The sequence below is a fragment of the Periplaneta americana genome, chromosome 6, assembly GCF_040183065.1.
Source record: "Periplaneta americana isolate PAMFEO1 chromosome 6, P.americana_PAMFEO1_priV1, whole genome shotgun sequence".
Classification (NCBI taxonomy): domain Eukaryota; kingdom Metazoa; phylum Arthropoda; class Insecta; order Blattodea; family Blattidae; genus Periplaneta; species Periplaneta americana.
In genome coordinates this window covers 165,460,587-165,604,765 of record NC_091122.1, presented here as the reverse complement: position 1 = coordinate 165,604,765, position 144,179 = coordinate 165,460,587, and the positions used below count along the sequence as shown (strand labels likewise).

At 36.1% G+C, this 144,179-nt stretch overlaps 3 protein-coding genes across 6 annotated transcripts; all 3 read left to right on the top strand.

Moving 5' to 3' along the window:
* The first annotated feature begins 34,637 nt into the window (after positions 1–34,637).
* On the top strand, positions 34,638–86,402 carry LOC138702011 (uncharacterized). Its single transcript, XM_069829486.1, has 3 exons — positions 34,638–34,794; positions 47,430–47,565; positions 82,749–86,402. The coding sequence occupies exons 2-3, from the start codon at positions 47,433–47,435 to the stop codon at positions 83,066–83,068; spliced, it is 453 nt and encodes a 150-aa protein (XP_069685587.1). The 5' UTR covers positions 34,638–34,794; positions 47,430–47,432; the 3' UTR covers positions 83,069–86,402.
* Positions 86,403–89,779: 3,377 nt separating this feature from the next.
* Positions 89,780–112,470, top strand: LOC138702010 (uncharacterized). Of its 3 annotated transcripts, none has more exons than XM_069829482.1 (8): positions 89,781–89,918; positions 93,533–93,696; positions 94,861–94,985; positions 102,334–102,500; positions 106,334–106,531; positions 106,625–106,811; positions 108,651–108,758; positions 112,245–112,470. In XM_069829482.1, the coding sequence occupies exons 2-8, from the start codon at positions 93,556–93,558 to the stop codon at positions 112,357–112,359; spliced, it is 1,041 nt and encodes a 346-aa protein (XP_069685583.1). In that variant the 5' UTR covers positions 89,781–89,918; positions 93,533–93,555; the 3' UTR covers positions 112,360–112,470. The 3 variants fall into 3 exon arrangements, with proteins under 3 accessions (XP_069685586.1, XP_069685583.1, XP_069685585.1); XM_069829484.1 differs by having other exon boundaries at positions 89,782–89,922; XM_069829485.1 differs by lacking the exon at positions 108,651–108,758 and having other exon boundaries at positions 89,780–89,918.
* A 2,776-nt stretch (positions 112,471–115,246) lies between these two features.
* Gmer (GDP-L-fucose synthase-like protein) lies at positions 115,247–142,952 on the top strand. Of its 2 annotated transcripts, none has more exons than XM_069829480.1 (7): positions 115,247–115,388; positions 119,860–120,007; positions 122,853–122,967; positions 125,610–125,738; positions 130,098–130,311; positions 132,833–132,982; positions 139,691–142,952. In XM_069829480.1, exons 2-7 carry the CDS (start codon positions 119,868–119,870, stop codon positions 139,924–139,926), a joined length of 984 nt encoding a protein of 327 aa, XP_069685581.1. In that variant the 5' UTR covers positions 115,247–115,388; positions 119,860–119,867; the 3' UTR covers positions 139,927–142,952. The 2 variants fall into 2 exon arrangements, with proteins under 2 accessions (XP_069685581.1, XP_069685582.1); XM_069829481.1 differs by having other exon boundaries at positions 115,288–115,377.
* Positions 142,953–144,179: the final 1,227 nt, after the last annotated feature.

Genomic DNA, 144,179 nt, shown 5'->3' with positions numbered 1-144,179 from the left:
GCGCACGGGTACGTCTAGTTATAAATAATTGAAGACGACTAAACAGAAGATCATTAATTCCACAAAAAACATAAAATTTTCTAGTACGGTATCTATTTGCTATCAGGTGATCACAGTCGTCTATTTAGCACTAGTTGCAAGACCCAACTTAAGTGAGCAGATCGCCATAGGAAAGAGATCAATCTATTTACGTGTAGAGATGGTTTCTTAGGATTTTTATAGATCCCTTCACTGCAGACAGAGATACTTCAGTCACAAAAGTTTGTCCTAAACCAAACTGCTTGCAAAAATGCGCGAATCTTTTTCTGATGGTCCCTCTAGCCCCAATCAGTAATCCAATAAATTCGATCGACGTTAGATTGTTAGATCGTTATTGTACAACATATAAAATATGGACATTGCGATAGTTGTTTTCTTTACAGTCCGACACGGTTTAATAAACTAGTGTGAGAAATGAAGTTTTGCCAATTTAAGGGTTAAGAAGATATAAACGGCATGTTGGTCCGACAAGTTAACAAATTTAAAGAAATAAATATCAAAAGTCCTTCAATGACTGTCTATTCAAAATACAAAATATTACATAGGTTACATGAACGCATCTTTGACTAGCGCTTTCGCTATTATAATAGCATCTTCAGGTCAGACTTGCGTGATATTAAGCTTTTCATATAAAGACATAGATGGACAAGTAACATCGAAATGTGTTAAGGTACATGCCGTGAGGATATAAAAATGCAATGATAAGAAAAACAAGTAAAATTTGACTTATGAACAGTCTAACCTTCATGAGGTCTCAAAAATTAATACATAATAGTAATATACGTTACAAGAGCGGTATGTTGACGTTTTCATGGTCGAGGAAAAGATTGAAAAAGCGAAACGTAGTTGAGCTTTTTTAATTTCCGAGAACATGAAAACAAACATACCGCTCGTGTATCGTATATTATTTTGTGCGAAGATCGTTTATTACATACCTGAAAGACGAATTTCTAATTAGTTGCAATGAAATCTCCATGTTGGTTTCTGTTTAATGACGCCAACTTCGGAACACCAAAATATCTTTTTTTCAACATTGTTGCTGTAAAATGTTTTCTGTGTTTACTATACTCCAGCAGGCCGTGATATACGTCTGTCTTTTTTTTCCCCCCAGTCTATAAATGCGAACTTAAAACAAACGGTAAGGTTATGTAATAATTTATTTTTCATTTTAATATTTTAACAATATTATTTATGTAACATATTGCAGTAATAATATCGGCATCTGGAATCTCGTTGATTTTTTTTTCACGGCTTCCTTAATGTTACTTGTATCAGGAATGCAGTAAGTTTCGTGGAGTAGTAGACTTTACTTAATTTTTGCAAATATTTAAAAACAATAATTAAGATTGCAATTTAGGTGAAATTGCAGTGGTAAGTTTCCAATTTATAATTATTACTATGTTAAACGTCTCTAAAAATAATATGTTAAAAGCCTAAAGCAGTAAAATGAATGTCGCGCTTCAGCGGTAAGAAGAGGGAAATTGTTGTGTGTGTTACGTTGGGAATACTGAATGTGGTATTTCACACTTACCGCATATTGGTTCTGTGCGGAAAACAAGCAAATACGCACGATCTCGCACAAAAGTATTTGGAGTCAATGCCTGCAGAAACATGTGTTCAGCTTATAGATCAAAATTTGTTTAAAAATTGAAGTCTGCAAAACATATATGCAGCTTAAAATTGAGACACAGACAGTTAAAAGAATAACAAATTAAAATATTGTTTTGCATCAGTCATCACGGCGAGGCAGCACATTGTAAAATGAGATCTTTGGTGTTGGCGTAGTAAAAGAAGTAATGTTGCCTAGTCGGTAGCGTAGTAGTTATTCTTTTAACTGTCTGTGTTTCAATTTTAAGCTGCATATATGTTTTGCAGACTTCAATTTTTAAACAAATTTTGATCTATAAGCTGCACACATGTTTCTGCAGGCTTTAAGTCCAAATACTTTTATGTATTAATTTTTGAGACCTCATGAAGGTTTAACTGTCATATATATATATATATATATATATATATATATATATATATATATATATATATATATTAGACTGTTCATAAGTCAAATTTTACTTGTTTTTCTTATCATTGCATTTTTATATCCTCACGTCATGCACCTTAACACATTTCGATGTTACTTGTCCATCTATGTCTTTATATGAAAAGCTTAATATCACGCAAGTCTGACCTGAAGATGCTATTATAATAGCGAAAGCGCTAGTCAAAGATACGTTCATGTAACCTATGTAATATTTTGTATTTTGAATAGACAGTTATTGTAGGACTTTTGATATTTATTTCTTTAAGAAGATAGCGAAAACATTTTGTGCGAGATCGTGCGTATTTCCTTGCTTTGCGCACAAAACCAATACGCGGTAAGTGTGAAATACCACATTCAGTGTTCCCAACGTAACACACGTAACAATTTCCCTCTTCTTACCGCTTAAGCGCCATATTCATTTTACTGCTTTAGGCTTTTAACATATTATTTTTAGAGACGTTTAACATAGTAATAATTATAAATTGGAAACTTACCACTGCAATTTCACCTAAATTGCACTGTTAATTATTGTTTTTAAATATTTGCAAAAATTAAGTAAACTCTACAACACCACAAAAGTTACTGCATTTGTAATGCAAGTAACATTAAGGAAGCCGTGAAAAAATCAACAAAATTCCAGATGCCGATGTTATTACTGCAATATGTTATATAAATAATATTGTTAAAATATTAAAATGAAAAATAAATCATTACATAACCTTACCGTTTGTTTTAAGTTCGCATTTATAGACTGGGGGGGGGAAAAAAGACACGTATATCACGGCCTGCTGCGATATAGTAAACGCAGCAAACATTTTATAGCAACAATTTGAAGATAATCTTTTTGTTTTTAAAAGTTTCCGTCATTGAACAGAAACCAAGATGGAGATTTCATTGCAACTAATTAGAAATTCCTCTTTCAGGTATGTAATAAACGATCTTCGCACAAAATAATGTACGATACACGATCGGTATGTTTGTTTTCATGTTCTCGGAAATTAAAAAAGCTCAACTACGTTTCGCTTTTTCAGTCTTTTCCTCGAACATGAAAACGTCAACATACCGCTCTTGTAACGCATATTACTATTATAAACGTTCATCCACGGATTCATGAGAAAGATTGCTTAGGCTGCGAAAGAGAGTCCGGCTGTGATTTACACTACCCGGTCCCCATGAAGCTACGTCATACTGCTCTTAGCACTGGGATACACTTTTCCTCCTTGACACTGTCACCGCAGTGAAAGCGTCGTGCCCGTATTCCGACAGCACCTCAATGTTTTGAGCCGCGTTTAAACTCTGGGGACTTCTTCGCATGTGTGAGTAATAGTAACCTTGGCACGGAACGCGGTAATTCGGGTGTCGGTTCAGAGTCGTGTCGTGATGCACTCGGAACAATGACACGAATCAATATCTCACGAGATATTGTCAACTTTCTTTGAAACTCTCACCGACACCGACCTGGTTTCACCGTGAGCGTTACATAGCGAGAAGGTTTGCGATAAATTTAACACATCTCAAACACTGCTGTGACGCGTTTGATATTTTCTTAGCGAAAGTCAGGAGAGATTTACATAACGTTGACTCACGTCCGATGAAGTGTCCAAAATACGTGTGTTGTCTGCATTGTGTAGGAGGCGGGCAGAACTGTATATAGAAATCGGTCCACTACAACTTGTTGACTAATCACTATTATGTGCTTGGGCATGTACATAACTTTTATTGTACCAAGTTTCACTTCAATTCTTACAGCAGTTTCTGGCTGTACTTTAAGCAAATATTTTGTCAATGGTTATTTGTAGAAAATGTTTACTACACAAGCAACTCGTATAGGTGATGCGTGAACTTGTATGCAGAAGAGATATTGTTAGGAAATTAGGTCTTTATCGGCAAAATTACGCGCTTCATACCCAGTTTGATATTGTTTGACGATTACCCCTCGATTAATGATCTTATGACAATTTTTTACGATGTTTTAATGCATTTTTATTCGACCATAGCTAAGGTAAGTGTACCTGATATGGCCATGCTAAGATTCGAGAATTTTTGTAGCCGCCATTTTGAAAAAAAATGTAAACCACTTTTTTCTTACTCGTTCTCAGTCTAATGGACTTTCTTAAAACAATTTCCTTTCCCCATAAAAATAGCTTTAATTGTCCAAAAAGTCCCAAATTTCACAAGTCTACCTAGTGGCCATATCAGGAACATGTGCACGTGATATGGCCACCCTTGTTCCATGTTCTACAAATCGTGATTGTTTTCAGTTTGATAACGCAGTTATGTTAAAATTAAATAATTTTGGTGTAAAATGAATAAAAATGACACTTAATAATCTTTTTTTATAATTCAAAAGTGTATTCAAAACAAATTTTTTCCATAAAAAAAATTAAGTTGTTTTTCTTAAAATACAAAATTTTTGCGTAATCCCAGCTATAAGGCATGTAAATTTGTCAGGTGAAAAAATAAAAGTGAAATGAACTTGATATGGCCATGGTGCATTTGATATGGCCATATCAGGAGCAGGTAAGCTTTCACGAAAATCGTTTGATTATGAACAACTCGTAAAAGATACGCCATCAACTACAACACCAATCAACAGAACATTAAAAACTGAATGGAGTACGATGGTTTTCATGAAAGAAATCATTGAAAAACATGCATAAAGCAAAAGAGACTTACCAGAGAAAAATAAGAAGAGGTCACATGAAAACCGCAAAACAGGCAACTGACGCCATATTGCTCAACCTGACTAGATGGAAAACGATCAAGTGACATACCAGGATGCCCTTTCACTGGATGCTGCTGTAATTTAGCGGATTTTTTGGTTAACAATAGGGGGGTGGCCATATCAGGAACATGGCCATAACAGGGGCACCCAACTTACTATAATTCCCTAATTGAGGTAACTGTATTTTAATGACGTACAGTAGCGACAAAAAAAAACCGAGCCGACCCTTGTAGCTGATTTCAGAGCCTTGTTCACTCCAGAGCACGATATACTGGTAACTAAGACTTTCGTGGTTCGAATCCTACCTGGAAGGAAACTTTTTTTTGTTCCTTATTCAAATTTATTCCCAATACTTTTCGATTGCTGGTAAAATTCATGTTCTGGGAATAATAAGTTAATTAAGTAGTAAAATATCGCTGCAATCGAAAAATATTGGGAATAAATTTGAATAAGGAACAAAAAAAAAAAAGTTTCCTTCCCAGGCAGGATTCGAACCACGAAAGTCTTACTTACCAGTCTATCGTGCTCTGAGTGAACAAGGCTCTGAAATCAGCTACAAGAGTCGGTCCGGTTTTTTTGCCATTACTGTACCTTAAAATATTGCTATTCATTATGTTATTGCAACTATCGATTTCCAACTAAGTATATGCGATATTTATTAATATCGAACGTGCAACATAATGCAAGCCTTGAGAGCACCAATCCAAAATGGCAGGCTCGAATTTTGAAAGTGACATTGATCGTATCACTCAAATAAACATAAACCCAACTTCAAACATTTCGCTGGGAGCTATTTCCCACATAAATTTCACAAACTACACAATCAACATGTACTTAAAATAAAATAAAATCTGTTCATCTTAATTTTAATATTGTAATAAAGTTAAGTTCCTGTGTTTTAATGTGTATTGCGTTGAGGTTAAAATCTCTAAATCAAGCCCTGCAAAAAATCAATAAATACGGCGTATATGCCTGCCATCTGTTGCACTATTTGAGAACACGCTGAAAAGACACACACACTCGTGCCATCTGTTGCAATACTCGAGAACACGCTGAAAATACACCTATGTTCACCATTTCATTTTCACTAAAGTAACAAAGTATGATATTTGTAAAACTCAAAACTTAGAATTTAATTATCGTCGAACAAAACAGTCGTAAAATATTATTATGGTATAGCGTGATAATACATATCAGCCCTATATGCATTGCATAATTCGATGGTGTTTGGGTAAAGGGAGATAAGTCATAAAAATGAGTTTTGAGATAAATTAAAATTGAACTTCGGACCCTTATTACAAGTGATTTCCTACACAAATAAAACACATCAGATATTAAAATTATTTTATTTTTTGCACACCTACTTGTAGAGTTTAACTTGTATATTCACCTCGGTAAGAAAACTCCATTTGTACAGAAAATGACAACTCCCTTTACCCGAACACCATCAAATTATATTATATACTCATATACAGAGTAATTCAGTAAAAGCATCCAGAAATTAAACAGGAAATGGGGAAAGCTGTGAAGTCTGAGTAACGAGATATGTGCTCTGTCAATTTAAGGGAGGAGTGTATTATGATAATAAATTTTTTTTTTATTTTAGTTCGTTATTTAACGACGCTGTATCAACTATGATAATAAATGATTGAAAGAATAAAATTTTAGTTGTTCTTTCGATGTTCAGAAATTTCATCTCATCAAATGTAACTTTTCGTTCTGAAAAGGAATTTTAAAATGTTACATTTGTTCGGATCAAATTTCTGAACATTTGAAGGACAATGATTTATCAACAGTAATCTCACTAGAGGTTTTGATTTATCTAGAGAAAATCAAAACTCGAGTGGGATTTAATTGACTATTACATGATTAGAAGAAAGTATATACATATCAGAAGTAACGAAGTGTCGTACTCCAATACAATAAAATATTAAGTGACTTAACGAAAATACAACTGTCTTCACATTTGTACCATCTCAACATTATAAATATTACGCTAGTAGATGGCATTAGTGTGTTCTGAATAGCTGTTTTCTTATCAGTTTTGCCAACTATGGAATCTTTATTGAACTCTGTGGACGGTTACTGGTCAAGAAGGCTTTGTTGATTGAGTTTCATTTTTATTAGAACAGTTGCATTCCACTTCAATTATATCGACCCCAGTAATCAGATGATTTTCAATAAATCTTAGTATTAAACAATCTCTGATACGTGACTATTCATAATATCATATTAAAAGCTATAACATAACTTAAATAATATAAATGAGTGTTAGAAAAGTTTTAATTAGGGATGATGAAATAAACAAAAAACATTTTAATTAACGACGATGAAATAAAAAATAAACATGAATGATTTTAAAAGAAACAATTATTGAAAGTAGGTACAATTTTCAAATTTGAATGTTTTAGTGGTTGGTGGTTCAGTTGATGTTATATTGGACGTGTGCGTAAAAGAAGTGAACTCGGTGATGTACATGGTGTATCCCTCAACTTATTCAGGATTTCCGGATGGTGCTCTTCATTTATTTGTAAATAGTGTTTCAGGGAAGATGCATAGCTATGGCCAGTGATCTCTATTAATTCTTGTTCTTGAATGCCAATGTGAGTCTTATTTGAAACTGCTGTGCATCGATTGGAGTGGTTTGTAATTTTCTGTTTTTTGACGTCCAGACCAGTGCAGTTTGAAATATTGGCAAACAAAGAAACAAATGCTAGGGTAGTGTTAAAAATAAACAAATGCTAGGGACGCGATAAAATTAAACAAATGCTAGGGACGCGATAAAATTGTGCGATAAGCAGCCATGATTGGTTGAAAGACGTCCTTTCGTACCGTTTTATTGGTCAAAAGTAGTGTGAGGTAGTAAAAGTGTAATAGTCATCATAATGCACTGCTCTTTTAAATTGACTGAGCATATAGGGAATTAAAACAATGGCTCTCTCAAAATACGCTATGTAATATTTCATATAATAATATTTTTATTTCTAAAAGGAAGCAAAAACGAGCAAAATTGTATTAAACTTTTTTGTTTGAAATATCTCAAAGAATAACGCCACGAAATTGATGACATTACTTACGGTTCACTCAGCATACTTAAGGGTATTAAGTCCACAGAAAAAGAACTTCGACAAAATCGTACTGAAGCCATAAAAGAAATTTAATCTTATGGAAGTGGTTTAGCTAAACCAGGGATAAGCAACAACAACATAGCCAAGAGAAGTCAATGATGTCTTTATATTTGACATTGAAAATTATCAAATTTCGAAACGCGTGTAACTGTTTAAGTGACCTACTGAGCACACATGTAAGAGCAGTTGCTGAAAAGTGTCGGCGTTGAGCTGCTGATTTCTGTAAATCATGTTATTGTACTTTATATGTCTATACTTTGGCATTAAAGCCAGAAAAATGCATCGGAAGACCACTGCATACAATTTCTCAACCTATGGGTCACGACCCAGTTTCTGGTCGATGCCTTCACCGAAAGGTCTCACCACCATCATTACATGGCCACGGACAGAACGCAATGGCATTCAAATAAATGCACTCCCATATCAACGCCCATTACTTGCAACGTGTTATTTTACTCGTTATTGCAAGTATACCATGTTATTATATTGCAGCATAAAATATTGTTTGCCTTGGGTCAGTGGATGGTACTCTCTCTTTTGTTATTTTATATTCGAGGCCTGTTTTTTCTACTTCCGACTTCAGACGAAATGAGTAGCAGAACGCCGTGGAATTGCCTCGATTGAAGAGATAGATATGTTTCAATGATGATGTCAAAAATCTATTTTTTAAAAGTAATTCAGAATCTTTGTTCTTTTATGCACGAAGTTCATGAAATTTATCTTCTTTCGCCCACTGATTTAGAAACCAGGTACGACTGGGTTTTACTTTCCCATTTACTTTTCAAAGACTCTTCTCACACAAGGTTTTTTTTAAACTTTATCACGCCAGGGCTATCGCAGAACATAAAAGATTTCATTTCTGCAGTCGGAAAATCTAAGCAGAAGATGGCGCATCGCATAAGATCGCGTAATATTTAACTCACACAGTAAAGTGTTCATACAACTGTGTTTTATATATATTGTACGTTTATTATCGCGTAATATGTTTGAATTTTAAAATTACTCATGTGTAATGTGAGCATTAATTCCAACATTAAAATAACCAGATTAGCAACCCAATGAGAATTGGTAAATAAATAATTAAACAAATTAATAAACGCGCAGACCAACACCTTGAAATATGTATGTGTATGTATATATGCACATGCAAATGGGTATATACCCGGTGGCAGTGGTAACTAATTACACTCAATAATGACAATTAATAATAAACACAATTAATAAAAAATAGAATTAATAATAATAATAATAATAATAATAATAATAATAATAAGAAGAAGAAGAAGAAGAAGAAGAAGAACAAAAGGGAGCATCCTAAATTAAATGACGCACTATCACTTAAAGTAACATTTAAAGTAAATCTAATTTGTATCTTAACCCTAAGTTCGAACTGAAACTCACGAGTATGATATGTTCATACCAGCACAAGTACCTTTCAGCACTACACTCATTTCGCTGACAACTCACTCACTGACTGGAACTACGACACATTTCACTCATTCTATCCTGGTTTCACTAACACTTCAAAACATTTCACTGTTCAAATACTTTGCACTGCCACCATAAACTATAAAGCTTCACTGACAGAAACACACTTCACTTACACAACACACTTCACTGACATAACACACTTCTTCACTGATACAACACTTCAATAACAAAATATCAATTAAACACTTTAAATAGTGTGTATAATATACTACCGTCTATTATTAAAGTCCTTAAGCCTATTTTAAATACATTTTTGGTTATTGGTAAAGCCTTTAGTAAGTCTGTAGGTAAAGCATTCCAGTCCCTGATAGTACGATTGAGAAAAGAAAACTTTCCAGTGTCCGTCCTCTGTACTTATATTCCCTAAAAGATCAAATATTCCTGAGATCCTGAAATATGAATATGCGACAATATTCTCTAGGAAAATTTACATGCTTTTAAAGCATTTGTGCTGAAATTCCGTCATACTAAAATTCAGCAATTCTCAAAGAAAACACATTTCAAGTGTTTTTGAAAAGAGAACTATAGTAAAAAATATGCAAATTTGAGATATTAAGTATGAGCGCATTGTACCTACTGAATTAGATGTTATGGTTTACAACACCATAGGCCTATGTTATAGGAGTGGAAATTTTCAGTAGTTCTGATAAAACAACCATAGTCCAAATACTTCGTTTGTGAAAACAGCCATTGTCCTGCCAGAACGATGGTAGCATATACAAATATTCCATTTATATCATCTTGAAACATTTATCCATACAAATTTAAACTGTATTAGATTGGCAATATTGCTTCTTAAGTACGCGGCAAAAGCCGCCTCAGAGAAAAATACTTTGACTCGTGAATTGTTGTATTAGTTGTGGAGTCATCTTTAGATGCAGAAGTAACCCCATGGAAGAAACGTAAGCAATGAAAGGAGAAGCAGGATATAATAAAGAAAAAGACACCATTTATCACATCATATCAAATGTTACACCATTATCGTATATTACCATTCTGTCCATAAGTGCATTGATGAATTTAGTATACTGTTTAAATTACATATCATGAAAATTCCATTGGCTACTTCCATTGTAGATCTAGCCGCTACTATGAGACTTGACCTATACCTTCCATAAATTTTCAACATTAAGACCATTTGTGAAAGTGGTATGTAGTTTCTGTCAAGTTACACATCTGACTCCATCATACTTGACCCGAAATTCCGTTCTCCTCTCCAGTTGATACTTTCAGTTTAATCAATGTCAAACAATGCTGTAGGTTCGTTTCTTCTTCCACTCGAATACGAAGCTAGACTCAGAACGAAATTAGTCTGCCTTTGTATTCCTATAATGGAGACATCGCTGTAAAAACGGAGAGAACTCTTTTTTAAGCTACATAACCAAGATTCAAACCGGGGATCTCGTCGACACGTCAGCTGACTTTCTTCAGTGTTTGTGAAGTAGCCACCTGACGTCATAATCCTTAAGAATGGGGGCAACGGTGAACGTGAGGCTGCAAGTCGACTGGTCTGCAAGATGTTGGCCATCACATATGGGAAAAGTCCTTCTGCTTCGTAGTAAACGGTCTGAAGTACCAGGTCGTTGATTTTATAATTGCAGCTCGGTTACAGATTCTGTACTCGTATGAAGACTAACAGTAATGATTCTAATCTAATTTAACAAATAATTAACTTTATCATTATACCAGTCATTCGCGTTTATAGCAGGCCTAGTAGTTTAGGGAGCATTTTAATTACGACTATTTCAATCGCAGAGTTTATTCAGCGAAATTTCAATGTTGGCGAAAAATGGCCGAAGGAGTTTACCTAGAGTCCTTTGCATTTACATACAGTAAAACCTGCCTTTGCGGTCACTTCATTTAAACGGCCACCTGGCCAAAAGGCCAATTTTCTCTGGAACCAATTGGATTTGCCATAAGATCAATACAAATTCTCTCCTTATTTAGCGGCCACCTCATGCTTCGGCCAGCGGCCGGGGTCTGTTTGGATTGGAACCTGACTATAACAATCACTGTCCAACATAATTTTTTTTCACGGATACTGTCTGACCTATTTTTTTCGATGGTTAGAGGACAGGAAGCAACATCACCAGGGCAATACCTAAGTGTACAACAGTACACCCTCCATATTAGTTGGTTACTGTTTTATGACTCTTTTGTCACTTTCCACTCCGACTCTGCACAGTTATAAATTCTTACTCGTTTTTAAAGGATTGAAACACGGACGTCTTCTATCAAAAATGTCACGGTATATTTTAGGTCAGTAGTTAACCATTCGAATTTTTTAAATTTTTTTCTCCTCTTTCCATCTTGTTCTCTTTGGACTATCTTTTACGAATTTTTCTTCTTTTCATTCAGTTGATTCAGAGGAACTGTGAAGTTAGTTTGAGAGAGAAATCATGTCTAACAATAAATCTAGAGTGGTGTTTAGAGGTGAGACGAAAAATGACTGAAGAAAGTGAGAAGGGAACATCTGCGAGAAAAATTGCAGAAATATTCAAATGTGGAAGGACACAAATAAACGGTATAATTAAGATGAAATATTAAAAGAATGGAAGAGGCTGACATTAATATGCACGATTGTTGTACTCGCACAGTATTAAAAAGTCAATGAAATTCAATATTTTCATGCTGATTCATAAAAAACCGCAACCTTAATCAAGCGGCCACCTGATAAAACGGCCATTTTACAATGTAACTTCAGTTGGCCGCTTTAGACAGGTTTCACTGTACTTCAAAATTACAAGTGACACTCACAAGGGAACCGTCCCAGGTCGTGTGCTTGAGTTTAATGAAAATGCATATTTAAGCTAATTTTCGTTCTTTAAGAGCATTTTAATTACGACGATTTCAATCGCAGACTTTATTCAGCGAAATTTCAATGTTGGCGAAAAATGGCCGAAGGAGTTTACCTAAAGTCCTTTGCATTTACATACTTCAAAATTACAAGTGACACTCACAAGGGAACCGTCCCAGGTCGTAGAGATTGAGTTTAATGAAAATGCATATTTAAGCTAATTTTCGTTCTTTAAGAAACGTGGTGATAGTAGTTCATTTCACTTTTTCCCCGTTTACAAAATATAATGACTTAAACATCAATGCTACTTATGCTACTTCTTTATTACAAGTGACACAAGGGAACCGTACCAGGTCGTGTGCTTGAGTTTAAGGAAAATGCATATTTAAGCTAATTTTCGTTCTTTAAGAAACGTGGTGATAATCGTTCATTTCACTTTTTCCCCGTTTACAAAATATAATGATTTAAACATCGATGCTACTTATGCCACTTCTTTATTACAAGTAACACAAGGGAACCGTACCAGGTCGTGTGCTTGAGTTTAAGGAAAATGCATATTTAAGGTAATTTTCGTTCTTTAAGAAACGTGGTGATAATCGTTCATTTCACTTTTTCCCCGTTTACAAAATATAATGATTTGAACATCGATGCTACTTATGCCACATCTTTATTACAAGTGACACTCACAAGGGAACCGTATCAGATTGTGGAGCTTGTGTTTAATGAAAATGCATATTTAAGCTAATTTTCGTTCTTTAAGAAACGTGGTGATAGTCGTTCATTTCACTTTTTCCTCGTTTACGAAATATGACTTAAAAATCGATGCTACTTATGCCATTTTTTTTTAAATTACAAGTGACACTCACTAGGGAACCGTCCCAGGTCATGATGCTTAAGTTTAATGAAAATTCATATTTAAGCTAATTTTCTTTCTCTAAGAAACGTGGTGATAGTCGTCCATTTCACTTTTTTTTTTTTTTCGTTTACGAAATATAATGACTTAAAAATCGATGATACTTATGCCGCTTCTTGCGCGCACTCGGATCCTCATAGTTCCGCAACACCCTATCACAGCTCCGCATTAATGCTGTAATATTTTTCTTTTTCTCTTAACTCACTTTAATAGAGTGCTCTTGCTGAAATACGATTTCAGTTTGAATTCAAAATATGTATTAACTTTGTGACTCGTCTTAAATATTATAGTGTAAATTTGAAATGAAGTGGTCAGAACAAAGAGTCATTGGACAGTACAAACCTTTTATATAGGCAAACCTATTTGAAATTTAGACCTGATAATGACGTTTAGTTTCCTAGTCTTTTAATTTCTTAATATTGAATATCTTAATATTAACTGTTGCTCTACTCGCTTGGCTACTGATAGTCTTTCTCTTAATTCTCCAGTTATCAAATAATGGTCAGAATTACAGTCTGTCCCCTGAAGGTTCGCATGTCTACTATTCTATAGGCATCCAACAAACAAGACTCAGTGCGCAGAAACCAGCGGGCGTGACTGTCTCGCGCAGATGACGTATGCTCCCTTTCCCAGCATGCTCTCAAGCGTACTGCAGGGGGGGTAAGAGGGGTATAGCATGCGCTATGCGAGGAGTTCGAGCTGAGGATACCTATAGTATGTCTCCGTTTATCTATCACGATATGATCTATTTGGTTGTGTGTCAATTCATCTGGAGAAGTCCAAATATATTTATGTATATTCTTATGGGGGAATGTTGTACTTTTGACAATTACATTTTTTGATGTGGCAAAGTTGACTAATGTAACTCCATTATCTTTACTAGTTACGTGTAGGCTCTCTTTTCCAATAGTCGGTTTAAAAAATCCTCCCGTCCTACTTTAGGAAACAAACGGTATAGGGCGATAAAACTGTAGTTCGTTTGATGAGAAGTTACCAGATGATCAAAATGTTGCGAGGCTTCGAAGGTGGGTTGAAAACTGCGATCCATCCTGAGTGCATGCAGAGGAGAGAAAGTTAACAGGAGGCAGTAGTATGGATATAATAACAATAAAAAGAGCAACATGCTCCATTGTTCGCCCACCCTGAGTGCAGGGTTACTGCAGCTCCGCTATGAAAGTGAAACCTGGAGCAGAGCCACTCAAATGTCCCGGGAGGCTGGCTGTGCTCAGACAATGACTAGTTCAGAGGCCAACAGACGCCGAATGCCTTTGTTTCCAGACCAGAAGTCACGCAGAGATGATGGGAGAAGTAATGGTTTTGTTAACAGAGTTGTTAAATACCAACAGCGCGAGGAGAACGAGATTCTCTTTGAATTGCCGCCCACACTTACTGGCTTTTAAGGAACCCGGAGGTTCATTGCCGCCCTCACATAAGCCCGCCATTGGTCCCTATCCTGAGCAAGATTAATCCATTCTCTATCATCATATCCCACCTCCCTTAAATCCATTTTAATATTATCTTCCCATCTACGTCTCTGCCTCCCTAAAGGTCTTTTTCCCTCCGGCCTCCCAACTAACACTCTATATGCATTTCTGGATTCGCCCATACGTGCTACATGCCCTGCCCATCTCAAACTTCTGGATTTAATGTTCCTAATTATGTCAGGTGAAGAATGCAATGCGTGCAGTTCTGTGTTGTGTAACTTTCTCCATTCTCCTGTAACTTCATCCCTCTTAGCCCCAAATATTTTCCTAAGAATCTTATTCTCAAACACCTGTGTAGTCTCTGTTCCTCTCTCAAAGTGAGAATCTAAGTTTCACAACCATATAGAACAACCGGTAATATAACTGTTTTATAAATACTAACTTTCAGATTTTTCGACAGCAGACTGGATCATAAAAGCTTCTCAACCGAATAATAACAGGCATTTCCCATATTTATTATGTGTTTAATTTCCTCCCGAGTATCATTTATATTTGTTACTGTTGCTCCCAGATATTTGAACTTCTCCACCTATTCAAAAGATAAATTTCCAATTTTTATATTTCCATTTCGTACAATATTCTGGTCACGAGACATAATCATATACTTTGTCTTTTCGGGATTTACTTCCAAACCTATCGCTTTACTTGCTTCCAGTAAAATTTCCATGTTTTCCCTAACCGTTTGTGCATTTTCTCCTAACATATTCACGTCATCCGCATAGACAAGCAGCTGATGTAACCCGCCCACACAGTGAAATTAAATAATCTAATCCTTCAGTATTGTGCGAAGTACAAAGAGAAAGAAGAGGCATTGTGTTACGGAGATTTTCAGGGAGGTACACATTTTTGGCATTTCTGATACGGAGAGAAGACGATTTTCAGACGTACTGTACCTGTATATCAGTTTTGGAAGTGGATTTGAAGGAGGTGATGATATGTAACTGATACGAGTAAATACAGGAAGGGTGATGGAGATAACTTTAAGAGAATCAATAATTATTGAGAAAAATTACTTCTAAATGGAATAGGGTGTAACATAGGGCTTATTTAAAAACTTGAATGATAAAAACTACAAATAAGGTCTTAACAGGCAACGTAACTTAAACATTGTATGTATATATTCACACTGCAAATGGGTAAATACCCGGTGGCAGTGGTAAGTACTAAGTAATTACACTCAATAATGACAGTTATACATTGTTAGGTTTATCTTGTCTCAGTAGCAATGAAACCAAGTCCCTTCAAATGAGGGTGGAGATTATAGGAGAGTTGTAAATTTTCAGGATTCCTTTCAAAACCTTGTTATGTACAGGCTGCCGGAACTCACTTTCTTGAAAGACAAGCTCAGTGACGGAACTACACAGTACGAAGAGAGATATTTTGTTATTTTATTTTGCGCTACAGAATGTATCAACTAGTCCCTTCCGCCACTGGATGGATGGACGGCACCGGTCCACTCCCCCATCGCCATAACAACACAGGCGAAGTAAGACATATCTCCTTTGTCTCTCTTTTCACAATGAGACAAGATACATCATACAGCCTTTAATAATAAACACAATTAATAAAAAATACAATTAATATTAATACTAGTAATAACAATTAATAACAATAATAATAATAATAATCATCATCATCATCATCTGCCTAATAATTTAATGAATAAAAATCCATGCTTTTTGTTTTTATCTTCAATACTGTGAAATGCATTGTGTCTCTCGGTAAGTTACTATTTCTCACTTTTGCCTCCTCTAATTTCTAGTGAGTACCATTGCATAAGTCAAAAACAAATATATTTGAAACACATACTGATCTCTCACGTGTGTCACTGGTCAACTAGTTATGAATCATGTCCATCCTGAATTATTAGGACTTTGTGACTCTTTATACGAAAAAAAAAATTAATAATTTCATTAAAATTCCGTAGGCTATGTAAAGGAGTTTGGCATGTGCAGCATCTAGCTGAGATTTTCTGAACTTCGTGTTACGCTAATAATGTTAAACTTTCTCATAAATTGTACCTCGAACAAAGACTTATTCTTTTCAAAACTACACAGTGATGACTTACTCCAAATATTCTTCATTATTTCTTTATTATGTAAATTAATCTGAGAATTTAAACCTTACTGTTTGTATACGGCGAAACAATTAAAAAAAGTTTTGTTATATTATTTGAGACTTGGGGTCCTGGCGACAAACAAGAAGAATCTCTTTATAGCATTCAAATATCACTCATTGATTGATTGATTGATTGATTAATCGATTCATTCATTCATTCTAGTAGAGTTACGGCCACCAAACTTTCTCTTTGGCATCACCAGAAATACAAATAGGGCTACAAAAAAGCAGGGGAAAAAAATAAGAAAAATTATTTAAAGTTCAAATAGAAACACAAAGAAATAAAGTCAGAACATGCCCAAGTGCAAAATGTACAAGTTTACTTACGGCTTTTACGGAACCCGGAGGTTCATTCCCGCCGTCACATAAGCCTGCCATCAGTCCCTATCCTGAGCAAGCAAGATTAATCCAATCTCTATAATCATATCTCACCTCCCTCCAAATGCATTTTAATATTATCCTCCCATCTACGTCTCGGTGTCCTCAAAGGTATTTTTCTCTCCGGCCTCCCAACTAACACTCTATGTGCATTTTTCTCAAACACCCTTAACCTCTGTTCCTCTCTCAAAGTGAGAATCTAAGTTTCACAAGCATACAGAACAACCGGTAATAAAACTGTTTTATAAATTCTAACTTTCAGGTTTTTTTAGAGCAGACTGGATGACAAAACTTCTCAACCGAATAATAATAGGCATTTTCCATATTAATAATAAGACGAAATGCGCACAAGTATGCAAGAGTTGATTTGTTGTTATTCTTTGCTGTATTCGCTAATTGACTTGATTCTGTTCTTGCATTTTATTATGTGATATCTTTCGCAGAGCTGATCACAGAGTTCGCACACACATTCCAGACTAGGAGAGTGGTATCCATATTTATTCTGCGTTTAACTTCCTTCCGGATGCCATTTATGTTTGTTATTGTTGCTCCAAGATATTTGAATTTTTCCACCTCTTCAATGTTTATATTTCCATTTCGTACAATATTCTAGTCTAGTCTCCAGACTAGGAGAGTGGTATCCATATTTATTCTGCGTTTAACTTCCTCCCGGATGCCATTTATGTTTGTTATTGTTGCTCCAAGATATTTGAATTTTTCCACCTCTTCAATGTTTATATTTCCATTTCGTACAATATTCTAGTCTAGTCTCCAGACTAGGAGAGTGGTATCCATATTTATTCTGCGTTTAACTTCCTCCCGGATGCCATTTATGTTTGTTATTGTTGCTCCAAGATATTTGAATTTTTCCACCTCTTCAATGTTTATATTTCCATTTCGTACAATATTCTAGTCTAGTCTCCAGACTAGGAGAGTGGTATCCATATTTATTCTGCGTTTAACTTCCTCCCGGATGCCATTTATGTTTGTTATTGTTGCTCCAAGATATTTGAATTTTTCCACCTCTTCAATGTTTATATTTCCATTTCGTACAATATTCTAGTCTAGTCTCCAGACTAGGAGAGTAGTATCCATATTTATTCTGCGTTTAACTTCCTTCCGGATGCCGTTTATGTTTGTTATTGTTGCTCCAAGATATTTGAATTTTTCCACCTCTTCAATGTTTATATTTCCATTTCGTACAATATTCTAGTCTAGTCTCCAGACTAGGAGAGTAGTATCCATATTTATTCTGCGTTTAACTTCCTTCCGGATGCCGTTTATGTTTGTTATTGTTGCTCCAAGATATTTGAATTTTTCCACCTCTTCAATGTTTATATTTCCATTTCGTACAATATTCTAGTCTAGTCTCCAGACTAGGAGAGTGGTATCCATATTTATTCTGCGTTTAACTTCCTCCCGGATGCCATTTATGTTTGTTATTGTTGCTCCAAGATATTTGAATTTTTCCACCTCTTCAATGTTTATATTTCCATTTCGTACAATATTCTAGTCTAGTCTCCAGACTAGGAGAGTAGTATCCATATTTATTCTGCGTTTAACTTCCTTCCGGATGCCGTTTATGTTTGTTATTGTTGCTCCAAGATATTTGAATTTTTCCACCTCTTCAATGTTTATATTTCCATTTCGTACAATATTCTAGTCTAGTCTCCAGACTAGGAGAGTAGTATCCATATTTATTCTGCGTTTAACTTCCTTCCAGATGCCGTTTATGTTTGTTATTGTTGCTCCAAGATATTTGAATTTTTCCACCTCTTCAATGTTTATATTTCCATTTCGTACAATATTCTAGTCACGAGACATAATAATATACTTTGTCTTTTCGGGATTTGTACAAGTAGGCATATTAATTGCTTACTATAGATTTAAATTATAATAATTTGATTTTTATAGTCCCGTCTCTCTTATTTCCGGCAGCCAATTACGTTGCAGGTCAGCTACATTTAAACGTGTGCGTCATGTGATTCGCTCCTAATGACGTTATGCATTTCCAAAGGCTCAATAAATACTTAATATAATCACCCGCCATTTTGGCTCTTTCGTTGGCGTTCGCAGAAAGCACACGAGGACGTTATTTGCCGCAAAATTATTTGCTCAATTACAGTGCCTTTGATTTATTATCATAGGAGCTACGACATGATAATGTTTAACGGTGTGTCAAATAGATCCCTCGTCTGAGAGCTCGGCAACGAAAGAACAAAAATGGCGAACGATACTACCTACATAGACTTTATAGAGCCTTCACTTCCTAAGGTGTAAGCGAAGAGGAAGAGTCACGCCGGGAATAACAGCATCGCGACTATAGGACTAATTTTTTTATTTAATTTCTTCCTGTAACCACTACAGGTTGCCATCGACAAAGAGTACCATAATACAATAGAGTAAATGCCTTGAGGCTTAGTGATAAATTGTTGTTAGAGTGAAAAATAAATAATTTGAATTATATTGAAACACATGATATTAAACGAAGTAACGTCAAGGAGATGCGAATTAGTCATGGTCCATATGTATGATGCCTGAAAATAGCTATTGAGCCTTTGAGTGCTGCAATTGTTAGATCTCTTAAAATACTTTTATGCAGGCCAAAAGATTTACAGAAGTCGACTAGGAACCGGGGTATGGTCCCACGGGCTCCTATAATTAGTCCCGTAATGACGATGGATTCCAGATGGTATTTGTCCTTATAAAAACTGATGGAAGGTTAATATATATTCCTTTTTTTCCTCGTCTACTTCTTCTGGCTGGTGTTCGTGCGATTCGAATCTCACAGTAGGATCTATGATGTAACCTTCAAGAGAGGGAGGTTTAAATGCAATTATGTCGATTCTTCGATTACTGCCCTCACTGGATATGCCGTGTACTTCTTCATATACTGAATAACCTTTGTTTCTTAAGGCAGTTGCTATTATAGATCTTACTGTATGATGCCGCGTATTGCGTAGAAGTTCACCGTGTGGACAGGCCCCCAGGACATGGGCAAGGGTTTCAACCTCCCTGTCGCAACGTCGACAGAGGTTACTGCCCGAAGACCTGCCAGGTACACTACGCACAGCTGACACGTTCGCATTCATCTTGATCCCTTCCCTCCACTCACTACAGGAAAGACCCTTGTGATTCCGGATCCACTTATTGGCCGGGGTATATTGTTGGTATAAGAGCACGCCTTTGCCTTTATGTTTTTTCTGGCTCCAATTCTCAAACGCTTTTTCTCTTAATACTTGCCGTACCTTTCGCGTATCTACAGTGCCGTACTTGTCCAAAATATTAGCTGATTCGGTGATATTGAGTGCTGTGAGACTGGATGTAATTTCTTGGGATAATTTCCTTGTAGCATGTAGGAAGGAATTATTGGATTTAAGCAATATCTTACATGCGTTTATATTTTGTAAGTATAATTCCCATGCTGAACAGAATAAACCTAATCCCTTGAATTTTGTGTCTGTATACAACATATCTGTAGGAAGGTCATTAGGCAGTTGCAGTATTTCTTTCAGCACATCCCTTATCATAATATCTGCATCCACTATGAATTTATTAGAAATTTTTTTTGGAGGCACTGTCTGAAATGGATATATTAGACTAGGACAGATTGCGGTGTTAATGATGTTGTATTTTTGATCCGCTTGTAAGTGTGGTGAAGAAATAAGCAATTCTACATTTGATAAATGTTATTTATGGTTGCCTAGAATTGAAACGCAACTTTGTCAGGAGTAGGAGTTGCAGAGAAAGGCAGAGAATCTTATAAACCAATAAACGATAGGCATCTCTGCACGCAAACTTTCGTAACAGAAGTGAAGTTAAACATAAAATATTGCAGAATAATTCAAGGGCAGGAGAAGAGCGCATTCTGTCAAATAATGATTTAAGCACGATCGCCTTAACCGGGTTTTTCCGTAGTGCATTAATGCTTCGTGTTGTGGTTGCGTTACCGCACTAAAAACAAATACAAGCGATGAGGTTGGCTGTAATTGCTCCTAATGGGGTATTATGGCATCTTGAAGAGTGGACCAGTCATTGACTTCTCATACGTAACACAGAAGTTACGAGACGTTACTAGTTATGTGATAAACGATTCTTAATCGGCTTGAACATTGATTTGATTCAGACGCCCAAATGAATTGATGCAAGAATGTTTCACCTTTCTAAACCAGTGCTAATGAAGAGAAGATCGTTGAACAAAGAACCGTCCTTGACGATCCGCTACGAACTCTGAAGAAAGCAACAGTAGTGACTCACTAGTGAAGTGAGCCAGAGATTTTATGGACATAGAACTACATTTGTCAGCGAGGACAGTTCTGGGCGAAATTGGCGAAAGGACATTGTGAATTTGTTTCGTTTATTGTTTGAATTAATGGTTTATAAGATACAGAGTCTGCATAAGTCTGTTTCAATCGATGTAAGAATTAAAAAAAAATGCATTTTTTTTGCTCATTTCTTTAAAATTATTTTAAAAATATTTTATTCATTTTTTCAAGACCCATCCAACATATGTTCAATGTTGTCATCGCTGCCTGGCGCCTCCTATCTGGCTCTTACTTACTTACTTTTAAGGAACCCGGAGGTTCATTGCCGCCCTCACATAAGCCCGCCATTGGTCCCTATCCTGAGCAAGATTAATCCATTCTCTATCATCATATCCCACCTCCCTCAAATCCATTTTAATATTATCCTCCCATCTGCGTCTCGGCCTCCCTAAAGATCTTTTTCCCTTCGTTCTCCCAACTAACACTCTATATGCATTTCTGGATTCGCCCATACGTGCTACATGCCCTGGCCATCTCAAACGTCTGGATTTAATGTTCCTAATTATATCAGGTGAAGAATACAATGCGTGCAGTTCTGTGTTGTGTAACTTTCTCCAATCTCCTGTAACTTCATCCCTCTTAGCCCCAAATATTTTCCTAAGCACCTTATTATCAAACACCCTTAACCTATGTTCCTCACTCAAAGTGAGAGTCCAAGTTTCACAACCATAAAGAACACCCGGTAATATAACTGTTTTATAAATTCTAACTTTCAGATTTTTTGACAGCAGACTGGATGATAAAAGCTTCTTATCTGAATACTAACAGGCATTTCCCATATTTATTCTGTGTTTAATTTCCTCCCGGGTATCATTTATTTTTGTTACTGTTGCTCTAAGATATTTGAACTTCTCCACCTCTTCAAAAGATAAATTTCCGATTTTTATATTTCCATTTGGTACAATATTCTCGTCACGAGACATAATCATATACTTTGTGTTTTTGGGATTTACTTCCAAACCTATCTCTTTACTTGCTTCCAGTAAAATTCCAGTGTTTTCCCTAATCCTTTGTGGATTTTCTCCGAACATCCTATCTGGCGCTATTGAAGTAAAAACGATAGTCTTTATTATATTTGGAAGTTGATTTATTATTGATGGGATTTAAACACTACATTATCGTGAATTTGTTCAGTACAATGTAAGACTTAGATCAGTCTATAACATGACATTATTTTTCAAGACTTTATCAATAATTCAAACGAAATTTCATAACCTAGCAAACGTGTAACACAATTACTTGGGGTGTAACTTTAATAGTGGCAACACTGCTGTAAAAGCGAAAAGACAACATGTTAGTCTACCCCCTAAAAGGACTCTTCCGTCCGACTCACAGCGCATGCGCTGTGGAGAGTTGAAGTTAGTCTCCTGTTAGTTACAGCTTTAAGCGGTTGTGTTTCGCCATAGTAGGAACAGCGATCTTGGCTGAATGTTAATGCACAGTATTTCCGTAATTTTTAAGCATAATCTGAAACCAGCGTTGCGAAGAAAGCTCCCACACTTTTTGCAGAACCCTCCCATCATTTTGCAGGCTAACGCAAGGGCGCACACGGCACAGCCTGTAGCTGATTTGTACTGTCGCTGGAGGTAGGAAGTGCTTTTCCATCCACCACATTCACCGGACTTAAGCTCTTGTGATTATGACTTAATCCCAGAGATGACGTTCGATTCCGGACCGTTCCCGATATTCTGCAGGCAGTAGGGCGGTCCATCAGAAACATGAACAGAACAGGAGCTGCTACAGGGATACTACGACTTCCACATCACTGGCAACGAGTTGTAGACAATGCTGGTTACTACATTGAAGGACTGTAGATGTTTCACAGATGTATCACTTGTATATTCGTAATAAATAAATAGTTGGCATTATTAAAGTTACAACTTGTGTACAAGTTTAGGCTCTGTATACTTCCTTACTTACTGGCTTTTAAGGAACCCGGAGGTTCATTGCCGCCCTCACATAAGGCCGCCATTGGTCCCTATCCTGAGCAAGATTAATCCAGTCTCTACCATCATATCCCACCAACCTCAAATCCATTTTAATATTATCAGCTCATCTACGTCTCGGCCTCCCCAAAGGTCTTTTCTCCTCTGGCCTCCCAATAACACTCTATATGCATTTCTGGATTCACCCATACGTGCTACATTCCCTGCCCATCTCAAACGTCTGGATTTAATGTTCCTAATTATATCAGGTGAAGGATGCAATGCGTGCAGCTCTGCGTTGTGTAACTTTCTCCATTCTCCTGTAACTTCATCCCTCTCAGCCCCAAATATTTTCCTAAGAACCTTATTCTCAAAAATCCTCAATCTCTGTTCCTCTCTGAAAGTGAGAGTCCAAGTTTCATAGCCATACAGAACAACCGGTAATATAACTTTTATAAATTCTAACTTTCAGATTTTTTGAGAGCAGACTAGATGACAAAAGCTTCTCAACCGAATAATAACAGGCATTTCCCATATTTATTCTGCGTTTAATTTCCTCCCGACTGTCATTTATATTTGTTACTGTTGGTCCAAGATATTTGAATTTTTCCACCTCTTCGAAGGATAAATCTCCAACTTTTATATTTCCATTTCGTGCAATATTCTGATCACGCGACATAATCGTATACTTAGTCTTTTCGGGATTTACTTCCAACCCTATCGCTTTACTTGCTTCAAGTAGAATTTCCGCGTTTTCCCTAATCGTTTTAGGCTCTGTATACTTAGTTTAAATACATAAAATCAATTGTATTGCAAATTTAATTAACTCAAATGTTTAGTCGCGTTAAGGTTCGCAATATGACTTGTCCTGGATTCCTGATGAGAAAATCTGGCAACCCTGCACTCGGGCCATCCGTCGGACTTGGACAAACATCGCGTAAGTTATAGGGCGTACAATGGATCTAAACGACCTAAGTACAAGGACCCATCCCGGATCCAGCCCTCGTGAAATAGTCAAACCTTGATCTTGGATATCAGATCTTAGCGTTAAAACAGTTCTCGAAATAAAACGATCATGAGTTCGACCCCGGCAGAATGAAGGAATTGTTCCCTTCTCCTCAACGGCTGTGGGGCTGACCCAGCTTCCTATTCGGTGTGTATCGAGGACGCTTTCCCCGGAAATAAAATGAACAGAGCGTGAAGTATTCCTGACTCCTTCATCCCGTGTGGAGAACAAGTTGATCGTTTTAGGGTGGAGATCGTAGAATAGTATTCGTTTTATGCGAATGGCGAGTTCATTCGAGGAAGTGATTTGAATTCATTTTTTAGTTGGTGACGGTTGTCAGAGAAGTTTGCGCAATAAAAGCTGAACGTGTTTCGTGTGAAGTCGCAATACACATCACTTGTTTACGTATGACACCTTAATAACACCCTTCTCTCGCTTTTTTCGCGCTGGTACTTTATCTTCTTCAATTTTTATGCTTGGTCAGTTTCATGACATTGCCATTTTTGAATAACTCTTCTCGGGTTCTCAAGCAGGTTAGTTGGATAGTTGCTCCTAAGCTTTCGATGGCTACGATGAAAGAGTAATGGAACGGAGAAAAATTCTCTCCGGCGCCGGGATTTGAACCCGGGTTTTCAGCTCTACGTGCTGATGCTTTATCCACTAAGCCACACCGGATACCCACCCCGGCGCCGGACAGAATCGTCTCAGATTAAGTTCCAACTCTTGGGTTCCCTCTAGTGGCCGCCCTCTGCACTACGTCATAGATGTCTATGAACGTAGGACTGAAGTCCACACATGTGCTGAGGTGCACTCGTTATGAGTGACTTGTTGGCCGGGATCCGACGGAATAAGCGCCGTCTTAAAATTATATATATATATATATATATATATATATATATATATAAATCACGAAGTGATTTACGCATATCATATATATATATATATAAATAAGATTCACGCATATCATATATCATATATATATATATATATATATATATAAATCACGAAGTGATTTACGCATATCATATATATCATATATATATAAATAAATCACGAAGTGATTTACGCATATCATATATATTAGATATATAAATAAGATTTACGCATATCATATATCATATATATATATATATATAAATAAATCACGAAGTGATTTACGCATATCATATATATCATATATATATCATATATATATATATATATATATATATAAATCACGAAGTAATTTACGCATGTCATATATATATATATATATATATATATATATATATATATATATATATAAATCACGAAGTGATTTACGCATATCATATATATCATATATATATATATATATATATATATAAATAAATCACGAATAATTTTAAGACGGCGCTTATTCCGTCGGATCCCGGCCAACTAGTCACTCATAACGAGTGCACCTCAGCACATGTGTGGACTTCAGTCCTACGTTCATAGACATCTATGACGTAGTGCAGAGGGCGGCCACTAGAGGGAACCCAAGATTTGGAACTTAATCTGAGACGATTCCGTCCGAAGCCGGGGTGGGTATCCGGTGTGGCTTAGTGGATAAAGCATCAGCACGTAGAGCTGAAAACCCGGGTTCAATTCCCGGCGCCGGAGTGAATTTTTTCTCCGTTCCATTACTCTTTCATCGTATGATGACGCAGAATGTCTGCATGGAAATATCATATGTACTTCGGTACATTAAAATAATATATATATTTCGATGGCTAGTTCTGCCATCTTCTTCATTCCCTGAAGAAGATGGCAGAGCTAGTAATCGAAAGCTTGGAAGCAACTATCCAACTAACTTGGCTGAGAACCCGAGAAGAGTTATTTTACATCAAATGCCGGGAAAGCCTCAAGTCATGCATTACCATTTTTGTTTGCCAGAAGAAGATGCACTGTATTACAGTACCATGGAGGTTCACAGGATAGTACTGCTATCTTTGCAGGCAGTCGGCCTTAATAGAATAGGCATACAGCCATTCTAGTTGTCACGGATGTTACATTTTTACTATTTTCAAACTCTATATATTGAAAATGAGATGACGTTTGTCAGCTTTTCTTATTAGAATCAATTTAGAAGATCAGTATAATTTTACAGAAAAATAGCTTATTATTGAAGAAAATAAAGAAAAGGTTCCGTCACGGATATTACAAGGTTTGTGAACTCACTTCACACCTTATTAACAAAATGTGTGGAACTCAGGTCTCTGTCTCAACAAAAAGAGATTCATTTTCATAGTGTCCATATGAAAGCTATACCAATCTCATGGCATACAATTAATTCACAAAAGCATAATCGGTAAATATTTTATAACTGTTTCTTCCATGTCACGGATGTTACAGATGAGTTAATGTCCTTCATTTTTCCACTATCAAAAGAATTATGACATTTCTAAGTCAAAATATTCACTTGAACTGTAAGATTAAAATTATTAACTCAAGCTACAGAAATATATGGAAGCAGTATGGAATGAAGATAAATGCCAACAAGACGAAGACCATGGTCATAGGAAGAAAAATAAAGACGATAAACTTGCGAATTCTAAATGAGGCAGTAGAGCAAGCGGGCAGTTTCAAATATTTGGTGGTCTACTATAAGCAGTAACATGAGGTGCTGCCAGGAAGTAAAAAGGAGGATAACAATGGCCAAGGAAGCTTTTAATAGAAAAAGGAGCATGTTCTGCGGACCTCTGGAAAAAGAACTAAGGAAGAGACTAGTGAAATGCTTTGTGTGGAGTGTGGCATTTTATGGAGCAGACACATAGACATTATGACGAAGTGAAGAGAAGCGAATAGAAGTATTTGAAATGTGGATCTGGAGAAGAATGGAGCGTGTGAAGTGGACAGAGAGAATAATAAATGAAGCTGTGTTGGAAACAGTGGGTGAAGAAAGAATGATGCTGAAATTAATGAGGAAGAGAAAAAGGAATTGGTTGGGTCACTGGCTGAAAAGAAACTGCCTACTGAAAGATGAACTGGAAGGAATGGTGAATGGGAGAAGAGTTCGGGAGAGAAGAAGATATCAGATGATAGACGACATTAAGATATATGGATCATATAAGGAGATAAAGGGAAGGCAGAAAATAGGAAAGATTGGAGAAAGCCGGATTTGCATTGAAAGACCTGCCCTTGAACAAAATACTGTATGAATGAATGATAATATAGTAAACCTGAAGCTCTGGAATTAACATTGCAGACTCTCAAAATATTTCTTTAACAATAGGTCATTGAAAAACATACATTAATAGCATATCTCTCTATGAGTAAGTGCTGCAAACTTTCGGAAAACAAAACTAACTATTACCTAGCCAATACCACTTAATTCCACGCCCATAAAACTTGTAAAATATTTTCCCTTTGAAAATAAAACATTACTTACTTACTTACTGGCTTTTAAGGAACCCGGAGGTTCATTGCCGCCCTCACATAAGTCCGCCATTGGTCCCTATCCTGAGCAAGATTAATCCAGTCTCTACCATCATATCCCACCTCCCTCAAATCCAATTTAATATTATCTTCCCATCTACGTCTCGGCTCCCCAAACGTCTTTTTCCCTCCGGTCTCCCAACTAACACTCTATATGCATTTCCGGATTCGCCCATACGTGCTACATGCCCTGCCCATCTCAAACGTCTGGATTTAATGTTTCTAATTATGTCAGGTGAAGAGTACAATAGAATATTTAAATTTATAACATTATTTATGTCTTACATTAATAATAAACAAATATTTCTGAAAATGACTTTTATGCTGGACCATGCCGAAATGTAGTAATTATACACCTGGTAGCAGACCTTTAATGCATGTCATTAAAGTACACCTACTCATTAAAGGTCAGGTCTTTCAGCCAATGACGACTCAGGTTACAACTGTTCAGCCAATGACAGGTCAGCTTTCTACCGTTATAAAACCGCAAGTATCGATTATTCTCGGATATGCAATCGAAAGAGAATTAGCGAAAAGTCACGGAGGCTGGAAATCCAATACTGTCGCAGAAGGTTATGTTCTGTTACTATAATAATTAGCGTTAATTGTAAATAATATTCAAATAAATTCAATTTGTCATCTCGTTTTTCAATGTCTAATTTAATTTGAATGTTATCTCTGTAGATTCTTATGGCCTAGCATGGTCAATGTGGACATCTGTTCCTCGGAAAAAAATCAATACTTTCGCGTCTGCGCACATCTCACAACATACGGAACATTGCTCAATGTCAAATATAAATAAAATTAATAATATCAAGTTAGAAATATGGTCGAGCATAAAAAGTCGTATGAAACTCGCCTATAATGGTAATTAAGAAGCTCGTATAAAAATTATGAAACTCGCTTGCGCTCGTTTCATAAATATCCATACTCGCTTCTTAATTACCTTCATTATAGGCTCGTTGCATAATGTACTATTTTCATTTGAATTCTCAGTTTTCCCGGAATTGCTGCATATCAGTCCTACGTGTTTGCCGCCTTTATCCCAAGTATATCATTGGTTTCCTTAATGGTACTAGTTCTCCTGGAAAAGTTAAACAATGTCAATAACAAGTGTTTTGCTGTGCACATGTTTTTGGGTCAAGGACAGGATTGTTGTCACATCGTGGGTAAAATTTTAAGGAACATTGCTTAATATACGAGGCCAAAGCTTTCATGGAGATAAGAATAATTAAAAAAAAATAACTACTAATATAATTAGCTGAGCTTGGAACGACCTTTTATTGTTAGAGGCTTCCCAAAATAAGCATAGGGTGTGGCATGCCTTATCTGTTGGGAGCATGCGCAGTGAGAACAATGCACAAGGAAGACATGGCAGAGTAGTGACTCATGTCTGCTGGAAATCGTGAGACCCCGATACCGGTTGGCCTGCAGATTTACATCTCGACGTATTTAGCAGCGTTGCAGTAACATGAGACGCTAGTCAAGTACCACGCCAAGGAGGCGTGAAGAACTTGTTACATTCTCATACTTCGTTGGTTTCATTAGTGGGAATATCCGTCTTGATTGGAAAGGTGCCTGTAAGGCATAGGAGCAGTTCTGGACGAGATGTCGAAAGTCATATGTCTTTAACCATTTAACCGAAATCTGAAGAATCTAATCAGAATGTCCTTCGCTGTTGCACGAGATGTCCTATACAGAGTGTATGCAAATCGGTGTCAAATATTTTGCAGACCTAATCATAAAACCAAAACATTGAAAAACTTTCATACGAGGGGGATCCAGGAAATAACGACCGTTTTGTTGTAATAATTAAAAAAAAAACTATTTATTTGAAAAAACAAAGTCTGTTACATAACTGAAGCTTCCTTTACTTCTCTACATAATCACCACCTACATTTAAACATTTGTCGCATCTGTTCACTAGCTTTAGAATTCCTGTGTTATACTCCTCTGCCGCCAGTTCATTAAGCCAGGTGTTCACTGTCTTCTTCAACTCTTCATCACTTTCAAAACGATCCCAAAAGACTTGTAGCCATGACTTTTTGTGTTGAGAGTCTGTTTGAATTTTCTCGGTTTCTTGGGTGATGAGGGATGATGCCACTGACGTGATTGGCGCTAGGTCTCTGGGGTGTTGTGAGACACCCAGGTCTCACCACCAGTCACAATTTGATCAAGAAAGGCGTCTCCATCTGTGTGATATCGCATCAAGAATGTCAATGCTGAGGCCATTCTCTGAGTTTTGTGTTGGTCACTCAGTTGCCGTGGAACCCATCGTGCACAGATTTTGTGGTAGCCAAGATGTTGCGACACAATTTCACCAAGCAAAGAACGAGAAATGTCAGGAAAGGCAATATGCAATTCGTCGAGTGATGTGCGCCTGTCTTGCAAGATTCTGTCGTTCACTTCAGTCTTCAGGTCTTCTGTGATGAGTGATGGGCGTCCGGGTCGAGTTTCATCGTGGACATTTGTTCGCCCATTGTTGAACATTTCGCACCATTTTCTCACATTTCTTTCATTCATTACAGTATCACCATACACTTCTTTCAATTGCCGGTAAATTTCTGCAGGTTTCAAATGTCGGGCATTGAAAAATCGAATCACACTCCTCACCTCACAGTCGGCGGGATTATCAATCACGTCGTTCATTTTGAAGTAACACAAAATGCACAATGGCGATTTGTTGCAACCAGTACTCACAACATTATGAGAACACATGTTAAGGAAGCCAGTTGACCTTCAAACAAGGAAGGGGAGTCAGCTGCGTGGTGGGTATGCGCGAACGGTCGTTATTTCCTGGATCCCCCTCGTATAAACATGGCCCTGAACATCAATATTCATTAAGTATGAGGTCTCGCCCACCTCATTGAATATTACACGTCTACTATGAAGTAGCCAATGTGTATTATTACCATTTAATACGATAAAAATTCGTACCGGCACTGGGAATCGAACCCAGGACCTCTGAGCTCTCTGGGTTCGATTCCCGGTGCCGGTACGAATTTTTCTCGTATTAAATGGTAATAATGGCCTTGAAAATGTTTAATTTTCGGAATTAGTAAGGAGTTTTCCTTTGAATCCTGAAGACTTGTCAACTCAAAATTGCTTTCGTGTTGTAACTTTTTTTTAGAACAGGCCATGAGATTTGTTTTCCTTTGTTTAATTGTCTTTTGTTTGCACAATAACAAATATATATTCAGTGAGTCGGTTTCTCAGAAACGAATTGAACCATTTAATGGACGATGTATATCTCTGAACATTTTTCCCCGAATATGGCACCTACGTGATGGCGCTTCAGCTCACTTTTGCCAGAGAGTTCGTCGGCATCTGACTATTCTGAATCGTTGTTTTCCTCAAAGATGGATTGGTCGAGGGGATCCATTGAATGGCCTGCCCGATCGCTACATTAAAAACATTGGATTTTTATCTCTGGGTACATTCGAAATTCATATTTTGCGCAACTCCTGTAGGCCTACCTAATGTTGACGATCTGGGAGATAGTATCCTAAATAGATTTGAACAAATACGAACACTCCAGGCGTTTTCAACAGAATACGCCAGAGTACGGTTGTGCTCTGGCGTGGATTTGATTTCCGCTTGGGTTGATTACTTGGTTGGGTTTTTTCCGAGGTTTTCCCCAACCGTAAGGCGAATGTCAGGTAATCTATGGCGAATCCTCGGCCTCACCTCGGCAAATACCATCTCGATATCACCAATCCCATCGACGCTAAATAATATCGTAGTTGATAAACGTCGTTAAATAACAAGTAAAAAAAATGACCGAGTTGAATTGTTGATATTAACGTCGACATTTTATCTCTCAGTTATGTCCCAAGTAATTTGGCCTGCATGTTTGTAAATCTGAAGATCTCTACTTATCGATTGGTCTGGAGATAAAGTTCACACGAAAAAGAAAATCATGTTTCTGTAATTTCGCTTTTCCGCCGCTTCGCGTCACTTTGAACGTGGTAGCCGCTACCAATATGTTCGCCATACTGGTAGGTGTAATGCACAAGGCCCACTTAATTCTGGGTCACTTTTTATGGATACTTATTAAGAACCGGATTAAGAAACGTAATTGAAAATAATCTTGACAGTGATCGAAGTTGCGCGGCGTTGTGACGAAACTGATTCATTTATTACTGAGGCGGTCATAGTGCCCTGGTACAAACAGCGAAACGAACTTGACCTATCACAGTATAGGGCCATTCTAAACGAGCTTCACAAGAAATTTATTAAATCTAGTTGGAGATATAGTTCCACGCTTTCATGATCTTCACAATAGAATGGGCTAGTGTAGTCGGCACCACGCTCCGACAACCTTTTTTCCTTAAATAACAATTTTTAGAAAATGTAATATTGAAGGTAACGATTAAGAAAAAAATATTTCTTGAAGGAATAGGTAAAAGATCCTAGACTGTGTTGTTGATGTAGGTCTTTAATTCATTTCAGTAAAAGAATCATGCAGATATTTAATTAATTGTATATTTTATTATGTAAATGCTTTACGGTTGTAAAAAATATGCAAATTTGATATTATTTTACAGGCAATTATTAGCAATTTTAATATTCTGAATAGTGTTGTATAAACTTGATAAGGGGTGGTCTTCCACCTTGAGAGTTGGGCGAAGGGCTAACAACCCATCACCGTAAAAAAAACAGCTTGTTTCGAAACCCCAAATTTGGAGGCTGGAGGGAAAAAGATCTTTGGGGAGGCCGAGACATATAAAGGAGGATAATTTTAAAGTGGATTTGAGGCAGGTGGGATATTATGATGGTAGAGATTGGTTTAATCTTGCTCAGGATAGGGACAATGAACCTGCGGGTTCTCTAAAAGCCATAAGAAAAAAATGTATTTCGAAAGTCGCATGAATCATTGTGGTAGTTTTTTTTAATTGTGTTATTTTACGACGCTGTATCAACATCTGAGGTTATTTAGCGTCTGAATGAAATGAAGGTGATAATGCCGGTGAAATGAGTCCAGGGTCCAGCACCGAAAGTTACCCAGCATTTGCTCGTATTGGGTGGAGGGAAAACCCCGGAAAAAACCTCAGCCAGGTAACTTGCCCCGACCGGGATTCGGACCCGGGCCACCTGGTTTCCCGGCCAGACACGCTGACCGTTACTCCACAGGTGTGGACTTGTGGTAGTTGACTAGGGTAATTGTTTCAAACTGTGTATCCGTTTTGTGAGTTTGTGAATTGAGTATGGAGTTGAGTTTTCTGCTGTAATACGTGAAGTATACCGAAGCAAAAGTCATCATCATGTGAAGTGGAAGGGAGTTTCTCCCAATTTAAGAACATTCTTACAGACAATAGACATCAGTTCTCATTACAACATTTGAACGAATATTTAATTGTTCACTGCCATAATGACATTCCTATAGAAACTAGTGTATAATGCTACGCTATGGTCGTGTTAAGGCTGGTTCACAATAAACCGGGAACGAGAACCAGAATGAAAACGAGAAGCAGAGGACGTGAATATGAAAATGAAATGCATATCGATATGCATGTCAATAATGATATGTAAAGTCGATATTACGCATTCTGATATTATTAGTGTATAATGGACTAATGACGTTCTCTCATGAGCACAAGGCAGCCAACATAAGCACAGGTTAACCAACTTCGAAATTTCAACTGAAACATTTCATTAAGTACGGTACTATAAATATGCCCATGCATCTTTATTATCACAACTTATTTTAAGTCTACCATAACGTAAAATAATTAGAGAAGAAACATTTGTAATAGAACAAAAATGAACACAACAGTAGTTATTGAATTGAAGCATGAATATGTAGTGTGTAATACAACCAATACAGTAATAAAATATGATTCACTTACGATCGGTGTTCAAAGATGCAGCTATTGAAAGCCACGTATTCTCCTTCATTTTCTCATCTTTATACGAGGCGCGCCGCTTATCGTAAACGTGAGGATCTTCCTCAAAACTCAATATTAGAATCTCATCAAATAAAACTTGCTCCATGATGCACAGCACAGAACAGAACAAAATAATGCATAGGTTATGTCACGGTCTTCTTGCTACAAAATATATGACGACAAAATAGCTTTTAGATGGCAATAGAATGAATCTAGTGGGCTGTGATCGGAAACGTAAACGCCAAAGTTGAAAGTTGGCCAACTCTCCGTTCCCGATCCTGGGCTCCGGCAAGCTTTTCGTTAATTGTGAATGCTCACATTTAAATGTACACATTTTAACAATTTTACCGTTTTCGTTTTCGTTTTCGTTCCGATTCTCGTTTCCGGTTTATTGTGAACCAGTCTTTAGCCGTTGAGAATTAGAAATTTGTCAGTGGCTTTTTAAATGCCTATTTTAGAATTTTGAATGCCTATTTTATCTGCCTATTTCAACTTTTTTAGTGCCTAAAAATCCGCAGCTTGGTGATGATGATAGTGTTTACGGCATCTTTATTTATTACGCGTTCGACTACGCTACGTCAATGCAGATCTCTCCCGAGATTTTTAATATAATGGCACTTGATTCATCAAAGCGGCTATGTAAACAAGCCTGCTGTTAATATATAGGCTCCAGTGTGTTGAAAGTGCCGCGCGGGGCTAGTGAAAATCCCGTCCGTCACGGTGAAGATTCTCTTTTCCCCGCGGCCATTTCCCCTGCTCTTCATGGCGACTGGGTCCAGCTGTCCACTCTTGTAGACTCCATCGAATGACAGGAAGATGAAACTAGAGAATGCTTTCCACTTCGAAGTTGGTTGCACAGAAACAAAAGAAAGACGAAAACTGATGGTGGAGGAGGGAAGAGAGATGGAAGTAACTCACCTATGTGTCGGCGGTGACTACTGGGGGTAACCTGCTTTTCCCGTGTTCCCCTCCTCTCTTTCGGTGCAGCAGATTGTATATAAAAGGGCGTGCCAACTTGATAGCCGATTCAGTCTTTCACGAACTACCAAAGTGAAAACCTCGGCTTTCAAGTTGCTGTAGCAGCTTTTACCTCCACGACCGGTAAGAAAAAAAAATCCTTCTTTTTAAATGATTAACTGATCAAGTGATATTTTCTTACTCCAGCGTTTGAATCTCCGGACGTCTTCAGTGCAAGAGTGGACTTAGTGAATTCTGTGATACATTGTTGTGACGGCGGTCATACACGAGTGGGAATATCGATTGTTTCTTGTTTCTTGAGTTGTGGTACGTTACAAGAAATCGTTTTTTGTTCGTCTTGTAAAAAGTTAAAAGAGACGAAAATTTTCCTCGAGAGTTTGTGGGCGAGAGTGTGTTGTTCTGAAATGAAGACAGAATTTTCAGAAGTAGACTTTGGATATTTCATCGTGCCCTAGAACTTACTTCCAACGTTCCAGAAATGCATACAGGTTCCAACATCAGGACTAAATAGGTACGACTTGAAAAGTCTTTCTCTGAGCTCTGTTGTTTGGAGTCCAACAGACTAGGCGACTCTTCAGGTCATATCTAATAATTTGTCCCGATGATAGGACCTGTATGCAGTTTCTAAACGTTAGAAATGTTAAGTTGTAGATCACAGTGGAATACCATAAAGTTTACTTTGGACAGATTCACCGCGGAAGCCTAAAAACTCTTATGATAGTTTTATTTTTTCTATTTAATGACATACAGAAATTGGCTAAGGTCCAGTTTCTACTGTCTAACGTCGTCAAACATTCTAATAAAATTATTCGGCTTTAAAATATAAATAAATTGTTAGTACTTTAATATTTCTTGCAGTCCTTAATTTTAATATCAACACAAACTTATATTCGTATTAACATTGTGTAGTACTTTGAATATCGTAGAATATTTTGAGGTAACGGTAAGATAAAATTGTAGCTATACAACATTTTATGGGAATGTTTGATACCATGAGTAAAATATATCCCTATTTATTGAAACAAAAAAAAAAATGGTTCTAAATTCTTCCGATGGTTTCATTGTAGATTAGTGAAATTGGTTACCGTTTCATTTGTATGAAAACTGGAGAGACTGGTATTTATGGACTATATTTAATTTGAAAGGATGTAGAAGGTCTAAACTACCACAATTCTATTGATATTCATAGTTTTAAAAGTAAGTGTACATTTCTGTAGTGCTCGGAAAAAGTGACCAAGTCAGTTTCCACAAACCTTTTTTGATAATTTATTGACAACTTACGGAACATTTGTTCGCTTGGAACAAAATACATAAGTATTCCTCTCATTACAATAATTCATACAGAAAAAAATAAAATCGACATAGACCAGTGTAAGTTGTCAATAAATTATCAAAAAAGGTTTGTGGAAACTGACTTATGTCACTTTTCCGAAGCACTGCAGATTTTGGATTGACGATTATATGTTAATTTTAGAAGTACGATTTCCTAAATTATTACAACACAAAATGGTACTGCTCGAAGAGAACTAAAATTGCTTTTATGTAATGTAGACCCACCACCTGTGGTGCACTCTGCATAGTCTCTGCCGAACTAAGTGATAGACGCTTCTCAGCACTAGCGACATCTATGAGCCACGTTTGTACAGTCGGGACGAATAATGACAAGTTAAGGACCCTGCCATTGGGGGGAAAAATGAATTAGAAAACTTGTACGGAATCTAAATTGCCGTGATTTCATTACCTTCATAATTTTGACAGCAGACGCGCATTTTGGATTATCTGTTGAGTTTAATAGGGCGCTTTCTAAGAATTATAGTGACACAAGATATAATACAGAAATTATATTTTGAAACTCTGAATATTTTTCATTACTGACAAATTTTTGGCAAACATTTAATGAAACTATACTTCATGGAACTAGGTTCACTTTAATTTTAAGTTATCTCCTTTCTTGTGTTTATTTATTATTGTTTTCTCTGTCTTCTTTTTCATTATTATTTTAAGTAAAGTCGTTGTTTGAATGCATGAAATGTTTCACCAGTCTCTAACAAATTATAGTGTTGTGTGTTTTGCACGTAGCCAACAGCGACGCCTGTCTTGTTTCACTTCTCTCGTAATTCTTTTGTGAGCAGTCCTTTCGCTTGCTTACGTGCAAGTGTCAATGTTCTGTTTTCTCCCAGTTACTCTTTTCACTGTCCTTAATATTTATTAGCTTCCGCCAGTTACAAAATTCAGTTACGGCTCTTTCAGAAAAGCTTAATCTTGCCAGAAAGAAGTGGAGGTTCAATTTCCAACATTTTATATCAATATCTATATAGTTGCGACTCTGTTGATAAATTTGTGTACTCTACACAACTGGCTTCATATGGGTGAATGACGAAAAGTCAAGTACCCGCCATTAGTAGAAAGAAAAAAGAAACTATCTGCTAAATTTTTACATAACATCATCCGGCCAATGAATTATTGATCTTGAATAATTTGTACGTATAACCGCATAGTCCACACCTGTGGAGTAACGGTTAGCGCGTCTAGCCGCGAAACCAGCTGGCCCGGGTTCGATTATCGGTCGGGCCAAGTTACCTGGTTGAGGTTTTTTCCGGGGTTTTCCCTCAACCCAATATGAGCAAATGCTGGGTAACTTTCATCAAAGCGGCTATGTGAACAAGCCTGCTGTTAATATATAGGCTTGGTATTACATAAATCTACATATTTAGGGGTTTTATTCATTTTTACTTCATTAAAAGGAAAAAGAAAACTTCTGCTGGGGAAGTTTACAATTTGAAATACACAGCTTTAAAAAGCCTTTTTACCTTCCCGAGAAAGAATATATTTCGGGACGAAACATAACATCTTAGTTCCAGGAAGTAAAAGAGGCACTCAGCCCTTACCGCCCACTGTAAATATGAGTGAACAAAGGCAACCTTTCTCATACAACTACTTTGTATTGTAAAAATCAAGAAGGGAATAATCTCATACGCATAAGCGGACGACATAGTAGTAGGGTCTAAAGACCGTACAAAGTTACAAGAAACAGTAAACATCATGATAAAATGGTGCAATAGAAACAAATTTGATATAAATATGGACAAGACAGAAATGGTGTTACTCAGAAACGGCGGAAGAGCACCAGAAACAGTAAAAATCGTCATGAAGAACAGAAAATTAAAAATTGTACCTGACTACAAATATCTGGGCTTAACAATACAAACCAGCGCAGATATTGATATTAAATATTTTCATGATTTTACATATTTTGGTACATATTCAGCTTATTTTCCTTACATAAATATGTATATATTTCACACGTTGATATTACATAAAAATCCGGTTCATGATGATGATGATGATGATGATGATGATGATGGTGATTTGTTAAGATATCACAGGTATACCGGAGTACTCGGGGAAATCCCCTCTGTTGCCTGAAGCACTGGATTGCCCAAAACAAGTACAGTAATAAATTCAAGGTAGAGCAGGATTTGAACCTGGCCCCCTGGCTTAGAAACACAACACTCTTTCACTGACGTGTTAATTAACTTTGATGTTACGTAATGCACTACATTGTTTAATAAAAGTGTTGGTTCTGCTGATGACTTATTAGAGATTCCTAAGATTGAACCAATATCGTACAGGTTTTCACTTTCGAAGAACAGTGAATCACCACCCATTGTTCAGAACGAGTTTCGCAGCGCGCTGGTTTCAGATCCAGTCTTGCTAGTCTTATGAAAGTTGTCCGCGTTCGTATCTAGAACGCTGTCAGTACACACCTGGCATGATTAATTGAATGAGTAGGTAAGGCCGTCAGAGAAAATGAGATCTGTTGAGAAGTAACAGAACATAGAAAGGATAATCAGATGATCGGATAAAGATGCACAGATAATTTGGAAATCATACTTTCTCAGCCGCAAGGTACGCTGTGCGTGACCGATTATTAAAATGTCGATAAATACGAAGATTACTGTGTAGAATATATTCAGATTACACGAATCCTGATCGTAAATAATTGCTTATTTCTTATAACTCTGAATTTAGATGATTTACGAGAGTGTAGAAAAATATAGAGGCGTTAAAAACGAGAAATAAACTGCCTTTGTTCCAAGAAATTGCTTGTAATTATTTTCCACAGCAACTTCAGAAGTTTTCTTTTTAAGTTTTGGCCAAGGGAGGCATGAGAGACAGATTTTACTGTAATAGCGCTATATATTGTATAGACTATTACATTTTTACTACGTCATACTACTTTTGACCAATAAAACGGTACGAAAGAACGTCTTTCAACCAATCATGGATGTTTATCGCACAATTTTATCGCGTCCCTAGCATTTGTTTCTTTGTTTGCCAACATTTCAAACTGCACTGGTCTGGACGTCAAAACCACAGAAAATTACAAACCACTCCAGTCGATGCACTGCAGTTTCAAATATGACTCGCATTGGCATTCAAGAACAAGAATTTAATAAAGATCACTGGTTCATAGCTATGCATCTTCCCTGAAATCCTATTTACAAATAAATGAAGAGCACCATTCGGAAATCCTGAATAAGTTGAGGAATACACCATGTACATCAACGAGTTCCACTTCTTTTACGTACACGTCTAATATAACATCAACTGAACCACCAACCACTAAAACATTAAAATTTGAAAATTGTACTTTCAGTAATTGTTCCTTTTAAAATTATTAATTAATGTTTATTTTTTATTTCATGATCGTTAATTAAAACTTTTCTTGTTTATTTCATCATCCCTAATTAAAACTTTTCTAACACTTGTTTATATTAGTTAGGTTATGTTATAGCTTCTGCTATATGATAATATGAATAGTCACGTATCAGAGATTGTTTAATACTAAGATTTATTGAAAATCATCTATCAAGTGACGTTGATTATTGTAATTCGGATAATTGAAGTGGAATGCAACTGTTTTAATAAAAATGAAACTGAATCAATAAAGCCTTCTTGACTAGTACCTGTCCACAGAGTTCAATGAAGATTCCATAGTAGGCACAACTGATAACAAAAAAACAGCTAAACATAACACACTATTGCCATCTAGCGTAATATTTGTAATGTAGAGATGGTACAATCATACATTTGAAGACAGTTGTATTTTCGTAAGTCAATTAATATTTTATTGTATTGGAGTACTTCGTTACTTCTAATCTTTATATACTTTCTTCTAATCGTGTAATAGTCAATTAAATCCCACTAGAGTTTTGATTTTCTCTAGATAAATCAAAACCTCTAGTGAGATTACTGTTGATAACACGTGATTACAAAATTACCCTTTTGCTGTTTGTGAAACCTTCGTCTTTAACAAAATATCTAATATGCAATGCACTTAAAGTAGTTTTTTTCTGTAATATTGGTTACTTGATAACGCTGATGCAACTGTCAGATTATTATAGAATTATAAGATATAATTTTATTTTGGATTCGCTGTAGGTATTATGATCTGCAAGGTAAATATCAGGTAATACAACTGTGTAATTACCTCAAGTCGGATTCGAACCGACGTCAGAGCACAGTCTTGAATCACGAGTCCAGTTAGTTACCTCTGAGCAAGATTTGTGGTGGTTGTCAATCAGTTAACTTCGTTTTTCTCACGTTTTGTACTATGAGCAAATAGGAACTCAGTTGCTTTGGGTTAACCTCGATCTTTTCTACATACATCCCTAATGTTTCCATTTTACTTGTAGGGTATTTGCTTTTTGTTTTATGAAAATTAATCTCCTTATCATACAAAACTTGTAAATGTCTCTTATCTTAGCATTTTTTCAAGTTCAGTAGCTTGTCACATAAAATTATTCCTATATGATAAAAGACAAACCTACATTCCGCTAGGCATTACGTCCGTCACTGAAAACCCAGAATTCTCCAATCTTCCATTGGTCCAGTCAATTCCTTTTTCTCTTCCTGATCAGTTTCAGCATTATTCTTTCTTCATTCACTCTTTCTTATACTGTCTATCCATTCCACATGCTCCATTCTTCTCCACATCTACGTTTCAAATGCTTCCAGTCGTTTCTCTTCACTTCGTCGTAATGTACATGTTTCTGCTCCATACAACGGCAGTTCCACACAAAGCATTTCACTAGTCTCTTCCTTAGTTCTTTTTCTTGAGCCCACACAAGATGCTCCTTTTTCTATTGGAAGGTTCCTTGCTATCCTCCCTTTGACTTTCTGACAGCAGCTTATGTTATTGCTTATAGTACACCCCAAGTATTTGATTAGACGTTCTTAAATTAGACGACGGCGTTTTCAATAGAAGTTGATGAGAAGTTTTATAAGAATTACATTGTCAGAAAAAATGATGTAATAAATTATAATAATAAAAAATACACTTATAAAGTATGTTGGACGTCCGAATTTTATTTTCAACAAAACTATTGAAGTATTAACCTTCAAAACTCCGATACCATGGAAAGCTTCGTATTCTAGAAAGCTGTATGACAGAGAAGCAGCTTACACTTTATTTTTTCCATTGCTAAAGAATAACAGAAACACAAGTTTCAAAGGTTTGATTTACTCTTGTCTTAAAGTGAAAAGAGAAGAAGAAAATGGAAACCTATTCATTGGGACCATTACGAGTGTTACACTCACTTGACTTTCTTCCTTTTAATAGCGAAATTAATTACACCATTTGTGAAATTTCCCACTTGAATATTTTTATACTTTTATCGCGAAGCAATGTCCGTAATTCCGTGTGCAAACACGCGATATCAGATCCTTATATAATTCTTCTCCGGAATCTGATCTCCGTATTTTCGTGGCACGAGCTGTTGCTGGTTTTTTTCAATCAGATCGCGTGCACTGTTTTCTTGCCAAAACCCCTTCACAAACTGGTGAGATCTCGTCCTGCAGAGAAAGCTGCTTTACATGCCCTTACTCAACATGAAAGGCGTTGCATCCCTCACTGCAGCAAGTCAGCCTGTTTTTTGATTCACTAGACACTAGACGAGAAGATTCTACTTTCAAACGGCATCCAGCTTTCAGGACAAGTTGATTACAACTCTTCCACCAGAATACTTGTTTTAAAACACCTCTGCTTACGGAGAAATCTAAATAAAATATTACGCCTCCTTCAATGTGTGTACATACATACATACATACATACATACATACATACATACATACATACATGGTCTATACCTGTGGAGTAACGGTCAGCCCGTCTGGCCGCGAAACCAAGTGGCCCGGGTTCGAATCCCGCTCGGGGCAAGTTACTTGGTTGAGGTTTTTCCGGGGTTTTCCCTCAGCCCAATACGACCTCAACCCAATACGAGCAAATGCTGGGTAACTTTCGGTGCTGGACCCCGGATTCATTTCACCGGCATTATCACCTTCATTTCATTCAGACGCTAAATAACCTGAGATGTTGATACAGCGTCGTAAAATAACCCAATAAAATAAATACATACATACATTTATTACATAGTCATTAACTTAATTAAATTATGGTTTATTTAACGACGCTCGAAACTGCCGAGGTTATATCAGCGTCGCCGGTGTGCCGAAATTTTGTACCGGAGGAGTTCTTTTACATGTCGGTAAATCTACTGACATGAGCCTGTAACATTTAAGGACACTTAAGTGTTATCGACGTGGGCCTGGATCGAACCCGCAACCTCGGGCACAGAAGGACAGCACTGTACTGACTGCGCCACCAAGGCACACTTGCATACATACATACATGCGCCTACATACATACATACATACATACATACATACATACATACGTACATACATACATACATACATACATACATACATACATACATACATAGACGTTTACGTTGCTGTAATGGTTAATAGGCTTGAAATTGACCGATGGATTTTTTGTGGACAATATAAATCCGTAACATAACATAATGATGGTAATAATAATAATAATAATAATAATAATAATAATAATAATAATAATAATAATATAATAATGATAACGATAATAATAATAATAATAATAATAATAATAATTATTATTATTATTATTATTATTATTATTATTCATTTTCAGGATAAAGGGAGTTTCCAGTACGGAAATGTGGTATTTTGAATATATTTTCTTCGAATTCTTCTCAAAAGAATCTGATTTAAAAACCTAGGGTAGTCTGTACTGCATGAAATAAAACCTCAAACTTCACTATTATGAAGCCATAAGACTATCACATTATCATCAGTATTGTCGATAAAATCATGAGATATAAAAATACTGGCCTATTGATTACCTGTTAGTCTCCTTGATGCAAGGAGCACGGACTGGACTGGAGACTGCTCTCACACGTAGGCCGCTTGAGTGGACCCATTGTGCTACCCGGAATGGAGTGGTGTACATGCCCTGCTACAGATTCACCTGCGGCCCTACAGCCTACAGAATTCCTTTACATTTTCGCTGTCCCTCAACTTAAGTCCCACAAGCTGCCATGAGCTCAGGGGAGAGTCCATGGTACATAACACTACCACCAGCAACCAATGACCACATACAACTGGTCCAAGTTCGGTGGCTTTTAAGGGCCCGCACCGACCAACCGGCTGCTGATCTCACGTTCACATGCAGAAGCAGAGGTGGACGATCATCCAACAAGAATGGAGGTATCGTGTGGTTAGTACTATGATCCTCTCAGCCGTTATAGCTGGCTTTCGTAACCGAATTTCGCTACCTATCGTAGCTTTCCAAGTGCATCACGATGGTAGATGGGCACCGCTCCAAAACACTGGCCGAAATTTCATGAGAAAATTTCTTCCCCAAGAGGACTCGAACCAGCGCGCTTTCCGTAACGCGAGTCATGGGAGGGATGCCTTAGACCACGACGCCACGGCGCGGGACCTCTAGATCGGAGCAAGCCTGCAATAAGGGAAAGAAACTTAGATGATGATGATGGTGATGATGATAATGAAAGAGGGGAATTGTAATTATTATGGCGAAATGAGTCCGAGGTCCAAAACTCTAAAATTCTGCTTCATTTGGTTGAGGGAAAACCTCGAAAAAAATCTTCACTAGGTAACTTGTCCCAATCAGGATTTGAACCCTGGCCTCTCATTTCACGGTCATATATCCTAACCGTTACACCACAGCGGTGAGCCAAAACATTGGACTGCATTAACGAAACGAACTCTCCCATTCGTGTTATCAAAATGTTGCAAGCATTTGTATGCTTGTGTTTGGCAACACGAGAGAAAGTGCAGAAGAACTCTATGATATCGCTAAGAAAGGAGAAAGCAATATTAAACGGCGAGGCTAATTAAAGATAAATTGTTGAAGTGGGGAAATCCTCTCTGCCTGCTGTTAGGAAGGTACGCAAATAGATCAGCTGGAAACGCTACTCTGTGCTGGGACTTCACAGGATCCCTGCACACTGCAATGTAGGTCGAAGCATCATGACGTCTTTTCGTCGGGCGTCATTCATAACATTTCCTACTCAACAGTGTGTGGTTAAATAACAATGCAGGATGCTGTAGTAAACAGACGTAATTCCAGACACGCTCTCCGGGAGAGTTTTCATTTCTAGCTCTTGTTTACGATTGAAAAGTCGGATATCCTGGCTGAAGATCATTGTGGTTTCCCGCTGTTATTTCTAATGGGTACGAGGATCTGTAACTGAATTAGCCACTACAGTAGCCGTCCACATCCTTAGTAAAGGGGCATTTCGTGTAAACTTTGACATAAGCATTAAATAATGTTAAGGTTATTTTTTGTTGATTTTGACAAATAATGATTAATTTTATGGTTATTGGCATACAACAACCAAATACAGATTCTGTTTTTCTGCAATATTCCAAATTTTTATAATTTAAAATCGCCCATCTTATTTATTTATTTTTTATTTATTTAAATTCAAACATACAGAATAAAGAAATATAATTACAAAACAAACAACGAGAAATACAAATAAAATAATACAAGCAATATAAAAAGAAGATACAGTAGTATTAACAAAATTTGAGACCGAATGAGCAGCGCTCGTGCTCGGTCGCAGTTCAGATATAATATTAAAATAAAAAATAATAATAATAATATAAATAAATAAGTAAAATAAAATAGGAACTAAAATATAATTACAGCGGCAATGGAATTATATAATATAATATTAACACTAGAGAAGAATAATATCGCACGTGAAAAGTAGGACTAATATATATTTCAAAATTATAGAATACAAATATAATATAGGTTGATTAATTCATACACATAGGCTATAAATTTATTTAATCAAATTGAAGATATTAACACGTTTCTAATTTTCTCGTTATATGTTAGTGGGTTACATGTTAGAAGTTCTGGGTGTAATTTAGTTAAAGCATTGTACAACCGAGGGCCAAAATTTATGCTATGCTTTAGACCAGCAGATGTGAGACATTTAGGTTCTACTAATGTTGAATTAATATTTCGTCTTGTGTCATAATTGTGTGTCTGTAATACAAACTTATTACGATTTTTATGATAAAATTTTAACAGCGTATACTTATAAATTTGTTCAATATGAAATACATTAAATTCAGAATAAATTAATTTAGTTGGATAATCGAAACGTTTCTTCAAACAAATTTTAATTAGGATTCGTTTTTGTAGTAAATTTAACGGACTAAGATTAATTTTTGTACTTCCACCCCAAACAATTATACCATATTGAATGCTAGACTGAATAATGGCCAAATAAACATTTCGTAGAACTCTAATAGGTAAGTAGCATCGAAGATTAACGAATTTATAAATTGTTTTACGAAGCCTCTTACAAAGATAAGTAATGTGATGAGGCCATTTTAAATTCTGATCAAAAACGATACCCAGGTATTTGACATATTATTATTATTATTATTATTATTATTATTATTATTATTATTATTATTATTATTATTATTAATCATAGTTTTCTACCTAAGAGCAGGTCTTTCACTGCATATCAAGCATTCTTCAATCTTCCCTCTTTCCGCCTTCCTCTTTGACTCCACATACATGTATATATCATAGTAATGTTACCTATCATATATATTCTTCTGTCCCGAAATTTTCTCCCGTTCACCATTCCTTCCAGAGCTTCCTTCAGTAGGTTGTTTCTTCTCAGCCAGTGGTCCAGCCAATTTCGTTTCCTCTTCCTGATCATTTTCAGCATTATTCATCCTTCACCCACTCTCTCTAGCAGATATTTTATTAACTGTTTTTGATATTTAAGAAGTAATCTAATCGAAGACAATATAATTTAGCCGAATTACTAAATTTTGATAAAATGGTCGCTAATCTGTATTTGAGGAGCTGAGTGCAGTAAGAGCGTTAGTCTGTCAACGCTGTTATTGCATAGATAGCTATTCTTAAATACCTGGTGTTTCAAAATGAATATAGGGGTTTTAAGGCTTTGTAGTATTTATTACATTTAACATACAGTTATAAATAATACACCAAATTAAAGAACAACTCAAACAGTTTGCTATAAATGCTCAATGTGAGCATCATTCGTTACACGGCATACATCGAGTCGATAAGCGAGTTCTTCCCAAATCTTGATCAGTGTCTCTGGAGTAATTGTTGCAACAACTGCTTCAATCCTCTGTCTTAAGTCTGGTAGGTCAGCTGGTAGCTGAGGTACATACACACGATCCTTTATGAATCCCCAAAGGTAAAAATCGCATGGCGTAAGGTCTGGTGAACGTGGAGGCCATGCGAAAAAACTCTGTAATTCAATTTAGGGGAGTGTTCACACAGCCATTTAGGTGAAATGTCGATTCATACTGAAGACGACAAGATCCAGAAAATCTTCATCGTCATGCTGCAACATTGCAGTTGCAAAGTTGGCATGTAAGCCGTAGTCTGTAGGCTGTAGAACTTGTAGCAACTGCAAACGATAGGGACGTAGTTGTAAGCGTCTCCTTAAAATTCTCCACACAGACGTCGCTGGAATTGCTAATTCACGACTAGCCTTTCAAACAGATTTCTTGGGGCTACGCGTGAAAGACTCTCACTCGTTCAACTCGCTAACGGCAGGCAGAGGAGACAGTGCGTACAAAACTGTTTGAGCTGCTTTTTCATTTCATGTATTATTTATAATTGTACATTAAATGTAATAAATACTACAAAGCCTTAAAACCCCGATATTCATTTTGAAACACCCGGTATTATACATTATAAAATCTCTATTTTTATTTATATATAACCCCTTAAAATGAGATCATGTGTTACCGAATGTAAAGATTTTGTTCCTAAAAATTAAAAAATTTCCATCTAATTTTTCTCAAGAGCGATATTTTTTTATTGACGCTGTTATTGCACCAGCTCTTTCAGTTGCATTATCTATGCGGTATTTTTTTAAACGTGACTTGTGGCTACATTCTTATGATTCGATTGCAAAATCCTTGCTTGTGGCGGAGGATGGAAAGCGATACGTAGAGTGTATACGAGAGTTAAAATAGAAGATAAGACATATTAAAACTGTAACATTAAGTCATATTTTTAGAAAATACTTATTTCCAGTTCATTTTCAGGAAGAAACCTATTTGTACAGTACTACAGGGAATTCCTTGGCATAGGAAATTGAGTAACTTTTTTTTTCTCAGTGTAAGTTTCTTCTTCCTTCTGGCAAGAGGAAGCATTATACTTTCGGATAGTCGTCCTTCAGGCTCCCGAAAACAATAACATCCTACCGAAATCACTTTCACTAAGCGACTCGTTAGTATTGGAATCAGGTGGATTTTCTCGGTCAAGGAATTCCCCGTACAAACTTGTCTCCTCTGTTTGCACACACTGACATCGCATTGCTTGTTTGCAGACCATGAAGTTCTTCCTGTGTTTGTCTGTGGCTGTCTTGGCCGTGGCGCTGTCCGCAGCAGAAGACAAGAAGGATGCTGCCGCCACTGAAAGGCCCAAGACCTTCCGGCGCCTCATCCCCGCCGATGTCCTTAGGGGTGCGTATCGAAGAATGAAACCACTGCACTTAATTTTCTTAAGTTTGAGTAATTCATTTTATTACACATAACATTCAATAGGTCGTAATCGGCCCAGAACTAAGCTATGGTGCGCGGGTTCAAATCCCGTAGATCCATTCTAAAATTATAACTTTTGTCCATCAAGCCCATTGTCCAAACAACACAGGTGATTTTTTCGGGTGCTCCGTTTCCTTTTGAAAGCTAAACAATTCTCCATCATTACTAATGTTCATTACGAGTTTAATGTAGACCCACCGCTTGTGATGCACTCTGGATAGTCTCTGACGAATTAAGAGGTCTATGCTTCTAGCACTAGTGACATCTATGAGCCATGCTCGTGTGGAATAATGAAGGAGAATAAGAGAATTCCGAGAAAAACCTTCTAGAATCTTGGCTTTTTTTCCATAACAAATACGCCATCACCGGAATTCGAACTTGGGTTAGCGCTCGTCATGAATTATGAAGGCTGTTACAAAATCAGTCCACACTTGTGTATTAAAATAATATATTCGGGGCTGTCCATTTGGAGAGATCCGCTGGCACACTTTTTGATCTTGATCTGGTGACCGTTATGAAGCTGCCCGAGACTATCTCTTTGATATTTTCGGACAGTAAATTCACTCGTAGAGATATTTGTTCTATTCACGCTCTTCCTTCCAGTACGTGTAATAGATCGAATTTCGTCCGTTTAGAAACACATTTTTCTTTTTTGTATTGTAAGGTGTTTTTGTATTGTAAGGGTGTTTGAGAATAAGGTTCTTAGGAAAATATTTGGGGCTAAGAGGGATGAGCTGCACGCATTGTATTCTTCACCTGACATAATTAGGAGCATTAAATCCAGACGTTTGAGATGGGCAGGGCATGTAGCACGTATGGGGGAATCCAGAAATGCATATAGAGTGTTAGTTGGGAGGCCGGAGGGTAAAAGACCTTTGGGGAGGCCGAGACGTAGATGGGAAGATAATATTAAAATGGATTTGAGGGAGGTGGGATATGATGGTAGAGACTGGATTAATCTTGCTCAGGCGGGCTTATGTGAGGGCGGCAATGAACCTCCGGGTTCCTTAAAAGCCAGTAAGTAAGTAAGTATTGGACTCGTTGCTTTCTAATTTCAGGATCTTAGTAAAAAAAACTGCTGTTGTTATGTTTCCCTTTAGTACGATGTAGAATACAATTATGTTGTATTGACCACATGTTTGTTTGTGTTCTGTTAGTTTTCGAGTAATATTTTAGTCTTGGGACTATGGTTTTGCTTTGAGTTACCTCATAAAGCACACACATGTATGGTTGCTTTTATTTATTATACTTAAACTTACATTAGTTCAAAAACACTTAACATAGTTCCACAGTGTAATTTCCCGCACACCATATGGAATGACTGTTGCTATGACTTGGTAAGTTTTGCCAGTGCGGAAGATGTGCGGTATTTCTGCCATGATTCAATCACGTAAGTTGTGGTTATGAATACGCAGTGACTGTTCTCAATTAACCTCGGAAGTGTGCCACAGTGAGTCATTGAACACCTACAAACTTTTATTCTCATATCCACTGTTTATATAAGGCCACATGTAAAGAAAATCCCCTAAGTTTGAAAGGACAGGAACCTCTCAAATTGCAGATTTAGATTTCACGGCGCTTCACATGCCTTGTCATCGAACAACAGATGACAGCGTCTTGCCATCCTAACGGCAAACACCAGCCATCTCCTCCTCGCCCCGTTCCGTGATCACTTGATCAAATCTCCGTCCCCCTCGCGTATGTGGTACCTAAGAGGTTACGTCCAATTTCGGCTTCCCCTTCAAAATTTTCTAGAGCTCCTTCAGTGGAGCAGCGTAACCCGGAGTGAGACTAGTGGCCACCAGGATTGGAGCTCACATATTTAGTTTTGTACAGCCCTAACCCCTTGCAAGGACGCGTTTTGCGTACCTTTTAAATTTGTCCTCCCAATTCTCTTTCGATTTTTCGATTTTTTCGATTTTCGTAAATCCCCGTTTTACAAGAGCTGCACTGTTAATTAATCGTATCTTTGTAGTCTGAAAACCTTAACGTGAAAACATAGAAATCATATTGTAGCTTGTTACATTAATATTGTCTTAATTTTATTCCTGTTTAAAGATAATTGCGGCAGACTGCGGTATATGTTTTTCAAAGTGTGTGATGCTTAGGGCCAGGAAGTTCATGACCTAAAAACCTACTAAATATGCATGGAAGTATGCCTTTAAAAACCTTAAAATATGCTAATAAATAGGGCTAGGATTTTGATGACGTATAAATCATGAAAAAAACGTCCTAAAAACAATGCATTTATTACCTAAAAATCTTAAAAATAATGCCCTTAAAATGCCCTAAAAATTGATATTTTACATAATTGACTTAGTAGGAAAAGAGGTTTTGTACTGGTTTATATTTAGAGTAGTAATTAAATTAAATTTTAAATAATTTTATGCTCGACCATGCCGAAATGTACTAATTATACATCTGGTAGCAGTCCTTTAATGCATGTCATTAAAGTACACCTACTCATTAAAGTACAGGTCTTCAGCCAATGATAACTCAGCTTACATGTGTTCAGCCAATGACAAGTCAGCTTTGTACCGTTATAAAACCGCAAGTATCGATTATTCTCGGATATGCAATGGAAAGAGAATTAGCGAAATGTCACGGAGGCTGGAAATCCAATACTATCGCAGAAGGTAATGTTCTGTTACTACAATAATTAGCGTTAATTGTAAATAATATTCAAATAAATTCAATTTGTCATCTCGTTTTTCAATGTCGAATTCAATAATGAAGGTTATAATATTATAATATTATCAAGTTTAACGGGACTACGTCAAGGTCAGTGACATTATTGTTCGTCAGAAAAAATCAATACTTTCGCGTCTGCGCACATCTCACAATTCACTACCTAGAACAAGGTCACTTCCGATCTTGTCAGTTACAAATAAAATGTATACATCTGAATACCGGTAATTTCAAGTTAGAAATATGGTCGAGCATAAAAAGTCGTATGAAACTCGCCTATAATGGTAATTAAGAAGCTCGTATGAAAATTATGAAACTCGCTTGCGCTCGTTTCATAAATATCCATACTCGATTCTTAATTACTATCATTATAGGCTCGTTGCATAATGTACTATTTTCTAAGTAGTACACTAATTGTATTTTACCTGATGTAGTTTCCATGTATGATCGTTCACCTCTGCTTCGGCATGTGGACGTGAGGTCAGCTGGTCGGTCTTGGCCATTCATGGGCTGTAGCGCCATGGATTTACTTTACTTTTAGTTTCCATGTAGTCTGCCACAAGGCCACTCTTATCCGGAATTAGCAGGTATAGAGGAGTCTATATTGAAGGGGTGGTTGGACTGATCCATTACATGGGGTGTACTACGTTAAAATGGCAATATTTGTGTAGAAAAACGATTAAAATATTATACAAAATAATGGGTATTAATGGACAAAATGTGTAAAGAAAATTTCAAAGGAAATAAACATTATTTTACATTAATAACGGGGATTTATGGCCAAAATTAAATGAAAATGCCTAAAAATGACCGAATAAAACAAAAGATGCTCCTATGAGTTGAAACAGACAAAAATGCAAAAAAAAAAAAAAATGCCCTAACAAATATGTCTTAAAACACTCAGTTTATCACATAACATATAAATACTAAAGCGGTTATGTTTCTGGTTTACTAGAGAAAAAGATGCAATTTCATCAAAATCCTAGCCCTGCTAATAAATATGCACTAATAAAATTCTATATTTTTGATATACTCGTAGTATTAATAAATAAGTAATGTAATAATATTATAGATCAAACTAGATGACATTAAACTTGCATTTATTGTTGAGAAGTTGAAGCTGTCCAAAAGAAGCAAAGGGTTGTAGTTCACGATAATATTATACAGAGTGTCCATTGTTCCTAAAGATGGATTTATATCTTGAAAAGGTTCTCTCAACGTCACAAGACATTACTGGGGTATATTTAAATGCTTCTAACTGTTTCATAGTAAAATATAATTCACAGGGATTAAGGGAGGATTTTGCGATTAAAATATCTCTAATTTTGCATATTTGATCGTATCCAGAAGTGTTTGATACCTTACTTATTGTTATTTACTTACATATGGCTTTTAAGGAACCCGCAGGTTCATTGCCGCCCTCACGTAAGCCCGCCATCGATCCCTATCCTGTGCAAGATTAATCCAGTCTCTATCATCATATCCCACCTCCCTCAAATCCATTTTAATATTATTCTCCCATCTACGTCTCGGCCTCCCCAAAGGTATTTTTCTCTCGTGTAACTTCTTTTATCCTTAAGATTTTCTCCCACACTACCAGGGACATTAGGCTGTACATTGTTTCTTCAAACACTTGCAACGCCACATTTAAAGATATGCCTACTATTTCCAAGGACGTTATTGCTTTAGGCATACCAATGTGCCGTGAGATTCACTAGGTGAGCCGCGAAACTTTCAATACTTTTCTGGTAAAAATAATTATAACAATTTCACTCAATACCAGTTTTGAAAAATATAATACTTACTTACTGGCTTTTAAGGAACCCGGAGGTTCATTGCCACCCTCACATAAGCCCGCCATTGGCCCCTATCCTGAGCAAGATTAATCCATTCTCTATCATCATATCCCACCTCTCTCAAATCCACTTTAATATTATCTTCCCATCTACGTCTCGGCCTCCCTAAAGGTCTTTTTCCCTCCGGCCTCCCAACTAACAGTCTATATGCATTTCTGAATTCGCCCATACGTGATACATGCCCTGCCCATGTCAAACGTCTGGATTTAAAGTTCCTAATTATGTCAGGTGAAGAATACAATGCGTGCAGTTCTGTGTTGTGTAACTTCCTCCATTCTCCTGTAACTTCATCCCTCTTAGCCCCAAGTATTTTCCTAAGAACCTTATTCTCAAACACCCTTAACCTATGTTCCTCTCTCAAAGTGAGAGTCCAAGTTTCACAGCCATACAGAACAACCGGTAATATAACTGTTTTATAAGTTCTAACTTTCAGCTTTTTTGACAGCAGACTGGATGATAAAAGCTTTTCAACCGAATAATAACAGACATTTCTCATATTATTTCTGTGTTTAATTTCCTCCCGAGTATCATTTATATTTGTTACTGTTGCTCCAAGATATTTGAATGAAAAATATAATATGATGCTTTTATTTAAAGAATCCAGATTACGCATTTCTATGCAACATAAAATCAGCTTTAATGACCTTGAACGCGAAAATATGCCGCAGTAATATAAATATTATGAAATATGCAAATATATGCAACATAAAATTTGGTTTGATGAGCTTAAATGTTGATGATTCATTAATCAGCAATTAATTACAGCCAATGGAAAAAAAGCGACATACCACGTTCTTCCAGCCATCCATTGATTTATTAGCAATAATACTTTCGACGCCAACAGGACGAAAGAACAGAATTGCACAACAGAGTCGCGTGTCTTCAAACGCATGAAGCAATGTGTCTCGTGCGAGAGTAAGGCTGCATTGCTTAAAGAGGAACAGCTGAGTACTTCATTCACAAGTTAACGCCCTGTCACCTGTATCAATATTCACTAATGAATATTAATGATTATTGTACCCGTTATCACTTAAATTCTATTTGAGGAAACCCAACGACTTGGCATGGGAAATCAATCTGCTTTATTAAAGTAGTATACTGTATTTTGAAACTAGCTTATAATGCAATAACTATTACAACCTTATAAACATGTTTCATACGGTTTTTTATGCTCGACCATGCCGAAATGTAGTAATTATACACCTGGTAGCAGCCCTTTAATGGAACTCATTAAAGTACATCTATTCATTAAAGTTCAGGTGTTCCACCAATCAGAAAATACCATTGTAGCAATATGAAAGCGCAAGTATCGATTATTCTCGGATATGCAATCGAAAGACAACTAGTTCTGTTACTATAATAATTAGCGTTAATTGTAAATAATATTCAAATAAATTCAATTTGTCATCTCGTTTTTCAATGTCTAATTCAATTTCAAGGTTACATCAAGATTAATGTTTATTTTACTCCCTAGATTATATCACGGTCAATGTCAACATTTGTTTCTCGGAAAAAATCAATACTTTCGCGTCTGCGCACATCTCACAATTTACGAGGTATTGCACAAGGTCAGTTCCGCTCCTCAGTCAGATAAGAATAACATGAATACTTATGAATAATTTCAAGTTAGAAATATGGTCGAGCATAAAAAGTCGTAAGAAACTTGACTATAATGGTAATTAAGACGCTCGTATGAAAATTATGAAACTCGTTTGCGCTCGTTTCATAAACATACTCGCGTCTTAATTACTACCATTATAGGCTCGTTGCATAATGTACTATTATAAGACAGCATTATAAAACAATAAGGAACAGCATATCAAATTTTTGTAATGATAGATAGTTGGATATCATGGTCTATGAAGAATGGGTTGCTATGACAACAGTGAAGTATTAAATATTATTTGACGGCAAATCGTTTCATAATGTTAAGTTTTTATGGCAAAAGTTATGCCGTCATAATAGAAATCATGACACTTTAGTTGTCATGGTAATATTTTACGGCTCTGGTACAATAATGTGGCATGTTATGCACGAATTTGACTAAAGATAAAGACTGTTAATAATGCTGCAGTACGAGTACAAGAAATACTATTTGTATGTGTCTTTTGGAATATAGTTGTGAAGAACTATAAATGATAGGCCTACTCATTTGGCAGTATTATAAAAGAACTGTAGTCATGAAATAGAACATTAGAAAATACGGTATATATATATATATATATATATATATATATATATATATATATATATAATTAAAAAAAATCGTCTGTCCAGGCATCCTGGGTTGCCAAGAAACACAGAAAAATATACAGTATAATATACAGTGTATTATACTTCTTCTTCCTCCTTTCCGGGATTAGGTCACCAATAAAGGCTGGTTCACAATAAACCGAGAACGGAAACGACAACGAGAACGTTAACGGAAATAATGTTAAAATAAATGTATTTAAATATGAGCATTCACAATAGTTAATTGTGAATGTTCACATTTAATTACGTTTATTTTAACAATATTTCCGTTCTCGTTCTCGTTGTCGTTTCCGTTCCAGTTTTATTGTGAACCAGCCTTAACCTGTTCCGGTCTCAAGCCCATCTTTTCCTCGGTCGTCCTGGATCCCTTGTACCATTTGGCTTGTATGTACTATTTTATTTCAATGTACCGAAGTACATATGATATTTCCATGCAGATATTCTGCGTCATCATACGATGAAAGAGTAATGGAACGGAGAAAAATTCTCTCCGGCGCCGGGATGTTGAAATAATATATGATATGCGTAAATCACGAAGTGATTTAAGACGGCGCTTATTCCGTCGGATCCCGGCCAACTAGTCACTCATAACGAGTGCACCTCAGCACATGTGTGGACTTCGGTCCTATGTTCATAGACATCTATGACGTAGTGCAGAGGGCGGCCACTAGAGGGAACCCAAGAGTTGGAACTCAATCAGAGACAGTTCTGTCCGACGTCGGGGTTGTATCCGGTGTGGCTTAGTGGATAAAACATCAGCACGTAGAGCTGAAAACCCGGGTTCATATCCCGGCGCCGGAGAGAATTTTTCTCCGTTCCATTACTCTTTCATTGTATGTAGTAATTATTTTGGATAGTCTTACATCTGTCATTCTGTCTAAATGTTCTTTCCATCGATGTCTATATTCAATTAATTTTTCTTGTACAGAAAGAATAATAATTGATTACAGTAAGTAACTGAGAAGACAAATTTACGTGAACATAGAACACGAATTTTAGAAATCATATAAATTATACGTATATTTTTGACAGTCGGCTAACTAAAGAAAAAAATGGAACTATAATATTCGATATAAATGGGTTTTCAAGATTGCTACTTACGAACAGACCCTTTAATGGTTGAAGTATCTTTTTTAGGAATGACGTCAATCGTCATGGATTCAAAATGAAACGTATTAATTGTGGAATGGTACCCCTCGCTCTGATCATTAAACCATGCCTTCCATCTGGTATTTTTCTCGAAAATACGGAATAGTTAGGCTAATAAATTTGTTGTTTTTCTTCGTTGCCTTCAGTTGGTTGGGTCTGGCTCATCTCAAATCTAACAGTTGGGTCCAGTATAAAGCCTTTACAATTAGTCGTCGCCTTCAGAAGTAACGTAATATACACCTCTTGATAGACGTCAAAGGATCTTTTTCTAAGGGCCTGTGTTATTAGTTTTCTGAATTTCCGTATAATTAATATGGCGTTCTAAGGATGTGGACTTTCATCCATTTTTTCGTATGTGAACCCGGGAAGGGTGGGGCAATGCACTGTAGGCCTACCAGCTGATGACTCATTCTTCATTCATGCATGAAAGTGGACACCGTATGCAGCAAACTTTATTGCACAATTCGTAAATCTAACATAACATCAAATGGAGCAATAGAGTCTCGCAACTTACGAAAGTTCGATTCAGCAACTTTAAAAATGGATCTACACTTGGCATTACGAGAATGTACAGGACCCGTTCTATTGTGAAATTCATCTTGTCACGAGATCACTACAGTGTTGCGTTACTATTCGCGAAGTCAGTCATATGATGCAATAAATACAGATTCTTGATTTTTTTTAAAGATTTAATATTTTGAAACACAGAAAGATAATTAGGCTACGGACTGGAAGGTATGTGGTTCGATCCCAGGTGGCCACGGGATTTTTTTCGTTGTCAAAACTTGTCGGAGCGTGGTGCCGACCACACCACCTCATTCTTGTTCCGAGGTAAAGAATGCATGACTTCTATTTTCATGTCCCCAAGCTCCCTCATGGCAATACAAGGGTTACTTTTACCTTAGAAATATAGTTAAGTAGAATCTATTTACCTAAAAACTATACTTCGTTCCATAATGTCTGACAGGAGAAGTAAACATTGCCGGCTGAGGAGGAGAGAAATATAATTGATGTTCAACCAATGACAGAGGTCTCATTCCAAGCTTGACTTCAAGTTGGGCGGAGTTAGAACTCTTCAGACCGCCCAACTTCAAGTCAAGCGTGGAAAGAGACCTCTGCCATTGGTTGAATAGCAAATTATACTCCTCTGCCGACAGTGTCTACGTTTCCTGTCAGACATTATGGGAAAGAAGTATAGATCATAGTTAAAATCTATAAAAGTCATACCGTGAGTAAAATTGGTAGGCAGTCATTTTATTTTACTGATGCTGATTTTTTTCAGGGTAGGGTATTACCTTTTCATCTGGCATAATTTTTCAGTAACCCACAATATTATAATTATTTAATTATTGTCTTACCACGAGAAAATGTCCGACCATACCAACCAACGATGTAACATAATCTTACTGCACATAAAAGTACATGTTTTACAAATTGGTCGAGCTGAAAATAATTTTCAAGAGAAAAATAAAGCAAACTGTTGATACGTACAAAACTCCTTATCTACTTTTGTTGAAAAAGTAGGCTATTACTTGATAATATTAAATTTCAAAAGTCCCACTTTATTTCCGTATAAAGTAAAACACGTTGTTACGTATTTCTACATAGTAACATCACAGTCTAGTAGTATATATAGTCACGAAGCTTGAGTTGATGAAAGTACTAGGAACAATAGACTGTGCCGGTACTATTTCGCATTGTCTGTAATGAGGCGATAGTAGCGATCCTAGTGGTTAGCAACTATTTATGGATGCATATTCCCTACGTACTGAGCTTCGTGATTGTATATATTAGACTGTGGTAACATGTTATAACGTTTTATAACTCGCTCTTGGTACCAGTTTGTTAGAAGCCACATGTAAAAGAAATCCAAATAATAAAATCAAGGCTACACTTTTGAGAATATACCTTTATCGTAAACTGTCTTTCATCCGGTGCATTTTGAAGAAACATGTAGATTTCTTTTCTCATTTTTTAAATGGAAACCAACAGATTCTCTCTCCACAATTTCCTTCAGATTAGTGTACTTACTAATAACTACATCATCATTAGTATCAAGCTTAGATCTAATCATAGAATATTCACACCAAAGACTAGAAAGCTTCAGAATCTTTTACTTCTGAAGAAAGTAAGCCTATAAAGCTTTTATACTCGTGTAATATAAATCATTTTCTTCTTCCAACTGTATGCCGTTTCTTAAACCGTTTATACGTTGTTTCTTATTAATTTTCTTGAATTTTCCGACAATACATAATATAGTAGCTACATTTGCCGAATTTTCAATATCTTCTGGCGTAGGAAAAATCTCGTTTAACTTTTTCCTAGTATTATGCAAACGATTGAAATGACGACAACAACAATGCTTGTTGATTTTACGTTGCTGTATTAAGGCTAGTTCACAATAAACCGGGAACGGAAACAACGAGATCGAGAAGGGAAATATTGTTAAAATAAATATATTTAAATGTGAACATTCACAATAATTACTTGTGAATGCTCACACTAGATATATTTATTTTAACAATATTTCCGTTCTAGTTGTTTCCGTTCCGGTTTATTGTGAACCAGCCTTTATGGTTACTAAGAAACGCTAACGTGGCATCCCGGATTATAATATAAAAGAAGCAGAATTTTAACAGTCTTATTAGAAATTTATTTTCTTCTGATATTTAACAAAATATACAACACGTAGAAATAATATCGTATGAGACTAGTTGCAAAAGTAGTTTTATTTCATTTCTGGGTTTTAGAACACTCTCTACGACCGTGTTCTGATCTGACCCACTCTTGAAAGAATCTGCACTTTTGTAACTAGTTATAAAATATATTATTAAAAGTTGAATGTAGTAAATATAAAATAAATCGGATGTTGAACATTGTCACTGTCTTATCAGGAATTCTTCTGCAGGCCAGATAAAAACATTTTTTCTTTGTAATAAGGAACCATGTCTTTCCAAGAGCGTCACTAATATTAACATTGTGTGGTTATACACTGTCGTAATCTTTATTTACATTTCACTCGATGAAGTGATAGAATTTTTAATCAGTAAAGCCTACCTGTTATTGAAACTCATCTATTATGTTTTATTACTTGACTACATATTTTATCACAGATACTGCGTTTGAATAGCTAGTACTTCTCAAACCTACTGTTCCAAATAATATTATTTATCACCGTAACAACGATCGTCCTTGGTAGATTAATGGCTATCATGTTTCCGTTAGAACCGAGGTATGCGGTTCAAAACCAACAGAAGCGTAAAGATTCTGAAGAAGATATTGAACGAATTCTGCAATATTGTGTCTATTGATTTTTCCTGTTACATGTAAAGTTGCCTCGTCAAAGAAACACGCCTGAGTTAAGGACGTGATTTTCTCCTGAAGCGTCCACATTGGTCTAGCTTCATGACAACCATGTCATTGTTATAAATTTTAAGAGATGCATTACCAAATCTCTGTAGATTTATTTCTATTTATCGCATACTTTTTAATTTATAACCATTTTACCCTGTATTTTAAGCTGGACACGGTGTAGTACTACAGGCGATGGAAATAAATAATATAGACAGTATCGATGGAAAGACTAGGCACGATATATAGATAGTATAGACAGTATAGAGAGTACAGATGGAAAATATATACACTGTAGAGCATTGGTATTCAAGACGTATGCGAAGTTATCTTAATCAGCAGCCTACGTATCTCACTGACTAGGTATGTAAAAATGTAGGCTACTTGTTAATAATTATTGTAGTTTACATATTTTCTTTTGCAGTACCAACTTTTATTTTTCGTAGCTTCAATAACATTTTACATAATTCGTTACTATTATAATTTTATCAATATATATGTATATTTCATGTCAGTAATTACGTTCGTGTAATGTGGACCTCACAATTTTGCATACGGTGCCACAATTACATTTATTACATACACACATCTTGCGGAACGCTATATTACACCAAAATTACATACCTACTACTACATTCCCTCTTATTACCCTAACGTCACATTTGTGCCTATCCTCCTGCCCTTGACATACAGTTTTTGTACCTAATCACTGCTTTATACCAATCATGAACTCGCATCCATAACTACTGAATAATAATAATAATAATAATAATAATAATAATAATAATAATAATAATAATAATAATAATAATTAATAATAATAATAATTAATAATAATAATAATAATTTATTTTGCATACAACGTTAAATCATTGTCCTATGTCATTTCTCTTATAATTGCAATGAAATTTGAGTGTACGAAGGAAAATATATATATATTTTAGGGGTACGCTAGCTACCATTGCTATAGAAGATAGTATATATAGTGTAGATGGAAAGTATAGGCACTATAGATGGATAAGAGGCACTATACATGGGTAATATAGACCTATAGATGAATATTGTCGACAGTATTGATGTATACTATAGACAGTATAAATGTATATTATACACAGTATAGATGGATATTATAGAAACTATATATGGATAGTATAGACAGTATATATTTATAAAATAAGCAATAAAGACTAATGGATAGTATAGACACTATAGATTGATAGTGTAGATGAATATTATAGAAAATATATATGGATAGTATAGACAGTATAGGTGAATAGTATATAAAAGGTGTAGACTGATGGATGGTGTCGACAGTAGGCTTACAGATCGATAGTAAAGACAATATTAAATGGATGGTGTCGACAGTGTAGATAGTACAATACAGAACGATAGTAACTCTAGATGGATAATGTCGACAGTACCTATAAATATGTAGTATAGACAATATATATGAATAGTATAGACACACTAAATGGATATTGTAGACACTACAGATGGATAGTATAAACGGTATAGGCTGGTGGATAGTATAGACAGTATAGATGGATAGTATAGACACAATGAATGGATAATATAGACTATATAGATGGATAGTGTCGCCAGTAAAGATGTATAGTAGGCCTATAGATCGTATAGATGGAAAGTATAGACTCTATAGATGGATAGCATAGATACTATAGGTGGACAGTATAGACAGTTTAGATGGATAGTGTCGACAGTATAGTTGGATATTATAGACAAGTATATCGCCTGCTAAGAATAAAAACCTCGTATCTCAGTTTTTTCAAAAAATGCTTTTTAGGCTTAATCGCATCCGTAAAAAGTGTAAAAACACTTGTTTCTGTTTTGTGGTTTGAAAGCTAAATTTGGTCAATTATGTTTTAAAATATAAAAGTGAAGTCTACAGGCAGTTTTTTGTTTTTCCTGTAAAGTTTAGTTTTTGTGAGATACGAGGTTTTCATTCTTAGCCGACGTTATATGGATTTTATAGACGGATAATATAGACAGTACAGATGGAGAACATGGACAGTATACATAGATAGTATGGACAAATGGATAGTAGGCTATAAACAGTATAGATGGATAGTATACACTGTAGATAGACTATTTGAACATTATAGACAAATATTTAGTATGGATTTGGTAGGTGGTGTAGATAAGGTAGACATATGAATAAATAGATAGCATCAAAATACATTTCATAACGAATGTTAATGGAATAGCACAACCGTATACGACGTGTCGTTTCTCGTACATTCGTGTTGAATTCAGGTCTCAAATTCCTAAAAACGTTTTCAGAAATTTTTTTGACGTTCCGGATGAAAATGATTACCCAACAGGTAGACCTACACGAATTATCTTGTCCATTCCTGTTTCACGATAGACGCACAGTCTATTTCTGTCACGTCGGAACGAGGATTCTGTTTGAAGGGGAATTAAATGCTAACTCCAATCATTGGAGGGGGAGGGACGGAGCCTCGAGGGAAGCCTGTGTCCTCCTCTGACGTCAACAGGTTAACGTTCCTCTTCGAGATGCAACCGGTCCCGTGATGTCTGTCCCGCCGTTGACACAACGCGGCGTTTAGATTGCGCAAAACGTCGTATTTATAAGCGAGGAGGTGCATCGGGACTCCAGTGCTCGGCCTCGGGCTGCCTTGTGCAGTTCGTGGTAGTGTGGCTCTCTTGACGGCAGCGCATCTACGACAGCTTTGCAGACCAGTAAGTAGACGATAGCTTCGACCAGTTTATCTGCCTATACATAGAATAGTAATATGCGTTACAAGAGCGGTATGTTGAAGTTTTCATGTTCGAGGAAAAGTTTGAAAAAGCGAAACGTAGTTGAGCTTTTTTAATTTCCGAGAATTGAAAGAAAACATACCACTCGTGTATCGTACATTATTTTGCGCGAAGATCGTTTATTATATACCTGAAAGAGGAATTTCTAATTAGTTGCAATGAAATCTCCATCTTGGTTTCTGTTCAATGACGGCAAATTTGCAAAACAAAAATATCTGTCTTCAGCATTGTTGCTTTAAAATGTTTTCTGTGTTTATTATACTCCAGCAGGCCGTGATATACGTCTATCCTTTTTTTTCCCCAATCCTATGATGAGTCTGGAATCTTGTTGATTTTTTCACGGCTTCCTTAATGTTAGTTGCATCACGAATGCAGTAACTTTAGTGGAGTTGTAGAGTTTACTTAATTTTTGCAAATATTTAAAAACAATAATTAACAGCGCAATTTAGGTGAAATTGCAGTGGTAAGTTTGCAATTTATAATTATTACTATATTGAACGTCTCTAAAAATAATATGTTAAAAGCCCAAAGCAGTAAAATCAATATGTCACTTAAGCGGTAAGAAGAGGGAAATTGTTATGTGTGTTAGGTTGGGAATACTGAATGTGGAATTTTAGACTTTCCGCGGATTGGTTTTGTGCGGAAACCAAGCAAATATGCACGATCTCGCACAAAATATGGTACTGTTACTCCTAGGAAAGATAAGTACACTACTCCACGGTTCATGTAAAAAGATAGCTCTGCTAAAATATTTCTAAGTCAAAGAATTGAGCATCGCGAATGCTCAGCGCCAAAAACACCTTTTCACAACACTTGCGACCCTATAACGTGTACGTTGGCATGCAGAGATTCGAGTTCGAGTCTTCTAGGGTCCTTTTCAAAAACTCAGAAAACAAGGGTTAAAATGAAGTCATTGCCATAACTTAATTAAACATGTAGCAAGTAGTGTAAAGTATGCACATTGAAACAAAATGATTTGTCAATCTTCATTAAATTATGGTATCCACTTAACTTTAACCCTTGCTTTCTTTGTTTTTAATAAATGGCGCTTGGCCCGCTATGGCTCTGAACCCTTCATTTATATATATATATATATATATATATATATATATATATATATATATATATATATATTTGGTGTAATACGTAAAGTCACCCGATTTATAGCACACGTATAACATTTTTTACTCAATATTTCCAATATAGTTCGCCGAATTAGCTCTATAGTAGCGCTTCTACCTACAGACTAGTCGGCCCGGGTTCGATTCTCGGCAGGGTCAGAGATTTTCGTGTAAAATTTCTACCTCGGGACTAGGAGAGGTGGCGGTGCATAACTTTTAATCACTAGATTGTGCGCCAGTTTGCCTGGGTTAAATCCCAAATCTCTCCGCAGTGCATACAAGGAGAAGGTATATGTTAATGTAGACAGTGGTCGTCCGTCGGACGGGGAACGTTAAGCCTGCTGGCCTTCTTGATGCTCTTCGACAGGAGTAGGCTACGTGCCGGCACCGGGTCTCCCGTTCTCCCTTCCTTGTATTATCCATTACATACACTACACTTACACGAACCTTACACATAGGCCTACACTCACCCTAGTACACGACAAAACTCTCCACAGATACACATCATGTACAGCGTGGCCCGCCGAAGTGGTATGTAACTAGAAAAATGGGTCACAGTCCTGCTATCTATCCGCAATATGCGGAACCCAAATCACATAAGTGGATACATACGTATTTCCAACATTACGACTATCAATACGAAAGGAGTCACGCAATTTTATAGCACACGTATGAGAGATCTATGAATCGATTCAATCTAAACGGATAGTTACATGTAGGAGAATATATAATCATCTGACATGCAGTTTGCCGTAGCTCTTGTAAACCGCGCGTCAGAACTTAATTTCAATGAGGGAAAATTTTTTTTACCCCATCAATTGTAGATAAATAGTACCATAGGATATCTAGTGGTAGTTGTAAGGTATAAATCATTTCAATTGTTAGCAAAGACCTTTACGAAGTACAGTGTTCCCCGGTTATAGCACACAACTTTGCAAATTCCAGTCCGTTACAAGACAACCGCGCTATAACCGATGACTACAAATTTCCTCAAATTCATTGATTCTCGCTTCGAACGGACACAGAATATATAGGTCTGCAAAACTGAAATTCCGACCATATCTGCGATATTCTTGCGTTCTCCTCTATACTTCCGTAGCCTACATAATGTTTATGTTCCACGTGTAGGCCGAAAGAATGTACTTCGGGAGAATTTTTCTTTCCCAACAGTACTGTTAAACAGTGGGACCCTTGGTAGCCATATGAGAATGCGCGGTATAAACCATAACGTTATATCCGGGGAGTAGTGTTTAAATAAAAATTGACAGGAGATTTAAAGAAATCCCAAAGGAACGTCTATACTCGAATTAAAGCAATAAAATACACACACAGTTATATATCTATAACATTGTAGTTTAATTTATTCGATGTTCTTGTATATGTTTACCCCATATACCCAATGTTTCCATGACTATTGTGTTGAAAACATGAAGGCATATACAATAATAGGGAATAGAGCGAAACGGACCTCGTGGGAAACTACTTATGTTTCTATGGTACCACGAGTGACGTCAGAGTAAACCTTTCATATCAAAACGTTACAGTATTTATCTCTCATACCTCGAACCTACAGTTAAATAACGGACCAAAAAAGCACATTTTGCTACACATATAGACAACGGGCACTCTTTACCAAAATGTTAATTTTATTATTGTTACTAATTGTAACCTTTTTATGGGTGACTGAGATTCCTCAAAAGCAGTTCTACAACTTTACCTTCAACGGTCTGAATGTCAGTACTGCTGGCTACCTGAAAAAGGAAGCATTTTGCTTCGAATCTCATTAAAACTCCTAATATATTTCAACATTTATGTAACCTTTAAATAATATCGTCACACCATATGATCCACGTATTCCCTGTGGTTTTAAACATCGCTGAATAAAGAATTAACTATAATCCGAGCTGTTACAGAGTGGTAGCGTATTCAGTTAAGGGAACAACAGTGAGATTTCTTCATTTTCCTTATTGTGTGTTTTTACATTTTCCTCGATTATGTTTTCTCAAAGTAATTCACTTCTCATTGCTCGCCTGATTTTTAATAATCATTTCATCGAAATTCAGTGTCCGGATTTTCTATAGCACGCGACACTGGAACTTTCAACTTAATTTTTTATTTTTTTTTTATTTTTTAATTTTCCGGTGCGGGAATCTGTGACAGGTTAAGTTAGGTTATGTTAGGTTTGTTCACTCTTTTTGTATGTCTTGTATAAACGAATCTGTGACAGGTTAGTTTAGGTTTTTGGTAGGCCTATATCTTGCATATACGAATTTGTGACAGGTTAGGTTAGGTTTTTGGTAGGCCTATATCTTGCACATACGAATCTGTGACAGATTAGGTTAGTTTAGGCTATTTTGTATGCCTTGCATATACTAAGTGAAGTGAAATGTGCGCTTGGCGTAATATTTTTAAGTGTTGTACCTCTTTATTTCACGTGTTAAATAATCACTTTTAGGCTATCTATACCGAACAATTATTTCCAATTTTTACCTATTTTATAACATGCTTTGGAGTCAAATGACATTCTATATGAATTCTTCACATTCCGAACTTCCCTCTGAAAATTAGACAATTTTCCCAATCTTTTCTTCAGAAAAACTTCGTGCCACGTGCTATAGAAAAACCCGGTGTCTTATAGAATTAGCCTATACAAACTTCAGTTAAAATAAAATTACTAATGCTGTTAAACGTTTCGTTTTTTTTTTTTTTGTCAACTCGTTACATTTGCATATATGTGTAAAAGAATTATATCAAGGTAACATAACAGTGAATCAAGTTTTGTATTGATATCGGAGCTACGAAGTTCATTGGCCTCATAATTATTCCTGGAGAAATTTATTAATTGACCCAGATAACGGTGCTGTTTCCATCTCTTTCGGTCTATCTAACACGTTTCAGTCCATACGACCTCGTTTTTGCAGCTTAAGTGCTTTTTAAGTAAACTGTGAAAGTTATGTTACTCGTAATGAAACAAAATAAAAATAAATAGCAAGCACGAAAACTTTCAATTGAAAACAGGAAAGAACAGTAGCATTCTTTTTGTCATAGCACCTTCGCCACATTGTTTATAGATGGCACTGTCGTCACTAACTAAAAACTATCATTGTGCAAATTCAGGTTAGGCTAATAGAAGCATTTACTTTTTTGTTTACATTGTTGTTGTATGTTTTGTGGTTTGCTTGCTTGCTAGTTGTAATACTGGATAATATGATAGTAAATTTTGAAAATTATGGAATCTTCACTGACATAGCGTATGCCTCTATAAATATGATAATTAAACACACAAGAAATGAGAAGAATGGAAGCGTCAGAAATGGGAATTATTTGCACTGTTTCCAGACTTCTCTCAACGAGCTTCATATCGATAATAACATAGGCAAACTTGGAACATTGTGTGTGTATATATACATATATATATATATATATATATATATATATATATATATATAACTTATCTATACTAATAATAAATCTGTAGCCAAAATTTTTCTGGTAATTTTCGATTTTCCAAAAATAATTGGTGTTAACATGTATAATTAACCATCCTGAAACCGAAAATCGCTCTTTTGAAATTTTTGTTTGTTTGTCTGTCTGTCTGTCTGTATGTTTGTTATCTTTTCACGCGATAATGGCTGAACCGATTTATATGAAAATTTGAATATAAATTACGTTCGTTGTAACTTAGATTTTAGGCTATATGGCATTCAAGATACTTTATTTAAAAGGGGGGTTATAAGGGGGCATGAATTAAATCGAAATATCTCGCTTATTATTGATTTTCATGAAAAATATTACATAACAAACGTTTCTTTAAAAATAATTTCCGGTAAGTTTTATTCTATACAAAATTTTTATAGGACTGATATTTAATGAGATAAATGAGTTTTAAAATTACAATAACAACACCATCTAAGGCGCTGTACTGAAATAAAAACAAATGACTTTGTCTATAAGGGGCCTTGGACAACAACAATCGAAAGCTAATAAACATAGCCTAAGAGAATGTTTCTGTGTTTGTATGAAGTAATATCGGAACCTAATTAATTGTTTAATTATTATTTCACCATTGGAAAGTGTAGTTTCTCTAGATGGACATAATTCTACAATGTTATTACAGTAACTTCTGAAACATATAGCAAGTAATATAAAGTATACACATTAAAACTAAATGATATGTCAATCTTCATTAAACTATGGTTGCATGTAATAACAATTAAGAAACATGTTAAAGGAATTGTCATTGCACCAAATGATTGCTCTCTGGACCAAAATGACCGCATTTTAATTATTTAAATACAATTTAAATTAAGTAACATATTAAACGATTTATTCTTCTATCAAACACGAATGTTCCCTGTATCAAACGTCCTATTTTAATTATGTAATTACTTTACAGTATATTTATTTCTAACAGGTGCAGTGGAGCGCACGGGTACGGCTAGTATATAATATAACTTTTTAACACTTATATAACGCTTGAATACAATGTTCAAATACTATACCAAATTGACAGACTTATAAAAAAGGTAAATTTTAAAATGTCGTGGAAGAATCTGCACTAGTTTGGAGATACTTACTTACAAATGACTTTTAAGAAACCCGAAGGTTCATTGCCGCCCTCACATAAGCCCGCCATCGGTCCCTATCCTGTGCAAGATTAATCCAGTCTCTATCATCATACTCCACCTCCCTCAAATCCATTTTAATATTATCTTCCCATCTACGTCTCGGCCTCCCTAAAGGTCTTTTTTCCCTCCGGTCTTCCAACTAACACTCTATATGCATTTCTGGATTCGCCCATACGTGATACATGCCCTGCCCATCTCAAACGTCTGGATTTTAAGTTCCTAATTATGTTAGGTGAAGAATACAATGCGTGCAGTTCTGTGTTGTGTAACTTTCTCCATTCTCCTGTAACTTCATCCCGCTTAGCCCCATATATTTTCCTAAGCACCTTATTCTCAAACACCCTTAACCAATGTTCCTCTCTCAGAGTGAGAGTCCAAGTTTCACAACCATACAGAACAACCGGTAATATAACTGTTTTATAAATTCTGACTTTCAGATTTTTGGACATACAGTATCTTAAAAATGTATTGTGAATAATTTCAAGTAGGCCTACATGTTGTTGTTCTTTATGCATTGGATCCCATATGATTGAGGCATATTCTAATTTATTTCTAGCTAAACTGTTGTGTAGTAGTCAGGACTTCAGGATTATTAAACAGTTTTGAATTTCTTATAACAAATCCAAAATATGCTTGTCACTGTCAAACCAGCTTTGAAGTAGTAGTCACCGTGTGGTGAATTATACGTCGATTTTGCAGCGATAAGTAGCATGCGGAAGTAAATTCAGCAATTCATAACATTCTGCATTTTTATTGTATTTAAATGTCGGCGACTGCCTGCGGTCCTTACTGGTCTTCCTGTTCAGCTGGGACTTCCCTGTTGCACGGTGCACAGACGCTGCACTTGGAGCTCTGCATGCAGCTTATGACGACACGCCTGTCCGGGATATAACTCCCAAGACAGGGACTCTACTTATTATTCACCAGATCCACCCACGTTTCGATGTTTTCTAATCTATTAACCTTTCTTCTTGTTACTCATTTTGGTCATTACTCCGCCTTTACTTCCATATAGCACCGAAGAATGATTACCTTGCAATATAGCCTACATATCAAGTTTTAGTGTAGTCACTTTGTACTAGAGATGGACAACGATCGAGAAAGCAAGACTAACAGCGCCCGCAAAGCCGAAAACCCGCACGACAATGTTGTATACGTCGCATCGTTGACGTAAAGACTGCTTGTGAGTGTTTCGAGACATCGAGATTGATCACTCCCAAAGGCCTGAACGTCAAGCAGCCTTGAATCGCCACAATTGTTTATCTACTTTGACAACTGTTATATATGTATAAATAGTCAAGTAGCCTATTTGAAACATCTTCTCTACCTTTCAGTGTATAATAATCCGTTCCCCAGTCTTTATTTAATTACTAGGCCCTTATTAAATGCTAGGAATTTTCTTTTGTGTGTTTTAGATCAAGTGTGTAATCTCAAGTAAAAAGATATTAACGTTATGTTTTATGTTTCTTAGAAATGCAAATTTATTTGATAATTGTTTTTTTTTTTCCTATTTATATAACCATAGGTAATATCATATAACACAACCAGAACATTTTGATAACCAAGATACTGTTCTGTTTTGTCTTTTTGTCTCATTTAAACATTTATAATGTTATTTATTTCAATGATGTATGTTATTCAAAGTTACGAAATCTTTCCACGCCGATCAAATGCTATTTCGAGAATGATGAGCGAGACTCGAAGCGCACGAGAATGACGAGACGAGACTCGAAAGACATCTGAACTATATAAAATAACAGAAGTAAATCTACTATTTCATTTATTCGGTTGTTGGAAATACAACAAACTAGTAATATGTAACCCTATTTATAAAATATAAATGATTTATATTTATACGTAAAAAATTCATTTTATAATGATATTATAATGAAGGGGGGTGTCCGCTAAGAAGACGCGTATATGCCCAATGGTATTTTATGAACTCGGAACGCTCTGTACAAGTGTACATATGACGACAGTATTTCTTTCGATATACTCAATTTAAAATTGTCCTTACCAGCGATTAATATGGTAGGTGATATTTTAAAGTGTAGATTTGCAGTTTGCACTTTAGTGAATAGCTGTGCATTGTTGATGTCTCTTTTTTCAACATTGAGGCCAGGTTTTTATGGATATCTGAACATTACAGATGGCATTATTTTTACGTATAGGTCCATAGTTTCTTATGAAACGTATTTTATTGTCATCTTCGCATAGCTATTGGGTGCGGATTCTTGTCTGCTTACACTTTACACTCATAAATGTGTAAAAAAAATTTTCGGCATAGTTTAAGGATTACATACAGCTTCTACCATATACTTAGCCGTATTTTAATGAAAGATACATTTTCGCGGATACATACATACATGTCGGCCTGAGTAGCGCAGTTGGTATAGCGCTGGCTTTCTGTGCTCGAGGTTGCGGGTTCAATCCCGGCTCTGGTCGATGGCATTTAAGTATGCTTAAATGCGACAGGCTTATGTCAGTAGATTTGTTGGTATGTAAAAGAACTCCTGCGGGACAAAATTCCGGCACACCGGCGACGCTGATATAACCTCGACAGTTGCGAGCGTCGTTAAACAAACCATAATTTAAAATTTACATACATACATACATACATACATACATACATACATACATACATACATACATACATACATACACACAGCCACCGGCGTGGCTCAGTCGGTTAAGGTGCTTGCCTGCCGGTCTGAAGTTGCGTTCGAGCGCGGGTTCGATCCCAGCTTGGGCTGATTACCTGGTTGGGTTTTTTCCGAGGTTTTCCCCAACCGTAATGTGAATGCAAGGTAATCTAATGGCGAATCCTCGGGCTCATCTCTTCAAATATCATCTCGCTATCACCAATCTCATCGACACTAGTCCGACCATCGGATCTGTACCCCCGTACGATATGCGAACTGAACCTTAATTCCTTTTCAGCCTCGGCAATTCATTTCTCCCCCTGTATTCCTATTTCTCTCTTTTCTATCCCTCTCTCTTTCTCTCCCCCACTACTCACAATTTTGAGCCTTCTTGCGGGACAGTTTATTTGCACTTGCAGTCCAGTGTTGTCAACTCAACATGAATACTGTAGCACGGAGTGGTGAAAGAAATATTAAGCAAGTAATAGCATTTTGCATAAGTCAATCAGCGTCATTAGACCTACTTAAATTAAATTATGAATAAGTAATAATTAACCTTACATTATTATAAGCAATATTCAAGAGACGTGACACTGTTTGACGGAAGTTTGGCAACATCCCTATTCGGGAAGTTTCGTGGCCTGCTGTTTGACGTTGTGGGAGAGAAAAAGGTGGAATGGGGTGAGTAGAGGCGTTAACTTTTCCAAGAACGACGTCAGCGCTGAAGGGGCATAGATCCGATGGTCCGACAATAGTTGATACAGCGTCTTTAAATAACCAACTAAAATAAAAATAAAAAATACATACATACATACATACATACATACATACATACATAGTGTTCTGTCAAATGGCAGGTCTTTCACTACAAACTCAGCATTCTCAAATTTGTCTCTATTTTCCGTCTTCCTCTTAGCCTCCGCATATGATCCATATACCTTAATGTTGTTTATCATCTGATATCTTCTGCTCCGAACTCTTTTCCCGTTCACCATTCCTTTCAGTGCATCCTTCAGTAGGTAGTTTCTTCTCAGATATCTGTGCATAATGGATATATAACACTTTTTTCGGTTTCGCGTTTCTCTGGTATCTGAATGCGGGTGTTCCTGGACGAAAGCAATTTTCTATCGGCTTTGCGTCAGCCGGGTCGGCCCGCGTGTCCATGAAGTGCGCAGCGCTGATTGCGCCAGACTGGGAATTGCATTTCCTGCCAGTTACACCGCTGCCCGCCGTCCCACTTACCGACGTGCTAGTTCCAGTCGTGACTGGAGATTTACTTTCACCGCAGTTAAGTCGCCTTAATTGACACGTGGGTCGTGTTATAACGGGAAAATCAACCTTAGGAACTCTTCTCTTACGTAACGAGATCAGACGGTCCAGCTGCCCGTCCTTGCAGGCCGATTGGCTCGCCCAGCTCACCACAACTCCGTTACAACGAAGAATGCCGCGTTTGCATAATAGCTTCATAACAAGGAAATAATTGAATGCACTCCTATTAGAATAGATGGCAATTAGGAAGGCTACAGAATAACGCCCTGAGTTATTTTCACATCTTCCTGCTCTTCTTTCTCCGTTTCGTCTTCCCCCTGTTATTATTCCTCTGCTTTGCCCTCATATTCTGAACTAGCCGTACCCGTGCGCTCTGCTGCACCCGTTAGAAATAAATATAAAGTAGTTACATAATTAAAATAGGACATTTGATCCAGGGAACATTCGTGTTTGATAGAAGGATAAATCGTTTAATATGTTACTTAATTTAAACTGTGTTTAAATAATTAAAATGCGATCATTTCGGTCCAGAGAGCACTCATTTGGCGCAATGACAATTCCTTTAACATGTTTCTTATTTGCCATTACATGCAACCATAGTTTAATGAACATTGACATAATTTAGATTTAATGTCTATATTTTATTTTACTTGCTATATGTTTCCATTGAATTATGGTAATAACTTAATTTTAACCCTTCTTTTCTACGTATTCAGTAAATGGCGTTTGGCCCACTATGGTTCTGAACCCTTCAAATAACTTAAATTATATTATATAATATTACACTACATTACATATGATATTATATTACATTATATTATATTATATTATATTATATTATATTATATTACATATTACATCAGAAGTTACTGTAATAACATTATAGCATTATGTCCATCTAGAGAAATTACACTTTCCAATGGTGAAATAATAATTAATTTTACAAATCGGTTAATTTAGCTTCCGATATTACTTCATACAAACACAGAAACATTCTCTGTAGGCTATCTTTCATAGCTTTCGATTGTTGCTGTCCAAGGCCCCTTTTAGGCGAAGTCATTTGTTTTTTATTTCATTATACTGCCTTAGATGGCAGTTATTTTAATTTTAAAACTCATTTATCTCATTAAATATCAGTCCTATCAAAATTTTTCAAAGAATAAAACTTATCGGAAATGATTTTAAAGAAACTTTTGTTATGTAACATTTTTCACAAAAATAAATAATAAGCGAGATATTTCGATCTATTTAATTCAGGCCCCCTTATAACCCCCCTTTTAAATAATGTATTTTGAATGCCATATAGCCTATAATCTAAGTTACAACGAACTCAATTTATATTCCAATTTTCATCGAAATCCGTTCAGCCATTATCGCGTGAAAACGTAACAAACATACAGATAGATAGATAGACAGACAGACAGACAGACAGACATAGAAACAGAAATTTCAGAAAGTGATTTTCGGTTTCAGGGTGGTTAATTATACATGTTAACACCAATTATTTTTGGAAAATCGAAAATTACCAGAAAAATTTTGGCTACAGATTTATTATTAGTATAGATTGCATTAAATGGGAAAGAATTTAGTGTCGTTTATATTTAAACTAGTGGCTTGTGCCGCAAATGCTGCAAACTAAGTTCATTAGACGTTCAAATAAAAAAATTTCAGATTAATTTTCAGTGAAAAATACTAGACATTTTGAAATTTATTTGCTTCCATAATAATGAAACGTATTCTCTCCGAATAGTTTGTTATGCCAAGCACTTTTTCTTGAACCTATCCATCCACCTTCAGTAACAGTGTCAGGACGATCAGTGGGTTTTCATGTGGGAGTAAAGCAATAGCTATTTCAGGTCATTGTGGATTGTAGGTGAAAGTTAAAAAAGTCAGGTTTGCTATGCTTTCGTACAATAGACATAGCATCTCGGTATAGCTGCTGCATGTAGAGCTTGAAATGTAGAGGGTCAAATAATTTTTGATTTTATCCTGCTAAGAAATCTTGCTGAAATGATCGGGAGACTACAAAATTTTGTAGGCCTCTTATTTTATCAGTAAGTAATACCTTTTGGTCTTTCCTTAGGAACTGTAATTTTAACGCGCTCTCGAGCCAATACTGAAGAGAATGACAATATACTGTATAGCCACCACTCAGTAAATTGTAGAAATGAAGATCTAATTTAAGATATTCTCTACATCTACTTACATAACCCCAAAACGTTTCACTTTCATATCATCAATATACCATTAATATGTATGATTAATGAAAAATAGTACATCATGGCATGAACTATAATAATATTTCATTTCTAATGGTAATAATGTCATCAAACCACCTCAAGTTTTGTAGATTTTAATATCCAATACACAGCTGTACTCAGAAAATTACACACCGCAGAATTAGACCTGTAAACTATTTTGTAAGTCTGGAATTTGTTAATAGCCAATTGAATTTGAGCTCTAAATATGTCAGCAATCCTGCAGGTCATGGTCTTCGTGTAATATCCTATTTTTTTGTTGTAGTGTGTGTTTTGTTTTATACTGAAATGCAATTAGTTCTCAAAACTGACGAAAGATGGATTTTGGAAAGTAGGAAAATTATGTAGGAAAACTAACGCTTCACTGAAAGTTACTATTTTTCTGAAAATCCTTGGATGCCAAGCTTCAAAATGAGGGGTCATTTATTAAAATCCGTTCAGCCGTTTTCCCGTAATTTCCATTACCAGTTCAAATTATATATATAGATTTTATTTTGTCCTAAGGATTATACAAGATAATAATGGACACATTAAATCGACGGCCCAGTTCAAAAGAAAAACAACTCGAGAAACCTGAATTTTAAAGCTTTATATTGCTGTAATAAAATAAAAGTATCGTTGAAATTATTCCAAATTCTGTTGAAGATGTTTTATATATAGTATGTTTCAAATTAAAGTGTGTTAATTGGATTCTTCACAGCATGGCTGTTTACCTTGGAACGCCATAATTTTTGTTTTGTATGGGTAATTTTCATATTGAAATTTTGTGCTATTATATTCAGGTGATGTATTGAGTATTGCAGCTCGTCTTCATTTGTAGCAAAAAGAACCTGATCGTCTGCATATAATAATGTGTCTAGAGTACAATTTCGGAAGAGCGGGATGTTTCCATGAATTGTTAGTCGCCAATGTCTGATGATGGAGTTGATGTATATATTGAATAAAAGTGGTGAGAGGTGGCATCCTTGAACTCCACAGTTTATCGGTCTCCATTCGGTATGTTCTGATCCAATAGTAATTTTGATAATATTGTGGTTATATAATTGTTACGTAAATTTACAAATTTACGTAAAGATTCGAATTTGGGTTCCCTGCATGAAAGTCTACTTTACGCCGTTTTTGAACCCATTCTGTGCACCTAAGGTTTGATATCTCAATACTTCTGTGATAGAATGCGAGCGGCCGTTATTCGTTTCCCGGAATCGACCACGCCCGACTGCTACCGAAGGCTGCGACTTGCAAATCAATGTAACGCCCCACCTGGCATATATTCCAAGGCTATCGACGCGGACTCGATTAATAACCGGTCCGGATGTTCTGCCTCGCTCACAACAAAGCCAAGGATAATGGACATTTCAGAGACAATAAAATTATCGGAAATTCGGAATAGATTCTTATTAGCAACACTTGAAAACTATTCATTTAAACAGCATGATATTAGAATCCATCTACAGTCGATACCATAATAATTATTATTTCGTGTATAAACTTACATAAATTTGTAAATATAATAATAATAATAATAATAATAATAATAATAATGATTTATTTAACCTGGTAGAGATAAGGCCATATGGCCTTCTCTAACACTCAACCAGGAGTAAAACTGCGTTACAAAAATCACTACAAATTTACAAATTACAGTACAATTTTACACACAAAACTGAATAAGATAATAATAATAAAATGTAAACAACAAGTAAGTAGAAATCAGACATAATATATAACATACAGAAAGAAAGGAAAACGCATAATAAAATGTGAACAGCAGGTCAAAATAAATGAGGCATACAAAGTATAAAAAAATAAGACAATTATTGATAATAGTAATAATAATAATGATAAAAAATAATAATAATAATAATAATAATAATAATAATAATAATAGTAATAAAATAGTGCAGTACAAAGCATACAATGAATACAATATTTTTAAGCACACACAGTAAGGAAAATTATGATTATATATAGCTCAACTTATCACATTATAAATATACCATTATCGGAAAATATGAAAACAAAAATATAAAATAAGTTAAATATCACTAGAACATAAAAAAATGTGAATACGTGGAATCGTGCAATACAACACTTGTCATAATAGTAAGTTAGTTTGGCAACTCGTCATAAGATAATTTTCTAACTTCGATTTGAAAGATTTCAATGTTCGGCAGCCTTTGACTTCAGGCGGCAGAGTTCCAGTGACGAGAGGTAGCAACAGTGAAAGATGAGGAATACAGAGATGATGTGTGAAGTGGAATTTCTAGCGTGTTATCGCGTTGTGATAGAGTATAATTAAGTTACGAATAAATGGTGTTGTGTGAACGAGACGTACTTTATTATAAGTTCCACTCACAAGTAGGGTTGCCATATGCCGCGGGTTTCACGGACAGTCCGTGATTTTATAGTGTAAGAAAATAATCCCGGTCGAAAAGACCGAAGTCCGAGATTATAAATGCAGTTGGACAGAAATATAGAAATTGCAATAATTTCTGATATAGAGTCGATATGACACTCAAGATGATCTTATTGAAATCTCTCCTATCAGGCAACAAAGATATACTTTCATACAAAATTTGGGTAAATTTTTGAATAGCTGTGTTTCTGTGGAAGAGTGCTCAGAATTTCTAAAAATAATAATTGTAGGAAAAGAAGATTTGGAATTGAACGGGTTACATAGCTGCTTGTTTATGCGATTGAGATAGAATTGGAAGTAAACCCCGAAAAAACAAAGTATATGATTATGTCTCATGACCAGAACATAGTACGAAGTAGAAATAAAAAAAATGGAAATTTATCCTTAGAAAGGGTGGAAAAATTCAAATATCTTGGAGCAGCAGTAACAAATGTAAATTATACTTGGGAGGAAATTAAACACAGAACATGAGAAATCCCTGTTACTATTTGGTTGAGAAGCTTTTGTCATTCAGTCTGCTTTCAAATAAACTGATATTTAGAATTTATAAAACAGTTATATTACCGGTTGTTCTGTTGTGGTTGTGAAACTTGGGACTCTCAATTTGAGAGAGGAAGAGAGGTTAAAGGTGTTTGGGAATAAGGTACTTAGGAAAATATTTGGGCCTAAGAGGGTGAAGTTGCAGGAGAATGGATAAAGTTACACAACACACAGAACTGCACGCATTGTATTCTTCATCTGACATAAATAGGAACATTAAATTCAGACGTTTGAGATGGGCAGGGCATGTAGCACGTATGAGTGAATCCAGATATCATATAGAGTGTTAGTTGGAAGATCTGAAGGAAAAAGATCTTTGGAGAAGCCGAGAATAATATTAAAATGAATTTGAGGGCGGTGGGATATGATGGTAAGGACTGGATTAGTCTTGCTCAGGATAGGGACCGATGGTGGGCTTATGTGAGGGCGGCAATGAACTTCAGGCTCCTTAAAAATCATTTGTAAGTAAGTAAGTAAATAGGCCTATTATTTCTCTGTGCCTGGTCATGATAACTTTGAAAATAATGACGTTATACAGTTTCCGATTGAAAGAGTACTTTGTTTGAATACTCAGTGGTCAGAAGAAAGGAAGAGATTATCACATAAGGCAGTAAATACAATTCTGCAGATATAGTGTAATAAGAAAAATGTAAATTGCAGTGAATTCACAAGGTCATTAGAAACAAAGTTGCTTTCTTCTGTTCACAGTTTAGAGAAGTGTGAGTGGTATTGTGGTGGTGGTACACGGACTTAAATGGCCTGTCGCTAAAAATAAGTGGTAATAATATAATGCCCATGCCAAGTAAGAAGGTGATAGATAAAATAAGGTGCCCATATTAAGTAAATAAGCGATGTTTCGCATCCATACCAAATACAGTATCAGTTCCTTAGAACTTCATACGTTTCCTGTTGTTGATCGAATTGATGTGTCGATATGTCCAGGTTTTGTGTTCCTTCATTTATGCAGAATGTTAAATATTATCCTTTCCGACTTTCTTGTGGAAACTATAACAACATTTCACCGAGAAGGGGAAATTTCTCATCACCGTGTTGTATGCTGAGCTTTCGTATGTGTGAAACTATTTTTTTTTATGGCAGGCAGAGTAACTATCTCATGCCCCCATGTTTTAGATTGCTACCAGTGCACTTCATTAGAACCAGGTACCCAGCTTCGAAGCCGTTAGCCCTGTGAACTTACAATATATTTATGTTCCCCTATTATCATAATTCAGGGTTCGTATCTAAGAAATTAGCAAGTTCTTTGTGATAGTAGAAGAGAAAGAGTGGGGGAAGGGAAGTGGTCCGTGGCCCATTTCTTTTTGGGCTCATCCCTACATTTGTCTTATTGCTCAAGGGAAACCACGGAAAACCTAGAGCAGGAAGAGATGTCGTGCTGACAAGCCAATTGGCTATAGTGTGGTCGGAATATGTTCAGGTGGGAGGTTTTGATTTAATCATTATTCAATATACAAATACATCTAAGGTCCATAAAAAAGTGTTAACAATTAGAACAATACATCTATGCTGCCAATAATGTGATGACCCTGAAACAGAGAAATACCATTATTAGTGCATTAATTGACATGTATGTCTGAGGAGTCAAGTGGTTATTTAGTGTTCAAGTTGGTATTCGTCTTGTACGTTGTCGTTCCAAGCTAGAGGGTGGAGTACGCTCTTAGATCTTTTATGTTTGTCTAATGCAGGGTTGTAATTTCCTAGTGAAAAAATTAGTGGGTTGTTGCTGCTGTACGACTTGGTGTACGTGCAGAAGGCTTGATTTGAAATATATTCTTGAATTGTCGGAATTTCTAGTTCTTCATGAATCAATCTAACAGGAGTTACTCTAGGAAGTCCTGTGATGAATCTTAAAATTTTGTTTTGGAAAACTTGTAATTTTTTGCGGACTGTAATAGGTGCATGTCCCCAAGCAGGATAAGCATATAATATTACTGACCTAATTAATGTTTTATACAAAGTTAGGGCTGTGTGTATATTTAGGTTTCTGATTTTTTGCTCGCTGTCAATTTATATTCAAAGCACTTCTTTCGACATGCGCTCATGCACTCTTGCGAAAGTGAGTGCAGTTGTCCCGTCGCTCTTGATGACTCATGAGACCACAGACCGCAGAGCGGTTCGCTGGTTTATATCCTACCCAAAACACTTCGCGGTTGACCGCATGCGCTGCTTTTATCAGGTTCTTATGTAAGATGAAATATTGCAAAGATTACTTCTATAGAAGTACAATGGCATTATGAAATATACTTCAAGGCGAACAATTTATATAGAATTTTTTTTCTGTGAAGTAAGTACTAAAAACATGTTGTGCACAAACTTGTTTCCACATGCATTTGCGCAAAGGGACTCGTGAGAAATGTTGTCCATGTACAACTGTACGTGCACCAATACCTCCAGATGACTCATTCGTCAATCTGTCTACTAGGCTTGGTTTCGATCCAGTACTGCCAGGTTACATTTATGAAATTTCTCTTTCCACGTCTTAAAATTTACGTTTTCATGCAAGATTTCCCTTCTTCTTACATATATTAAACATTAACTTATCATCATCATAATCATCATCATCCTTCACGAATTAGGCCTCTGTAGACCTGTTTCGGCCCCATCTAGCAGTCTTCTTAACGGTCTTCCTGGTCGACGATGTCCTCTAGGTTTATATTGCATCATAATTTTTGGGATTCTTGAATTTTCCATTCTTCTTACATGATCTAGCCAATTGAATTTGTATCTGCTGATTTTTTCTTCTACTGACTCTACTTCTAATTGTTCTAAAATTTCTTCATTCCTTTTTCGGTCTAAAAGAGTATATCCTGCTGTTCTCCTGAAAAAATTTCATTTCCGTTGCTTTGATTCTGTTCATGTCTTTTTTCTTTAATGTCCAAATCTCGCTTCCGTATAGAAGGGTGGGTAATGCTAGTGTATTATATATTTTTATTCTTGTAGATTTTTGTACTAATTTAGCTTTTAATGTATTGTTTATTATTCCTAGAATTTGTGTAAATTTGGTAATTTTCTTGTTCACATCTTTTTCATTTTGATAAGATATTTCACAACCCAGATAATTGAAATTTTGCACTTGTTCGAGGCATTGGTTATTGTGTATTATCTTACTTCTCACTGGGTCTTGTCCTAAAAATGCCATTACTTTTGATTTTTGTGCTGAAATTTCCATCCTAAAATCTTTTAATATTTCATTTAATGTATACAATCCTCTTTGTAAATTATCCTCTGAATTGGAAATTATGACTTGATCATCGGCATAGAGTAAGGTATTTAATGTTAGAGCACTGGTTATTTTGATTCCTGATGTGTAGATTTGGTTCCATTTTAAAATATAAACATTAACTTATCTATTAATAAAATGTATGCGTGATTTTGGGGCTGAAATATCTCCCAGCGAAATTCTCTCACTATCTAAAATAGATATTTCTCACTATCCGTATTAACTGATTTACTTTTTATACTTTATAATTAACTGATGGATGTTTACATGTTTATTAAATTAATGAAATAGTAGTCCACATCTGTGGAGTAACGGTTAGCGCGTTTGGCCGCGAAACCAGGTGGCCCGGTTTGATTCCCGGTCGGGGCAAGTTACCTGGTTGAGGTTTTTTCCGGGGTTTTCTCTCAACCCAATATGATCAAATGCTGGGTAACTATCGGTGCTGGACACCGGCCTTATTTCACCAGTATTATCATCTTCATCTCATTCAGAAGCTAAATAACCTAAGATGTTGATAAAGCGTCGTAAAATAACCTGTAAAATAAAAATTAATGAAATAGTATGATTCCGAAACTCGCTCAGTCCATTTGGCTATTTTTATGATTTAAACATATATGATTATGTTTGAGACCTCTATCATATTTTAAGCTTGTTTTCCTCCAAAACAACGCCAATCCTTGTCCAAAAGTTTGTGTTATTGTGCATATCACTTGAAAACTCTCTCAGCCCGTAAACCAATATGAAAAATACCTGTCCAGTCCTTTCATAAAAGTGGACTTAACGTGTTTTGGGATCTCGCTCGTCAATTACATTGGACAAACGTTTTCGTTCCTTCAGAAGAACATCTTAAGGCCCATCAGATTGAATAAATACTTAAACACTATTATATTATGTTAAAATATAATTAATTTCATTGACTATAAAATATTAAAAAGATAATGCTTATATTATAAAAGGATTTAAGTCAAGTAAAATTATTATAAAATATGAGTTATATAATGATTATATTTTTGTACGAAACTGATGTTTGAGGTAAAATAAGGATGCTTATTCTTTGCGAGGTAATGATAGCGAATTCGGATTATATTTTAATTATTAATTTGTTCACTAATCTTACCTATTTAAAAAAATGTTCAATATTTGGCTATTAAAATTCGTGAAACAAATTTCACAATATCGTAGAAACTTCAAGCAACAAATCTGTGTTTTCATGGTAACTGAAACTAAATCAGAAGCTATAGACAGAATTTTAACAGGAGGACATTCACTGTTTGAAAATATTTAAAAGTCTATTTCTATAGTAGAGGAGACAAGACTTGTCCTCCGACTTTATATGTGCCGTGGCTATGTCATCAATAGGTACGGGGGGGGGGGGAAGATAGGTTTTAGTCTGAGATGAACTTCTGTGTCGGTAGATTTGTATAATATTAACCATCATGAAAGAAACTCTCTGATAGCTCATTCCTTCCCTTCTTGCACAGCTCACCTATACCATGAATCATATACCGGTAGCATTAAATTGCTTACAAAGAAACAACCTAATTATTATGGGAGCTACGTTATGCTTCCGCTAGTCTTATTTTCAACTTGGTTATTTAACAACGCTGTATCAAGTAATGGGTTATTTAGCGTCGATGAATTGGTGAGATGAGGCTGAGGATTCTGCATAGACTATCTGACATTCCACGTCCAAGTGCAACTCCGGATCAGCAAACAAACGCGCTACCGCCTAAGCTACACCGGTGGCTGCTAGTCTTATTACTTCTCCGTTTGCGAATGGAAGAATTTCGTACCTGTTCTGTTTGTTTACCTCGACTCGACTTAGGACATGCAAATCACAGAAACCTGCAGAAAAGTATATTCTATTATCCATGTGCTAAAAAGGATAAATGTTCATCTTCCCTCTTGCTTAAAGAAGTCCCTTGTGCAGACGCTTGTATTTCCCTATTTTGACTATGCTGACATTTTACTGACTGATCTCTCCAGCGACAACAAAACGAACTTCAACGCGCTCATAATTTGTGCGTACGTTTTGTAAACAATGTTCGTAAATATGATCATATTACTCCATCCCTGGAAACAATAGGTGGGCTTAAACTAGATAAGAAAAGAAATTTACATTCACTTCTCCTTCTCTTCGAAATCTTGAACTCTTCTATTCCTTCGTACCTGTCGTCTCGCTTCACTTACCTTTCTTCCCACCACAATCTGAACACACGCTCTCGCCATGAAACAATACTAACAATACCATCCCATCGCACCTCCTCATACTCATCCTCTTTCACAATAGCACTGCCAAGACTCTGGAATTCGTTACCTGCTAGCATCAGGGACTGTCGAAATAAAATTGAATTCAAACGCAAACTTACTAGGCACTTGGTCAGTAATTGAGACTCGTTCAGACATGGTTTCTTGTAAATAGTTCTCTTAATCTATCACAAAATATTTCAATATCCGGTAATTTCATCACTATAGAATTCTGTTATTGTAGGTTTAATTTGTAATTCAGTAAATACAAAAATATTCTTTGTTCTTAACTTCTATGATAAAATGTCTAGCTTTCATTAATCAGGTAATCTTGTCGTACTTTAATTTTTATTGTAATTGTAATTGTAAATGTAATATTAATTGTAATTTTATTCTTCATATTATAGTTGTAATGTCTTGGTAAAGGGGCAGAGAAGGCCTGACGGCCTTATCTCTACTAGGTTAAATAAATAAATACTAATACTCTTTAGTAAGAACGACAGGAGATTAATGGTATAAAAGTGATGAAGTTTGTGGAAACAACATTGAATGCTTCTTACAAGCCAATTTGTACAAATTACGCCGGCTAATAAATGATGCTTTAAGGACTCTATTTAGTCAGTTGAAGAAACGAAATGAATGGTGTGTTGCAGACTTCCCCGGCGTGTGCTTCGCCTCTACCCGATGCTCCACTGTGGAGCCCGGCCAGACATGGGAACTCTCCCCCTTCTGCGGACGCTCCACCTGCGTCAAGCCCGAGGGTGAGGAATCCGGTCACCTCCTGGAGCTGGTCGAAGACTGCGGCCCTCTGCCCAAGGCCAACCCCAAGTGCAAGCTGTCCGAGAAGACCAACAAGACAGCCCCATTCCCAGACTGCTGCCCCATCTTCGATTGCGAGGCCGGTGTGACCCTGGAATACCCCGAGATCCCCACAGTGGCTCCTCCCGCAGAGAAGAAGGACGCCAAGGCCTAATTTATTCACCAACAAGACATCCGTTCGGAAACTCAACAAGATTCTTCTACATCTTTTTCGGTATCATCCAGACGTTGAGAGTGAACACCAGGAAGAGGCCCGGATAATACATTTCTTTCCTCAAATGCTACACGACGTTGATTCTTCCATTTGATAACATTTCTGATTTGTTTACTCAGTTTTTAATGGATACAGTGTCAGTACTGACTAGCACTTTATTCAACTTCATTGAGTTATTCATTTTATAGTTTAGGACCTTGCAGCAAGAAGGAGACAGCTCCATTTTTGTCAAATTTTGGGAAATGGAAAGAAATATATTTTTAAAATCACCCTTTAATGGAGACATAAAACGTCCCCCAAACCCAAAGGTAACATGTTCAAATTTTAATATAGGTACTTTCGAGCTTGAGTTTCTTCATCTGAATTGATAGCTGAATACTGAAAATTTGAAGCTATCGTCATAAATCAAACAATGAAAAGTGTAAGTGAAAAACCTGTTTTAATTTTCCTACTTATATCTGGCTCTTTCTTCTACCAATGCCAATGCATTCAGGATTTTTTGAAAGTCCAGTACACATATTAACTTGAATCCGACCCAAATGGAGTTGCTTTCTTCTTGCTGCAAGGTCCTCAGTTGTGCATTTGGAAGGAAAATTGTTAGAGAGACTGATAGAATGTTTCATATCATTACGAGGACTAGCAAGGGGTAGGATATTTATTATCTGTGCTTCTTAATACTAATTAATGTTCATAACTTCTTATTCCCTGCGTTCAGAACTGAAATTGAAAAAAAAAATTGCAGCCCCTTCAAATTGCATACCGTAATTCATTTGATTTGCTTATATTAAATTGAAATTAATTTATCAGTGAATGAAATATTGCCCACGACCCAACTTGTCTGGATGTTATGCCACTCTTTCCACTCTGATTTCATCCTGCCGCTCAAGATGAGGTGGTCTTACAAGCGCACCCTGCTTGTTCGTGAAGCGGGCCCCATCAGTTTCTGTTTGAGTTTGGTTAATTGGCCATCCAGGGGTTTGTCTCGCGCGTTGTGTAAGCATCTGGTACCGGTTTAAAGTGATCACGCGAATACAGCATGAGGGATGCATCTCCCATCGGCAACTGCTGTTTTTTGCGTCCAGAGTAGCGAGGGTCGACCAGTGGAGGTGCCAACTCAGCGCGAGGCCATTCCTGAATGAACGTAATCGGCTCCGCAGACAACTGTTCGGGGCTTGTGCAGTTGCTGTTGGGGAGGAAAGGTGTTCTTGGCTTGCAGTTGCTTTGCCCTGCTTCTGATTTTTGCCGTAACTTCCAACTTTTTTATGTATCGTTAGGTTTCTTGCAACTGGAAGTCAAGAACACCTCTCTTCCGAGGTAGCTCCTGCACCGCCTTTCACTTTCTTTCCGTGGGGTAGCTTTACTATCATGATGTGTATAATAGATTAACTATATTGCACATTATTTGAAGATATTCGGAATTTGGCGTCTCGGTTGACGACAAAATTGCAATTCATTATTTTTTGACCTTAACAACAAAGTACTTGAACTTCAGGCGTAAGAATAATTTATTTTCTAAAATTTTATTTAGCTCCTACAGTAAACATAATACGAATTTTATCGCAAATATACATTCCAAAAACCTGTCATACCCAGGTTTTAAAATATTCAGTTTTTGTTACATGTTATAAAGAACAGAAGTTGACCAAACCAATTCCGAATTTTGAGGAAGGGCTAAGAAGATAAGTTCAAGGAATTCTACAGTATGGGGAATTATATTTCGCTAACGACAATGGCAAGTCTGGCGGGATTTAATGTCGGGGAGCAAGATCGGTGTCAGAACAAAGCACGGGATAAGGCGTCTGTCGCTGAAATGCTTGAGTTCGATTCCTGTCTTGCACGGACTGAAGGTAACTGGGTTCTGAGAAAAGAACCTCCGTATAATTAGCATGCCACATATCTCTCTCGCGCTAAAGTCTCTTCCAGATCTGTCGGGCTTCGCCTGTTGGCCCGACAAGTGAGGATACGTCTTTGCCAGGACGGTCCTGACAATGTACACCGCTTGTCCTGTGTGCGGACGGTTGTACGGTGCTGATCAACCACAATTGAACATTCTAATGAAGGAGCACACCGTCTTAAATGACGTTAAAACTGGTAGGGAAGACAGATGTGTTGCCGAAGAGATCTGTTACCCGAGCGGTGAGGATTTCCCAATCTTTATCGACCAGCCTTCTAAGACAGGATGCGAAGATGCAAATGAAGAGCAAAAATAAGATCACGTGGCAATGCTGACTAGGGTGCTGCTAGAGATCCATGAAATTCCCTGCGTAACTTTGGTTCAAAGGTTCAGGCTGTGTGACAAGAAGGGGTGCGTGTGCTGCAATTTCAGAGAACTTTTCCTGACATCAAGTCTTCAACAACGTCTCGATCTGAAACGTCCAGAACATTCGTGAAAATCGATCTATTTTTAACGATTTCACGTTGCTGAAATTCTGAAACTCCCGAATATTTCATTATTGCTGATTCGTTCGGGAGATTCAGGATAGAAGCAACGTGAAATCGTTTTAAATTCGTCAATTTTCACGAACGTTTCGGACGTTTTATATCAAGACGTTGTCGAAGACTCGATGTTAGAAGAAGTTCTTCGAAATTGCCTGTAGAGTCGTAGTAGATTGGTTTTCCCGGAATAATCTATGACAGACTAGATCATTCCGGGAAAACTGGTTTGTCTCGACATCTGTGGTAGATTAGACTTCGTCTTCTTGAGTGTTGGGATGAAAGCTTGACCAGCTGTCGTATTTTCTTTCAGACTAGACCCACATTCCGTCTCAAAGCGCGGCTATCTTTGCAGCTGGTGCTATAAAGTCAAACCTCTTAACTTTCTATCATTACGAAACAATTCAACCCACTTCCTCAGATAAGATAATTATTTTCTTAAATAAAAAAAAACTAAAAAATGTAAGACTTCTTGAAATAAATATTGTAAGAAAGTGAAGCACGAAACAAATCTAAAAGGTAAAACAATCTGTTACACTTTCCATTTGCGCATGCACAACTCGTGTCTTTCTTTCATTAATTATAAAAAATGCTTTACATTGAACAAAGCTAAGTCAAGATCAAGTCATTAATTTTGGATAGTTTATAAGCACATTGCGATAAAAAAGCAACTGTATATTTTATATACATAGTATTTGTACGGAGCAATTGGCACATCTTTTTCAGCAATATGTATTAATAACTGTCTGTGAATGTGATGTTTAGAATGTATTATTAGTCGTATGGCTGTATGATATAAATTGTACATCTTGAAAACCAATAATAAAATTCTAAAAACCAATATTTATGGCGAACTTTGTGTTTATTATCTCTAAGTACAGAACTTGTGTTTGTGTATTCAGTTACAGATTGAGCTCAAGGCTTCGACCCTCATTTGTTTTCTATGTAGATAACGCTGGGTTATCTCCGTGTACTGTTATCAGTAAATTGTGCCGAAAGAAATTTGAGATTTATTACGCATTTCGATTGATAAAACGTTGTGGTTGGTTTCCAATTCCGAACTTTTGATGACTACAGCAGCAGAAGGTAAATCAATGCTCACAATTAAAAAAAAAAAACTATAAGAACTTATACCAGGAATTCTCAAACTTTATCAGACAACGCCTTCCTTCACAGGTCACATTTTCCTTACGACGCACCACCCCTGTAAAAAAAAAAAAATCGATTTGGTGATAATGGAAGGAAAAATGTGGTGTGTGTTGGTGAGATGATGTGGAAAAGCGTGAGAATCCCAAGTAAAATCCCCACAGTTTTGGCTTTCTTCACCATCTTTGATAGTTTCTGAGAAAAGGGTGCACGTATATAGTCAATTTTGACATAGAATTCGTCTGAAGATGAGGTAACTTCGGAAATGACCGGCACACAAAAATACAACACTCTCATCTCGTCTCCTCGTTCTCCCTGCATTTTCCTTATATTCTCTTTGTTCACATTTTGTTTCCCTTGTTCTCCCTATATTGTTTGTTCTCCCTGTCCTCTCCTCTTTCTCCTACTCTTTCCAGTGTTCTCCTTGTATTTTCCTTGTTCTTCTTGCATTCCTCTTTTCTTCTTATAATTCTCTTGTCCTCGTGCTCTTCTTGTTCTTATTGTACTCCACTTGTTCTCTTTGTATTCCTCCTGTTCCTCTAGTCTTTTCCTTGTCCTTCTTGTTCTCCCTACATTCTATTTTTTCTCCCTGTTTTTCCCTTGTTTTCTATTCTTCCTATTGTTCTTGTATGCCCCTTATTCTCCTTATATTCTCGTAATCCCATTATTCACCTTGCATGCTCTTATTTTCTTAATTCTACTTTTTCGCCTTGTAATCCCTTGTTTTCCATGTATTCTCCTTGTTTTCCCTATATTCCCCTTGTTGTCTTTGTATTCCTCCCGTTATTCTTGTATTCCCCTTTTTCCCCATGTATTCCCTTGTGTTCTCCTTTTTCTCCCTGTATTTTCCTTGTTATCCTTGTATTCCCCTTGTTATCCTTGTATTCCCCTTGTTATCCTTGTATTCCCCTTGTTAGCCTTGTATTCCCTTTGTTATCCTTGTATTCCCCTTGTTCCCCATGTACTCCCCTTGTTTTCTCCTTTTTCTCCCTGTATTCCCATTTTATCTTTGTATTCCCCTTGTTATCCTTGTATTACCCTTGTTATACTTTTCCCCCGTGTGTATCCCTTATGTCCCTTGTTTTATTTGTATTACCCTTGTTATCCTTCTGTATCCTTGTTCCCCATGCATTCCCCTTATTTTCTTTGTATTCTCATTGTATTACCTTTATTATCATTCTGTTATCCTTGTTCGCCATATGTTTCCCTCATTTTCTTTCTATTATCCTTGTTATCCTTCTGTTATCCTTGTTCCCATGTATTCCCCTTTTATCTTTGTATTCTCCTTGTATTACCCTTGTTATCCTCCTGTTATCTTTGTTCCCCATGCGTTCGCTTTGTTTTCTTTGTGTTCTCGTTTTTCACCCTGTATTCCCCTTGTTATCCTTGTATTGTCCTTATTTCCTTGTATTACCCTTGTTATCATTTTCCCCTATGTATTCCCCAGTTTTTCTTGTATTTTCCTTCTATTCCCCTTTTTTTGTATTCCCCTTGTTATCCTTGTAATTACCCTTGTTATCCTTCCGTTATCCTTTTTTCCCTATCTTCCCTCATTTTTCTTGTATTCTCCTTGTAGTCCCCTTTTATTTTTGTATTCCCCTTGTTATCCTTGTAATTACCCTTGCTATCCTTCTGTTATACTTGTTCTCTGTGTATTCCACTTGTTATCCTTCTCTTCCCTTGTTCTCCTTGTATTCACCGTGTCTAACGTGTATTTTCCTTGTTCCCCATATGTTCCCCTTGTTTTCCTTATATTCCCCTTCTACGTAAAAATATGCAGCGTAGTAAAGCTATGTACCAATCAATTTTTTTCCATTATATATTTTATATTAAGTATTTTCAAATCAATTGTAGCCACTATACACTTAAATATTTACAAGCTTCTTACTTACTTACAAATGGCTTTGAAGGAACCCGAAGGTTCATTGCCGCCCTCACATAAGCCCGCCATCGGTCCCTATCCTGTGCAAGATTAATCCAATCTCTATCATCATATCCCACCTCCCTCAAATCAATTTTAATATTATCCTCTCATCTACGTCTCGGCCTCCCTAAAGGTCTTTTCCCCTCCGGTCTCCCAACTAACACTCTATATGCATTTCTGGATTCGCCCATACGTGCTACATGCCCTGTCCATCTCAAACGTCTGGATTTAATGTTCCTAATTATGTCAGGTGAAGAATGCAATGCGTGCTGTTCTGCGTTGTGGAACTTTCTCCATTCTCCTGTAACTTCATCCCGCTTAGCCCCAAATATATTCCTAAGCACCTTATTCTCAAACTCCCTTAACCTATGTTCCTCTCTCAGAGTGAGAGTCCAAGTTTCACAACCATACAGAAGAACCGGTAATATAACTGTTTTATAAATTCTAACTTTCAGATTTTTTGACAGCAGATTAGATGATAAAAGCTTCTCAACCGAATAATAACAGGCATTTCCCATATTTATTCTGCGTTTAATTTCCTCCCGAGTGTCATTTATGTTTGTTACTGTTGCTCCAAGATATTTGAATTTTTCCACCCCTTCGAAGGATAAATCTCCAATTTTTATATTTCCATTTCGTACAATATTCTGGTCAAGAGACATAATCATATACTTTGTCTTTTCGGGATTTACTTCCAAACCGATCGCTTTACTTGCTTCAAGTAAAATTCCCGTGTTTTCCCTAATCGTTTGTGGATTTTCTCCTAACATATTCACGTCATCCGCATAGACAAGAAGCTAATGTAACCCGTTCAATTCCAAACCCTGCCTGTTATCCTGAACTTTCTTAATGGCATATTCTAAAGCGAAGTTAAAAAGTAAAGGTGATAGTGCATGTCCCTGCAAGCTTCAGTATTTTTTTTTAATTCTTACTGTTAGGGTTAAGCGTAAAGACAATTCATGGATATCCATGCAGGGGTTGATGACATTACGATTAAGTTGCAGAAGTCAGTTCCGGTGCGGTATACCCGACCCGATCCTCTTAATGACGTTTTCGTTGCTACGTCATTAGATACACAGGAAGGATGCAGATGTCTGGATTTGAGAGATATGGCCTGATATTAATATACTCTTGTTTGCTTAGGAAAACGAACAAGAGCAAGATAACGAGGTTCAATCGCTTACATAATAATTGCGCTTGTTTCTTTCTAAAACCGCGCTTCAGCACCAGTTTGCTTTGTAGTTGCGCGTGCACTGGAGCTTGAGTTACGGCTTACAGAACTGCCAGGTTTGTGAGTATGGGCTGCAGAACTATAACTCGAAGTTTATTACTGGGGGAAAAATAGTATCACAACCATTACAATATTTTTCCTATTACCAGCATCCGTTTCTCGCATTCCATAATAATTTAATTCCTTTATCATGGTGCGGATGGTATTGTTATTTATAGTTTTGTTTTCTGGAACTGTTCCTCGGAAGAGATGTAGAGTGAAAGATGACGTATGAATTTCTTTATGAGGAGTGATTCTGAGTGTGTGTATGTGTGTCCGTGTGTTAAAAATTAAAATCTAAATAAGAAGAAACGTTTCCATTATCTTACGTCCGTATAGATCCATCATACTCATCACAGTTTTATTATTATTTTCTTACTTATAAACGGCTTTTAGAGAACCCGTAGGTTCATTGCCGCCCTCACATAAGCTCGCCTTCGGGCCCTATCCTGAGCAAGATTAATCCAGTCCCCACAATCAAATCCCACCGCTCTCAATTCCATTTTAATATCCTCCCATCTACGTCTCTGCTCTCGAAAGTATTTTTCCCTCAGATCTCCCAACTAACACTCTATATACATTTTTAGATTCATCAACACGTGCTACATGCTCTATCTCAAACGTCAGGATTTAATGTTCTTAATTATGCATAAAAATGCAATGCGTGCAGTTCTGCGTTGTGTAACTTTCTCCATTCTCCTGTAGGCTAACTTCATTCCTCATAGCCCCGAATATTTTCCTAAGCACCTTATTCTCGATCACCCTTAACCTCTTTCCTTCTCTCAAAGTGAGAGTCCAAGTTTCACAACCATAGAGAAGAACCGGTAATATAACTGTTTTATAAATTCTAACTTTCAGTGTTTTAAATCAAACTGGATGACAAAAGCTTCTCAGTCGAATAAAAACAGACATTTACCATATTTATTCTGCGTTTAATTCCTCTCGAATGTTATTTATATTTGATACTGTTGCCCCGAGATATTTTAATTTTTTCTCCTTTTCAAATGATAAATTTCCAATTTTTATATTTCCATTTTGTAGCATGTTCTGGCCACGAGACATAATCATATACTTTATTTTTTCGGGATTTACTTCCAAACCCACATTATTATTTCCTTCCAGTAAAATTCCCGCGTTTTCCCTAATAGTTTGTGGATTTTCTACTAACATATTCACGTCGTCCACATAAACAAGCAGCTGATGTAACCCGTTCAATTCCAAATCCTTTCTGTTTTCCTGGATCTTCCTAATGGCACATTCTGGAACAAAGTTAAGAAGCAAAGGTGACAGTGCTCTTGTAGCTAGTTCTTTTGCTACTAATGTTACAAGTACCAAATATCATAACCTTATTCCTTTGCTGTGATCGCGCGAAAGAATGTTCCATTCCGAGGCTTATGTTGGGGTTTCGTAGCAAGCTCTTTTCTTTTTTACTATGATGGGTTGTTAGCCCTTCGCCTAACCCCCAAACTGGAGGACCACCAGGGGCGAATGCTAGTCACGAAAGTTAGGCTTGCTCTTTTATTCATAGGGGAAGATGGGAGGATATAATAATTCATAATTAATAAAAATAATCAGACCCACATAAATAATTTATTTTATAATTATGAAATCATTATGAGTCATGGATCATGTTCGCTTATCAGATGTAGAAGTTCGATATAATATAACACACATTGCCAACAAAACAGTTTATTCAGTTTTTTCGACCCTGCCAACCAATGCACATTGTTGTATTGAGCTGCACTGAATGAATGCCATATTCTCTATAATGTCTGTCTTCTCTTGAATAGTCCTTTGGGAAAATGGATTTAATAATAAGGTTTCAATAACACACAATTCCGAACTCACTGCAATATTCACAGCACATTCCCGCTGTCTATACTGCTCTGTATCGTTGGTGTAGCTCTCGGACCAGAGCTTCAAACAACACGTAACAGAAGCATGTGCGCCTAGGACAGACTGAGGAGAAAGGCACTTGCGCGCGCATCATATTCTCGCTGTATCTACGTCTTTCCTGTAGCTCCGAGAAACGAGCAAGCGTTGCGGTACTTGCGATGTGAACCTGCGGATGGTATTACGCCTATATAGTATTCCAAAAATCAAAATAAATTTTAATGTACGTAACGCCATTTTGAGAAATACACATTCTATGAAAATATTGGGCTTGCGCAGCATGCATAGCATGCCCTGAGAAATCGCCCCTGAGGACCACCCCTTATCAGCTGTCCGCGACTACTTATTCAATATATTAATTGAAGTACATTTTATTTTGAGCAAAATAAAGTTGTAAAATGGCGCTTGAGTTCTGTTTTATAAAAAGCATTTCAAAATAATACAATATTTCAATCCGCGAACGTTATGACTTCCTTTAATATCTTAACAGTCTGAATCTCGTCAACGCAATCATGAGGTTTAAAAATGTTGGGTCACCTCACTGGCAACGTCATAGTCCTGCAGTTGACTGCAGTCAGCAGTCTTGTTTGGTCAATGTGAGGACTGGTCTTGAGCGCTGTACTGCATTCTGAGCTACAGTGCTTCGCGTTAACCCGTAAACTGCGGCTAGCAGTCATACGTGGGTTGAATCTCTGATTTTCCGTTTTCTGGTGGAATGGCCTGATGAATAGACGGATGATTGGCTGTATGGATGGGAATTATATGTTTAGCATACTTATCATCAGGTTTCGAGACTTGGACCCGATGCAACAAGTTTACTGTGCATGTACTGTAGCTTCTTGACTCGCTGCAGGTAGTGAAAGGTAGAGATGTGTTGAGGTAACAACGTTGCTATTTAGAATAGAGTACGGTAGTATGGAGAAACGCACACATATGTACATTCTGAAAGTAAATATACATTACACAATGACAATGTCAAAAGAATGTGAAAAGCATTTATTCTCCTGTCTTTTTGTTTAATTATACACCGTGTTAATGGTGGAAATAAACCTGTAGCAATTTTAATTTCTTCATTTATCCTATTGGTCGTCTTTAGAAAGTGCAGTTACAGTACCGAATTGCAATGTACTACAAGATACATTTTCAGTGTCTCAAACGTAAATCTTTTTCGGTTATCTGCCAATCACAGTTTGTACTGTGAAAAGCTGCGCTCTACTTCGCATAATGTGATAGGAGCAAAACGAAGAAACCTAACATCTTTGCAGTCTCTAAGAGACAGTCCTTTATTCTCGGGTGACTCTATGTCCACTAATTAGCTGTTTATATTACACAATGCTCCATCTCCGTTATTTTTACATAAAATTGATTTCCATTTCTGTTTTACACGTTCAGTAACCGGTGTACTTGGTGTCTCATTAAATCTCTGTGTCATTTTCTCAACTAATTTGAGGGCTTCCGGGATCCCTTTTCTGACTTTTATAACAGTGTAATAGTTTCAGACACAGTTTGAAAATAGGTTTGTATGAAAACCAAATTATTCATCAGAACCTTCAAATCCAGAGCGTTTTCCTTTGTGTATTTGTTGGCATTCATTCTACAGTACCCCCACCCACTGTACGCTTTACCACTATACTCAGTACGCCGTTATGCGCATTTCCCACTGAACTGCTCTATTGGGTCCGAAGTCTCGAAGCCTGCTTATCATTATCTGTATCATTATATTTGTCATTTTATACAGAATAGCCTACGCTTGCTACGAAAATGCTTGCGATCCAGTTTTCCGCAAAGGAGCAGAAACTGTCTCTGAAAACAATCCCTTCGCCACTGATAAATGAGAAGAACGAGGTTGTGATCAGAGTTGCCTACGCCGGAGTGTGTGGCACAGACCTCCACATCGTAGAGGTACGTAATTCAAGCGACCTGCCCCTATGTTAAAATAAAATTTCTAAATCTGCATCTATACAGTGAAACTTCTCGTTTACAGACACTGAAGAGATCAAGAATCTGTCCGCATTTGAGAGGTGTCTTTATTGAGAGAGAGTTCGCATAATCATAACTTTAACTTTATGACGTGCCTAAGAACAATGTGTACTGTTACTCTCTAAGTTAATTTTTTTTTTTGTTTTAATGCAGTAAATGCTTTGCAACTTTGAACTAGATAGGACCAAAATAAAGGAAAATACTATGCAATGTTATACAAGATGTCTCAAATAAACGGACTCTTAATTTGCTGAGAAAATTTTTCCTTTCGATGTTGAGAATAATTTTTGACCGTCATTTGTTGAACAATTCTACGCCATTTGCAGAAACAATGTTTCACCGTCATCTGTTTAAGAAACATGAATTGATGAGGCGGATCTCAACGAGCAATAGCTGTTAAAGTATTTTTATAAAAATGGTGATAGTGCGGCCGCTGCTCGAAGAAAATATCGGAACAACAACCACGGTAACATCTATCAGATATGCCAACATGATAAACACATTCCTAGTACGGGAACGTGATAGATTCCCTACATAGAGGCCGTATTGCTTTCAGCAAGACGGGGCTACGTCACATTCAGCAAGAATTTCTATGCAAGCAGTGTGCCAAATTTTCCACAACCGCGTCATCTCCAGGAATGATGACGTTGATTGGCCCCCCATGTCCCCCGACTTAACTGCGTGTGATTATTTTGTGTGGGGGCACCTGAAAAGCAAAGTATATGAGAATAACATCCGTGTTGAAATCGAATCCATCCCTATTGCAATGTTGGAACGTGTCATGATTGATCTCCATCGCAGGCTCTCTGAGTGTGAACATCGTCAAGGTGGTCACATGCCGGACATAATTTTCAAAACTTGAATGTGATTGATGTTGTTACACAAGTGCAAATAAGTAGGCCTAATGTTACAATTCTTGTATTTTCATTTTCAGTCTCATTATGCAACGTATTTATTTTAATGTATTTAGAAAAGCCCGTTTATTTGAGACACGTACGACAGCAGGAGACAGTTGTACCTTGAGCATAGTGCACCTTGAAACATTTTTTGTTTCTGATTTTTGCTGTATTCACTTTCCTGTTTCAGGGTGCATTTCCTTGCAGTGAGTCTGCAATTACTCTGGGACACGAATTCTGCGGCGTGGTATCTTCTGTAGGGTCCGACGTCAAGCATGTGAAACCTGGCGACAATGTAGTCCTGGATCCGGAAAGGTCAGATGTGTTAAGGCTGGTTCACAATAAACCGGGAACGAGAACCAGAATGAAAACGAGAAGCAGAGGACGTGAATATGAAAATTTTTTTATTCACAATAAACCGAGAACGTAGACGACTATGCATATCGATATGCATGTCAATAACGATATGTAAAGTCGATATTATGCATTCTGATGTTATTTGTGTATAATAGACCAATGGCGTTCTCTCATGAGTACAAGGCAGCCAACATAAACACAGATTAACCAACTTCGAAATTTCAACTGAAACATTTCATTAGGTACGGTACTATAAATATGCCCATGCATCTTTATTATCACAACCTATTTTAAGTCTACCATAACGTAAAATAATTAAAGAAGAAACATTTGTAATAGAACAAAAATGAAAACAACAGTAGTTATTGAATTGAAGCATGAATATGTAGTGTGTAATACAACCAATACAGTAATAAAATATGATTCACTTACGATCGGTGTTCAAAGATGCAGCTATTGAAAGCCACGTATTCTCCTTCATTTTCTCATCTTTATACGAGGCGCGCCGCTTATCGTAAACGTGAGGATTTTCCTCAACACTCAATATTAGAATCTCATCAAATAAAACTTGCTCCATGATGCACAGCACAGAACAAAATAATGCATAGGTTATGTCACGGACTTCTTGCTAAAAAATATACGACGACAAAATACCTTTTAGATGGCAATAGAATGAATCTAGTGGGCTGTGATCGGAAACGTAAACGCCAAAGTTGAAACTTGGCCAACTGTCCGTTCCCGATCCTGGGCTCCGGCAAGCTTTTCGTTAATTGTGAATGCTCACATTTAAATGTACACATTTTAACAATTTTACCGTTTTCGTTTTCATTCCGATTCTCGTTTCAGGTTTATTGTGAACCAACCTTTAAAGTTTCTCATTTATCAGTCGTCCCATTTCTGCCATAGATCAGTTAGTTGAGAACTTTGCAGTGGAAAAACTGTTTGTGAGACAGGTCTTTCTGAATATTTCAGTTTTCTCCGCCTTTAATATTATACCATTGCTCCATATTTGCGTCATCACTCTATAATCTCTGAATAGTTTATGTAAGTTCAAAGAGGAACATTAAATTATTATATTTACATTGCCGGTCTTGGGGTGTAAGGTGTAGGCTCAGCTATATAGGATCTCCAGTGTGAATGGAAAACTGTAAGCGATTGTTTTCCCAGATTTATCAGTTGTTTTACATTTTTACTTATTCGTTCTCTCATTGACCTACTTTCTGCTATACTTTATATCCTCGATCTCTCATATAATTTATTCACCTCTTCTTTAGCACATTCATTCGTTCAACCTAATCCATTAACTGAGATACACACTCATTTATTAATTCATTAATTATTCACTCACACAATAAGTATTTTTGTGCGAAATCCTGCGTATTTGCTTGTTTTAAGAAATATATAAATAAATAGTGAAACAATTGTAGTGTATGTGTATGTGTATATATGGTTGTTTCTTTTTCTTGTTTTAGATGTAAAATTATGCATGGAAGAAAGTAACAAGTGTAGATGTATGGAGAAATACGAGGAAAGTCAACATCCCTTAATAATAAACAAATACACGGAAAATAAAATACCGGAGAAGATTGCAAAATTAAAAAATAGAAGGAAGGAAGCATTAAGGGAAAGTACAGTTACTGAGCTGACTAATAAATTCAAGTTTGGAAGGTACGCTTTGTCTAGACTCACAGATAATAACATATTTGACTTAGTTACAAATTATTTGGCTATCTTTTTTATTTCTAAATTTAATAGTTTTGAAGGTACGTCAAAAGAATATTATGAAATAAAATTAAGGAATGAAGGCTTACCTACGAGAGAGAGCTTGTATGAACTGTATAAATACTTTTGTAAGGAAAGAGGTATGGAAGAAACTAGAATTAGAGATGATTTAGACACGCTAGCTGCACATTGCAGAGTGAAGAGGGAAGTACATCTTAGGAAGGTAAACCAATACTGATGGTACCAATATTCTAGAATGAGTTGAGTCTTGCACAATAACTGAAAGCTAGTGCAAGACAAAACAAATATGTTAATAGGTAAAACGTACAAATTGTATTTAAATAATTATATATCTTTGTGTAAAATTGTTGTATGTAATGTGTCTGTGATTTATTATATATAATAAACCAAACCTAAACCAATTATTCACTCACACAATAAGTATTTTTGTGCGAAATCCTGCGTATTTGCTTGTTTTCCGCACAGAACCAATACGCGGTAAGTGTGAAATACCACATTCAGTATTCCCAACGTAACACACATAACAATTTCCCTCTTCTTACCGCTTAAGCGCGACATTCATTTTACTGCTTTAGGCTTTTAACATATTATTTTTAGAAACGTTTAACATAGTAATAATTATAAATTGGAAACTTACCACTGCGATTTCACCTAAATTGCACTGTTAATTATTGTTTTTAAATATTTGCAAAAATTAAGTAAAGTCTACTACTCCACGAAACTTATTGCATTCCTGATACAAGTAACATTAAGGAAGCCGTGAAAAAATCAACAAGATTCCAGATGCCGATGTTATTACTGCAATATTTTATATAAATAATATTTTATTTTTATTTTAGTAGGTTATTTTACGACGCTTTATCAACAGCTAAGGTTATTTAGCGTCTGAAATGAGATGAAGGTGATAATGCCGGTGAAATGATTCCTGAGTCCAACACCGAAAGTTACCCAGCATTTGCTCATATGGGGTTGAAGGAAAACCCCGGAAAAAATCTCAACCAGGTAACTTGCCCCGAACGGGAATCGAACCCGGGCCACCTTGTTTCGCGGCTAGACGTGCTAACCGTTACTCCCCAGGTGTGGACTAAATAATATTGTTAAAATATTAAAATGAAAAATAAATCATTACATAACCTTACCGTTTGTTTTAAGTTCGCATTTATAGACTGGGGGAAAAAAAAGACAGACGTATATCACGGCCTGCTGGAGTATAGTAAACGCAGAAAACATTTTATAGCAACAATGTTGAAGAAAGATATTTGGTTTTCCGAAGTTTCCATCATTAAACAGAAACCAACATGGAGATTTCATTGCAACTAATTAGAAATTCGTCTTTCAGGTATGTAATAAACGATCTTCGCACAAAATAATGTACGATACACGAGCGGTATGGTTGTTTTCATGTTCTCGGAAATTAAAAAAGCTCAACTACGTTTCGCTTTTTGAATCTTTTCCTCGACCATGAAAACGTCAACATAGCGCTCTTGTAACGTATATTATTATTATTGACGTAAAGCTATGAACTGCTGAGTTTTAAAACTTCCACTATTTTTATCTGACTTCAATGAAATTTTAATCACTAATTCATTTCATTAGCATTAGATAGTGTTGAAATTTTGAAATTATTTTGGTTTATAAATTTAGTCCGTAAAAATTAAATAGAAAAATGCATATCTTGCCAATAAATGAGATTATACAGGAAAGAATAAGGATTTGTTTCTAGTCTCAAGGCTTAGCATTTACCTGAATAACTGAGTAATGAAACTGTGTATTTTTGTTTTTTGTTACTATTTGTGGTTTCGAATAAAGAAAATTGAATACTCTCCAGAAAAGTATATCTGAGTAATAAAAGAATGTACCTTATTATATCCCTTTTTATTCCGGGGGTATTCAATTATTATTTATACTCGCTTTAACATCTTTGGTCATATCGCGAGTTAATCTTTGGTTGAAATCCAAAGGCCTGTGTACTATTGTTGAGACTGGTTCTATTGTTGTGAACTACGTAGATGGCGACTGTATTCTCGTATGTATTACTGATTTGTTATGAATATGATTTCGGTAATGAATGAGGCCGGTGATATTCAGGAATGTTGTGGCCCGAATTTCCTGGCATTTGCCTTACGGTTGAGGGAAAACCCTGAAAAACCTCAACCAGGAAATTCAACCCGACCGGGAATCGAACCCGGGCCCTCTGTCTAAGAGACCAGCATGCTGATCCCTACACCACAGATGTGGTCTATTTAATTATTGTTGAAGAATTTCTTGATACTTTTTTCTTAAGGTAATCATAAAATTGTACTGGCTGTATTTTTCAAATGACATAAATTATCATTAATTTCTCTAAATAGATTTACAAAACCTCTAATGGCAATTACATTAATATTCTCATTATAGAAATATATATATATATATATTCTCCCTGTAACATAGTCCTAGTAAGCTTATATTAAATTAATTTTCATCATTTTACTAGCTATCTCAAATATTAAATTAATTATAATTCATTGAATTAAATTAGCTCATAAATTAAGTTACTACTTTACCTTATAGATTTATCTAAATTTAAATAAATGTGTAGTGAAGAATATTGCTGGAGAACCTTTTAAGTGTAGTGTAAATATTTGTAATTTAAATTTATGTATTGTATTGATTAAGGCTGGTTGAGTGGAAGAGAAGGCCTTATGGCCTTAACTCTGCCAGCGAAAATAAAACATTATTATTATTATTATTATTATTATTATTATTATTATTATTATTATTATTATTATTATTATTATTATTATAAAAACAATACACATTTCCATAGAATACAGTGTTTAAAATGCTTGGTAAAAATGTCGTTGCATAATTTTATTAACATTTTGAGAAATCCGTTTTCCAAGATTGTAAAATGTAAAAAATTACATATCCGGGTTTGCTTACGACCCTTTAATAGTACATTATGCAACGAGCCTATAACGGTAGTAATTAAGACGCGAGTATGTTTATGAAACGAGCGCAAGCGAGTTTCATAATTTTCATACGAGCGTCTTAATTACCATTATAAGCAAGTCTCATACGACTTTTTGTGCTCGACCATATTTCTAACTTGAAATTATTCATAAGTATTCATGTTATTCTTATCTGACTGGGGAGCGGAACTGACCTTGTGCAATATCTCGTAGATTGTGAGATGTGCGCAGACGCGAAAGTATTGATTTTTTCCAAGAAAGAAATGTCATTGACCTTGATATAATCTAGAGAGTAAAATAAAAATTAATGTTGATATAACCTTGAAATTGATTTAGACATTGAAAAACGAGATGACAAATTGAATTTATTTGAATATTATTTACAATTAACGCTAATTATTATAGTAACAGAACATAACCTTCTGCGACAGTATTGAATTTCCAGCCTCCGTGACGTTTCGCTAGTTGTCTTTCGATTGCATATCCGAGAATAATCGATACTTGCGCTTTCATATTGCTACAATGGTGTTTTCTGATTGGTGTAACACCTGAACTTTAATGAATAGGCGTACTTTAATGAGGTCCATTAAAGGGCTGCTGCCAGGTGTATAATTACTACATTTCGGCATGGTCGAGCATAAAAGAATTAATATTTAGGTCACTTACAATTCGAATAATGAATTGAAACTCTGCACAATTTATATTTCTCATAGACCAAATGATTTTTGGTAGGAAAATTGAAAAAATGTAAAAATGTAAATGTTTCAACAGAATTCAGTAGTGCATACCCTCAAGCATTCTTCTTCAGCATATGATTAACACCGTTGATCTATACATTTATACAGCCGAGGCGAAAATGCGACTCACGAGCACATTGTGGCTCGCAGTGCTTTTCTCTCGCTTCCTACCTACAACCCCCACCCTCTCACTCACTGGAGTCAAACTCCGTTACATTTGTACAGGGTGCGTCAGAAAGAACGGATGGATTTCACATGGCAAGAAAATTGTAAAGATTCATCAAATCAAAAATTTATTGTTATCAACATATTCACCAATACATGCAGTTTATTTATGTAAAACAACATTATCCATATGATGTCCTTGGCTTTCTATACAGGCATCGAGGCGTTTTCTGATGTTCGCCATCACTTTCACAGTCATAGCTGGTGCAATTGCCACGATTTCTTCACGAATCGCTGTCTTCAGTTCGTCCAGTGTATGTGATCGATGTTTACAAACTTACGCCTTCAAATGGTCCCAAAGAAAGAAGTCGCAGGGCGCGAGATCTTACCGTAGCCTCGGACAATCTCAGTGCAATAGAATTTCGTCCAGGTGATTTCTTCTTTAATGTTGAACCTGTGATACGAAATGAAGCCACCCACCGCAAAATTGTATTCCGAGTTGATTTCCTAGCGTGACGTCCGATGTCGAAATGAGCCCTGAGTGGCGATCACAGACTCTTCATTTTTCAAAAATGTCTCTACGATGAAAGCACGTTGTACACCAGACCAACACCATATTCTCAACTGAAACTGCATTCTATGGCTGACCCAACAGTCGTGGTCCCCATCACTATATCTCTCTCCTCGTTGCGTATCGATAGTTTGAAATCCATCCGTTCTTTCTGACGCACCCTTTATTTGTCTCGGACCTGCGAGTGGCGTATCGTCGCAATATCTCTCTCGAAACCATGTACCTCTATAAAAACGAAAGTTTCAAGTAGGATGGCAGGATGCATTCTTTTGCTTACAATATGATGAAAATATTAAATGTATGATTTGTTCACAAATATTACTAGGAAAACGGTTGTATAACATAAAACGGCATTATAAGTTACTACATGTTACTGATGAAATATTAAAAGGTTAAGTGTTATTATTATTATTATTATTATTATTATTATTATTATTATTATTATTATTATCATCATCATTATCATCTCTGTACGTCGATTCTTTTACAGCAGATGTACGAATAATGGGGTTAGATTTTCAATTTAAACTCACAGATTTACAATGTGACGTTAAATGAAAGCTAGATGTAAGGACTTGACAGATATTGAACTTTTCAAACCTTTGGAAAAAAATAAATATTTGAAGCTTCGTTCTTTCGCTTGCTCTGTTGAAGCCATGTTCGCTGTAACTTACGTTTGTGAAAAATTATTTTCAACAATGAAAATAGTAAAAATCAAATTTAGATCACGACTGACAGACAAATACCTTCGTGATCAACTACGATTGGCAGTAAGTGACATAATTCCTGATTTTGAAACTTTGTCGCAGAGACATTCTGAAGACAGTTAATTTTAGGTTGTGATAATGTGTCCTATGTTTTCTTGTTCATTTGTTACACGTCCTAAACATTAACTTCCCCTTCGGTTGTCCGCCTCCCTCCATAGGTGCTATGCACGTTGCAGCTTACACAGTGGCTCGGCGCACCATGGACTTTTCGCCACGGCTGCATTTATATACTGTACTTATTCATTCACGAATGAATGAGAACTGATTTCAAAGCTATAATACTTGCATTTTGATTTACAGAACAGATTTTTTATTAGAACACTTCAAGACGACTAACTGAATGCATGCTTGTGTTCCTTCTGCTCATAGTGGATGTAACACTTGTGACTACTGCCACAACGGCAACTACCATTACTGCAAGACGGGAGCTCTCAACAACGCTGTTGGGATCTACAGACACGGAGGATGGGCCCAGTTCTGCAAGGTGCCGGCCGAACAGGTGCACAAGCTGCCCCCCAACATACCGCTGGAACGAGGTAAATATTTCAGGCGAAATTTAAAAATGCTTTCTCTTCCCTTTTAGTTTCACATTTTCATCGTCTCATTTCTGCCCTTGTGTCTCCCTCCATTATCGTAACTAAGACAATAGTAATATACGTTACAAGAGCGATATGTTGACGTTTTCATGGTCGAGGAAAAGATTGAAAAAGCGAAACGTAGTTGAGCTTTTTTAATTTCCGAGAACATGAAAACAAATATACCGCTCGTGTATCGTACATTATTTCGTGCGAAGATCGTTTATTACATACCTGAAAGACGAATTTCTAATTAGTTGCAATGAAATCTCCATGTTGGTTTCTGTTTAATGACGGCAACCTCAGAACACGAAAATATCTTTCTTCCACATTGTTGCTATAAAATGTTTTCTGTGTTTACTATACTCCAGCAGGCCGTGATATACGTCTGTCTTTTTTTTCCCCCAGTCTATAAATGCGAACTTAAAACAAACGGTAAGGTTATGTAATGATTTATTTTTCATTTTAATATTTTAACAATATTATTTATATAACATATTGCAGTAATAACATCGGCAACTGGAATCTAGTTGATTTTTTCACGGCTTCCTTAATGTTACTTTTATCAGGAATGCAATAAGTTTCGTGGAGTAGTAGACTTTACTTAATTTTTGCAAATATTTAAAAACAATAATTAACATTTCAATTATGTGAAATTGGTGTGGCAAGTTTCCAATTTATGATTATTACTATGTTAAACGTCTCTAAAAATAATATGTTAAAAGCCTAAAGCAGTAAAATGAATGTAGCGCTTAAGCGGTAAGAAGAGGGAAATTGTTATGTGTGTTACGTTGGGAATACTGAATGTGGTATTTCACACTTACCGCGTATTGGTTCTGTGCGGAAAACAAGCAAATACGCACGATCTCGCACAAAAAAATATTTCTTCAGCTATATTAATTATACAGAATAATTTCCACTTTTCGTTGTGATTTTAGTCTTAAGTTTTTACTTCATGTGATCAGATTACTACAAGGCAGAAAAGGATACCTTTATCTTAAAGGGTTAATCATTTGGTCACTCGCCGTAAACTTCCCCTGTTACGATTAGGTGAATTTCTACATATGCAATTAAAAATCTTACAAATTATCGAATGACAGTATTGCTCAAATCGAAAAGAGAGAAGAATAAGCTTAAAATGTCGTTATAAGCCACGAATATATTTTAACGTTTACATTACTTTTAAATTTCGACTTTCATAAATAGAAACATGTTGGAAATGAATTCGAACAGCTATTTTATGTGGCTCTGTAGAAAATTAATGACATCTGCTTGAAAAATACGGTACAATTTATACATGAAACCATGTCTTACTTTTAGGAATTATTAACAATGCCTTTCATGTGTCACTCAGAAAACGAAGGACTCCATTTATGTCTATATTTTAAAACGTAGTTCAAGAAAATAAACTATAAACAGTTATGCCATGGCAATATAATAAATGATCTCAATTGTTCCGAAATTTGTAAAACATATAATGAAAAAATATTTATGATTTCATGATACTAAATTTTTTTGCCTCTTCCTCATCTCATTTTGACGTGAATACGTCTAAGTTAGCGCTAATATTAATGAAAGAAAAACCTAACATTTTAAGCGTAACACGAAGTTCAAGAAGCTTCCGCTAGATGTTGCACATGCTAAAGTATACGCGTGCTACCATCTGTCAAGTATTGCGTAATCTACTTACACGTGAATAAGGAATGTGTTTTACGTACACTGGCCTTGAAAGATACCTGACCTCTACTAATCGATACTGACCGATAATTTGTTCGTGTAAGCGTGGCTTCTTTAGTTAATGCTTCTATGATTAGACGGCGAAAATAACATCGAGTGTCGCCAATCGTACATAAACACATCCATTATAGAATTCAACGTTTTATATCTCTCTGCTAATTGTAAAAAAACACTAAGTATATCGAGAAACCGCTGATATTGTTAATTGTGAGAATAATTTATTCTTAATCTACGTCATCATTTTCCCCAAACACATTTTTACTCGTCCCAATAATAATGTCACCTAATGAGAACTAGCGGAACTATTTCAAAGTTTGTTCATTTGTTATATCTTGGTTCTGACTTATCCCGTGGTTAGAAAGTTCGCTTAGACGATCAGAAAATACTAGGTCAGATATCTTTGAACGCCAGTGTGCAAACAATCAAACAAAGATGTATTTCGGCTATCACATAGGTCCTGTGAATTCTCTATCACACTCTTCGTTTCTTCTCATTAATTTTTTTCTGTTTTGTACAGATTGATCGGTTTGGGTATGGATAATATTAATTTATTATTATAAAGCTATTAATGACAGTATGAGGAATTTCTTGCTGGTAATATTATGCTTAAAAATGGGAGTTTCCATACATGGTAAGAATGGAAATCAACAATACATAATGCGAAATTAAAATCGTACATAATTTAAAGTGGCTACTGCAAATCAACAGCGGGCACAATGTGAAGAAATGCTGGGAAAAGCAGAAGAAGAGAAGGTTTGTTGAGATAATAATAATAATAATAATAATAATAATAATAATAATAATAAGAAGAAGAAGAAGAAGAAGAAGAAGAAGGAATGCGGGGAGAAGAAGAAGAGAAGATTTGTTGGGAAAAGCAGAAAAAGAGGAGGAATGTTGAGATAAGAAGAGAAGGAATGCAGGTAGAAGCAGAAGAAGAGAAGGAATGTTGAGAGAAGCAAAAGAAGGGAAGGAATTTTGAGAGAAGCAGAAGAAGAGAAGGAATGTTGAGAGAAGCAAAAGAAGGGAAGGAATTTTGAGAGAAGCAGAAGAAGAGAAGGAATGTTGAGAGAAGCAAAAGAAGGGAAGGAATTTTGAGAGAAGCAGAAGAAGAGAAGGAATGTTGAGAGAAGCAAAAGAAGGGAAGGAATTTTGAGAGAAGCAGAAGAAGAGAAGGAATGCTGGGAGAAGCAGAAGAAGAGAAGGTATGTTGAGATAAGAAGAAGAAGACGAAAAAGAAGAGAAGGAATGCTGGGAAAACCAGAAGGGAAGAAATACTGATCATCTAAGGGTAAAAATTATTCAAGCTTTCCAACAAATCACCCCTCTGATGTTATAACCGGCATGGGTTGAATTGCACCACCGTTAAGCAGAGTGCGCAATGAGGGTATGTAGAGTTCTGAGAAATCTCCCATCTTTCGATGCCGTATACACAAAGTTTCAACAAATAGAGTTCAGGAATAAATGTTTAACGGTGTTTTCATATTATCTACACCGAAACGGATCGCCCTGTATTATCATTGTTTTTTCACCGACTTATTCTATGGAACCGAAGTAAATAATACTGACATGTGCATTCATTTATTCACATACTTAATTAGCTATTCATTCATTAATTCATTCATTATGTCGCATTTATACATTAATTCGCCGTCACTGTAGTCTAGTGACTAGAGCTCTGAATTTATGATCATGTGGACCTGGGTTCGATCTCCAATCCCCCATTTATAACTTGTGTTGGGCCAGCCCGTGGTCCAAGTAACACAGGGGTTTTTCCCCGGAGTTCCGGTTACCCTGTGGCATCCCAATAGTCCCAACACATCTCCATCATCTCATCTTATAGAGGGTAGCGTAGACAAGCCTCTTATGGCGCATCCTGGACAACGATTCTGCGTGTAAATTGGTCTGCACAACTGGTTTTACATGGGTGAATGACGAACAGTCAAATACCCGCAATTAATTAAAAACTAATAATTAATTCAGTCACATAAGCACACATCCATCATTTGCATCTTAATTAAGAAATAATTTCTAAGTTTTTGTTTTTCTTGACCTTATAGCGGTCCTCACTGAACCACTGTCGTGCATTGCGCATGGTTGGGATATTGCATCACCGCTTCCAGTAGGCTCTAAAATTCTGATACTGGGATCAGGAATAATCGGTAACCTTTGGGTCAGCATCCTCCATTTGCAAGGCCATCGCGATGTTATTGTTAGCGAACCAAAAGAAGGACGCAGAGAACTTGTCAAAAATCTTGGTAAGTATTTTGCCCGTATTGTGTCTAAATTAAAGAAGAGAGTGGCTTGTCAGAAGTGTAATACAAACACGTACGATCGTCATTATTTGTCAGATACTGGTTTCGACATCGTTTCGCCTGCCGAACTAAAAGCATACAGGACAAGAGACCCCGACTGGGGGGTCGACCTCGTCATTGACTGCAGTGGCTATGTGCCTGCGATGGAAGAAGCTGTCACCTACTTGAATCCCGGAGGAAAGCTTTGCATGTTTGGCGTTTCTTCTCCAGATGCAAAAATGAGGTGAGTTGGGGTTACGTCTTCAGTAACATTCTGCGGATGGCAGGCTGGATCCCTATCGACGCTGGGTTCGGGCATGGGTTTAGGCTACATTCCACTTGGTCTGATTATCGGTACTTTTTTTTAAAGAGGTTTGCTCCAACTGTAAGTGAATGTCAGGTATTGCATTGCGATTCGCGGCCTCATCTCGCCAAATGCCATCTCGCTTTCCACTGATGCTAGATAACACGGTAGTTGATATAGCGTCGTTAAATAACGGATTAAAAAGTAATAAAAAATCATATTCTGTAATTTTGTTACGCTTTAATGCTCTTCAACTTCCGCAAAAGGTGAATGAACGGATGAATTGATTGATGGATGAATTGATTGAAAGATTTATTGATGGTTGGGTGAATTGAATGATGAATTCATTGAGTAATTTATTTATTCATGGGTGGATTGATAGGTGCATGAATTGATTGTTGGATGGATTGATGGGTGAATTCATTGGTTTATGGATGAATTGATTGAATGAATTATTTGTGGATTGATGAATTTATTGAGAAATGATGTGCAATTTATCTGGTATAATTCATTTATTTCTTTTAATGTTTCCCTAATTGCTTGTTTACTTGTTTTTGTTTGTCTGTTTATCCCTCCTTCCATCCATCCATCTATCCATCAATTAATCAGTCCATCCATTCATAAAATCATTCAACAATCAATGTACCCACCATCAAACAATTCGTCCAACAATCTATTTAGTCATCAATAAATTAACCCATCAATCCTTGAGTCATTCAATCAATAAATTCATTCATTTAGCTATCAATCCATCTCTACCCATCAATCAATCCATCAATCCACCTATCCAGCATTTAACTCATTCACAAATCCATTCATCAGTCCATACACAATTCAATTCATTCATTCATTCATTCATTCATTCATTCATTCATTCATTCATTCATTCATTCATTCATTCATTCATTCATTCATTCATTCATTCACAATGTTCTGCCCAAAGGCAGGTTCTTCATTCCAAACCCATCATTCTCCTATCTTCCATCATCCACTTAGTCTCCGTATCTGATCATATTAATGTTGTCTATCATCTGATATTTTCTTCAGCCACGAATTTTCTTTCCGTTCACCATTCCTTCCAGTGCCACCTTCAGTAGGCAGTTTCTTCTCAGCAGTGATCCAGCCAATTCCTTTTTCTCTTTCTGACCAGTTTCAGCATTATTCTTTCTTCACCCACTCTTTTTAGCACAGTTTCACTTCTTATTCTGTCTATCCATTTCCCAGGCTCTTTTCTTCTTCATATTCATATTTCAAATGCTTCCGGTAGTTTTTCTTCACTTCATCGTAATGTACATGTCTACCCCATGCAGTGTCTACACTCCACTCAAAATACTTCGCTAGTCTCTTCCTTAGTAATTTTTCCAAGTTTTTTTTTCTATTAAAAGCTTCTTTTATCATTACTACCTTCCTTTTTCGTTCTATGGGTCACTGAAAATGTGTATTTCCATAAAAAAAATATCGAAATGGGTGTTTTATCGAGTCACAGTGGGCCTACTTTTTTGCACACTTTATGTTATAATGAATAAGTAAAAGAAACAAGCAAAAATTTCAGGTTAAAAGAGAAGTTTATTTAGTAAAAAGTAAGTTATAAATATCGAGTAATTATTTTATGAAGATTATGTCACGACACAATAGGAAGTGATTGATTTCACATTAGTTAAATAATTACTCTTTATCTATTTTAATAATCTCGCTACTTAGCAAATGTTTCTTTTCTTATCCAAGAATTTTGCCACGTTATAATAATAAAATAGCTGGATTTTGTGTGATTATTTTCAGCATATCGCCCTATCTCATGTTCAAAAATGAACTGAAAATTTTAGGAATTAACATCAATCCATTCAGCTTTCCTAAAGCACTTCATTGGTTAAACGTCATGGGTTCGAGGTAAGTTGAGAAACATTTCATTTTATTACGCCCACTGATTACGGTTCGTAATTTATATGTAGGACTATTCGAAATACAATATGCTGCAAAACAAACGACACTGACACAAACATTTAATTGCGTTGGTAAGTTTGTGTTCAAAATGTGTACCATCACGTGCCGCACATTGTTTATAATGTTTCTGAATATTATTGAACATGTTGATGAACAAAGTTTTCTGTAAGGACTAAAAATGGCGTTATATTCTCACGTAATTCGGGAATATTTGTAAGTGGGTCATCTGTCTTTCAAACTGGTTCTTTCAACATGATTCATATGTAGACATCTGGAGAGATTCGGGGAGCAGGAAGGGTACGGGAATGGAGTTTCATGAGAAATTAAGCGATCTCCAAAGCGTCGGTTCAGAAGGGCAAGTGACTCCTCCGCGGTTTGGGCTGTAGCTCCTCCATCTTGCTGCATCCATTGTCGTTGGAGGGGTAAGTTTCTGGCCCGACAAAAACGGCGCAAATTCCGCAGGAATGGGATAATACTCAGGTCTCTGTAGAGTATCTGGTTTACTGTTTTGGGATTCTGTGCATCATCCTTGACGAAATGAGGACCCAACATTCCATGGCCAGACACGGCGCACCAAATCGTAACCCGTGCACTGTATAACGACATCAAATCCTAAAAACGAGTTGTTTGTCGGTTGATGTAGCCATAAAGGTGAATATGGCTTCCATCTGAAAACCATATGTTAGGCTATATATGGATCCTGATACTGTTCTTTAACGTGAAGTAAACTTGGCCCATTCTGACGTCCTACTCCGCATGACCGGAAATAATGTTCCACGATGAACACCTTCTCCTCTGTTGTGATAACCATAATTTTATTACAGAAACCAACACAATACTAAATTCACAATATTATTATGTCAAACTAGAGTATTATCACAGTCTAGTATATACAGTCACGAAGCTCAATAAGTAGGAATATGCATCCATAGACAGTTGCTAACCACTAGGTTCGCTACTATCGCCTCATCACAGACAATGCGAAATAGTACCGGCACAGTCTATTGTTTCTAGTACTGTCAACAACTCAAGCTTCGTGACTGTATATACTAGACTGTGGTATATAAATAAATAAATAAATAAATAAATAAATAAATAAATAAATAAATAAATAAATAAATAAATAAATAAATAAATGATAAATGAGTAAATGAGTAAATAAATAAATAAATGAGTAAATAAATGAGTAAATAAGTAAATAAATGAGTAAATAAGTAAATAAATAAGCAACTAAGTAGATAAATAAATAAATAGATAGATAAATAAATAAATAAATAAATAAGTAAATAAATAAGTAAGTAAATAAATAAGTAAGTAAATAAGTAAGTAAATAAATAAGTAAATAAGTAAGTAAATAAGTAAATAAATAAATAAGTAAATAAGTAAGTAAATAAATAAATAAATAATTCGTTGCTAGGGAAACGTGGACAGCAGATGAGCAATAATTTCACCTTCGTTTGTTTTGCTGCATACTGTATTATAATTATAAGTGATTATGTAAAGAAACAGTAAATAAGCTTACAAAATTAATTTGACCGAAAACTGATTAAACACAGAGAGAAATGTACTGCACATGCACAATTTTTTTAAAATACAGGAGATATTCAATGTTGGTGAGATAACATGACAGTAAAATAATAATGGCCGAATGAAAATAAAAGAGGAAATTTGATATACGACCTATTTGAGAGAAGGTATTAGGTCACAATATTCTGTCTGAATCATTAAAAGGAAACGAACATTCTTTTGTCAAATGAATAGTTTTTAATTTCATGGCAATACATTCTTTCATATGAGAATCAATAGAATACGTTCATCTAGACAGTCTGTTTCTTTTAATGATGAGCAACACTACCAAATACAAAATACATATGTTTATAAATGTACCGGTGTTAAAACCAATTTCAGTTTTAACGTATTTATAATTTATTATATAATAATATAACCTTAAAGCCGCGTATCCACGAAACGACGCTGCCTCATTTTGCTTGCTTCGCACAGTGGATACCTTGCCTCGTAAGTTACGAAGCTGCCCCACTCGTGAGCCAATTCAGTTTTTGGATGTAACCAAAAGTTTCTCGCACTGATTAACTCGCCCCGTGTGAAAGATTCGTTGGTAAAGATTCCATTACACAAACCGGTGTTAATGCCTCAGTTGCCGCGCACTAACTAGTAGCTCACGCTGCTTCGCGGTCCTGCCTCGCTACTAAAAGAACAAAACCGCGAGGCAAACAGTAAGCGAGGCTGCCGCGAGAGCCGGCCTAGCGTGGCAGCCTAACTTTGTGGATACGCGACTTCAGGCCGTTTGGATCAAACTATTATCTCTTACGCTTCAGTAAGTGCATTGTGCCTATATTTCTAACAAGAACATCCCTGAAATATTAACCAGTTTAAAGGTACGGTCACACGTCGCTACTTTCGCAGCTCTGCAGTACAAAAAACTGCGCAACTCTCGTACTGCGACGTGTGAACAACGGTGCAACCCGAAAAGTAGCGGCTGCCGAACCTGCTGCCCGCTACTTTTCCATGCTGCGCGCAGCTTTAAAGTAGCGACGTGTGAACAGGGTTCTCAGGGTTGCAGCCGCAGCATTTTTGATATCGGTTTTGTTGAAACTTTTGCTGCGGTTGCAACCAGTGTTACCACCCAAATGTGACAATGATACTTTTATTGTTTGGATATATTTTAATGTTAAATGTGATGAAAATAAATTATTTGTAACAGTTATTAAATGCACAACACAGTCTGAGCATAATTGCTAACGATATAATTCATTTTTTAAATTTTCCGTAGCGTAGTTCCAAACAAGAGGGTTGCCAACATTGATTACGTGAATATAATGTTGGTTATCATTTAAGTATATAGGCGTTTTTAAAAGCTTTATAGTAAAAATAATATCAATTTCTGAATACTAGATACTACAGAAAAGCAAGTAATAGATAAGTAAGCTTTCGCATGAGTTTCTTAATAATGCGAACATAACCACAAAATGTATATTGAGAGATGGGAACCTGCAGCATGACTGCGGCTGCAAAAGTAGCGCCTTGTGTGTGAACAGACTCGCAACCTCCAGTTGCAACTTTTGCAGCACTCGGGTTGCGTAGCACGGAAAGTAGAGTGCAGCGCGCTACTTTTGGCTTACGTGTGAACACGACACGCAACTTTTGCAGCTGCAGTACAAAAGTTGCGCTGCAAAAGTAGCGATGTGTGACCGTACCTTAAGTAGAAGATTTTTTTTCTCAGCCTTGAATTATTACTTCAAGTACTTCATACCTTTTGAGTCTTAATGAATCACATTCAACGAATATACGGGAAATAGTCTCTTCTAGAATAGTAGTGCCTACATCTCTTGTAGGTAGAGTTTGTTAATTATAGCCTACTATTATTTGGATGTAACATATTAATACAACACAGTTAACTCTTCGTTATTGCAGGTACTTGACCTACGAGAAACTTGGCATCAAAATCTTCTCCTTGAAGGAATATAATGAAGCACTCCAGTGTTTGAAGAAGGGAACTATTTCAAAAGCTGTTTTTAAAATGGAATAATATAATTAATTACACTATTTACAAGCAAATTTTAATACAAATTTCGTTAACTTGGCAGATTAAGCACATGTAATAAATACAGTAAGTGTGAATATAGATTATTTTCATTCATTTAGTGTTCTGCGCAAGGGCAGCTCTTTCATTGCAAACCCAGCTTTCTCCAGTCTTTCCTATTTTTTGCCTTTCCTTTTCGTTTCCTCATATGATCCGTATATCTAATGTCTTCTACCCCGAACTCTTCTCCCGTTCATCATTCCTTCCAGTGCATCCTTCAGTAGGCAGTTTCTTCTCAGCCAGTGACCTAACCAGTTCCTTTTCCTCTTCCTGATCAGTTTCAGCATCATTCTTTCTTCACCCACTCTTCCCAAAACAGCTTCATTTCTTATTCTGTCTGTCCACTTCACACGTTCCATTCTTCTCCATATTCACATTCGCTTCTCTTCATTTTGTCGTAATGTCCATGTTTCTGTTCCCATACAATGCCACATTCCACACAAAGCGCTTCACTAATCTCTTTGTTAGTTATTTTTCCAGAGGTCCGCAAAAGATGCTCCTTTTTCTATTAAAAGCTTCCTTTGCCATTGCTATCCTCCTTTTAACTTCCTAGCAGCAGCTCATGTTACTGCTTATAGCACTTGCTTACACATGGCTTTTAGGGAACCCGGAGGTTCATTGCCGCCCTCACATAAGTCCGCCATCGTTCCCTATCCTGAGCAAGATTAATCCAGTCCCTACCATCATATCCCACCTTCCTTAAATCCATTTTAATATTACCCTCTCATCGACATCTCGGCCTCCTCAAAGATCTTTTCCCCTCCGACCTCCCACTACTTACAGCACACCCAAGGTAATTGAAGCTGTTCACTTGTTTCACAATCTTATTTCGAATTCGCAAGTTTATCTTCTTTAGTTTTCTTCCGATAACCACTGTCTTCGTCTTGTTTGCATTATTTATCTTCATCCCATACTGCTCACAGCTGTCAATTAGCTCCAGTAGCATATCGCCTCCTCTTCTGCTAACGTCATATCAGCAAATCTTAGGCATTTTATTCTTCTTCCTCCTACTATCACCCCTCTCATGTTCTGAAAACAGTTCTTCACTAAATCCTCCAAGTAGATGTTGAACAGGGTAGGTAATAAAGGCCATCCTTGTCGTACTCCTCTCCCTATTCCACATTCCTTTGAAATTTCTTCTCTTATCCTGACTTTGACTCGTTATCGTTGGTACTTCTACTTCTCCACACTAGGCCTCCCCAAACAGACGCGATACGGAATGCGTTACGATAGCGTTACGATTTCGCGATAACGCAATATCGCACTATCACGAAGAGGTGCCCAAACTGGCGCGTCCGCGATATACGATATTCTAACGTCCCCAGCCAATCAGATTATCGTAATGGGTGACCACATATGCGGATTTTAGTTTTCCAGCCACAGCGCAAAGACCAGTTACCTTCAGCAGGTGTATATCACTTGTGCTCACAGATTGCGATTTCGGATTACTTGTAAACGAACGGAATTTTTTATTGAGTTCGTAAAGGAAAATCCGTGGCATGGAAAAGGAGAAGAAATGGAAGGAGATAGCTACAAAGTTAGATGTAAACAATAAGTGCAATTATTTATTTATAATTTGATGTCATACTGGCTTGTAGACTTACGCGGGGTTTGAGCTAGAAAATAAATAACTGTCGCACAAATGAAAAAAAATATATTTGTGCAAATTGCAAAATGTTTGTACAATATTATAAATAATTGTGCAGAAATATAAAATTAATAAAGTATGTGGAAACAAAAAGTTATGTAATTTGTTTGTCGGAGTTTTATTACTTTTAACATCTTACCACACTCTAGATATACTTATGTAAGTAAATCATTAGACGTAGGTATGTTTAGAATAAATTACTACTGAATTTACTTCACATTAAAATTCGTTATTTTATGGGTACTCTAAACATTGAAATTCTTTACTAGTAGGCTCTTCAAGGTTAGCAGAGTGCTAAGGTTAGCTGTTGAACTAAGGTATAAAATTAATATTTTTTTTCCTTTGTGGCATTTAACTCGTGAATCCACAACCTCCTGCAACAAAAAGAGCAAATTAAAAAAAAAAATAAAGTTTATAATCGGGTAGGCGTACTTGTTATTTATTTCACGTTCTTGGCAAAGAAAAGCTAAATCATCACTTTATGCCTTTTTATATTGTTTATCTTAACCATACATGACTACCATGGACTTACCTGCACCTGCTTTGCCTGCGACAATTCTCATCCAAGAAAGAGAAGTTCCTCTTCCTTTGAAGATGAATCCATAAATGATACACTTCAACCCAGCATCAAAATAAACGCGTGGCGTTCTCGCGATCTACATCTCCGGGAGAATAGAACGCAAAATCGTCGCGTTCTACTTGCTTCGATAATAACGCATATTGCGATAATCGCGTGTGTGTGAACACAATCATTGAACGCAATGGAAACATTTATCGCAAAATCGTAACGCTATCGTAACGCATTCCGTATCGCGTCTGTTTGGGGGAGCCTTAACAACTTTCAAATATACCGCACTATTCCGCTATTGGTTCACGCCATATAATCTTGGAGTGAGTATTTAAATTAGTTCTAGGTGGCAGTATTGGAAAACAAGCTACGGACCTCTGGTGTCCAATCTTATAACTACGAATTTCAGTCTAATAGCTGCGATCAGTGTCGCCAATATTAGGCGATTTGTAAAATGACGGAAAATGAAAGCATAGTTTGTCTACTCTTTAAGACTACGACTTATTTAGGGACATACGAACTTTTTCCATACTTAATGTTCCTCAATGAGAATTTGGCTCATACATGAAACAATCGGAGCAATTTGATAGTTTTCAAGTTGTACCTAGGGATTTTTAAGACATGGTTTTGGAAATTATGATTTGGCGACACTGACAGCGATGAATATGTCTACCATTATCAAATTACCATGTGTTGGTAGAGTTTGGTAGACATAAAAGATTTCGTGTACCGTTTGTGACTTAGGGTTGTGAGTATATTGTAAGTCACACAATAATTATTCCTCCTAACCTAATGCTATTAATAAAACATTTTCTCTATTGCTAGGTTTATTAGACTGGAAGTTAGCGGTGAAACAAAGTGACACGTTTCATTCTTTGGTCGTAAGGAACTTTCAGTCGAAGTTGTTATACGGTAGTTAAGTAACTCGTTTTTATGATTTTCATATTGTATTTGGTGCAATAACAATGAGGTTTTATTAATTAAGTACTGTATTTTCTGCGTGAGCTAAGTGACTCATCACTAGGTAACAGCAGTCTCGCTTTTGAGTAATTATATTAATAAGGTAATGAAGAGAAGTCAACTGACATTTCATTATTTCAGTGATTCACTTGTATAACTTAATATTTTTCGTCGAATGTATGATACAGGCGCATCATATTCTATAATGCTAACGTGATACCGATATATCAAGGTACTACTTTACGAAAGCTCTTGTAGGATTGAGTTGAATTTTTTTTATACGGTAGAATGGAAAAATATTTTTGGCTCTTCGAGCCTGTGGCGAAAATTCAGTTTTCTGCAACTGTACTATACGAAAAAAAAAATGCATTAGAAGTCACTTGTCTAGTAAAATCACAGTAACAATAGGCGTATTATTCTATTTAGAATTTGAAAACCATTCTACTGCTAACTTAATATCAATTCTTACTGATTGTGAGTCTCTATACCTAAATACACACTACTTCAATGACGGATTGTCAATATTGTCATTGTACCCTACTGATTTATGGATAGAGTGAACCACTTTCCGGTAATTTCATAAAAGCTGTATAAGTTACTGGGTACAAAGGCAAACCAAGAAGAACACCTTAATGATATCATGGTTAAGATGCTACGATCTATGCTAATAGTACATTATGCAACGAGCCTATAATGGTAGTAATTAAGACGCGAGTATGTTTGTTTATGAAACCAGCGCAAGCGAGTTTCATAATTTTCATACGAGCGTCTTAATTACCATTATAGGCAAGTTTCATACGACATTTTATGCTCGACCATATTTCTAACTTGAAATTATTCATAAGTATTCATGTTATGATTATCTAAGTGAAGAGCGGAACTGACCTTCTAAATTGTGAGATGTGCGCAGACGCGAAAGTATTGATTTATTCCGAGGGACGAATGTCATTGACCTTGATATAATCTAGAGAATAACATGAACATTAATATTGATATAACCTGGAAATTGGTTTAGAATTGAAAAACGAGATGACAAATTGAATTTATTTGAATATTATTTACAATTAACGCTAATTGTTATAGTAACAGAACATAACCTTCTGCGACAGTATTGGATTTCCAGCCTCCGTGACGTTTTGCTAATTGTCTTTCGATTGCATATCCGAGAATAATCGATACTTGCGGTTTTATAATGGTACAATGGTGATTTCTCATTGGCTGAACAACTGAACTATAATGAATAGGTGTACTTTAATGAGGTGCATTAAAGGGCTACTACCAAGTGTATAATTACTACATTTCGGCATGGTCGAGCATAAAGAATACAAAAAAGCTACTTTAAATTATTTTTCAAAGTATTGTTAATAATTAAGGCATATAGAAATATATGAGGTAGCTTATACAAATTTCGGATAAATTTTATCATAATTTTTTTCATTTCATTTACTACATTTTCATAGATCTTACATTAGCATGAAGCTTTAAGATGTGGAAGAAGTAAAAATTTTACAAGATTACAATTACAATTTTTACAAATTTTTTACAATTTTTTTGGCGAGATGTAGTGAAATGAGGTGAGGCCCGAGGATTCACCAAAAGATTACCTGGTAGTTTCTTTCGTACTCCAGTTATACTCTTTACATATCGTCGTTGTTCCTGCAATAACTCCTATGTGACATATTTATCGATTTTCAGATTTTTGCTCTATTAAATAACTTAAATAGTGATACAGCAAATAATAAAATCTCGTATTTATGTAATTATATTTCTTTGTTTCGAAAATGTAAGAATTCACAGTCTCCTATGTACGGCTGCCATAGGATGAATAAATGTGTTTTTTCTTCCTACTGAAAAATTTTATATTTTGCACTTAGAAGTTATTGCAGGAACAACGACACTATACGAATCTGTAACAAGTTAGGTTTGGTTAGTTTAGGCTTTTGTTGTGCCTTGCATATATGATCAACTGCATCTCTAAAAAAAATTTCTTATAAATTCAACGATTTTCACTTCCAAAATCACTGGAACTGCCTCAGCGCTAGTTTCACCCAAATTTCGGTAATTGGTTAGGAGAGGCCTACCTTTTTACACGTTTTTCCGCTAACTTAACCTCACTGGAAGTAGGCCTACACTTGTCTTTGTGTATTTAATTGGTTTTAACTTTTAATGCTGTTTTTTTTATTATGCGCCAGTGTGGCTTTGGGAGCATCAACGTATACTGTAAGCAGAGGGGAGTGTAGGCGTCACGCAACAAACAAAATTACATTCCGAATTAGGTTGGAATATAGTTAATACATTACTATGTTAAGTAGAATATAGAATTAAAGTTGAATCGATTCTCGACTAAGTCAAATGTATCACTTGAACTTTCCGTGCGACAGTTTCTCCTATCCTTATCCTATGATATGAAAAAGAAATTCATCTATTTCTACTATATATTATTATGACAGTTACGACGTGTTGTCCAGCACAAAACCATCCGTCTATACGCTTATCCACAACAGCTGGAATTTAGTTTCACTTTCTTTAACACAGGATACAAGCTTCATTGTTAGGTGTTCCAACATTTGAGAAAATGAATTGGAAGTATCGGAACAAGCAACGTTAATAGATATAGATCCATCTTGGAAAGGATGAACATGTTTAAGATTATATTTGTTCTTCCGCTGTAACAACGATTTTTCGCATTTCTTAAACTGTTTTTCTGTTCGCCACCTTTCCACAGTCGTTTAATTTAATTCGAAAATAGCACCAAGTTCTCCATGCAACGGATCATAAGCCATATTTGTAACTGAAGTTCACAAAAATGTATAACACTAATACACTGAACTCTGAATAACCAGCAATCACACACATCTTTGAAAGTAAACTGATAATATAGAGACATTGAAAGCTGAGTTTTGACAGTTAAAAAAATAATGGACAAAGTCAGGTGCATGTGGACGAAACATAAGTATTACTGTAAATCCCAAGAAATACAATTTACTCCGATCATTAATCTTCTTTCATTTGCAAACTTCCAGCTACATTCGGGTGATTGTTTTGCTGAAGGACATGTCCCCAAATAAAATATAATATAAGGTACGTCCTGGTTGGGGTTTCTTCCAGGGTTTTCCCTCAACCAATTTAAGCAGAATTACTGGGTAACTTCCGACGTTAGACCTCGGACTCATTTCGCCATCGTTAATTCACATATCATCATCATCATCATCATCATCATCATCATCATCATCATCATCCTTACAATAGCCCAGGTTAAGTTCACTGTGTGGCGTGCTGTACTTATATAAGAGCGCAACCGTTTGGCTAATAATAATAATAATAATAATAATAATAATAATAATAATAATAATAATAATAATAATAATAATAATTCTTTATTTATACTGGCAGAGTTAAGGCCATAGAGCCTTCTCTTACACTCTACCAGGTCACAAAGTATACAAGCAGTTAAAATTTAACAAAAAGTTAAAGAATAGAATACTAACATATTACAAAATAATAATAATAATCATTCACAGAATAGAAGTAATAAGCACAATAAATATCAGGCTGCAGTGCAAGAATTCGGGTCCCTCCTCCATAAAAGGTAAAAAAAAAAAATTTAGTTGCCTAAGCTGCGTTTTCAAAGAAATTAAGGGAATTAACAATTAATATTAGGGATTTGTGCCTAGTTGTAGTTAGAGCATCGTTGTTCCTATAGTCCCGTCGCTCTAATTCCGGCAGCCAATCGCGTTGCAGGTCGGCTACATTTAAACATGTGCGTCTTGTGATTCGCTGATGAAGACGTTTTTCATTTCTTAAGGCTCGATAAATACTTAATATAATCGCCCGCCATTTTGGCTCTTTCGTTGGCGTTCGCAGAAAGCACACGAGGACGTTATTTGCCGCTCAATTATTTGCTGAATTACAGTGCGTTTGATTTATTATCATAGGAGCTACGACATGATAATGTTTAACGATGTGGCAAATAGATTCCTCGTATGTTAGCTCGGCAACGAAAGAACAAAAATGGCGAACGATAATACCTACCTAGACTTTATAGAACCTTCACTTCCTAAGACGTAAGCAAAGAGGAGGAGTCACGCTGGGAATAACAGCGTCGCGACTATAGCTTTCCAAGCAAAGAAGTTAATAACATCAATTTATACTCAGTCAATCATAGCTTAAGAGTTTACTGCACCAAGTGATTTACGGTATACAGATTTTTTGCTACACAGACTTTGCACACAATGATTGTTAATTGATTATCTTTTATTATGTCCATCAGAACATTCCATGATGTCTGTTGAAAAGAAGGTGATTCTAGTCACTGGCGGATCTGGACTTGTGGGTCAAGCCATCCAAATCATTGTCAAAGAAGAAAAAAGGCCAGACGAGGAATGGATTTTTGTTGCTTCCAAAGATGCTGATTTGAGGTAACAGTTAAAGACTTAAAGTATTATAAATATTTCCCATCTATGAAGGAAGGAAAGCCCTTACTATGAATCAGTAATTAAACTAGTAGTCATTTTATACAGCAGAGTCCGTATAGGCCAGTTTCTATCTGACGCTTTTCCAATTCACTGCGGGCTAAAGCAGGGAGATGCACTATCACCTTTACTTTTTAACTTCGCTCTAGAATATGCCATTAGGAAAGTTCAGGATAACACAGAGGGTTTGGAATTGAACGGGTTACATCAGCTTCTTGTCTATGCGGATGACGTGAATATGTTAGGAGAAAATCCACAAACGATTAGGGAAAACGTGGAAATTCTAGTTGAAGCAAGTAAAGCGATAGGGTTGGAAGTAAATCCCGAAAAGACTAAGTATATGATTATGTCTCGTGACCAGAATATTGTACGACATGGAACAATAAAAATTGGAGATTTATCCTTCGAAGAGGTGGAAAAATTCAAATATCTTGGAGCAACAGTAACAAATATAAATGACACTCGGGAGGAAATTAAACGCAGAATAAATATGGGAAATGCGTGTTATTATTCGGTTGAGAAACTTTTGTCATCTGGTCTTCTGTCAAAAAATTTAAAGTTAGAATTTATAAAACAGTTATATTACTGGTTGTTCTGTATGGTTGTGAAACTTGGTCTCTCACTTTGAGAGAGGAACAGAGATTAAGGGTGTTTGAGAATAAGGTTCTTAGAAAAATATTTGGGGCTAAGAGGGATGAAGTTACAGGAGAATGGAGAAAGTTACACAACACAGAACTGCACGTATTGTATACTTCACCTGACATAATTAGGAACATAAAATCCAGATGTTTGAGATGGGCAGGACATGTAGCACGTATGGGCGAATCCAGAAATGCATATAGAGTGTTAGTTGGGAGGCCGGAGTGAAAAAGACCTTTAGGGAGGCCGAGACGTAGATGGGAAGATAATATTAAAATGGATTTGAGGGAGGTGGGATATGATGGTAGAAACTGGATTAATCTTGCTCAGGATAGGGACCAATGGCAGGCTTATGTGAGGGCGGCAATGAACCTCCGTGTTCCTTAAAAGCCAGTAAGTAAGTAATTTTATACCACTTATTAAATACTTTCTTTTCTAATGCATTCTGTTACGGTACTGTTTTTTATTTTGTGTGGGAGATTCAAACAGAAACCTGTGTAGGTAGACACAAGATGCCCTATGAACATTTCTGTGCTATTTATTTTGAAGATTAAAAGAATTTGAGACGACATTTTCTTTCTGAGACTTTCTGTTTTATTTCTCCACTTTACATATCGTCCACATTTCACATGTCTGTACTTACTAGCTATGAAAGAAGACGCAAGACAGCTGCCAACTGCATTTGTGCTAAAATATGCTGTTGCCAGTATTCTCTGACTTCCATGACCATTTTCACCTGTGTGTTCCATAAACCAAACTGTCCTCCAACGAGCAAGAATTCCGAGAATACACAATTAATTTGTAATTAAATGAACTAACAGCACAAATTTTTTAGCTCTGAGATTTACCCAGTGTTGTCAGATTTCTTAAACCTAGATTCCCTCCAAGTTGTATGAAAATTCTCATCCTAGTTTTTTTAACAAAAAAGAAGCTCTTCCTTCAACTGTACTTGAACATCTGCAGAATCACAGTAATAACAGAACAACATTATTTTTCTATAGAAATAACGATGTACAGTACTTAATACCTATTGAGAAAAAGGACTGCAAATATAATAATAATACTTACTTACTGGCTTTTAAGGAACCCGGAGGTTCATTGCCGCCCTCACATAAGCCCGCCATTGGTCCCTATCCTGAGCAAGATTAATCCAGTCTCTATCATCTTATCCCACCTCCCTCAAATTCATTTTAATATTATCTTCCCATATACGTCTCGGCCTCCCTAAAGGTCTTTTTCCCTCCGGCCTCCCAACTAACACTCTATATGCATTTCTGGATTCGCCCATATGTGCTACTTGCCCTGCCCATCTCAAACGTCTGGATTTAATGTTCCTAATTATGTCAGGTGAAGAATACAATGCGTGAAGCTCTCCGTTATGTAACTTTCTCCATTCTGCTGTAACTTCATCCCTCTTAGCCCCAAATATTTTCCTAAGCACCTTATTCTCAAACACCCTTAACCTATGTTCCTCTCTCAAAGTGAGAGTCCAAGTTTCACAACCATAAAGAACAACCGGTAATATAACTGTTTTATAAATTCTAACTTTCAGATTTTTTGACAGCACATTGGATGATAAAAGCTTCTCAACCAAATAATAACAGGCATTTCCCATATTTATTCTGTGTTTAATAATAATGGTAATAATAATAATAATAATAATAATAATAATAATAATAATAATATGTCCTCTGATTGAGGTTCTGGCTGAATTGTACTTCTATTATCAGTCAGTACATTTCACTTGACGATGTGTGTCAGGGGAAGAACAATTGTTTGTATGCAACTGAAGTCGTGACTAATGTAATTTGTAGCTAGTCGGAAATGAATGCAATGGAGGGGGAAAGGAACTGGCCACTCTACCCCATTATCTCCTGACCTAGTTGCCTTATAAGTGGTGCCTTCTTGGTATCACTTGTGAGGTTCAGACCTGTCTTTGGACAGTTGACTAAACAACAACAACAATAATAATAATATGTTTTATTAGTACTTTAATTAACCACGATTTCATTGTGCATGTGAAGGGGTCAGTCTTGAAGATGCACGAAAAATCTCCACAAGTGGTACTTACTTTCTGAATATGCCTTGTACCTAACTTGGTCTTATATGAGATTTTAAAATTGTATTAAATTAAATTATTTCTTGCTTGCAGTGACCGTGAGCAGACTAAAGCATTATTTAATAAGCACCACCCTACTCATGTGATTCATCTGGCAGCTATGGTTGGAGGTCTGTTCCATAACATGTCACACAATCTGGATTTTTTGGTGAGATTTAATACGGTTCTTTTTAATAGAAAGTTTCTCCATATAGAGTTTAGTTGTTTATTTGGCTCCATACTCAAATATTTACTAATGTATTGGTACCAACTTGAGGGCTCTCATAGAATTGATCTCCTGAGGATTATTGTTGTTGGTCCAATGGCTAGGCACTTGACATTGAAATCATTTGCTGTCTTGCATTCCAGTATTTTAGTATGATTTCATCTTCAATGAAGATTGTACAGTGTACCATTCTTAAAGATGATTGTGTATTATGGAGAAATGATGGAATGAATACAGTGAAAGAAGGAAGACTTTGAAACAACCTACCACAGTTCCATCTAGTGCTCACCACAAATTCCATTTAGACTGTCAGAGATTTTAATTCAGCAAAATGGGAAACTGATACTCTGTTGCAAATCAAGATTTCAGGTATAACTCCCTGTAAAGTTGATTTGAATAATTTCGAGGGAAAAATTGTTCCGGGGCCGGGCATCGAACCCGGGACCTTTGGTTTAACGTACCAACGCTCTACCAACTGAGCTACCCGGGAACTCTACCCGACACCGATCCAATTTTTCCCTCTATATCCACAGACCTCAAAGTGGGCTGACAACCGTCAAGCAACCAACTTCGAGTGCACACTAACTCTGTGTGACTTAAATTGTGGTTTTCTGTTAACGAACAGTGACGTGTATTATGCAAATCAAGATTTCAGGTACTCCCTGTAAAGTTGATTTGAATAATTTCGAGGGAAAAATTGATACTCTGTTTATTCGATTAGTGGTGAATACTAAGAAGTGAAATATTCCAAATTATCACAAAAAAAATACACAATTTAGACTGGGTTACAAGAACTTACTATCCACCGCTGTCGAGTAACAGTTAGCATGCCTAACCGTGAAACAAGCAGGCATGGCTTCAAATTCTGGTTGGGACAAGTTACCTGGTTGAGGTTTTTTTCCAGGGTTTTCCTTTAACCCAATAAGAACAAATGATGGCTAACTTCATTGGATAGTTGGATTCGTTTTGCTGGCATTTCCTCCACCTCACTGAGATGCTAGGTAACCATAGCAGTTGATAAAGCATCGTAAAACAAATTAAAAAGAAAAGAACGTACTTATTTATTTTTCAACTTTTAATGGTCCAAAAGTAGCTAGTCAGCGATGTATGCAATGAAGGGGGAAAGGAACTGGCCACCCTACCCCATTATCTCCTGGCCTAGCTGCCTCATAAGTGGTGCCTTGTTGGTATCACTTGTGAGGTTCAGACCTGTTTTCGGATAGTCGAGTAAAGAACAACAACAACAATGGTCCAATAAGTTATAAGTAATAATGTGGAGTTGCAAGAATATCCGCTAATGTAACACAATTTGTAAGCCAAGAAATTTGGTTGTAGTTTCTATTAGGGACCTGTTGTTAATTATTGGGCTTCAAATTTAATATGTTGAATTTTGGCAGGATTTAAATTTGATTATGTTAGTTTTGTTACAATTTAATACTAAATTATTGTCTGAGAACCAGTCACATATTTTGAGGAGAATTACCTCTGTTGAAGATTGGAATGTGTTGGAGTTATTGGCTGTAATTACTATACTTGTGTCATCTGCAAATAATATGGGATGACCTACATCTTTTATTAGGAGGGCAAGATCATTTATGAACACTAGAAAAAGTAGGGGATCTAATATTAATCCTTGAGGTAACCCATTATTAATAATTCCACATGTCGAGGCAGATTTCATAGTTGTATTGATTTCGACTTTTTCCTATCTATGAAATATGAGTGAAACTGTTGGTGTGCAAGTCCTTTAATTCCATAATAATCTAATTTGTCTAGCAGCATTTTATGATTTGTACAGTCATATGCTTTGGATAAATTAAAGAAAATTCTTCAACTTGAAATTTTTTATTAATTGCCTCCAGAATTTTGCCAGTAGAACCAAATGTTGCATTTTCCGTGGATTTGTTTTTCCTAAATCCAAACTGTTTTGGGACTAAAATGTTGTATCTTTCAAGATAATATAATCTTTTCATACATTACTTTTTCAAAGACTTCGGAGAAAACTGGTAGAAGTGATATTGGTCTGTAATTTTCTGGAGATATTATTTCTCCTTTTTTGAAGGTAGGAATAACCACTAAATATTTTAATCTCTCGGGGAATATACCATTGAACATTGAATAGTTACGTAAATAACTTAGTGGCCTAGCTATAATATGTGAACTCAAATTAATATTTTGCTTGTTATTTCATCATACCCTGAGGAGTATATCTAAGAATACATTTATGAACATTTTGCATGCAGTTGGACATTTATGTTGGTCTCTTGTGTAATTTGTGCAAGTGACCATGGCTTCTGAAATATGGAGTTAAATGTCTGATGGAGCAACTAACAGTCCATTAAATGCCACGTAAGCAACACTTTGTAATTTAGTGGCCCATTTACTTTAATGATTCTTTACCTAATGATAGAATCATTTATTTATTGGTTTGTTTTCTTGCAACCCAGCATTAGTCACATAATGTTCTCTTATTAACATTTTTTTTCTCTTCAGAGTTAGGTTTTGTTTGGAATACTTGCACACATTTTTTTGTGAAACTTTGTTTTCTACATGATATTCAATCAATTCATGTACGTCTGTTACAGCGAACGAATATCCACATCAATGATAATGTGCTACAAACAAGCTATGAGACTGGAGTGCTAAAAGTTGTTTCGTGTTTGTCTACATGTATCTTCCCAGATAAGACTACTTATCCCATAGATGAAACGATGGTAAGTCAGCTTATTGAGTGAAACAGCTTTTTTTAATGTAGAACTACGTCTTTATTTTTGACGTGGTAGGTCACCGACTGCCCAGTAACAATATCCAAAAAAAGTGTTATATTAGAATAGCAAAACAGAAAGTATGCCACTGTGTAGAAAAAGGAGTCTGTTACCTTAAACATTTGCAACTAAATTTAGTGACCTGAAGATGAGATTTCGTTAGTTCTACTGGGCTTCTACAGTCTGTCCACTTAGCATTCATAAAGAAGAAGATGGCACATGAACATTGGGTCCAGGGATACTAAAACGAAAGATAGTTTAGTTTAAACCTTGAAATATTTTTCATTTCCTGAGTTTTTGCAAGTTTGATTATTTATATCACTCACTGCCACTGCCTTTACTCCTGAGTAAGAACTGGGACATTTCCAATTTTTTTACTTAAAAACCTGGGACATTTTGTAAAAAAAAAAAACGGGACACAATAAAAACTGCAAATTTTTAAATAAATCCATCACATGCGTTGCAAGCACATTTTAATCAAATTGTAAAAATACGTCCTAATGCCCATTTGGCAAACCTTGAAATTATTATTATTATTATTATTATTATTATTATTATTATTATTATTATTATTATTATTATTATTGATGATAGGTACTGTAAACAAGAGTGAAGATAATATTTTAAGATGCATTCAAGTATTTCTCAGATTTATGGACGTGGTTGACATGTCTGACCGACCACCATGTGAAATGCAAAATCTAGAATTGCACAATGTATATTCCACTTCCATCCGCATCTTTGATGAATGGGAATTCTCTTCTGATGCTGTCGTTTATACTGCATTTCATTTACGTTTCGGTATGATGAAAAACAATACAAAATTATAATGCACTATACAACTCAACTTTCGGCTATGATGCTATGATACTGAATATAATCGGAAATGGAAATTATAACTAATACTGCCAAATGAGCATGGAGAGAGAAGAAAAGAGCATCGATCTAAGTATCACCAACATTGCTACTTATTGAAAAGAGAACAATTCTCGTAATCCATTTTTTTAGGAAGACTATTCAAAAGCGGGACATTTGAAAAAAAGTCGGGAAACCGGGACATATCATCAGAAAACAGGACTGTCCTGGGGAAAAACGGGATGAATGGCAACCCTACTGTATACCAAATTCCTCATACATTTTATCATTCCTCAGCTACACATTTCAGGTTATCAGAATACAGTAAGAATGATTCTAGAACACATTTTGAAACCTTTATCAAAGCTCTTCCATCAGTATCAAAATACTTCCCAAAATAATTGAACGTATTTTCATAGACAAATAAATTAAGAATTTTGTGTTGTTCCTAAATTATCAGCTTGCTCTAAATGCTTCCTTTATTTAAACCGATACATTTATGATTATTGAAACTCTGAAACAGAACCTAAATTTTATAATGACGTGTTCATGTGCAATACTGTAGAACTTAAGACACGTCCCCACCTAGGTCCAACAGCCTACAAAAATAATGAAAATGCAGACAAAGCAAAAGAATTTGAAAATGTAGAATTCAGAACTGTATGGGAACAAAGCTGATGTAATATGTAATTAACTTGTAAATTTGAAATAGTAATGAAATAATAAAAAAATAGATTAAAATATTTAACAATTAATTACTTCATCAAAAACGCAACGTTTATACGTAAAACTTAACAGCCTCATAAAACATTGTTATACAGTAATATCAGACTTGAATACATTTTCTCACGCTGTTAAAAAATAAACGTCATCCTCAGCAGGTTTATGTTACTTTATTCTTTTCTGTAAGCACATGGTAGACAATTGTTCAATATTGTAGAAACTGAATAGTTCTGTAGAGAATCTAAATGTCATAGTATCAGTACGGTAATTATGCAATGCAATAATTTCACTAAGTCCGAAGTAAATATATTTTATCATTTTATTATGTGATGTTCTTTGTCACAATTTTTCCATTTTTTGTTTTACTTAGAACTACGGTTTTTCTCCTCGCTAGTTTTGTGGAGATAACTTGGGAATTAACTATCACATAAAAATGCGACTCTTTCTAATTTTTTTCCTTGTATTCCCCATGAACTCATTGCATTTCTCTTGTTCTCATTGTCTTCTCCTTGTTCTCATTGTATTCCTCTCGTTTTTATTTTCTCCTTGATCTCATTGTTTTCCTTATGCTCCCTTTGTTTTCCTTATCTGCCCCTTGTTCTTGTATTCCCCTTGTTTTTCTTGTCTTTCCCTTGCTTTCCTTGTGTTCCCCTTGTTCTCCTTGTATTCGCCTTGTTTTTTTTTGTTACCTACATTTATTATATGGATTACAAGGTGTAGTAAACCCCTCCTACTGAAATCCCATCCTCACCTTCTGTTGTGCAACTTGTTTTTAACAAATAAAGCTCTGGGGACAGTCACAGCAGTATAACTGTTCCATAAAGAATGGAGGAAATGTCATTTCAGAATGCTTACATGCTATGGCATGCATAAGTGTCCCTTAAGTGGTGAAGAGGGGATATGGTCTGCAAAGTGTCTGACAGTCCTCCCATTTAGGTCATATGCACCCACTATCTAACAGCAGTTTAGGGGTTGCATGTAGGTGATATAACTGCCTTAACATAAAAATATGGCGCCTAGGTTAAAATTGCTACATCACTCTCCTATATTGGAGAGCAAGAGAGTTAATGGCTTTATTACCAAGAGCTTAGCATTAGTTAACAACAGCAACATTTATTAAATAGTCCACAGCCGTGGAGTAACGGTTAGCACGTCTAGCCGCGAAATCAGGTGGCCTGGGTTCGATTCCCAGTCGGGGCAAGTTACCTGGTTGAGTTTTTTTCCGGGGTTTTCCTTCAACCCAATATGAGCAAATGTTGGGTAACTTTCGGTGTTGGACCCCGGACTCATTTCACCGGCATTATCACCTTCATCTCATTCAGACGCTAAATAACCTAAGCTGTTGATAAAGCGTCGTAAAATAACCTACTAAAATTTAAAAAAAATTATTAAATATATATACTCATAACTAGACTTCGTTGAGTTGCCACACGCAGCATGCCATCAGGTTGCCGATGTACGGTAGTATAGGGGAGGTGAGCGACCGCCCGGTCTCATAGTATAAGCAGTTCATGTTAAGAGTTGTGACCGGTCCAAATAGATAGAGCAGCTACAGCTAATGTATACCTATGTAAGCACTTGTTTTTGCATTACTGTGGTTGGAATAATCAAAGTTTAACATTTGTTCAGTGCAGACAGAATTCAGTCAAACATACTACAATGAGAGTGTTGCTGTTCCAAACAATTGCCCCTGGAATACTCTTACCTCCGCAGCCAGTCTTGACCCATTAGGGAACGTGGTTGTATTCTGTTAATTATTATGCAGAACACTACGGCAAAATAATGGAGGTAATTGATGCATTGCATAGCATAGACAGTTTCGTCATTGCAGCTATAAAATCATTGCCTTCTGAACAGCTATTGGAAGATATTCTGTTCATTGATTCTAATTTTAAAATCGTGTCCGAAAGCATTATTCTGTTAGAATCGTCTAAACTAAAACTCTCAGAAGCCCTTAATATAGTGGATAAAATATCACAAACCATTATCCAAAATAACAATTCACTAATTTCAGAAAAAGTGAAATGTAATTTGAGAAACATTATTGCTAAAAATTCTGCCTATTCACAACTTCGTATTATAAATGATGTACTATCAGGTCATGACAAGATGTCTGAAGTTGGTGTACTAAAAAGTAGTGACTTTCCATTCTTCAAATATGCACCTATTACATCGTGTGATGTTGAATGTACATTTTCCTAATATAAAAACCGTAAGTGACCATCGGAGGTGGTTATTTTGCAGTCGCTCAAAATGTACGTAACTCTTCACTGCAATGCACATATTCAGGGATGATGTGAGTATCTTACATTCAATTTTAAGAGGTAATATATCTCACTACAAAATAATTGTGTATTTACATGTTTAGACATTTCCTACTTCAATGATCATTCATTATATTTCTTGAATGAAGGATACAGGTCTTATTGTAACTGCAGTATACTGCTCAGTGTTTACATCAGAGGCATACTCCATCCGTTGCACATCCCCTTCTCATACAGTCTATACCGCGTGCGCAGTAAACCTTGCGATTCTCGTGGCAATTCCACGAAGTCTACTCATAACTGTCAATTCTTTCTGCTATTTAGAGTGACAAAAGGAATAATGGGATAGAAACAGAATCCAAAGGAAAAAATGTAATATATTGGTGGTCCGTCTTAAAAAATACTATACAAATTACAAGTCACCCAATTGCGATTTTAATAGGAAGTGTGTTTTGTGTGCTTTCAGATCCATTTAGGACCACCGCATCCATCCAATTTTGGCTACAGTTATGCCAAAAGATTGATTGACATATCAAATAGAGCTTATCATGAACAACATGGGTGTATGTTCACGTCAGTTGTTCCGTGCAATGTATTCGGACCACATGACAACTATAGTTTACAATCAAGTCATGTCATCCCAGCGCTTATCAGGAAACTCCATGATGCTGTTGAAAAAGGTAAGACGGTCAGACTGGCTCTTGATATAAAACTATTATGGAATTTTACCTTAGTTAATGACTAGTTTCGTCTTGATATTCGCCATCTTCTAGTGAAATCTGAAGATGGTGGAGATCAAGCTAAAACTAGTCATTAACAAAGGTAAAATAGCATTATAGTTTCAATTAACACAGGAAAATTGTTTATGTACCAAATTTACCAAATCTTAAAAGAATAAAAAAAATTGAGTAATTGCGCCATTAAATCTTTCATATTAGGATATAATTTTTTTTGTACAGTCTGATAAGGCTTGTAGTGTATTATAGCATTTGTATAGCATTTCTTGAATGGCACTCAAAATGGCTTGTTGTAAACGAATTGTAAAGTCTAAAAGAATTTTACACTTTTCAATTGATATTGTACAGAGTGATTTATATAGAACTAACGCATTTCTTTTCTTTCTTTCTTTATTTCAAAACTAACGATGCTAGCCACAATTTGTTATACCTCAAATGTAGAGTATCTTTGGGCGATTACTAACCTCTATAGTAAATGTTGAAAATTCTTTATTTATTCAGCTGGAAATTCACTTAATGACAAGTTTTAAACGTCAAATTAAGCAGGAGTTTTGAGTCCCTGTCACGAGATGCGCAAATGTTTATTCTTTATTCCTTATTGTTGGCAGCTGTTTTTCGACGTTTTGTTTTAGTCACTGAAAATGCAGTACGCATTAAATCAACGGCTCTTCCTTGTGAAGCAATACTGGATTACGAATTGAATTACAAAGGGCATACCAGAGAGAATTTGATGTTCGTAATCCCTTCCCCCAAAGAAACATAATACTCGGACTGGTAAACAAATTGGAAACAAATGGATCTCTAAAAGAATAATAATTTTGATGACAATAAATATGCAGAATAAAGAATAAACATCTGCGCATCTCGTGACAGGGAATCAAAACTCCTGCTTAATTTGACGTTAAAAACTGGTCATTAAGTGAATTTCCAGCCGAATAAATAAAGAATTTTCAACATTTGGTATAGAGGTTAGTAAACTCCCAAAGATACTCTACATTTGAGGTATAACAAATTGTGACTAACATCATTCGTTTTGAAATAAAGAAAGAAAGAAATGTGTTAGTTCTATATAAATCATTCTGTAAAATGAAATACATAGATTTTAGGGGCCCACTCTCTTTGTTCAGTTAAAATGCATCTGAAAACTGATGACTGTAGATATGACCATTTCAGTGTTGCAATGAACAACACTTTTTTTTAAACAATGAAATTAAATAAATTAATAAAGAAATAAATAATTCGAATGTGCTGTTGGCATCTTATAGTTGAATTACTTTATTAAATAAATGTTGAGTCAAATGCATTTCACTTTGTCTCTTATGTGATTTTAAAAATTTGTGTAAGTTTAGTTGTACACACCCAGAAACAAAATTTGGGTCACCTGTATTTTCCAGGTTCCAGTTGTAACGTACTGCACAGTAAAGGCCCATTCACAATGAAAATTAAACATAACCATAACATAAACACAGAAGTTTGCGCCCAGGCTACCAAATGGGATCATTCACAATGATTCACATAAGCATTGACATAAACATTATCGTAAGACGTTAACATGATTTTTTCATATTTTGTGACATTGCTTATTTACTTATTTATTGCACTAAGGAATATGTCTAGTTTTCATTTACCTATTTGTTATATTGGAAAATAGATGTCGCTGGTATCGTTCGATCAGTCACCAAGTTCTTGCATTACATTTTGTGCGATTTTTGCTATGCTATAAAAGAGGTAACTAAAAAACGCAAATTTCAAGTTACCTAGTTCTTGCATTCACACGGTGATGAGGAAATGGCGTCGTTGTTATGTTTCCATGGTTACCAAGCATGTTTGCTGTTATGTTTATGTTCCCATTGTGAATGATTGTATGACTTCTTGATTTTACTGTAACGTTAAGTTAACACTTACATTATGTTTAATTTTCATTGTGAATGAGCCTTTAGTTCTGAGCATTTGCAATATGTTAAGCCCTATTCACAATGAAAATTAAACATAACCGTAACATAAACACAGAAGTTTGCACCCAGGCTACCAAATGGGATCATTCACAGTGATTCACATAAACATTGACATAAACATTACCGTAAGACGTTAACATGAAAGTCTGCAAAGTCCAAACTTTCATGCTTATGCTTACGTGATTTGCAAACAGAACACAATCGTGGAGCGCTGAAGTATAAGACAGAATATGAGGAAATGGCTTCGTTGTTATGTTTCCATGGTTACCAAGTATGTTTGCTGTTATGTTTATGTCCCCATCGTGATTGATGGTATGACTTCTTGATTTCACCGTAACGTTTACAATCTTAAGTTAATGCTTACATCATGTTTAATTTTCATTGTGAATGAGTCTTTATAATAGGAATTTGGAAAATTCAGATGGTCCAAATTTTGTTTCTGGGTCTGTAGCTATATTTTGGAGAAATTCACAAAATATAAAAACACCATGACTTTTGTTTTCATTCAGGAAAGTCATCGGGGTCTCCCGAGAGTACTGTATTCACTGTTCTTGGTACTGGCCGGCCCTTACGTCAATTTATTTATTCCTTGGACCTTGCCAAGCTGTTCATCTGGGTACTGCGGGAGTATAAAAGCGTAGATCCAATTATTCTATCTGGTAAGTACAGTTAATTACATTTGTTTTCTGAATGTTGATAATATTACTACCAAGTTCTTCTTTCCACACTTTGACACAAGGAACTCTTTTAAAATGATCTCATCAGAGATGGCTCTAGAAATGGTGCCATAATGCTTTGGCATTACCATAAGAAATAGAAATATCTTTATCTTTGTACCATGAAAATGCTAAATGGTTTTACATACAATTCTCTTGTTAGAAATGGCTTTCAAATATCACGCCAGTAATAACTTGTCACACATTTCTCTGTTGTACGGAAGCACGAGCATCTAGCTAAATTTATTTCTCTTTACTGCATGACAAATAACAAACACATTCAATGCATATGCAGAATCAAATCATTGATGGAAGAGTGAACTACGTACCGGTAATTTGGTTTTAACATTTGTCTGATCAACGAATTCATGCCACAAACAAACTGACCTTAATAAAGTGGTTATTGTTTTTTATTGTGCATTTCTAACAATATCTGCTTGTCATCTGTATCAAGCCTTCAGACAGTTTTTCAGGAAATCAGTAGATCATGAGCGTAATATTAATATATCTTTGTTCTTAACACGAGTTTCCTACGATTTTAATTTTCTGCAGCAGTTAGTTAGTTAGTTAGTTAGTTAGTTGAAGCTTTTATCATTCAGTCTACTGTCGAAAAATCTGAAAGTTAAAATTTATAAAACAGTTATATTACCGGTTGTTCTGTATGGTTGTGAAACTTGGACTCTCACTTTGAGAGAGGAACAGAGATTAAGGGTGTTTGAGTATAAGGTGCTCAGGAAAATATTTGGGGCTAAGAGGGATGAAGTTACAGGAGAATGGAGAAAGTTACACAACACAGAACTGCACGCATTGTATTCTTCACCTGACATAATTAGGAACATTAAATCCAGACGCTTGAGATGGGCAGGGCATGTAGCACGTATGAGCGAATCCAGAAATGCATATAGAGTGTTAGTTGGGAGGCCGGAGGGAAAAAGACCTTTAGGGAGGCCGAGACGTAGATGGGAAGATAATATTAAAATGGATTTGAGGGAGGTGGGATATGATGATAGAGAATGGATTAATCTTGCTCAGGATAGGGACCGATGGCGGACTTATGTGAGGGCGGCGATGAACCTCCGGGTTCCTTAAACACCAGTAAGTAAGTAAGTTAGTTGTAATAAGAAGCAATTTTGGTGCTTTGTTGTTCACACGTTAAAGATAATGAATTAGTGTTTTATTCATTAGAACTTTCTTTATGCCAGGTAGAATGAAAGTAAAATAATACTGAACAACAAATTTCAATCTTTTGTTTTGCAGTCGAATGAAAAGAGGTAATTTTATACATCTTAATTACGCAACTTTTAACACTATATCACTTTGGAAAACGTATTACATGTCTTTCACGTGTTAAATTTAATGTTACCTTGTTAACATGTTTCGGCCTGCTATTGGCCATCATCAGAACTGCTTGTTGCAGACAGACAGATCATTTCAAACACGTTACAAGAACACATCACAGCCATAACAAAATTACAAAACACTTCCACATTGCAGAACACGTCACAAATGCTAACCACATATATAGAGACATCAACACAGACATGGAAATACACATCCAACCAAAAAGCCAGAAACTGAACACACTAGAACAATACGAAATATATAGACACACAAAAACACATCCAAATGAAATTCTGAACACACAACTCAATTTCAGAACACACACACTCTTTGACTCCACATTACACTACACAAACACACCCCTACAGGAAACAAAACAAAAGGCGCCAAGACCAGCAACAAGCAGTTCTGATGATGGCCAATAGCAGGCCGAAACATGTTAACAAGGTACATAAAATTTAACATGTAAAAGACATATAATACGTTTTCCAGATAATTTTGTAGCTTATGTTGAATTCAGATCTGAAATCCAAACTTCCCTGTCACATAGCGTTTTTTCGTGAAATTCTACAAGACAGTGTTGTACCTCACAAAGGAAAAATAATACTGAAACTATAAATTATTGAAAACTGTTAGTTAATGGCGTTGTCTATGCTCCCAAACCTCGAGCTTGCTATAAAAGTAGATATAAATAGATGTATAGTTGTGACTATCATTCTACAGCAACATGCGTGAGAACACGTGATATCACAAACTTAGGTCGGATGACTTGCATAACGGATGGCTACTGTGATCGACTCCCACCAATGACCATACTCAAACTTATCAGGATTTTATAATGGGGAAAGACTTAACTTCACTTTGTTTCTGCTTATCTTAACACTTTACTTGTGTAGTTAATTTCACTCATCATACTAATATCAATCACTCTTCTATGCTGATTCTATTCAGGATACGTAGGAAATCTGCTTGGTTTCTTAATTCAGGTAATTTAAGGGGTTAGGTACAGCTTACAGCAGTAAAATTTTGGAAATATTCAACATATTTTCCTCCATTACTGATCTTGTACAATAATGAAAACTAGTATGTGTAAAACACTGTCCTATATGAAAATAGTACATTATGCAACGAGCCTATAATGATAGTAATTAAGACGCGGGTATGTTTGTTTATGAAACGAGCGTCTTAATTACCATTATAGGCAAGTTTCATACGACTTTTTATGCTCGACCATATTTCTAACTTGAAATTATTCAGAAGTATTCATGTTATTCGTATCTGACAGAAGAGCGGAAGTGACCTTGTGCATAGCTCGTAAATTGTGAGATGTGCACAGACGCGAAAGTATTGCTTTTTTCCGATGAACAATAATGTCATTGACCTTGATATAATCTAGAGAATAACATGAACTAATTTTGATATAACCTGGAAATTGATTTAGAATTGAAAAACGAGATGACAAATTGAATTTATTTGAATATTATTTACAATTAACGCTAATTATTATAGTAACAGAACATAACCTTCTGCGACAATATTGGATTTCCAGCCTCCGTGACGTTTCCCTCGTTGTCTTTCAATTGCATATCCGAGAATAATCGAAAACCTGAACTTTAATGAATAGGTGTACTTTGATGACATGCATTAAAGGACTGCTACCAGGTGTATAATTACTACATTTCGGCATGGTCGAGCATAAAAATATTTTTACGATTGAAAAAAAAATAATTTACATTTTTTTTTTTCTTCAAAATTCAGTTCACTGTGCAGTGATGAAGCGTTTCCCACATAACTCAAAAACTATCCAACATTGTGTGATGAAATTTTTTGTATGTATTTATGCATGTCATATCTACAGTATGTTGCAAGATCACTTCTCTATCTTTGATAGATTGATAAAAAATAAATTCATTTAAAAAATGGTCAAATATCAGTATTTTCTTCTAACACGAAGGAATGTAGTTGAAATAGCATAATATTGTAAACATGAGTTTCAGCAATAAAATAAGAGGAAGAGAACATGAAAAAGTTAACAAGTTTATGAGGTATGAGGGAAACGCTTTATCACTGCACAGTAAACTGCCACCATTTTGAATTTTGAAAAAAATGTATATAAATAATTTTTTTTTAATCGTAAAAATATTTTATTCATATAGCATAAGGAAGTGTTTTACACATACTAATTTTCATTATTGTACAAGATACAATAATGGAGGAAAAAAAATGTTGAATGTTTCCAAAAATTTTACTGCTGTAAGCTGTACCTAACCCCTTAAGATTCAACACTAAATTAATTACAAACAAAACTATACTTGATTTATTGAATTTACAAATATGATAGAATATTTACATGTAAGAGGTATCTTCATTCTTGTGTCCACCAACTGATGCCGTAATTTCTTCCGAACTTTCTTGAAATGTCTTCTGCAATCTGTCTGGTTAAGTTGACTAAAAGCTGAAAGCTCTGGTTCTTTCGTCTATTAAGTTGTTGTAAGTTGAGAGAAGTTTCTCCGAATCTATATTACAAATTGCCTCTTAACATTTATTTAGGATATTCTAGCTATAACAAACTAACAACATTTAAACATTTTACAATGCTTTTGTTTGCTTTTCCGAACATGGTTTTAGTTCACAGTAACCAAGAACTAATTTATCTTTGTCCAAGTCTTTCATATAATTCACCTTGCATAATAGGGTTAATGTCTACCAGTGTAATGTTCTTTGGGTCGAAGATTGTCGGGTTCTCAAAAATGGTTCTACTAGTGTCAGATGACACCAATGAACATTTTTGTTAGGGCCTTTATCGTTGTCTGTGTAAATGTGTCCTTGAGAGTGGCGGCTCTTGTAACTTCCCTGTCCTTCAGAGCAGCACTTGTATCATCCATGAAAATGTCATCCATTACATTTTGAATCTTCTATGCCACATCAATAAATTTAGGAATGCAGTTATGTTGTCAGACTCCAAAGCAGCTATTCTATCAATCGTATCTAAACACACACCTTCATCTCAAACAGCAGAAATAACTAAAATGCTCTCTTAATTAATATCACTCAATAAAAGAATTGTATTCCAATGGATACCGTCCCATTGTGGAATCCTGGGAAACGAGAATGCGGATGCTTTAGCAAAGAAGGGTAGCACTACTACTTACAGACCTGTTACTAAATCTACATATTACTCTGTGAAAAGATTTATTAGATCTACATACTTAGACTTGAACAAACAAAATTTGATAACACAATCCCAGGGGAAAAAATGGAACTCTCTGCATCAAAATCCACAGTTAATTCCCGATTTACCACGAAAATCGTCTGTAGTTGCATTTAGATTGGCAACAGGCCATGACTGTTTGGCCAAACACCTGCATAGAATTGGAATATATCAGTCCCCTAACTGCCCATTGTGCAACTCAAACCAAGAAATGGATTCGGAACACTTCAAAATCTGTGCTTCAGTGGCTGGTCATGATAATATCTTTGAAAAATATTGGAGTGCAAGAGGTCAAATGACTTTATTGTCAAACGCCTGGCATTAGAAAACAACTACATTTTGAAAATTTGTTTTTAAGTTTCTTTAGTTTATCATGTAAAATGTGTGCAATGGGATAAGTAGAACCTTCCAACATTGTTGTTAGGTCTGCTAAACATTTTGCATGTTCACAGACAAACACTGCTTGAGTATGAATTTCAGATATTTCATTAGAACTTAGAGAACTGAAGAATACCATACCAACATTCTATATTGCATGCACTAGGATTAAAGAACTTACACATTATACGTAAAAGTCGCGTTATATTTTGAAAAGTCGACCTGGTTGGCGAGTTGATATAGCGCTGGCCGTCTGTGCCCAAGGTTGTGGGTTCGATCCCGGGCCAGGTTGATGGCATTTAAGTGTGCTTAAATGTGACAGGCTCATGTCAGTAGATTTACTGGAATGTAAGGGTAGATTTGAAATAGAAATTATTTCTTTTCTTGTAGTTATAGCTGCTATAACTAAAAGAGCTCAAATTCCGTTTTCTTCGTGCTGAACTTGGCCAACCAGGCTCACTAATTGGAGATGATCAAATCTATAATGTAATTTTAATGTGGGACAAAATTCTGGCACATCCGGCGATGCTGATATAACCTCTGTAGTTGCGAGCGTCGTTAAATGAAAGGTAACATTTAACATTTATTTTGAAAATAAAGTCATATCATATAAGAAAAATGGTAAAAATAGCGTTTTTCTTTAAATTAGTATATAAAATGCTAAATTCACGTAAAAATTCGCGTTATCACAAATTTTGCGTGTTCCTATCCATGCCTAACTTAAACATAAATTATGTTTAAAAATAAATACTGGAGTTTAGAGATATGGGACATTCAGTTGCAATTTATATGAGAGGAATTGATAATTGAAGAAAAAATGATAGGATTTGTTGGATATCTAATTATTTTTCAACATAATCACCTTTTATTGAACACGATCTAGAACCTTTTTTATCCTCCTCAAAATTCAGAATTTTTTGACCGAAATCAGTCCTTCACTGCTTCCATCACATCATTATCACACTCAAATTTCCTTCCTTTCAAGATCTGTTTGCGGTTTGCAAACAGAAAACAATTGAAGAGTCCACTGCAAGAATGATGGATGTCACTTTCTTCTCGAAAATGAACCAAGACTGTCAATGTATAGCTTAAGACATATAGAATATACATAGAGAGTTATATGGCATTAACACTGATAGTCATTGTCCAGTAATGATCGGAAAATCACAGTTAAGCTTTGAGCACTAAGCATTTCAAACTTTCAATTGCTTCTCCTGCAAAATGTATTCCAAATGACATCCATCATTCTTGCAGTGGACTCTTCAATTTGAAGTTCCTTATGGTGCTACACACATACTTAAATCTTTCATATCTATTACTTACATCAACTTCACCAGTCCAAAAAATTAAATGTATTAACTTCTTCAATTGGCTGAAGGGAAACTCAGAAATCAAACCTTACTGGCTGGTGACACATCCAGTACATAATTCTTACTCATAAGGTCATAAGCTCCATACAATAAATAGTTGGACTGATGCTTTCCTCTTATACTTCGAATAATGAGATAGTAAAAGGACAACTCATCTTTTCTGAATGTTTTAACGTTACTGCATGAAAAATGACTGCACTGCACATACTTTCATGATTGGCAGCCATGTCTTCTTTCAGCTACATTCATTATGGAAATTAATATTCATTAATATTTAATGTTCACAGTCTGTGTAAGTCATACTAGGACCATGTACAACTGTCATTTTAAAACAAATGCTTGTCTTTACAGCGGATGAAAAAGACGAAGTATCAATAAGAACTGTTGCTGAGACCATTGCAAAAGCATTTGACTTCCAAGGTGAAATACACTATGACTCAACACAAGCAGATGGACAGTTCAAGAAAACTGCAAGTAATGCTAAACTACGAAGTTACTTGCCTGATTTCCAGTTCACCCCTTTTGAGCAGGCTGTGAAAGATTCAGTGAAATGGTTTAAAGAGAATTATGACACAGCAAGAAAATAAAATTGTTGTTATTTTGTGTAAATAATGTAAAGATATACTTAATTTTTCAAGTATATATAAGACTGAAGAAAAAAGATCATTGTTATTATTATCAGACGGGGGATTTTTGGTCCCTACACAGAAACAAGACATCATGTCCCTTGGCGTACGGAGCATAGGACTGAGGACAACAATCTCCCTGCAACTGACGAACAATCATGCTTAGATGTTGTATATTACAGCTCAGTCATGTGTCTGCATGCAGTCAAGGGTGAGCTGTCATTATTGGTTCCACATGGACAGCTTTATCTCTAATATATTTCTAAAGATTCCGTCCAGAATAAAAATATTAAAGAAAAAGGCACCTGGAATTCTGTTGCATTCACACCCACTTATTCTGTAGTGCACCTGGATAGAAGCAGTATTTTATCATTCTCAAAATTATCAGATGATAGTTAACATAGGCAGTGTGCTGCATTGAAAACAATAAACTCTTGATTTCTCCACAATTAATAGTAATATGCGTTACAAGAGCGGTATGTTGAAGTTTTCATGTTCGAGGAAAAGTTTGAAAAAGCAAAACGTAGTTGAGCTTTTTTAATTTCCGGGAATTGAAAGAAAGTATACTGCTCGTGTATCGTACATTATTTTGTGCGAAGATCGTTTATTACATACCTGAAAGAGGAATTTCTAATTAGTTTCAATGGAATCTCCATCTTGGTTTCTGTTCAATGACGGAAAATTTGCAAAACAAAAATATCTATCTTCAACATTGTTGCTTTAAAATGTTTTCTGTGTTTACTATACTCCAGCAGGCCGTGATATACGTCTGTCTTTTTTTTTCCCCCCAATCTATGATGAGTCTGGAATCTTATTGATTTTTTTCACTGCTTCCTTAATGTTACTTGCATCACGAATGCAGTAACTTTAGAGGAGTTGTAGAGTTTACTTAATTTTTGCAAATATTTAAAAACAATAATTAACAGTGCAATTTAGGTGAAATTGCAGTGGTAAGTTTCCAAATTAAAATTATTACTATATTGAACGTCTCTAAAAATAATATGTTAAAAGCCTAAAGCAGTAAAATGAATATGTCACTTAAGCGGTAAGAAGAGGGAAATTGTTATGTGTGTTAGATTGGGAATACTGAATGTGGAATTTTAGACTTTCCACAGATTGGTTTTGTGCGGAAAGCAAGCAAATACGCACGATCTCGCACAAAAGAAGATACATAGTAAAACGGTCAGATCCGAGACTTTCATATATTTCTCGGTGTGTTCTTTCAGCCACTAGTAGTAAATCAGGGTTGGATGTGGAGCCTGTATGATGCATGTAAGTAGCCTCTTCATCCCTATTGAATACAAGTTCCAATTCATTTGTATTTAACCAATCTTCCAGCTGTATTTTGGTCTCTATATCCCCATAATTTGGAATGGGCATTAAAATCTCCCATTATTATAGTTTTATGTGATATATAAAAAATATTCAAATCAGGACTGTTATTTGGAGGATTGTAAACAAAATATATTGGAAAGTGTTCTTTGGATCTCCATAAATCCAGATATGCTATTTCTGTCTTATCTGTTTCATTCATTTCTTTCACAATTTTGAAATTTGATGTGAGGTTATTTCTAACACCAATGAAATACCACTAGCTATTTGTTTTCCTTTTGGTAAGAGGTACGTTGTATATCCTTTTATGCTGAAATATTTCTTCTGGTTGTTACATATATTGGCCTCTATTATACCAAAAACATCTACTTGTTTGGTGAACAATACTTTGGCAAGTTCTGTTCTCTTATCCTGAAATATCTTGTTTGGCTAAACCAGTGCAAAAACACAGTCATCCTGTGTGACTCCAAAGCTACAATCCAGTCCATCAGCTCAATTACATCCCCTAAAATGGAAAAAGTAAAAGAAATTCATTGCATGGTAAAACAAATTCAAATGCTAAAAAAAAAAAGTGGTCTTCCAATGGATCCCGGCCCACTGTGGACTGAACGGTAACGAGAAAGCAGATGTGTTAGCAAAGAAAGGAACTAAAATCAACTTAAAAACAATTTTCAAGTTCCCATATGAATCAGTAAAACGAGTCATAAAAAGAATAAGTAACAGCGAACAGGCAAAGCATCAAAATTCAAAATGGAAAGAATCACTCAAAGATTCAAAACTAATTCCTGATCTACCTCGAAAATCTGCCGTGGCCATGTTTAGATTGATTACTGGTCATGATTGCCTCCATCGTATTGGAGTACTGAATTCACCTAAATGCTTACTGTGCACCAGAGAAGAGGACATGGAGATGGAGCACCTGGCTAATTGTGAAACTCTTAGGACATTTGTGGACCTTCCATCAAAATATTGGGAAGCAAGAAGGATGATGACTTCATTGTTAAATCCAGAGCATTAGACACACACACACACATAGTGAAACGTAAAACCTTGGATTACAAATAACTTGATTTGCGAGAGTTTTGCAAAACGAACGAACAATGACGAAACATTTTTGTTTGATAACTGAGCGATGTCTTGCAATATGAGCAGCACGATTTGTACGCAACTTGCTTCGCTTGCGAGCAACAGCAAGAGACAATGGAAGGGATCTCATCTGAGGAGGAAGAGGAGAAAAGAGCAGACGAATTCCTCGCTTCAAATGAGATTAAAGAGGTACATAAAAAGTGGGAAGCAGTACAACATTTTGTTCAAATTCACCACCCTGATAAGGTTGTAGCAGTGCATGCGATAAATCTGTTTAACAACAATGCAATGTCACATTTCTGCAAAATCTTCAAAACGAGGCAAAAGCAGGTGTCATTGAATAGGTTCTTAGTCAAAGCAAAAGATTCCAGTCAGTCAAGGAGTTAGAAGTGATTCCATTAGTGATATTGAAAATATTTTCTTTAAATATTCAAGGAGTTTACTAAGCAGTAAAACAGGTGAAAGGTACTCAAAAACAAAATACAGGGAAATATTTTATATTGCACTATTATATTGAATTTTACCTAAATTATACTGTAATTTATATGAATAAATGGTTGTGAAACGAATTGCATTGTTTTTTATGGAGAAAGTCGCTTTGATATGCGAGTGTTTTGGATTAAGAGCACGTTTTAGAAACGAATTATGCTCGTAATCCAAGGTTTTACTGTATTGTTTATCTAACAGAATATCGAATATATTCCCAAGCCATAAATAAACTACAATCATCAAACCTAGCCATGCTAGAAAGTATCAGCATAATGGAAGAACTAGCACTATCTCTCAACAAAGTACAAGAAGGGCCCACTGCTGAACGAATTCAAAGAAAGTTCGAAAGTGTTGTGCACAAAAATACAGGCTATTCAGTATTGTGTGATTTGAGAATTACAGTAGCGTCCAAATTAATCCAAACATGACATATTTTTACATTTTCTGTCATTGTTGGCCACACAGCTGCTCATACTGCTTTAATTGACATCTGTAGTACGTGTAATTCCATTGTTGAAGGTCTGTCATTATTTTTTTTATAATATGTGACATTTTGCCTGTCATTTTGTACTTATAAGCATTTCAGTTGTGTTGAAGACTTAATACTGCAATCCTGTGTACATTCTGTCGTCTTCACAAATGGTTACAACTCCACGAAAACGGTCTAAAATTATAACATTAGCAGAGCATTCTTCTATAACACAGAGGCAAATTGCTGCAGAATGTCTCATCGGTTTGGCTACTGCTAATTCGATCATAAAACGATACAGGGAGACTGTATCCATCACACCCCAGAAAAAAGGAAACTGTGACCGGAAAAGGAAGACTTCACCTGCAGATGATCGTTTAATTGTCAGGAAAAGTAAATGAAATCCTAGACTAACTGCTGTCGACTTAACCCACGAGTTAATGGCTACCACTGGGGCGAATATTCACGTCACAACAGTGCAGCGTAGGCTTTTGGAAGCTGGACGAAGGGCTCATAAGCCTATTAAGAAGCAACTGCTAACCCCTGTTATGTGCAAAAAACGCTTAATGTGGGCAAAATTACATCAACACTGGACAGTGAATGACTGGAAGAATGTACTTTTTTCCGATGAGTCTCATTTCGAGGTCCACGGCCACCGTGTTTCTTACGTACGGAAAGGATCCGAAAAAGTAACAGCAGCTCATCTCCAACAAGCACCCAAATACCCCCCCTAAAGTAATGTTTTGGGGTTGTTTTACACATGAAGGGCCTGGAGCATTAATACCTATCAAGGGAATGATGAATTCTGACAAATATATTCACTTATTGGAAACCAGAA

What these genes read in the sequence shown, in the direction of transcription:
- Gmer (XM_069829480.1), top strand. Translation starts at nt 119,868, where the DNA reads ATGATGTCTGTTGAAAAGAAGGTGATTCTAGTCACTGGCGGATCTGGA. An exon ending in ATCCCATAGATGAAACGATG is followed by an intron (nt 125,739 to 130,097) that starts GTAAGTCAGCTT and finishes GTGTGCTTTCAG; the next exon opens with ATCCATTTAGGACCACCGCA. An exon ending in CCATGATGCTGTTGAAAAAG is followed by an intron (nt 130,312 to 132,832) that starts GTAAGACGGTCA and finishes GTTTTCATTCAG; the next exon opens with GAAAGTCATCGGGGTCTCCC.
- LOC138702010 (XM_069829482.1), top strand. Translation starts at nt 93,556, where the DNA reads ATGCTTGCGATCCAGTTTTCCGCAAAGGAGCAGAAACTGTCTCTGAAA. An exon ending in AGAACTTGTCAAAAATCTTG is followed by an intron (nt 106,532 to 106,624) that starts GTAAGTATTTTG and finishes ATTATTTGTCAG; the next exon opens with ATACTGGTTTCGACATCGTT. An exon ending in TTAAACGTCATGGGTTCGAG is followed by an intron (nt 108,759 to 112,244) that starts GTAAGTTGAGAA and finishes TCGTTATTGCAG; the next exon opens with GTACTTGACCTACGAGAAAC.
- LOC138702011 (XM_069829486.1), top strand. Translation starts at nt 47,433, where the DNA reads ATGAAGTTCTTCCTGTGTTTGTCTGTGGCTGTCTTGGCCGTGGCGCTG. An exon ending in CCCCGCCGATGTCCTTAGGG is followed by an intron (nt 47,566 to 82,748) that starts GTGCGTATCGAA and finishes GGTGTGTTGCAG; the next exon opens with ACTTCCCCGGCGTGTGCTTC.